Raw genomic sequence first — 130,624 nt, forward strand, 5'->3', positions numbered from 1 at the left:
TTTAAGAAGGATGTAAGTTATAAGATCTTTTTACAAAAACAAATTATGATTCTCAGTATATTCCAAACAACTACAGAATGTAATTTAAAAATCATTTAAAATGCATTGAAAACCATTGAATACCTAAGAATATATTTAACAAAATTATGGAAGCTACCTGTGCTGGAAAATATAACATTGGAAAGAAAATCCAAATAAACAGAAAGATACACCATGATCATGGCATCACCAGATGTCAAGTCTCTGCATTGTCACCTATGGATTAAATGTCATTCCTGTCCATACCCTGGAAGAAATTTCTTTCATAGAGACTGATAAGCTGATTCTAAAATTAAGTGGCTATTCAAAGGACCTGAATAGAATAAATTATTTTGAAAAGAGAAATAATATTGGAAGAATTATACTAGATTCTTTCAAGACTTGCTATAAAAGCAACAGTAATCAAGACAGTTCAAAGTGGGCATAAATTTAAACAGACAGACTAATGGAACAGAAAAGAGCCCAGAAACAGGCCCACGCACATACATGATCAACTGATTTTTTACATCGATACAAATACATTTCAAACAGAAGGGTTTATTTTTCAACACATGGTGCCATGTATCCCACATTATTTAACCCTTGCCTCACACTATTTTCAAAACTTATCTGAAATGGATTATAGATCTCATTGTATAACATTTATTACAACACAAATGGACACAAAAACACACAATATGAATTTTTAAAATGACAAATTTGATGTCAAATTATAAGCTTTTAAAAATGATAAATTGGAAATTATAAAATTATAAATACCTGTTCTTCTAAAGACACCATTAAAGAAGTAAAATTGCAAATCACAGACATGGACATACATATATGTCATATATATGAATACTTACCTACAATATACAAAAAAGTCTTACAGCACAGTAATAAAACAATCAAGCTAAAAAGAATTGGGCAAAGGGCTTGAAGAGTACTTTACAGTAGATTGGCTAATAAATACATGACAAGATGCTCAGTGTCCTTGGTAATCAGAAATAAGCAAATTAAAAACATAATTAGGTACCACTTTATAGGCAACATAATGTCAATATAAATATCAAATATTGGAGAGGAGGTATAGCTGCTGGATAGGTTATACACTCCTTCTGGGAATTTCAAATTATGGCCCAGCAATTCCACATATAGGTATTTACCTAAAAGAAATGAAATGTATTTCTAAAAAATACATTTAAAAAAAGTTATCCATTGCAAGACTGGTATATAACCCCAAACTGAAATAGCCAATGGACCATCTCTCAGAAAAAGGATGAATAAATGGCAGCATATTCATGCCACTGAACATTACTCAGCAATGAAAAAGAGCAGATGGCACAGACTCACTACGACATGGATGAATCTCAAACATGCGCAGAGGAAGGTAAGCAGGAAGTAAAGGAATCCACTCAGTGTGAGCCAGTTATTTGCAGCTTTAGAGCGGGCAGAACTGAGCTATGGTGATAGACGGAAGGTAAGTAGTTGCCAGGGGACAGAGTGAGAGAAATCTGAGACACGTTGGAGAAGCTAGGAACTCTGGAAACTGGCTAAAAGGGAGCTAAGAAGGTCACAGGAGATGAAATGTTCTTTCCAATTCCCCCTCAGAAATTTAAGGGCATGGTAGTCTTTGGCTGGCTATTCGTTAGCATGTCTAAGCTTTGCCAGGTGGTTGGTTAACCATGAATACTACGGAAACACTGCTTTAAGGGGGCAGGAGAATCATGCATGAGGCACACATATCTTAATATGAAAAGGTGTATCCAACAAATATTTTTAATTAAAATAGAAATTACAACCAAGCAGAGGATTCTGTATGTTTAAAGGAGCCACAGGAAACTGGAAATATAGACATCTGCTATTTTTACTCAAAACCCTAAGAACCCATAACATAACTTGACATATATATGTACAAATAAGAAGGGAAGGGATGTTATTGGAATAAATGAAACTGGGTTATATCAGGAATGGAATGTTTAAATACTCAAATGATCTAGCCATCTCTTTGTAGAAAAGGCAGCGTCTGCTGTGCTAAATTAAAGAGAGCCATCTTTTGTTCTTCAAAGACACTGATAAATAATTGCTTGTTTACAGGAATTTCATTCAGGCATGCATTCCAGTTTTCCATACCTACAAATGCCTTACAATAGTGAAAGGAAAGCCACCTGTCACACCTCTATCAACAGAACTGAAAACATTATTCTGAATGATGTTTGGCACCTGGCCTTTATGATTTTTAAAGGTCAGTTGCTTTGAAATGATTTTCTGCACTGCAGAGCCACTATTCAGATCATACCTGGAAGCACAGTCCTGGCCTGTCCAGGCAGGGCTGGCCAAGGTTGCCAGGGAGGAGTGTTTGAACCTGTGGTTGGACTCCTGGGTGCGCTATGCTCTGCCCTCTGGGGCCACTCACCCTGCTGTCGTTCTGTGACCCTGCTGCGTGAATGGCCCCATCTCCGAGTTCCCTGTCTGTCCTTGGGCTCTGGACCACAAACCTTTGCCTATGCTCTTCTCCACAGCCACCCAGGAGCGTGGGTTCGCCTGCCCTGCCCTGACCCTGGGTCCCTCCGTTCACATCTAGCTGTCTCCCACTAGACGACCATTCTTACCACTGGAGGCTGAGGCCCACCTGGGGACGCAGAATGAGACACACCCAGCACTTGAAATCAATAGAACCACAAAGGTGGCTTGGCCTCGAATTCTCCTCTCCCTCTTCTCTTGTTTTTCAGGTGTTCTGTGACATCAGTCAAGCTCTTTCCAGAGCCTGAGCTGCTCTCTGCTTCTCTTTGAACTCCATTCTTCTCCAAGGTTATGCTCCTCAGCATCTGCTCCAGGCTGGAGAGAGCATGGCCACTATGCACTCTTAGTCGGCCCACCCCACCTACTCATAAGGGCATCTCAATTCCTGGAAAGCCTAATGGAAAACGCTCTGTTCTGGGAGAAGCCATTTCTGTGCCAACGAACTGATTTTTCACTTTAACTATGTCATTTTCCAAGTCTCTTAAGTTGGACCATTTCAGTTATTGCTGATGGCCTCAATTTCTCATTTATGAAATGAGGAAGGAACTGTGTGATTTTAGAGGCCCCTGACAGGGTGAGGCTCTCAGATGAAAATGCCAAGGCTTTCCTAGCATTATCATTAGGAATATATGAGGCTATTGCAGCGTTTGAATATCTTGTGCAATCTATAAATTCAATCTCATGGATCAATTATATTAGGAAATGTGACTATGTAACAAAAAATAAAACCTGCAGGCCACAGATGGGATCAACTAAAACTATAAGGGAAAGTTTTAGTCCCACATAACTGTAAGGTCATGGATTTCAGGCTTCAAAGCAGCCTCAACTGCCCCCCTTCTGTGTCTGGGCTTCAAACTCAGGCTGACTTCCCTTTTGGTAACAATAATCTGCTTGAAGAAACTAAAACATTGAAGGAAAATGAGCCAGAACATACAAAAGCATTCAAGTTGCAAATTCTGGAACTAGAAATGTGTTACCAAAGTATATATAACTCAGGGTTCCTGTTGCCTAAACTTCCCTACAGCCAGTACCTTCCAGTCTCTCAAGTTACTAAATCTCCTATCATCTAGGGGATATTACTAAATATTATTTCTAATTTAATGCTCAAAGAATAAAATGTCTACACCATTTACAAATTCAGGGAATATATTCACGTTATCAATGTGATCCACAGAACAGCCACAAGGCTGGTATTATATTTATTTATTTTGACAGTTAATGAAATCAAGGTTCAAACAAGGACATGCACTGTCACCATAATCACTAGGGTTAAGGAGTTTCAAAGTCTTAATTCCAACAGTTTTTGACACTAAATTTTGTGAGTTTGTCATAGTATCAGTAAGAACATATTGCCATACAACTAAGCTGTGTTTTCTGACAGTTTTGTGGTAATAAATATTTTAATCTCCATCTGCTTGATTTGTTTGCCTTTCTCTCAGCTAATTCCAAATGCAGCAGAGGAACGGGGAACCATGTGTCACATGCCAACACGCAGAGCATCCGTGAGGTTGGCTATTCCAAGAAAAGAGCTGAGAGCTGAGTCATTACATGAACACTGCTCTCCATGTTATTCAGATGTCCTTTAGCCATATTACTTTATTGACTGATACAGATTTTTTTAAATACTTGTATATTAGACTTCATACTATCTGGGGAGCCTCTACCTACTTGCATCATCTCATTTGAATTTTGTAACAATTTTATAACAATGAATGTTGTTGGTATTGTTAGGGGAACATTGTGTATTTTTTTCCATTCTTGTCCCCACCACAACAAAGAATTGAAGGGCAGAGACACAGTAGTGAAACAGAATAAAAGTTTTATTAAAAGTTACTTGAAGAGAGAAAAAGTACAGGCAACTTCAAGGAGGAGAGGTGCCCTGAAACGTTTAAGTTTTATTTACAGAGAGCAAGTGCACACTTGGAGGAAGGGGACTGTGAACAACCTCATAGAGGAGGCATGTGGAAAGGTTGAGATAAAGTTTAAGGCTACGCACTTAGAAAGTGCAGGAACTTCAGAGAAAGGAGCGCACTGAAAGGTTGGGAAAGAGTTTTGTTAAAGTTACACGCTTAGAAAGGGTGGGTGACCTCAGAGAGAGGAGCACACCTAAGTATTTAGGGTCTGGGGTTTTATAGGCGGTTGAGGATTTTCAGGAAAGTGACAAAGAGACAGGTGTGGACCTGCCAAACTGTCCCAGAATGTTCATCTTTGTTAAGACATTAAGTTTCTTTTTTTAACTTAACACAAGAAATTTACTGTTTTGATTTCTTTCCAGGGTATCAGCTTCTGTCTGGAAGCGTATCAATCAAGACTGTCTGCCCTGCCTCCAAGGTGGGCTGAGCCACCATCCATTTGATTAAAATTCAATCTTAGCTTTAAATTAGAATTCTTCCTGAATAAGCTGGACCGTTTAGCGGGTGCTAAAGTAAATCTTACAATGGTATGTTCTAACTGACACAGTGAAAACATAGGCTATGCTGAGATACTTTTCTTTATCTGGGAGTATTCAAACCACTAGGCCAAGTTGCTCCTGGCCTCCTGAGCTTTTTAACTGTTTAACTCTTTTAGTCCCTTCTAGTGGGCTTTACTGGCCTTATTCTCTTTCCACCCTGCTCATATCTATTTTCCTGCTTAAAAGGTATGGCAGGTCAATTTTACAGCTGAGTAAACCGACTCTAAGATAAGAGGTTTGACCAATTTGATGTATGTAGGATTAGACACTGTATTTTTTAAACATCTGTCTCCCTAAAATTAACCCCCTCTTGTCTACTGAACTTGTTTTCTTCTGTGTTAAACTGTCACTTTATTTCCCTAAACAACGGCATTCCTTGACAACTTGCCTAGTCAGAGGAAGGAGGCATTTGTCCCATGTCTCCTTCCTCTCTGGTAATTTCATTGTCCTCCTATACAATCCATTTATTTGGATATTTACTGATTTAATCAATACTTATTGGGAATCCAGTCTGTTACAGTGAAAACAAGTTGTTACAGCTGTTGCAAACACACACAGACTGCTCTGTTACCATGGGGCTGTGCTCCAGGCAGCCCCATAAGGCCTATGCACTGCTCAACTGTTTTAAATGGGAAACAAACCACAGAAGTCTGGAAAGTATAGAATACAAAGGGCACAGTATATGAATACAATTAACAAATTATAAACTATTTAAACAAAGAACATTTTGTCAAAGTGCTATGCATTGAATGCTGGTTCCCCCCACTTCCTAAATTCATATGCTGAAGTCCTAACCCCTTGTGTTTGCATTTGGAGTAAGGAAATAATCAAGGGTAAATGATGTCATGAGGGCAAAGTCCTGATCCCCCTGGATTAGTGTCCTTGAAAAAGAGACCCCTTAGCGCTGGAAGAGAAGCCTCCCTCAAACCAAAGGGGCTAGCACCCTGATCTCGGACTTCCAGACTCCAGAATGGGGAAGATAAATGTCTGCCTTTAACCCCCCGACTGCAATCATTGTTATGCCAGCTCGAGCAGATTAATACATGTAGTAGTACTTGTGCTTCTTTAATAAGACCTTAACTAACACAAACCAGAAGAGGACCTATCAACACTGTCATTTGGAGTAGGGGACAAGCATCAACAATGTGCTAGTTTGGAGATGTGGCTAATAACAGTGATAGCATGAAGCTATTTCAGCTTTCCCTAAAACAGTCACACACACACTCACCTATAACCAGAAGACTGTACTATTATCTATACACAGGTCGTAAACAACCAAGAGGATCCTCTAAATGAGCTAGGGAAGCAAAGATAACTGTGCTCTGACGTGACCGCCCATCTGCCCTCGCGGGAGGGGCGCTGGCCACTTCTCAGGTACAGGAAGTTTTACACCAACACCCCATGGAACTAAAACAGGCTCATCAGGGGCCTGGGAGAGGCAGCAGGGAGATGTACGTTCAGTTTTGTAGATGTTGTGTTTAAGGGCCCCATAAGAGTGTTTGTTGCAGGGCTATTTTCCACAGACAGAAGAACATACTCTGTGAATTTCTAAAGAGAGGTCTGGGCCAAAGGTATGCTAGAACCATCAGCCTGGAGTTGGTTACTAGGGGACTAGTCAAGGGACACATGGGATGAGATGGGGAGAAATTTGATCACTGAGGTGTGAGGAACACCAGCTGCTAACGCAAGGGTGTCAGAAGAGCCGTCCGCACAGGAAATTGCTTGGGTTTGGGCAGACAAACAGAAGAACAAGCTGAGAAACAGCTGAGCACATTGGTCGCTGTGAAAGGACCAATCTCAGTGGAAGGGAGTTCAAGGGTTTGAAAGGCAGGTGAGAGATGGAATTTTTTTTATCAAGTGCTCTTCCCAGAAATGTTTCTAAGCCGTGGTCCTTAATGGGAGTGGTAATCTGGAATTTGTGGGGAAGTTTTGGATCATCACTGAGTCATTTGGTAGACCATGGTAGAGAATCCAGACACTCTGCAGGGCATGAGCAGGGTCAGACACAGAGAACCCTGCCCACCTTTCCAGGGCCCTGCGGGTTGCTCAGAAAGGATGAATCCATTCATCTGAGCCAGTCCAAGCTCACATGAAACACACACACATTTCTGCATGGCTTTAATACACACTGAACTTTATAGAAAGTCAGTAAATGTACAAATGGAGAGAAGACTGTAGTTTGGTCAGAAATTGACCCCAAAGTTTCCACATTTCAGAAAAATCACATCACAGGGACATGGCTGCATGTTGCATTTGAGGATTCAATGTGACCCACTGTAACTCCCGGGAGAGGAAATCCTGGGGCAAAATACCTCTAAAACTAAAATAAAAGGAAGGAATAAAGCTTAAAACCCATTGATTGCTTACAAACCGCAGTCCAGGGGCCATCTCTTTCTCCTGCTCTGGCAGAAGCAAGCAATACCTCTCCCACAACCTCTTAGGTTCAGATAAGCCCTCCTTTGCCCAGGTAACTACCCATTGATATGGAGATGAACTTCTTCTCTTCACCCCCTAGGAACGCCTGTTGATATGTACATGCACTAAAGCCAGGTGAGATATTCTGGAAATATTACAATTTTACCCACACCCACCTGGACTGAACTCTGTCACTATTACATTCACACTGATTTTATGTGCATTGTATAAGCCCCTGAGTACCTCTTTATGTCTTCAGTATGGTCACACCAAGTATTTAAATACTGAAATCATATCATTTTCTCTTAAGTTGTCTTCTTTTAATTTTCCTCTGTTTTATAATTAAGGCAGTATATTGACTATTAAAAGTCATTTGTCTTGTTATATAATATTTTCTGTGGATTTTATATCAAAATCATAAGGAGGCGGTCCTGGGGATGAGAGTTGAAAACCATTGTTCTAAGGGTCTCACCGCACCTGAACTCCCCTCTCCACCTCACTCCTGCTCCTGAGAACAATTCCCAACCCACCCAGGGGTTCAGGGCCTGGCCAGTGTTTATGCTGCAGACACTGCTCCTGAATGCGACTGATGCATCTGAAGGTTGACGGGAGCAGAGCAGCGCCAAGTGTATTCATTCTTCCTGGAACCCGGATTTCTATTTCTATTCAATATCTGTAGGGGTCATGACTGCTCAGGAGAACAACCTGGGCAGTTTTGACTCATGCACACCAAAATCAGAGCAAGTTGGTTTGCAAGGAGAGAACAGAAAAAATCAGAAAACAGATTGTGATAATTTCAGGACAGGTATGTAGGCACAGTGCTGGCTGAGAACCTGCTCTACTCCTGGCCTGTGCCTTCCTGTGGAAAAGACAAATATTTTTAAAAACCCACAGTGCTCTGCCCCTGCTAGAGCAATGGGGTTTTATTAATTGCCACCAGGAAAGACTTGCCTAAGTATTTTAATTTCAATTTCATAGTGGTTAATTAATGTAAGAATAAATGAATATACAAATTAAGTCAATGACTTCAGATGAATTTTGAAAATTTCATTAACAACATAAGACTTATATTGACAACTAATTATCTATGTCTATTACATTTTCTCTCCTAATTCCACACCCCACCCTCACACAATTTGTCTGACATACACTATCATGATTACCTTGCTCAAAATATTTGCTTTAAATGGAAAGACTCCATTTGTGTAGTGGTGTGTGTATGTATGAGAGAGACAGAGAGAGGGTGGGCCTGGGGGGGGCCTTTCCTATGCAACTTTCTACACAAGAACTATCCAGCATGCAGTCCTTAATAAATATTGAATTTTCTAATGTTTAAGACAGCTAAGTCTTGTTTAGAGACCTGGCTGTAGGTCTAAAAGGAAAGATTATAATATTTAAAAGCTACAAGAGGTGTTGAGGCTTCTCTATTATTGGATTGTTGCATTGTGCATTAAAATTGAGAAATGCTCTAATTGTTTTTACTATTAGCCTAATTCATTATTAAATTCAAATCTTGAAATATTCGAAGGGAATAAACTGTACTGTATAATTGCATATTTTAGGTTTTGTGCCACAAATTTCTTAATTTTTAAGTATTTAAATATACAAGCATATGTATATTCTACCCCTGACCTAGAGTTTTATGGGAAACATCCTACATGTTATATTTTATTCTTCTTTGGCATTTCTTTCATAGCCATCTTTCTGCACTAATTTTATTTTATCTGAATTCAATCATGTTTTAAATCATCCGTGTTCCTAGGGCTACAAAAACCTAGCTTTTTGTAGTTCAGATTGCTGTTAAACAAGAAAAAGAACAAACAAATATTCCCTGATTGTCCGGGTGATGTTCTTTTCACTGTGCGGTATGAGAGGGGTGAAGAGACACAGTTCAGACTCTCAGGCAAGTAACTCCAGCCCACCAGGCACAGTGTGGACGGGGCAGCTCATCTCAATGGTGGATTTTATATTTTCTGATTTTATATTTTTAGATAACAGACTCTTATCCCTAAGGAACTGCTACTGGTTTGGGGATTCTGCAGGAAAAACCCCTTGTACCATTGGCCCATTCCATTCCCAGGTATTTTTCTCCTGCTAAAGTGTTTTTGAGTACATAACTCAGAGTCAAAACCTTTCCTCTGCCTTCCCTTCCCACTCTCCGCCTTGAGTTCAGGGTCTCCACCCTCCATGGCTCCACTGTTTGGAGCAGTGTTATGTCTGGTGGGTCTTGCCTAATACTTTTAACTCACCATTCCATTGCTGGGGTCAGAAGAGTGGGTGACCTCTGGCCCTCAGTGAACTCAAAGCCCCCTCCTGTCTGGTTCTAATGCACCTTTTCTATTCTTATATGCCACTGCTACCCAAAAGGAACCCAGTTCCATTTCATGCCATCCAGGTTGCATTTGTCTCCCCATATATCTTGCTTGACTGGTCAGACATGAGTTATGTCTTCCTCCTCTTCATCTGCAGAACAGTTCTTCTATCATAAATCATGTCTGCACAGGACATGCTCCTTTGGTATCATCTTGTCTCATCATTCATAATTTTGGTTTTATAAAAAAAGTCATGTTTATATATTGACTTCATGTGTATGTGTAGATTCATTGGGGGCAATAACTCTGTTCACACTGCTTTGCAGCCCCAGTGGCCCCAGTGCTGTGTTTTTGCAACTGGATGACAATAGATGCATTTTATTTGATTCCTTGAGGCCAGTGTGATAAAATGGGATATACAGACAGTAGGTTCTGGTAAGATTTCAGAAGATTTGATTTTTGGTAGATGGAATAATAGAAGAGAATCTACTGGAGGAATGTAGACCTTCCATTAAGTCATGAAGAAAGTAATAGTGTAATTGGGCCCAGAAGGAATTGCAAACTCAAGGTAGAAGAACAACTTGAATTTTGATGGACTCCAAAATGTCCCCCACAGTCTGTGAGATAGCAGGAACACCAGGCTGGCTGGACTGGGGTAGGGTAGCTTTTGGAAATGATCATATTGGAAACTAAGACTTGCTTTTTCATTAAGTAATAGGAAGTTAATGGTGGTTCTTGCATGTCTCTGGGGTGACTAAACAAGTGAAATAACAAGATGGATTATTAGTAGGGAAATATTGTGGTGTCTCCCATAGGTCAGCTCACAGATTCTGGAGCCGGACTGTCTGAGACCTGATCCCATGTCTACCATTCACAGGCTCTGTGATCTTGGGTAATTAGCTTAGCCTCTCTGTGCCTCAAGTCTGCCATCTCCACAATGTTCATGTTTCTGACTCTAAGGGTTGTTCTCATAAATCCTGGATATTTTTAAGGGTCTATGGGAAGAGATGGAGCTGCAGAGGGAGGACTGTGTAGGTTTTGGAGAAGGGCACCAGGAGAGGCAGCACGCAGTAATGGTGGTAGCAGCTATGAGGGGTTAGTCACCACTGACCCTAGGGAAGTATCCATAGCTCAGGGCTGGGACCAGCTTTGTGCATCTTCCCATAGTTAGGCATTCTCTTTCTCTAAATAAAGAGAGATGATCTCCAACATCTTGCAACATGAACAAGTTTAAGTAGATACATTTTATTTATAAAACTATGATATTAGTGTTTTTTAAAAACTGCCTGTTACTGACAGAGCTGTACAGCTGAGGCTCAGCTGTGGTACCAGAGTTTTGGGTTCTGGCTCCTTCTAAGGAGTGGAGAGGAGCAAAAGGACACTGGAGTACAGGACTAGAATATCCCCTAGCTCCTCCTATCAGAAAGCACACAAGCTTCCCATGGGCCACACCTCCTTCTATAAAGGGCAGGTGAAGTGAGTGAGGACCAGTGACCAGCTGGACAAAGCATCATGCACCAGTGTCATTTTTAGATTCTGTTGTTTGTGTCGATTTCTCATCTCTTTCTTTTTTTAAGCTTTACTGAGATATAATTCACAAAATATTAGACACTGAAGGTGTCCAACATGATGATTTGATATATATTTACATTGTGAAATGACTGCCACACCCACCACCTCACATAGATACCTTTTTTAATGAGAACGCTTAAAATCTGCTCTCTTTGCAAATTTCAAGTATAAGATACTTTATTATTGACTATAATCACCATGCTGTACATGAGAGTCTAAGAGCATATTAATCTTCTAACTGGAACTTTGTGCCCTTCCACCAATCTCCCCAACCCGGGCCTCCTCCAGCCCCTGGCAACCACCAGTCTACTTTCTATTACTCTGAGTCTGACTTTTTTCTTTTTTAGATTCCACATCTAAGGGATGCCTACAGCATTTGCCTTTCTCTGACTTATTTCACTCAGTTTGATGCCCCCCATGTTCATCCATGTTGTACAAATGGAAGAACTTCCATCTAACCTTTTTATTCTTCTTTTTACATTAGTGCAGATTTTAATGAGATGCAGACATAAATATAAACTTAAGGGAATCAATTGCCGTTTGGCCTCAGAAGATTATAGGCATAATTGCCAACAGTTGGCAGGCCTATAAGGAGCCCTTGTGAGTGCTCTGCTCACTTCCTGCTTTTGAAAGACATGGTCATCTTCAGGTAGGATCCTTGACACACTGAAAATGTGGAGTGTGCTTTTAAAAAGCCACTCTTTAACCCTAAGAAAACTGTTTGATAAAGTATTCGGTTTTCACGGTTATTTGGCCAAGCTTGTGACATTACCATGACTTGCTTCCCACATTTCCAAGACATTCTGACTGAAGAAAAAGTCTTTGGATAGAAATAACCCCAAAACATTTGATTGAAAATTGGGAATTTTGTATAGTCAGAAGGACTTTTCCTGCTTAGAAAATGTTTTCCTTGAAACACAGATGTGCTTTTCAAAGCCTTGGAATTTCCTCTTTTGAAAATGTGTTGAGCCAACTAAATTTTGGAAAAAAATAATTATATCCTCAATTTAGCTCTGCTGAAAAGGCATGCAAGAATTGCAATCATGCTCTTTGTAAATGTTTTAAAGTTTTCCTAGAGTTTATTCATGTGTGGATAAAATGAAGACATGGGGTGCCAGAGTTATGAAAGAATAAGAATTTGCAGAGGTTAAATAAAAAGTGCCAACATGTAGATTATTATTATTAATCCTCAGGGTTTGAAAATTTCAATTTATAATATTCAAAATTCTTATTGGTCATTATTTATAATGCTTACCATTAAAAAGATTCCTAATAAAATAAAGAGTGAGAGTGGGTAAATGTGTGACAATAGTGGGAATGTCCCTCTATATACCTCCAGTTTGGGAGGACAACAAATAAACCCACTATAAACATTTCCTTTCCCAATTAGCAACACCATTTGCTTACCTACCAGCAATGCTTCCCCTTGTTCAACATTTTTACCAACATTTACATGGTCAGTTTTTTGTTGTTCCTTCTAACAGATAAATAGTGGCATGGTCACTGTGGTTTAATTTAAATTTCTCCAATGTTTAAAGAAGATGAGCATCTTTTTATGTGCTTGTTTGTTGTTCATATATTTACCTGTTGTGGATAAAATTGTAACATTTCCAGAATATCTCACCTGGCTTTGGTACATCTGCATATCAACAGGCATTCAGAGGTAGAAAGAAGTGTGGCTTTAGTGCATTTGCACCTTTCCTCAGGAGTGGAGAAGTTCATCTCCGTATCAATGGGTAATTACCTGAGCAACTGGAGAGCTCATCTGTACCTGAGAAGTGAGGAGAGGGCCGGTTTTGCTGCTGCTGGAGCTGGAGAGAGATGGGCCGGACTGCAGTTTTGTAAGCAATAAATGGATTTTAAACTTTATTTTTCCCTTTGACTGATTTCGGTTTTTAGAGGTATTTTTCCCCAAGATTTCCTCTCCCCGGACTTACACTTCTGAAGTACCTGTTCAAATCTTTTGCTCAGTTTCTTCACCATTGGAGAGTCTGCTATATGTTCGGAATGCTAATTATTTATTAATGGTATGTTTTGCCAATGTTTTCTTTTAGTATATGGCTTGTCTTTTCATTTCCTTAACAGTATCTTTCAAAACTCAAAGTTCTTAATTTCAATAATTTCTAATTTTTCATTTAAGTGGAGTGCTTTTGGTGTTATGTCTAAGAAGTCTATGCTGAACTAAAGGTCACAGTGTTTTTACTTCTGGAAATTTGGCACATTTTAACACTTAGTTGTGTAATTCATTCTGAGTTAGCTCTTATATAACAATTTGTATATCCACCACAATATGGAACAAAGTTCCATACATTTTTACATATGGATATCCTTGGCACCATTTGTTGAAAAAACTGTTCTTTCATAATTAATTGAATTGCCTTTACAACTTTGTAAACAACCAATTGACAGTGTTTACTGGGTCTTTTTCTGGACTCTCTTCTCAGTTCCACTGATACATGTTTTGCTAATACCACACTGGCTTATCGACTGTAGCTTTTAGGAAGCTTTCCATTTCCAGGATAAACCCCATGTTTTGTCATTTTTACATATTGCTGAACTTACTTTATTGATATCTTTTAGGATTATTTGTATTTGTGTTCATGAAGGTTATTGGTCTGTGATTTTATCTTCTTTAATATCTTTAGTTTGGATTTCTGAGTAATGTTGACCTCATAAGGTGAGTGTGGCCTCATTAAGCTTCCTTATTGTAAAAGAAATTCTATACAATTTTTATTATTTCTTCCTTAAATGTTTAATAGAATTCATGAGTGAAACTTTCTGGGTCTGAAGAATTTTAACTACAAATTTAATTATTTTAATAAGACACAGAACTGAAAGGGTTCAGAACAAATCTCCCCAAAGTATACCCCTTTAACATGAGAAGTATTTTGAGCTAAAGGCAATCAAAATGCAGCAGATTCAGGAAAGGCTCTTTGCCTCCCTGTCAGCTACCTGAATTTACATTGGAAGGGGTCTGTACCAGTTAAAGAAGACTACTAGAGATATATTTTACCTAAGAAACATGTATGTATAACAGGGCAACTCTTAATCTCTCCCTCTCGTGAATGGCCTTCTTTCTTCCTCTTTGGATCCCCAGACCCCTTCCCCTCCTGCCTGGTGTAGGGTGTTATATAAGCTTCAATTGCCTGGCTGCCTTTCAGATCTTTTGGGGGCCCCATATACAATTAAATTATTTATACTGTGTGTATTTGTTAATTTTTTTTTTTTGCCTGTTAATCTGTCTTGGGTCATTTTAATTCTTTGGCCACAGGACCTAGAGAGGCAGATGGTAAGTTTTTCCTCCTCAGCCATACTAGGTATCTATTTCTTCTTAGTAGCTAGTAGTTTACCATGTTTTTCTTTCTGTTTTTCTGAAATATTATCAGTTGAACTCAGGTGCTTCTCTCCCCACTGCCCCCACCTTCCACCCCTCAAGGTAACAGGGACAAGGATTTAATACCCCAACCATGCATTAGGGGCTAATTCACCCTCCCTGCTCTTAAAGCAGCTGAGGCAGGAGGGGCAGGAGTGGAGTTAGGGTCCTCACGGAAGAGTGCAGCTTCTAAATGTGAAGCCAGGTTTGCCTCTACTTGCAAACTTTACTTTCCAGGAGCTGCCTGTTCAACTCAATAAACACACTTTTCTTCCAAAGCCTTATATCCCCTGTGAATATCATTTAACTCTGCATTGGAGACCCTTCAACTCTGCAGTCATAGCCACATCACCTTTCATGACACTGAGACAGGGACACTGGATTTAGACAGAGTAGGGTGAGGGCCTCAGGGAAAAAGCAAAGAGGGATAATTACCATCAGAACAATGTAACAATGTACAAAGAAACTCCTGCCCAAACTCCTGTTAAACATTAAGGAAAGTCAGAGTCACACTAATTCTTTAGGGTAAAAACACCAAACTAGGAATATAGGCACTCTTCAGTGAGAATGGTTAAAATAAAAGACAGCATTCAGGTGGGAACCAGTAAAGAAAATAGGCAACTTAGTTTAAAAATAAGATATAAACCCCTAGGCAAAGCCCAGCCACGGACTCTCTCGTCCCCTCCTGGCATGCGCCGGGAGCTCTGTCTTCTCACTTTATCTCCAAATGAAAGCCTCTTCCTTGCTTTGCTATCTTGAGTGTTTGTGAAGTTCATTCTTTGACTCTGTGAACAAGAACCCCGGCATCAACACCATCATTCCCCCCTTGGATTGTTAGTTTCCAGTAAGACCAGGTGCCCCAGGAGGGAATGGAAGCTGGGGTGCACCTGCAGACAAGAAGACCTGAAAGTAGAGGCTCAGAACAGATCCACTCTTTATGGCTAGTTGGTGGGTATGTGGTAAAGGAGGAACTGTAGGGTGCTTACCTTGACTGTCTCCCTCAGGGCCCATCAGAGTCATTGGTGCCCCAGAATAATATCAGGAGTTTAGAAGTTCTCTGCAGGTTCCCATAAGGACCAGAAGTAATGGTGTTGATTGTGATAAAGAATTAATATGGCAAGAGCCCTAACCTTTGAGGAAAAAACAGTGTACTGATAAGGAGTATGTAAGAGTTGTTTCTAGCAACTCTGTTTTGACAGGAGCTAATCCAAATGTGCAGATTTGAGAAGAGGAGGCCAGTCCCTCCACCTCTCCTTTGGGGCCATTCCCTCCTGCTTCTCTGTTTCAGGGATTATATCTCCACCAAGTACTCCATCCCTTAGGGGTTCTTTTCCCTCAGCAGAAAACAGCCTAGATATCCCAGTAACAAACAGGCAACAAAGATAAACTTAACAACAGCACAACAACCTCAGCTCCAGAACAAAGCATCTTGACTCTAAACTTCCTCTAGTTTTCATTATCTTTCAATTCACAATCAAAACTCTAAGGAATAATATGAAGCCTGAACTTCTACATCCTACCTTCTCACTCGCTTCCACCGCTATTTGTCTTGCATTCATATGAATTACACTGACACTACTCATGTGAAAGTCACCGATGAACTTTCAGTTAATCTATTTTATTCTCCTTTAAGCACCTTTTCAGATGGGTGTTTATGATGCCATTCTATAAAAATTGGGATATCTTTGGCTTTAAGTTCCAGAAAACTCAAGTAAAAATGAAGTAATCTCAAGGAAAATATGTTATCTCACATAATTTAGCAACACTCCTTAAGAGGTCCCAGTATATAGAGGCTTCACAGTTGATTAATCAATTCATTAAACATCAATGGCACTGTTGCTTTTTGTTTTCAGCTTTACCATGTTCAGATTTCATGTGTATCCAAGTTGTGTGTGTGTGCACACATGTGTTTAGTGTCTGGTAATAAGAGCAAAATCACACATACCAACTGATAAGGAAAAAATTTTGAGATGTCCTAGTCCTAAAACTAAATGACATTAAGGGCCAGAGAATGGGAGTGAGAGGCAAAGGAATTTAATCAGTAAATAGCCATGGGTCATAGCTAACCAGAGACTCCACGTGCCTGTATGAAATGTAGCTCTGGGCCGGAGAGGCCTCCCAGCTCCAGGCAGCTTCACTCTGGATTCGGTAAGACCGAATTACAAAAAAAAAAAAAACAGAACATTGTGAGTAAAAGGGTTTATACCAAGCTTCACTCTCAAGGTGACAGGTCAAGCACTAGAATCCTACCCATTGCCATCTTTGCCTCAGGCACTGTGCTGACCCAGCTCTGCTCTCCTCCACTCTTAGCACCAGGTGAAGCTCTTTTTATAGCAACACAGGCAATAATGGCTTATTGTCAATGGGTATGCAAGCATGCACCTGCTCAGTAGCCTAAGTGTTACATTATTGCATATAAAGTGGGTGAGTAGATTAGGATCAGGTTAGGATACACACCACAGAATTTCCATTTTCCCTACAAAGACATCTCAAAAATTATCTAGGACGCCCCCAGAAACCTTGAATCCCTCTTATGTGTGAACAGTCCCTGAAAGTCATCAACAATCAACCCACAAGCTTTCTCTATGGACTACCTACCTATCCCCAGACTTACCCCACTTTGAGTTAGGTCACCTTCCTTATCTTTGCCAACATAAATTTAAACAACTTACTTTCCTTGAGACTCTTTGAATGATCCATGTTTCTGGAGTTTGGTGATCTGTTGCTTCTGTTAACTGGCCTTGTTGCCGGTGAAGCAGGAACTTCTTGTCCCACGATTCTGTCCTTTTTCTGGCTAGCATTTGTAACAGCCCCATAAATCCTTTTATTTCAGAGATCTCTCAGTCTTTAGCATTTTGGTCGTGTCACAGTGTTCATCCAAAGTAGGGAGACTGTTTATCCCCATGCCCTTTTGAAAGCCTGAAAACTCCAGAAATCTTTTAGCAGACCCTCCTGACACAGGTCACATACCCATTTATAAATGATTCAAAACCATGTAAGAAAAGACCCCCATCTTCCTAAGAGTTCCTAAGTAGAGATGATCCTACTGGGTCACAGGTCCCATGCCCACTTATAAATTAATCAAATTTATAGTAAATAGACTACCATGATGGGCCTAGACTAATCAGCATTTTCCTGATTCATGTAGAAAAGGGATGGACAGTTCTGCCAGCAAGGAGGGAGGGGGCAGTGTATTGGGTGGAAAATCAATGCCTGCTGTATGCACACTTTCGACTGGATTTTCTGCTTCTAGTACACTTGTTCAAGCTTCAAATCTTCTTGTCCCATACACATGCACATTAATGGAGCTGTTCAGGGCCCCTTTCTGGTCATTTCCTTTCCCTCAACTCTTCACTCACCATTTTAGGTTTGTCTGTGAACTGTATGCTCTTGACTTTAAAATCTATTTTTCTACTAGATATTTTACTTGTATTTGAGCTGATATCTTAACAGACAAGACAGCAAGTCTACACTAATCACCCCTCTGGAAACACTCACCCCAAAACACACACACATATACACCTACTCACATGTACTCACTCAATGACACAGAGACAGACATATGGATTTGTTCTAAATCTTTACTTTGTCTCTTTTTTAAAGCCTCTGTTGAATTTATTCAGCAAAACAGAGGTATTATTTTCATGCTATCACAAAGGGACACAAAACAGAGCACAAAGTCCATAATTAGTCCAAGCGCATTCCTCCTCAGGCTCATTTATATGTCTTCATATGCCACAGCCCGTCGTTTAAATAATGGATATTTTCAATGCCAATTCCTTTGTTGACCTTCTCAATATCTTCTGCAGACATCTTCATGACTCCAACACAGAGAGCATGCTGTTTTCCTTCTGCCATGATTGCAACAATCGTATCGGCGGCAGCGGGGTAGAGCTGGGCTCCGGGAGAAGTTAAGCCCGGACACATGACATTTGCTCCACTGAGTACAAACTTGATGGCTCCTTTATCAACCTGCTGGTGCGGCAGAATGAAAGGGTATTTGTGAAGCAGCCTTAAAGTTGGATAAAACGGCCCCTCTCTTTGTCTAAAAAAGAGTAACTCTCCATTCACTGTGAGGATCTCTACATGTTCGTGGCATCGCACTATTTTGACCGGATCTTTCTTAGGCATTATTTGATTAAGCCATGGTTCAATACCTGGAAATTGCTCTATCAACTGGTTCTTAATACCCTTAATAACTGAGGTTTTCAACTGGATGCAGTTGGTCACATTTTCTTTCTCATCAAATTTCTTGAACATGATCCGAGGTGAAGGCGCGACGGCAGTTAAGGGCCCGGAGTGGGAAGAGGCAGAAGAGGCGCGGTCCGGCGGAGAAGCTTACCGAGGACGCCGGCTGGAGCGGTCGGAGCGGCTGTCGCTAACCGGAAGGGAGCGCGCTTTACGGCTCGACGTGAAATCTACTTCCGCTCCTTGCGGAAGAGCTGCGGCGCTTGGGCGGGCTCCACCGATCTTGGCGGAGCGCGTAGGTGAGAGGAGGGGCTCAGGAGGGGAGGTGACGGAGCAGGCCCTCCAGTTGCGGCAAGGGAAGAGGGAGGGGCTGCCTCTTTTTTTTTATTACGGGAAGTAGAACCGTGGTCGTGGTCCGCCCAATTACCCCCGCCGGAAACCGGGAACGCCGCTGTGCAGCTGTGCCTCTGCGCGCCGGGTGGTCACCGCCAGGAGTGACCCTTTCGCCTTCTTCCCCTGACGCATCCCGCAGCCTCTGACATCTCGTGGCTCAGGGTCGCACACTCGGAGACATTTGCTGGCTGTCACTCCTGAATGCAACCTTCTGAGTACCCTCCACCTGCTCCAGAGAGGAGTCCGGAGAAATCCAAACGTTTTAGGATTTCAATCCTTTTGAACATATCCAAACTCATCGTACCGCCCAGAATACGCCTTCTCTTGGTGAATGTTCCCAGCGCTCCAGAAAAGCATGTGCATTCTGCTTTGTTTGGACCCAGTGCCTATATGTGACAAAGATGTCCCGTTGGTGGGTAGACTTGCTCAGGTCTCCTCTGTCCTTACTGTTTTTTCTCTCGTTCTGTCAGTTACAGAGCGGCACACTGAAGTCTCCAACTATGATTATGAATCTGTTTCTCTTCTCAGTTCTTCAGCTCTGGGTTCATGTATTGTGACGTTTCGTTATTAAGTCCACACCCATTTGATTAATATGGAAATCACCCTGTTAATCAGTATTATATCCTTGTAGATTTTGCTTGTCATCATAGTGTGAGGCCCCTAAGGGTAGGAATTGTGTATTTTATCTCTGTCTTTTCACCCAGCACAGAATTTGTTTCATAATGCACCATTAAGTGACAGATGAATGGGTGAAAGAATGCTTCATCCTCTCCCAAATCTGGGCCTTCTGTTTTCCCTGAAAGTGCTGCGTGAAAAGAATAAGGGCAAATCTTTGCTGTGTGGACATGTCTCTCCAATGAACATATACATATATTATAAAGTAAGGAATTGGCTAACACGATTATAGAGGCTGAGAAGTCCCAACATAAATAGCCAATGATAACCTGGAAACCCAGGAGAGCCAGTGGTGTAATTCAGTTCAAATCTGAAGGCCTGAGGACCAGGAGAGCTGATGGTGTAAATTCCAGTCTGGGTCCAAGTCCAAAGGTAGGAGTAGACCAATGTCCCAGCTCACAGGCAGTTAGGCAGAAGGAATTCCTTCTTACTCAGGGGAGAACTTAGCCTTCTTGTTCTATTCAACTGAGGGGATGAGTTCTGTCCACATTGGGGAGGGCAATTTGCATTACTCTGCCAATTAAAATGTAAAGCTCATCCAAAACACCCTCACAGAAATACCCAAATCACATTTGACCAAATATCTGGGCACCCCATGGACCAGTCAAGTTGACAAATAAAATTAACCATCGCAAGAACATCCTATCCTAAATGAGGCAGTGTGGATGTGTGCTGATCCTAGAATCCCGAAGTGCATCCTGCTTCATCACTTACTGCATTGAAATCCTGAAAGTTACTGAATTTGCCTGTGCTTCAGTTTATTCATTTTGAAAGTGTTAACAAGAATACTCATCTCCTAGTGATGGGTGAGAGTTGCTTGAATTACTGCTTAGAACATTTGAGTTGTAAGTATTCCACATAGGTATTATTACTAAATTAACATCAAAACAGTTACATGATTATTTTAATATACTCTTCACAGAGGGTGCAGTACAACTGGCCAGATTTGAGCTTTCCTATTTATAGCTGAGTTTGTGATCTTCCTCTCTGGAACTGTGTTCCAACCACTTTGATCCTGTGAAGAGTCATATTATTTCCAGACACATCTCTGGTTATTATACAAGCAGCTAACCTTGTCTATTATAGTTTTTATGTGCCTAGTTCTATAGGATCATTCTTCTTCTTTATTTCTCAAGGGTTATTCTGTTGTTTTTGTGAAGTTAGAACTGTGTGAGCAGCATATACCAGATGATCAATGGAGGAAAAGCTATTACTAGCTAGAATGACCAGGGTGACCTGTCTGTAGATGTCTAGTAGCTTAATCAGAAATGATTTGACCTGAAACTGGTCATCAGAAGAATGCCCAAAGGATTTTTTAATGAAGCTGTTTCAGAAAAGGAACTCCAAGAAAGTTGGGTCTAGCACTGAAAAAATATTTTTGAAGTTAATATATCTGAAATCATACTTTTAATTCTGGACAATGTAACTCTTTCCCAAGATGCAGTTTTTCTTGGCCCATGAGCATCTGTTTGTCATCTACTATGAAAAGGACACTAAAGCACTAGTTTCTGCTTAAATTCCAGAGGTAAAAATTTAAAAACCTTTTTTTAGACTTTCTAATCATCTTTAAAATCATGGAGACTGATTCTTAAACTTTATAGAAGAAACTGTCTTTGAGGCTGACATATGAAAAATATATACAAATATTGCTTTAAATAAACTACCATATTAAAACACTAAAAACGCTACCATTTTATTCTGGTTAAATAAAATAAATTCAAAATTAACTATATGGGTTTTTAAAAGAAGAGGAAAGTGAAGACACAAACTGAGAAGTCAGACTGTTTTTTAAGCCTGAGGTGTACCACCTAAATTTTATCAGCCTCCCTGAGTATCACTTTATTTCCTTGTGAAATCTGAGTAATATAGTATATACTTCACAAGTGTATGGAGTGATTATGAGGAATAAAAAATACAGCATATAAAGGACTTACCTAATAGTAAGGAACAAGGTACACTTAAAAGTGCTTCATTTATTCATTTGAAAAACATGCTTTATGTCTAAGTCTAAGATTATATTACATACATAAAAATTTGCAGAAAATTACTGTAGCTTTGGATAATTTACTAAGTCAAATCAAGAGATGCTGGAATTCAATTTTATGTCAGTAATCTCAGGGGAGTATGTAATTGAGATACTGACTGTGGTGCAAAATTAAAATGAGGATCTGCAAACATTGAAAATTCGCATCATGATTCACACACCTGAGCTGTATATTAGTAAGTTTCCAATCTTTCACCTTAACACTGCTTTGTCTGCATTTTGAAAAATGATCACTAGAGGGCAGGAGAGCCAAATTTTGAAGTCCACATGCGGTTCACCAAGATGAAGTTACTGTTAGGATTCTCAATTAATAGGTAACCATTTTTTTAAATCATAAAGTTATTTTTCCTCAATTGTTTTTTCTAAATAAACCCATCTCTACAGAGTCACAAAATATTTCTCAGATTCAGGTGAAGTACATTCTAAACAGTAATATACTTGATTTACAATTTCTGAATTTTCTCAGTGTCCATCTATAAAAATCAACAATAATTATTCCTAAATTGATGTCTATAAAAAAATACATGTTAGCCCTACATTTTTGGCACACTCAAAGAAATATGAAAATGCCTTTTCTCACGTTCCTTTATGAACTATTTTTGAAAATTTTTAAATTATATATATTGTAAAAATAATCTGAAAACATCCAAAATGTTTTTATGTTTTCCACCTCACTGCACCATTCCACAGATAATAATGCTAAGTTTACCATTTACTCCAAAAATGTGCTCTGCATGTGAAGCATACAGATGGATGGGTAGAACGTGTAGGGGATAGTGTGTATCCCTACCTCGGGATGCCCAGAGGAAAAGGCCCCACATGGGAAGGGTGGGAAGGAGGCCCCAAGACATTAGGGATTCTCATTCCCAAAGAAAACTCCATATGAGGCTTGAGCTCTGGCCTAGGAAGCCTGAAACTTCTCTTGTCCTCCGGACGGTGCTTACCGTCGTGGGCCCCAGGGCAGTCCCTGCCTCTCCCAGCCTCAGGTTCCCAATTGTTTCATGAGGGTTGGATGTGGGACTGCATGAGTCCTACTAAACGTGGACGGAACCTGGGCGCCTTGTCCCCGGTGGGTGTGGTGGGGCACGCTTGGGGATGCCAGGACTCCCCTCCCATGTATAGAGACTCCTGTGGACCCTACAGATGCAGTTGAGCCTCCTGCCCATAGCTGGGCATGCTCAATGCTCACAAGACCCTTCCTCGCCGTGTGTGCATGCGCAATGCATCAATGCCTCCCAGCCAGGCCAGTAATGCATGTCCCTGCCAGTTTCTGCTTTAGGACCCCATGACCCCTAGGACCCTCAGACCACCCCACTCCTGCCAGGCAGGCCAGAGACCTAGGGACACGAGAGTCATGGAATATCCTCAACCCCTCTATGCTGGTTTCCAGACTCTACCCCAGGGGCCAACTGGTGTGTCGGTACCTGACTTTGTGAGGGGGACCTGGAGGTAGCAGTGGACCCTGAGTCCAGGCAGGGAGAAGGTCAGGCTGCCTCTATAGTCCCTCTTCTTGTGTTCCTGGCAGGACCCTAGGACACAAGGTCCAACCTGTCCCCATGTGGTATAAGAAGGGATGTGGATCCCTGGGAGGAGGGGCCCCACAATGAGAAGTGGGTGAGAGTTGGAGATAGTCACTGTTATTAGGGAGCCCACCGGGGAACTCAGTGAGTTCACCCCATTTTATAGATGAGTAGTGGTACTAGTGCTCAAGGTAACTCAGCTCTGAGTGACAAGTCCAGCTGAACTGAGTCTCTGAGAAGTGGCGACATAAGCATGCCTGTCACAGGGCTGTACAGTGGCCCCAGGTCAATCTGACCTACAGGCTGTACTGGGCTCAGAGGCTATCCAAGGAGGTGAGTCCCTTGTGGAAGGGAGCTATGGGAAGGGGCACTGCAGGCAGGGGATTCTATGGGACAAGGGCATGATGGGGTCCCTGGGGGAGGAAGGCTCTAGGGAGGCTGAAGTGGGGGTGAGGAGTGCACACTGTGGGAGGTGCCTGGACTAGGTCATACAGGTCTCTGAATGCCAGGCAAGGAGTCAGAAGCCACTTCAGATTGGGGGTAGAGGAAGGAGACACAATCCAGGTATCTCAACGGAGCCACAGCATCCTAGAGCTGGAGAGAGTCAAGTGGGTATGTCTTCCACACTGCCAAAGCAAGGATTCCCAAGAACCACCCAGGGATGAGTGGACCTGCCTCAGTGTCCTCATGGGTACAGCAGAGGGCTGTGGTCTTCCAGGAGACTGGCTAGAGTCCCCCTCTGACTGGTGTCCAAGTTGGGCCCGGATCCCTGGGCATTAACCTCAGTAGCCACCATGTCCCAGACATTGGTGGCACACTAGTCAAGCCACGTCCCCAGGTGCTCAAAAAGCTAGCTCAAAGTGGGAGGGAAAGGACAAAGGGTCGGCTCTGTGGGCAGTGAGAACCAGATACGGATCTTTGCAAATCTGTATATCAAGAGCATCCTTTCTCTCTCATCTCTTCCCACCTACGTTGTATTTCATCCTGTGGGTGGCCACCATTCATTTAGCCAGATATGCTAATGAGGGCTACCAGGTGGCTTCGAGTCTTTTGCTCCTATGAAGAAGGCTGCATGAATAACCACGTCCCTATGTATTTCCATGGGATAAATTCCCTGAACTGGGATTATTGAATCAAATGGTAAATACATTGGTAATTTTGATAGATATGGCCACACTGCCTCGATTGGAAGACAACTTGCATTCCCAACAACAGTGAATCAAAGTTCTTACTTCTATAAAGCTTCAGAGCATACTTTCAATCTTTTGGATTTAGTAACTGTCATGTCATGACTGAGACTCAGCATATTTCATGTATTTAAGGATATATTTCCTTTTTTGTGAAGTGTGTGACAATGTTTTCTGCCCATCTCTATACTGTGTGGCCTTGGCTTGAGCTGAGTGCCCCTCGTGGAGCCTTGGAGGTGGTTTGAGCACTCTCTCCATCTCCAAAGTCCCCAGCCTGAGGCTTGGCCTTCCAGCAGCTTCCCTGAGCTCCCTCTGTGTTTTGTAAAGGCCTCTTCTGCTGACACAAGCTCAAGTGGGTTCTGTTGTTGCAAAAGAGAACTTCTCCTGGATGAGGCATGTTCAGGGGCATCTGTGACTGCTGAGGTGAGCTGGATGTGCTTTCCTGACTGAAAGGGACAGGAGGCAGGCAGGAGTGGCCAGATGGCACCCTCCTGTGTCCTGTATAGCAGGGCCCGGCTGCTGAACTCAGAAGCTGGAGTATGGGGCAGGAGGGGTGGGGCATGAAGGAGCCTCTGCTTCCTCATGTTGTCACCAAGGCTGGTGGTCACCAGACATAAAAAGCTGCTGGTGATGGTGACAAATGCTCCCTCCATCATGTTCACACTTGTGTGTGTCCTCAGCAGGGAGGTGAGCATCTGTGATGCATGGCTACATGCACTGCTTCTCATTTGATCTACATGTGCTGCTCCTTGTCCCTTTTACAACACTGATATTTGAGAGGTTTTGGTACCACCAGCATGTTAAACCTTTCTCTGGCCTTGGGTTCAGATGAATGCTTTTCTAGTTCCTGTCTGTCTTTCCATTGGTGACATTTCTCTTATTTTTGGTTGGCTGCAGAAAAGCCAGGTGTTTCCATCTGGCTCCTGGCTCCTGTGACATGTAGACAGTGGTTTCTACCCTGAGATTTCAAACACGTCTACTGTAAGAACTTCAGTTTTCATATACAATCTGAAATTTTGATTCAGATTCATCTGGAATTTCCCTTTTAAATAAAAAGGGCTATTTTAAATAAAAACAAAAAAACAAAAGTTAATTAGTTCCCTCTTAAAATATGCGGGCAGGCACTAGCTCTCCTTCTGGAGCAGCTGCAGAAGCTGGCTCTAGGTCCAGATTGCTGCTAGAACTGGTGGTGCTTTTGGCTCTAGCACTGGACCTGCTGCTGGAGGTGGCACCAATCTAATGAAGGAAATGTCTCTAAGCCTTGAGTTGGCTTTGGTCCTGTAGTTCTGCAACTGGATCTAGTTAAGATTATACAGGAGCTGGTACTGGAGCCAGTTGCATTCTGGAGATGGTATTGGAGCTTCCAGAGGAGAGAAGACACCAACCTGCTTTCCTAGTACCTTTCCGGAGAGAGGACATGTTCCAGGGCCTCCCAGAGAAGCCCAGCCCAGGAACCCACAAGAGGCCGTATCCCAGGCTGCAGTCCTCCTGATGGGTAGTCTGAAGCCAGTGTTTGGTCCTGGCCCTACATTGGCCCCTGGAGGCTCCTAAGTGGCCAGGAGCAGACCCCTCCTTATATGCTCACATGTACCTACCCCTGGCCTCCTCACCCTTGGGCTCTGCCTCAATAGGTTCCTAGTTATCCAGCTGAGTAAGGAGAAATGGGCACAGGCTTAAGGTATGAGCCAGGCATGCTAGGCTGCATGTAAGCCATAAACTGCTTTGGGTGGTTGCAGAACCAGGTAGAAATTCTGTCTGTGACTTTGTCTTGCTCTCTCCTGTGTTCTCTCTCTCTCTCTCTCTCTGGCTCCCACTGATAAAAGGAGAGAGCTGCAGTTAACTGACTGAAAAGAACTGAGACCATCAATCCAAACTGAATCCTGCCAGTGACTGGTGAATGAGCTCAGAAGGGCAACCTGCCCAGACAGAGCCTCAGCTGAGACCACAGCCGCAATGTCCTTGGAGACCTTGAGGCAGAGGGTCCAGCTGAGCCAAGCCTGGATCCTGGTAACAGAAACTGTGAGATAGTAAGTGCTCTTGTGAGTGTTAAGTTTGGGCAATGTGCCACACAGTGGCCCTCTCCTCCTCCTCCTTCTCCCCTCCATCCCTAATGCCAGCTTTCGCCAGCCTCACTGGCTCCTTCTCAGTTCTTCTCTGGTCAAATGCTCTTCTGCCTCCAAATATCTGCATCTTTGAGCTTTCCCTGTGTACATCCAGGGAGAGGAAATCCCGGGGCAAAATACCTCTAAAAACCAAAATCAGTCAAAGGGAGAAATAAAGTTTAAAATCCGTTTATTGCTTACAAGCTGCAGTCCAGGACCTTCTCTCTTTCCTGCTCCAGCAGACACCAAAAACCGGCCCTCCCTCTCACCTCTCAGGTACAGATAAGCCCTCCTAGCCCAGGTAATTACCTATTGATATGGAGATGAACTTCTCTCCACCCCTGAGGAAAGATGCAAATGCACTAAAGCCATACTTCTTTCCACCTCTGAACGCCTGTTGATATGCAGATGTACCAAAGCCAGGCGAGGTATTCTGGAAATGTTACAATTTTACCCACACCCTGGCACACTGCTCACAGATGTATGCAGGGTTGGCTGCTCTTGTCCTTCCAGTCACAGCACAAATGTCGCCCTGGAGGCCATGTAAACCCACCGGAGGGCTCCTGGCCCTCCTTCCAGCCCTGGCTTCGTGCCCTATGGCATTTGTTCTGCTATTTCACACAGAGCTTTTGTCCATCCATCCCCCCTTCAGGCTATGAGCTCCTGTAGGGCAGGGACCACGAGGGATCTTTCAGCACTGCCCCCAAGCCTAACACAGCTGCTGCTCAAGGTGAGTGCTCAGAGCACAACTGCTAAATGAATAATGAGGATCTGGAAACCACCCTCACCCCCACCTCTGAGCAGCTCACACTGGAGATGGATGCTAAAAATAAAAGGTGTCTGTTGGGTGGGAGGCAGTATAGAGCCCAGAATGAGATCTGGGTGCTCCTCCTGTTCCGGATGCCCCATTGAGCACAATGGGCACAGCCCCCCATGGCGGTCAGGGCCAGCTCTGCAGCTCTCCAACCAGAGCAATGATTCCACCCATCTCCACCAGAGGACTCCAAAGCTCCAGCAACCAGGGTCTGGTCCCTAGTCCTCAGAGCAGGTCAGTGCTCTGCCACGTTCTGCACTACCCAGACGCTCGGTACCTAGGCCTCTGTTCCCAGGGACCCCAAAGATAGAAGGCATTTACTGGATTTAGCGCAATGGGTCACTGATGGAGAGCCAAAGCCAACAGACTTTTCTTTGAGCCTGTGGGACCCTAGCGGTCCCCGCCACAAGCACATCAATGGAGAAGGTAAAGGATCTTCCCTCCCTGTCCTGGAGCCCCCTCCGCTTGGGGGTCGGGGCTTTTCCCTGCTCCCTGGCACTGCGAGTACTGTGCGCCCGGGCCGGTCGCTAGAAGCCCGGAAGCCTACGGGTGCCCGCTGGGCAGCAATCTCGGACGCTTGCGTACATCCACCTCCCACCGGTGACAATGCTTCTCCAGAGATGTGGGCGTGCCCATGAAGCGGCCAGCTAAGCGTTTCAGCCAATCGGGGCCGCGCGTTGCCGAACCCCAGCCAATAGAGGTGAACATGGCTGGCGCCACCAACCAATCGGGGCGTCCACCGCGGTAACGCCCCCGGGGAGGTGCGCGGCCGCAGCAGCAGATCCCTGAAGCATGGGGAAGATACCTGTTCTGGGCCTGGGCACCTGGAAGGTGAGGCGGCCTCGAGGGGGGGGAGGGGCGTTACCTTGCCTTTCCGCGGCGCGCGGAGTGAAGGGGACACCCTCCGGGACACCCGCATGGACAGGTGCCGCAGCTTCGTCAGCGCAGCTGATCACTGCACCTCCCTCGGGACCTCCTCTTGCGTTTGAAAAATGGAAGTTTTAGATATATATCAGATTTTCTGAAAATGCGGGTGGTCCCAATGGTATTTTGTGTAGAGGACAAATCTTATCATTATTAAGGATAGTGTTTGGGAAAACCCGGAAGGCTCGGGCTTGGGTGGACGCAGAAGGACGGGCAGGCTCCTAGCTGCATCAGAACAGCAGCCATCCTGGAAGGTTGGGGAGTGTTATCTGTATCAGTAAGATGAAGAAATGCCGACATTGCCAACTTGGCAGCTCCCGCTTCCCTCTGTAAAGGACTGGGCCTGGAAGCACTTCGGGACTTTCTCTACTTTGGACTATTTCATTCGTCAGTGATTTGAGCTAGTACTAAACAGTCTTTCAAATATCCTTTTTTTTCTTTTTTGAGATTTAGTCTTTGAATAAAAAGATGTTCACTTAAAAAATGGCACACGAAGTTACTGGATGAGTAGGAATCCGAATGATCAATCCCTGCTCCTCCAAGTATAGTTTTAATTATTTCTTCTGTGCACTTATCAACTCTTACAGGTCTCAGAAGCAGTTATTGATTGTGGTTCTTGGCATCTAGCCAAGGACGTGCATTTGGCAGCCATTCAGTAAGCATTTGATTCATCTGACTGTTTAGACTTTGACTGCCTTTGGTTCTGTCCTTCTGCAATGTGTCTTTTGCACACAGCACAGTACAGGAGCCCACAGTTCTTGCACACAGGGTAAGGGAAAGATGTGAAAACTGCTTCAAAGGTCAAAACCATTATTCCTGTTTGCTGTTGGATTTCAAGTGCGTAGAACTGGGTTAATTGTAATACCCTTCCTGACTCCACGTAAATCCTTGTTTTTATTTAGTTTTTTTTTAGTAGTGTGACATCAGAAATCTACCATCAGTATCTATTGCACCAGGAATGCTACATCAACCACCACCACCAAAAACTCAGTGGCTTACAATAGCACGTGGTTTATTGCTGCTGCATGTAGGGTAGTCAGCCAGGCAGCTCTATGGATGGAGGCCCCACTGGCTTACATGTGTGCCCTTTGACGTGCCCCTGGGGGTTACTCTCTTTGCTCAAGCAGCCTAGTCTGGGAGTATTCTTGTGATGAGCACAAAGCCCAAGAGAGCAAGGCATTGTGAGGCCTCTGCTGCATTTTCATGGCCAAAGTAAAACACAAGGACAGCTCAGATGCAAAAGGTGGGGATACAGGTCTGTCTGGGCCTGTGGAATCACTTTAAGGAGAACTGACATCTTCATAATATTAAATCTGGCTTCTACAAGCATGGTATATTTCTCTGTTAATAAATTGTCCTAAATATATTTATTCTCTGAGTACCTGCTCATATGTTTGTATAGTTTTTCCTGCAGAGCACTTGATCATCTATGATACTACTAGAAGTGATACTTCTCTGAAATTATGTATCCAACTTGTTTGCCGTTAGTGCCCAGAAAAGGTCATTTTTAGTGTATTCATCACATTTCAGCCACTGTGTTAAACTGCGCTGTTTATTAAACTCCCTATAGATTCTTTTGGGTTTTCTACATAGATGGTCTCATCATCTGCAAATAATGGTAATTCAGTTTGTTTCTAACCCTTCAGTCTCACTTTGCTTTCTCTGAGCTGCTTATATAGCTAGAACCTCCGTGACTGTGGCCATTCTTGTTTTGTTCCCGATTTTTTTGTTCTGATATTTCCTTATTTATCGTAATGTTTGCCCTAGGTTTTTTGGTTTGTTTTTGTTCTTGATTTTGTTGTTGTTTTAAATGTGGACATTCTTTATTGGGCTAAAGAGTTTCCTTTTTTCCTAATCTACTGAGAGTTTAAATAGTGAATGGGTGTTCAACATCCAGATTTTGTTATTCTTTTCTAATCTGTTCATGTGGTGAATTATTTTGGTTTTCTAATATCAAGCCATTCTTGGGTGTCTAAGATAAGCTAAATGGAATGTGGTATATTATTTTTCCACTTATGTAAGTATTATTTTACTTAGGATTTTTGCAACTATATTCACAAGTGAAATTAATGTGTAACTTTTAATATTTTTGTCTGCTTTGGTTTCAGGATTATGCTTTTTTGGTAGAATGAGTTGGGAGTATGCCCTCCTTTTCTCTTGTCCAAATTGGGATGATTTCTTTCTTGAAATTCTTGTGGAATTCTGTGTGTGTGTTTAACTAATTGCTTCATTTTAAAAATAATTATTGGACAATTCAGCTTTTATTTCACGATTTAAGTTTTTCTAGGAATTTTTCCATTTTGTTTCTTTTTTTTCCACATTGTTGGATTATATTACTGATATTTTCTTAGATTTTGAATGTCTATTTTTATCTGAATGTGCTGCATTTTATTCAGGTCACTTAATAAAATTGGTCTTTCAAGTCTTGTCAGGAGAACGTCTGCTTTTTTAAGGATTTTCCAAAAAACTAACCTCTGGCTTTGTAGATCTCTATCATATCTTTGTTCAGTACCCATTCTTATTTTCATCCCTTCTAATTTCCTGGTGGTTCTTTTTCCAACTTCAGATGGATACCTGGTTCATTCGCTCACAGCCACTCTGGATCTGTTGCTTGTTAAATAAAGGTCACTGTCCTACTACATCTCATGGGGTTATGTGAAGTTCAAGTGAGAAAGTGCTTTGTGAACCACAACGCCCCTCAGGAATGTTCTGCTTAATGATAGTGGGAGCCTCCCCAAGCTTCCACCCCTAGTTCCAGTCCCTTTGCTTTTCTTCACCCAACTTCCACATCCCCGATAGAATGCATACTGTTCCTCTGGATCTGGTCAGGTGCTCCACATACGATGGATTGTCCTTGTGAGTGTACTCTTGGCCTTTCCACTTGGACTTCGGTCTTTGCATGTAGAGGATGCGTCTTTACCTCCTTGAATCTCAGTTGTTATCTGTCCTACATTTTATTTATTCCTTTGCTCATTCAGGAAGCACAGCAACTGGCAGGCACTAAAAATACCTGTAGAGTTTGCCCCAAATAAATAAAAGAGTTGGAACTTAACCTATAAATCCTTTCTGACTCTGACTTTCCTAAATTTGTGGGCCGATTGATGCTAGTACCAGTTCAGCAACTGCATTTTTTATGTATTCTTTGCTCTACATTCTAGAGTGAAAGGGAGGACTTGGGTTGAAAAGGGGATCTAGAGCAGAATGCCGGTTGATTACCTCTGCCCTGTTCATTTTGCAGGCGGCTCCAGGGGAGGTGACGGAGGCGGTGAAAGTAGCCATAGATGTGGGCTATCGCCACTTTGACTGTGCTTACTTCTACCACAATGAGAGCGAGGTGGGAACTGGCATCCAGTGCAAGATCAGGGAAGGTGCTGTGAGGCGGGAGGACCTGTTTATCGTCAGCAAGGTAGGGCTTCACAGGCTGGAGTGGGTTGCAGAGTGTGGGCTTGGGTGCGGTAGCTGAAGCAGTGTGGGCGCCCGGGCTACCTTGGTTCCTGAAGCTGACCCACAGGACTCCTGCAGCATCATGCACCGGCTGGCCATGGTGCAGCTTCAGGGGCAGCATGGCAAGCAGGAGGGACAGCTTGAGCACAGGTACGAGGCATGGGACAGCGCACTGGGTACAGGGCCCCTGCGAGGCATGGTGTCCTTGATAGAAACTTGTAAGGCAGCAGAGAGCAGTGAGCTCTGAGCTAGCGTGGGGCTGCCATTGAAGGGGCTTACTCTTCTCCCGCCAACAGGGGCACTGCTGAAAGTTGCTGAGCAGGGAGCTTATTTTGTATGAGCTACACTCACTTGTAAGTGGGTGATTGTAGCAGCTGAAAGAGGCATGCATTTGACAGGAGGCAGTTAGGATTGGGTTAACAGCAGTGTAGGTGTAGGATAAGCCAGCCCTGCAGGCAGTGGCAGACAGGTGGAAGGGAGGAAACGCACATGCAGTACACTCGAGGCAGGCTCCCCAGGAAATACCAGGGTAGACCAAGGGTGGAGAGTTAGAGAATCACCTTGCTTTTGACTTTGAAGCAGAATGCAAAGATGTTAGGCCAGAGGCCATGGTTCCAGCCGACTTTTCTGAGTTCTGAGAGGCTGTCAGTCACTGGAAGGTGCAGGGTCTTGTGTGTAAAATGAGACTGAATTTGATAGGTTCACGAGTGATTCCCAGATCTGAAGGTCCATGATTGCAGGATTCAGTGTTGTTTCTGCAGATTTGCTCCTCTGTTTTACTTTGAGGTGATTTCTGTAGTACATCAGCACTGCCTAAACCTAGAGCAGAAGGCTGCTAAGGGGGAGGCCTAGTATGCACTGGGCCAAGGAGGGAAACCTCTCCTGAAACCCTAGGGTGGGGTGCTGGGTAAGGGGATCACTAAGAGGATCACTAAGGCTAGTCCCATAATTGAACAAGTTGCTCTGGAACAGGCCATGCCAGCAGTGGAAGTGTGCTTTCATTCCTGAAACATGGAAGAGTCATGGAATATACCTTAAAAAATAAATCACTTTAAGTACTCACCATCTGGAGGGTACTATTGTTAACCATAGGATGTGTTTACTCATTTTTTTCTGTTTTGTTAATACACTGTGTAGTTTGTTTTTATCTGGTAATCCTCTTTCTTTTACTGACTTTCATTTTTTTCTCTTCCTGTGATGGAGCCTTCTGTTATAGTTAATAATAAATAATGTAACAGAAGAAAACATTGCAAATTTTCTATTAATGGAGGGTATGGATGGAACTATCTGAACAGGCATAGGCAGTGGACTTCACTTAATTACCTATTTAGCCTGAATGGTGGTGAGGCCTTAGTAATAGAGAACCTTTGCTATGTGTCTGTTTAAATGGGAAACACAACAGAGAAATTCTTCGATTTTTCCTCATCTCCTTTCCACCTGCCAGCTTTCTTTCATTCTTTTTTGTCCCTGTGGATCCAAAATAGCCAGGCAGCCCTCCTGTCAAATATTTTGTGGTGTTTCCAGCTTCCCTTTAGTAGGAATCAAGCAGAAAGGGCCTGCTTTGGAGGCCCCTCCCTGAGGGGTCCTGAAACCATCTGGCTCCATTCTATGGCCTGTGAGTCAGGGCTTCTGCCTGTCCTCTTGTAGCTCTGGTGCACCTGCCATAAGAAGTCCTTGGTGAAAACGGCATGCTCTGGAAGTCTGAAGGCCTTGAAGCTGGATTACTTGGACCTTTACCTCATACACTGGCCCACAGGTTTCCAGGTACCACTCAGGAGGTGGTGAGATACCCCCTGGGCAGCCTCTTCCTCCTGGTGCCCCCAGAAGGTGGTGGGAAGGACTTGGCCAGCAGACAGAGCACAGGGTGCTGGGGCTCATTGGCCCCCAGCACATGCAGTTATCTCCAGGCCTTGGCTCAGGTTCCCTGAGACCCTCACTGTTCTAAAGTATATGGTTCAAACCAATGCCAGATAATGTTGGTTTTTTCTGCAGGTCTTAAGGTGAAAATAGGTTCCAAATAGGAAACCCTGCTGCTCATAGCTGCTGCTTGTGTCACTTCCCAGATCCCCGTGCACTCCTGGGCCCCGTCTCTCTGGTAGCCTCTGTTTCCCTTGGGGAAGGCCTCTGCTTTGCAGGATGCAGGTCATTTGCTTGTTCCCTCGAACAAGGTCCTGTTGCTTATGGTAGCCAGTGATTTCTTCACCTGGTTTTATTTTCTTCTCTTGATGGAAGAAAATAATCCTCTGTCCTTTAAACCCTACTCCCCCAGCCTGTGTCATTTTGGTCTTGGCCAGGATGTCCTGCACACCTGCCCCAGACTGATAGGATAGCCTGTCTGACCACGCCGTCCATCACCCAGGAGGCTCCCAGGAGGACACAAGTCCCAGAGAGGATGTCCCTTTTGCGTGGGGTGGAGTAGGTGCCTGCTGCCTGGGCAGCTGCCATGTGTGCACCTGGTATGAGGCTGTCTCCGCATGTGCCAAGCTGTGCATTATCTTTTTAGGTTAAACAACAAAAGCCACTTGATTCTAATGCAGCTTTACTTTAAGGTTTTGTATTTAGTTTCAGTAAAGGATGTAGTAATTGTCCATTGGTCACATTAATAGAGAACAAGAACAGAAGATGCCCGGGAAGCAAAGCAAGACAATGATTCAGAAATAATTTCTGTCTTTTTGGAATCTGGTGTTTTCAGAGAATAAGAATAAAATAATGGTAATAGCTATCATTAATAGCTATTAAAATGATGAGAATGGGCTTATCGTCAGCTGTTAGTACTATTTTGAGATGTACCAGCACTGTTTTAGGTGCTTTACACATATTAACTCAGTTAGTCTTCACATGGTTCCCCGAGGCGGTACTGTCAATGACTCCCTCGAACATACCATGAGCTGAGGCCAGAAGGACTTTCTCATGGTCCCAGTGGCGGCTGCTCAGATCAGGTATCCGCTTCTCACTCCTCAGACCCTTGCAGTTGGCTGCCGGGCAGTAGGAAAGGAGACACCTCGGATCACTGGGCAAATGAGAGCAGAAGCCTATTTGTGATTATGAGAGTGGACACAGCATAAGTGCTTGCAGGGAGTCCAGAGCAGGTGGACAGTCCTTGGCGTGTCACTAGTGCCGGGGTGACAGCACACCCTCACCCCACCCCCCAGGAGCTGTGGCCTGCTGTACTGGCTGCTGACCAGCAGAGCAGACTCCAGGGCCCGGCCAGGCCGGGAAAGACTTGTACACAGGCCGAATGTCAACTGGCAGCCGGCATTGGAGCAAAACAGTTCGTCATGAAAAATCCCCCTGAAGTGTGTGCATCAGGCTGTGATTTTAGACATTCTCCCACTATTGCTCAGGAGACTGATTAGGTGTCCCTGAGTAAACTGCCATCCACTGTCCACCCTGTGGCCTGCTCCACAGAGCTCTGCAGGGCCAGGTGACCAGCAGGTGCCCTGCCTGGATGAATTTCCACCATTATCTCCCACCACAAGTCATTATCTCCCACCACAGGGGTTGTCTGCAGAAAAGAAGATCTAGCCGTGGACTTTGGAGGAAGGGCCTTGAGCTCTTAAGACTTGAGGGCCCTGGTCCCAGTTTCCACCCAAAGTCGCTAAATAGTTTTCTGACAACGGATAGGATTCAAGGTCTTCCTGTCCTGTGAGAGGTGGGCAGGGACCCTGAAGGCTGGCAGGGACTTTGCCAGCCCTCCAGTCCCAGACCAGCATTGTAAAGGGGAAGGCTAGAGCTGGGAGAAGGGAAGCCGCCACCTCCTGACCCCTGGGCAGCTCTCTTCCCTCCATTGGCCCTCTCCCACCCACTCCACTGTAAACTTCTTTTCCTCTGGTTCTTGCAGGCTGGGGAGAAAGACTTGCCTTTGGACCACAGCGGCTTGGCCATACCCAGTGACACAGACTTCCTGGACACATGGGAGGTAAGCCGAGCCCCCAGCCGGGCCTATCCTGCTGGCATGCCTCCCATTCAGACCTCAGGCTTTCTGTGTTCAGAGACCCCAGGCTGTACACTCAAGGCTCACGGCAGGAGGCAGCATGATTCCTGCTGTGGCCTCAGATGCTGTGCAGTGCCTGGACGGGCCTGGTTGGGCCATCTCTTAAAACACTTGCTTTAGGGATTACTAATTCAGAACTCCCTTTCTTCTCAAATGTTAGGTTTTTGATTAAAATTTTAATGGGTCATTACAGAAAATACAGAAGAATACAAACAACCCCTTTTTTCATTTCTCAGCGGTAACCACTGCTGACACTGTCAGCTTTTCAGGCGATAATGGGTGGCATGGTGAGGTTGGGTTGGCTGGGGAGCCTGGAGGAAGGATGGCCGTGTGTCAGCCCACTGCCGCAGTCCAGGAAGGGATGGGGCCTGAGGTAAAGAGGCAAGTGTGGGGTCACAGCAGGGGACTGATGGGGGCAGGCGGCAACCGTGAGGCATGGGGAGGACACGTGGTCAAAGTGGAGCTTGCTGTTATAAGGAGACAATGTCCTGGGCCATTCAGGAGATTGATGGGTACAGGTGCAGGGGTGCCCCGGGCCATCCAGGCAGCAGGGAGGGGAGCCACCCAGGAGGGACCCCAATCAGCCCATCCTCTCCTCCCATTTCTCTTAAAACATGTGAATCAGTGATAGGTTAGCTGAGGGCCCAGGGCCCCCAGCCTTTCTGTCACTGTATTGCTTCTCCTGAAAGATATGGGTTAACCTGGGCTGTTTGTGTAACACGGGTGAGGGTCCACACAGACCCTGGTCACTCCCTTGGGGCCTGTCAGGACTTACTGATGACCAACCGCCCCGGCAACAGGCCACGTCTTCATGAGCCCGAGGGCCAGGCCAGCTTGTTGGCCAGTGACCAGCACAAAGCTTTGAGTTGCTCTTCTCCTGAGTCTCTGAAAATGTTAACTAGAAGGGAACATCATTGTGCTTAAGTAGACTAAGCTAGGTGGAAAGAGGTGAGCTCCTAAAGGCAGCAGTGGACGTCCTGCCAAACACTGTAATCAGCAGATGTTCCAAGTAAGGGAAATCATAACAGCCAAAGGGTGTTGAACGTCTGCTCAATCCCAGGCCTCAGCTAATTGCTCTGCGCACTGCATGTGATGGGGTCATTGAAATGACCCTGTGGCACGGGCAAGGTCGTCCTCGCTCTGCAGATGAGGAAACTGAGGCCCTGCCCGCTAAGCAGCCTAACTGGGAGCAAGCCTCAAGTACAAAAATGCTCATGAGGCACCACGTGAACTATTGTGAGCCAGTTTTAGAAAAGAATGCCAAGGAATGAGAGACACAGATTGCCAGTGGGTGGACAGCACCCATATGCCCAAAATAAATCTCTGTTCTCTTTAGGCCATGGAGGACCTGGTCATTGCAGGGCTGGTGAAAGCCATCGGGGTGTCCAACTTCAACCATGAGCAGCTTGAGAGACTTTTGAATAAACCCAACTTGAGGTTCAAGCCGGTGACTAACCAGGTAAGCTTGTTAACAGCTAAGAGGCTTTCACTGTGGAGTTGACTGTTCCACTGTTACCTCCACACGGCTATACTGGAAATGGAAGGAAGGGTGGAGCACCAAGTTGGCATTTTGCTGCAGTGACTAGAGCAGTGAGGCAGTGATGGGTAGGCAGAGGCCTGGCTTAAAGGCCTGACTGGGTAGGTGGTACCCCTGGCAGGTGGGGCCTGAGCTGGGTGTAGTTCACCAGGTGTGTTCAGAAGTGGGGAAATGTCCCAGCACACACCCTCTGCCCTAGCTAATGAGAAGCTCAAAGGCCAAGGCATGCAAGCTTCCTGGGGAGGCCCAGGGAGCCCTCTCCTCTGTCTCCAGCCCCTGTAGACTGCAATCTGCAGTGCTGGATCCTGACTGACCCTCAGAGCAGACTCACAGATTGCTGAAGTGGGTGCAGAGAAATGACTTATAAGGAGAGGGTGCTGTGTCTTCCCAGCTGGCTGGCTGTGCATGGGGAAAGGGCATTTTTGCATTATGTAAACTTTTGGTTAAAGTGTTTGCATACATATGAAAAAGCACACAGAAAAATGGAGCTTGGTAAATCCTCACCAGCTGAAACTAGCTCTGTATCCAGCATCTAGGTCAAGAAGCAGAACAAGACCAGCCCCTGGAAGCCTGCCACTCTCTGTAGGGCCAAGAGCAGCCACCAGCATGGACTGCTTTTGAACTTACGTAGATGAAATAATGTCTTATGTGCTCTCTTGCATCTGGCTTCTTTTACACAACATCATATTTGTTAGATTTGTCCACATTTATGTGGTATTCCCACAATTTATTATCCAATCCCATGGTAATGGGCACTTAGGGAGTTTCAAGTTTGGAGATACTAAGAATAGAGCATAGAAAAAGCTCTATGCTTTATAAGTAACCTTTATAATTGAGGCATAGCATAGATCAAGTGCATGACTCTGGAAGGGTCATAGCTCAGTGAACTTCCACAAGTGAGCATACTGAGTGTTCAGCACCCAGAGACAGAAACAACACCCCCGCCTTCTAGAAGCACTTCTAGGCCCACCCGCGCAGAGAGCGGCCACTGCCAGCTGTAGCAAACCTTGCTTTCTTGCTTTAAAGCCTCATGTGCACAGTCTGTGAACGTGCAGAGGAGTCCCCACTCCACCTTTTGTTGGGTAGCACTTTAAATCGCAGGGAGCGTATGTGCCTGAGGTGGAGGAGTAGGGCCTGTTTCCTAATTGGGCAGTGACACCCCAGGGAGTTCCAAAGCCCAGTGTCCTCTTTCCATTGCACTGCAGTTTTTCCTGAACTGCAAAGGCACTGTGTGTGGTTCTTAATCCACTCTACATGAGGACTTAAGTCTACAAACCACCGGGACAGGCACAGGAGAAGGAAGTTGGAGAACGTAGGAGAGCTGGGAATCCTGCTCCTGAGTTGCTTACTGCGCCCACTGGAGTCACCTGTAACATGTCTGCCCTGGAGCTCCGCAGCTTCATTCACTCCACAGATACTTAGGGAGTCCTTCCATGGGCCCAGCTTTTTCCTGATGTTGGGGAGCTGTCTGAGAACAGAACAGGCCAGAGGCAGTGGCTTCCCACAGCTCACGTCCTAGTGGCTGCAGACAGACAGCAGTGAGTAGCTACCCTGCCTGCGATGTCACATGATGCTTTGTGCTAGAGGAAAACAAACGGAAGGTGGTGGGAGCGCCTACCAAGGTGTTCCCCGGCCCCGTGTCAGCTGGCATCCTGGCGATGGTGGAGGAGTCCAGCCTCTCACCTGATGGGCAGAGATGCTGGAGCCGGGAGCTGAGACAGAGCTCCATGGGGCAGCCACGGCAGCAATGCCGGCACTCTTTCCTGGGGTCCTGCTGGCCCCACTCAGCCGTGGTAAGCTGTGGCTGGTTCTCTTTGCAGATTGAGTGCCACCCATACCTCACTCAGGAGAAGCTGATCAGCTTCTGCCAATCCAGAGATGTGTCTGTGACCGCTTACCGGCCCCTTGGCGGTTCCAGGTAGGGAGCACCAGTGGTTGTGAGTTGAGGCCCTAGCAGGAAACAGAGCAGCTCCAGTTGGATTTGGGGAGTTAGTGGAGGGTATAAGGAAGATGGTGAGGTGTGGAGAGACCACCCCTGCTGCCAGTGGACCTGTGGGCTGCAGGAGGGAGCGGTACTGGGAGCCAGAGGGGCTCCCTCGAGAAGGGCAGGGACCTTTTACCAGACATCCCACTGGAGGCGACCTCCGCACTGAGCTAATGACTGCAGTGTCCAGGCCCCCACTGGTCCGCTGTCCCAGGTGGTTCACGGATTACTCGGCCTCTGTAGAGCTCCAGCCCCACACACCATCTTCCCCAGAACCCAGCTGGTGCTCTGTGCTCCCTGCACCAGCCAACAAGCAGCTGCCACTCAGCCGCCTAGACCAGGAACTCAGCAGTCACCCCTTTTCAGTCCCCCAAGCCAACCATCAGCAAGAGCTGCTAGTCATTCTGCCAGAAAACTTGGAGTGTGTCTCTGTGTCGTTCTCACCATCACTGCCTAGGTTAAGTAAGAATTCTTTCTGGTGATTATAGCAATTAGATTTGCCCAGTTCAAGTCCGTTGTCCACATGGGAGCAGAAGGGAACCTCTCAACACCTTCATGTCACTTTCCTGAAAAAGCCTTCAGGGCTTGGCATGGCCTGGGAGTCCTGGCTAGCCTGGGCTATGCCTATTTCTGGCCTTACTTCTTCCTTCAAACCATGTATGCATCAGCCATTGAAAATTCTGTCAGGTTCCTGGGACAGAACGTTTTCTTTCTAGTCTCTGTGCCTTTGCATATCCTGTTCTCTTTCCTAGAAACCTTGTCATCTTCTTTTTAATCTCACTAACTCCAATTTCTAACATAAAGCTCAATTCAGCATCACCTCATCCAGAAAGCCCTCTTGACTTTCCGGGTTCAGGTTTTTTCCGCAGTATTTTGACACACTATCTTGCCATTATTTTCGCCTTAGTCCCTCCCACTCTTCAGAACTGCTGGATTGGGGAACACATCTAGTTCATGCCTCTCCACCAGCCCCTGCCTCAGTGCCTGGGACATAGGTGGGCCCAGAAGAGGCAAAGTATTTGTTATTACCTGTGTGTCCCCCACAGGAAATGGGGCACATGTGTTTGAACTTGGTAGCTGCTAGGGAATTGCTAGAAGCTAGGTCATATTCCACAGCTGAGCTTGAAGCTGTGGAGCCAGGGAGAGAGGGTGCAGGGCTGGTGGAGACCCTGGGCATGCAGCGGGTGATGCGGGCTTCCTGTCTTCTCCAGGACGCACTGAGCACTGTTGCCAGCCTGGTGCTTGAAACATAGTACCTGTTTAATAAATGTTCACTGAGAACGGGGCTCTCCCAAGTGATCGGAGCCTATCCCTTGCTGGACAGACACTGAGGGCTTGAACCATGGTCCTGTCCTTAATTGTCTGCTTAGTGATCCACATGTGCAGGATCTCAACTTTTATCTGGTATTTGAGGTGAACTTTTATGAAATTATCATCATTATCAACAATTACTTATTAATGGGACTGTAGGCACTATTCTGGGTCCAACTAAGAAGCCAGCCTTTAAATGTCAGAGCAGCCGAAGCGCACAAAGCCCATCGTCCCCTACACTCTGAAGGTGCCTCATGGTTCTTGAGGAAAAGCACCTGAAAAGGGGTGTGTCCAGCTGTGTCCCCCAAAGTGTTTACTTAAGTGGTTATCTCTAGGTGGTAGGGTTTGAGTGATGAGCTTTTCTGCATCATTTAAATTTACTACACTGAGCAACTTATGATCAGACAAAAATAAATATAGATTTTCCATTTTGGAGAAAGTTTTGTGTCTTTAAAGAAGGAAGCTCCCATATTTGGCCTCATCGCCCTGCCCTCGTGTTCTCTCTAGTCAGGGAGTTCACTTGATGGATGACCCCATGATCCAGACGATCGCTCAGAAGTACGGGAAGTCGGCAGCTCAGGTAGGTGGTGGGGCCCACTGGTGCTGGCACCACCTCTTCCCCCAAGCAGGGACCGGGCGGGGGCAGGGGTCCCTCACTGTGGACAAGTGAATGACCGACTTGACCAACTAGGACACCAGCATCGGGGTCCATGTTCATTCACACAGGCCACGCTCTTGTCTCAGCCCATCCAGGCCCAGTGGGGCCATCGGTCAGATGGCCCCGCCACCAGCAGGGGAAAGCTGATGAGCTTCTGCCTTGGTCCAATGGCCAGTGTTTTGGGGGTGTGCCACGCCAATGAGTTCTTGTTAAGGATCAGCACGTCCTGGGAGCTGCGCCTCCGGCCAGCCAAGGGCACTTTCTGGAGAACAGTGCAGAAAACGCCAGTTTGTCTCCTAAAAGACATGCAGATGAAAGAGCTTGTGGTCAAAGCTCTGGTTGTTGCTAAGTTTTGGACTTTACTGCACGATAAGACGTGACTGAGGAAAACAGCTGAGTCCACCTCCAGGTGACTTCCCTTTGTCTAATACCAGACTTCTTTTTTCCTTCAGATTTTGATCCGATTTCAGATCCAGAGGAATGTGATCGTGATTCCCAAATCCATCACCCCAGCACGGATTCTTGAGAATATCCAGGGAAGTGTTCCCTGTTACATCAGAGGGTGTGGGATCATGTGTCAATGGGGGGCCAACCCCTGTAACAAACAGGTCTGGCCCTCTGTGGCCCTGACAGAGCAGAGGCAGGAGGAAGTGTCAGCCATATTGGGGTTGGGGGGAACCCATGCACCCAGATGGGCTTCCCCAGCCTGGAGCCGGCAAGCAGGATAAAACGGGGAAAAGGAGAGGCAGTGAGCTGGCTAGGGTGCCAGCCAGACACCTGCTCACCCACCCCTCAGTGGCCCTGACCTCAACTGTGGGTACCCCTCAGAACTGACCCAGAGGCTCCTCTGCAGTCAGAGCTGCTGTGGATGCTGAGTCCTGGACTCCTGCTGACCTGGGGTGGCAGATCCTCTGTGAGGGAGGCTGGCTGCTGACTTGGGGTGGAGGACCCTCCGTGGGGGAGGCTGGCTGCTGACTTGGGGTGGAGGACCCTCCATGGGGGAGGCTGGGGCCCCGGAGCCTGTCCCCTCCAGGGGCATGTTGGAGTCACTCTGCACCTTCTTTCCCATCTCCTCAACTGTGGTTCAGGGTTGGCTCTCTTTATTTTAGGAGTGGGTCACATTCCTCAAATGTTAGGGGCAAAAAAGTGGGGGGCAGCTTCAAGGACTATTTGAGGAGGAGCAGACATAAAACTCACTCTGCCAAGAGCACTGTCAGAGTTCATGACCCTGGGGCTCCATGTCTCCCTGGCTGGTGGCACTTGAGGAACAAATGTTTTTGGTTAAATTTGGAGGTTTCTTTGCTTGTTTTGAGCAGTGGGAAAAATTCCTTGCTTCACCTTTACCTGTTGCAGTAGGTCCCCTGCTCCTGGGATGAGTGCAGCACTTGCCTGAGTTTCCCTGGCCCGAACCAGCCAGGCTAAGCCAGCGCAGGGCAAACCGTCAGAGCCCACGTGCATTTGGGAACAGGTGGATGCTCAGGGACATGGGTGTCACACCTAGTGAGTGGTTGACATGTGTGTCCGCAGCAGTCTAACACATGTCCCACTAAGTGCTCACTGAACTAAATTTCCTATGAACATTTATTTCTGGTTCCAGGTGTTTGATTTTGAATTATCAGAACAGGATGTGGAGGACATCCTCAGCCTGGACAGGAATCTCCGATTGGCCACGTTTCCCATGTAAATATGACTCTTTCACTTCCTTTCAAAATCAAGGGAGCAATGTTCAGATTGACGGGTTCCCAAATAAGTGTTGATTACGTATGTTTAGGTTAACTAGACCTTCTTCTCCTAATTCTCTCCTGTTTGAGGGTGGGCCACTGAATGACTCCAAAAATCAATTTAATACTCTAGGAAGTTAAAAAATATGTAACTGTATCTTTTGTAATATTTCTCTTAAAAATAATAATCATTCTTTGTTTCTGTTGTTCAATGTTTTTCTGTTTTTCAGAGCTGTAAACCACAAGGACTATCCTTTCAGCATAGAGTACTGAGGATGGCTTCCTCTCCTCCTCAGCTCGGCCCGGACGGATCCCCTGCCTGAAACACCTGTCTGCCCGCCTCTGTGCTGCCCATGGTGGGGCAGCAGTGGACAGGGATGGGAGGGACAAGGTCTGATTTGGGGGGAAGGACTCCGGCCTGGAACAGAAGCCGAGTTCACTGAGAAATCCACGCAGCCGAGTGCAGGCTAAGTGATAAGGAAGTGTCAAGAGATCACAGAGGGTTGGTGGCCTCCACAGAGAGCCCATGCAAGCCCTGAGGTCCCTGGAGCATCTGTGGGGGGGTTCTTAGGAGACATGCTTTGTGGCCTGCACTCTCGAAAAGAAGATTCTGATGACTCAGGAATTCTTGCCTTTGCATTAAAAAAAAAAAGTATTATGAAATATTGTAACATATGCCAGAGCTGACCCAGCATAGTGCATGTCTGCACTGGAACTGGCTGCAGCACTTATCAGCCTGCCTGGCTTACCTTAACCTGCCCTCCCCTGTCTCTGTCCCCCAGGGGATTGTGAAGCAAGAGCCACACCTGCACACGTGGGAGGGAAAGCAGGTGAAAGTGGGGCAGTGTCTCAGTGAAACGTGGAAACTTATTTAAAACCTAAGTTCTAATTTTTAAATGCTACCTTGTAATAAAACCTTCTGGGAAGTCAAATTATATCCGTGGACACACCAAACTGGAGACCAAGTGTGGGTCACCCCCGTGCCCTCAGAGTTCAGGATGTCCAGACTCACTGAATCAGGAGGGGTCCGGGGGCCTTGCAGTGGCTTCCAGCTCCGCCCAGGCCTCCCTGCTCTCCTGTGTCTCCAGTCTCTGGCCCAGTCCTGTTCCCCTGCCAGCACAGTCTCTGGGGATGTGACCTTCAGTGCATCCACCATTTCAGCCAGCCTGCCTCTAGGACTCTGCTTCTGCCCCAGCTGGTCCCCACCTCAGCCTACTGTGTGAGGCCTGGCCTGGTGCCTGGAGGAGGGAGGGAGCCAGGGCACTCTTGTTGCCCAGAGGCTGCAGGCGTCTAGCTGGGGATGGCTGGCCTCCACGTGGTATCTTCCCATCATATCCCCGATCCCTTGGGGAAGTCTAGAGGCCCAGGGTGAAATGGCAGCCATCACTTTCTAGCTCTGGAGTCCTGGGCAGATTTCTCAGCCTTCTAGTGCCTCAATGTCCCTACCTGTTAGGTGGGGTGATCCCAGTACCTCACAGGGTTGTTGAGGCCATGGGGTCAGCCTGATGTGACTGCACTCTAAATCCAGAGCAAGGGACACTGCAGGACTCTGCTGTGGCAGGATGGTGCCAGGTGGCAGAGGCCTGGCCCACCCTCTGCTGAAGGACGCCTGAGCCTCAGCCACCTGCACTGATTTGTTTTCTGCCAGTTTCTTCACCATCCCCCACTCCCTTCAGTTTGTGATGCTCTTTCTTGCTGTTGCAGATGCACCCAGGACTCTGGGCTGCCACCACCACCTGCCCCTTCATTGGGAAGCCATGGTGCCTCTGCAGAAGATGAGCTGGGGGGTCCCTAAGCCGGGCCGCTGGGGACCACAGGGTCAGGAGCTTTGCCGTCTGCTCCTGAGGCTTCCTGGCCCAGATTCCCCATGTGGCCATGGGGCTGGCAGGATGGGAACCACACTGCCTGTGAGCCACTGCCGGCCCCCACATGGAGGTTCCCCTGCTCCTGGTTTTGGTGTTACAGATGCACATTAGCAAGTAGGCAGACACTTGACTAGAAGACCTGAATAATTTGCCATGGGGTTTTTCTCCTGCCTGACTCAAAGCTGTCAGCTATGCCTGCCACCAGGAGATGCCAGGGCCTGCTGACACGCAAGCTCACTGGCTGTTCAGCCAGGAGGGCAGCTGGGCACCTGCTGATTTGATTCTATCTTGGGAGAGCCATACCCCTAGAACATCCAGGGATGCCAGCATTTCAATGTGTCACAGGAACAAAACAAAAGAGCCGTAGCGGTAGGTTAGGTAGTTAAAAATGTACCTTTATGTACTTTTGGCAGAAAAGCCTGAGTTTAGAGACTTCTATTGTCTGATCCAGGGACTTGCACCATATTGTGATTGATAAGGCTAAACAACATGGAATAAACCAGATACTTTCTCATCCATGAGACATTTGTCAATCACCAAGCAAAATCAAAAAACGAGCAACCACAGACACTGCTGTTAATACTCCTCCAAAAATGGATAATTTAGATGACTATAAAACCTAAAAGGGAAAGGGAGAGTCAGTCAAGTCACTGTTTCTGAGCTAGAAAAAAAGCTTTCTTTTAAACTGGCTCAAGTATGAAAATTAATGTACTCTTGTCTTTGGACAGGTTCAAATCCAATCAGTTGTATAATTGTCCTATGCATTGTACTGTAATGAATACATCACAAAATAAATACTCTGGCATACACATGAGCACGTATATAAAAATAAACCAATATATTCATTTTTGGCAGGTGCAGTATCTACAACTTGAGATAAATTGTGTTGATAGTTTAAACTCCCAAGTGAATTCTGCCTCTTAAAACAATGCCAATCTGATTGAATATATAAAGTCAACAAATATTTCAAAGCGATGAGGAGGAAGGTAATAATATTGTTGAATTTCTCTCAAGCACTCAGAAGTGACTTATGCAATTTACTAGGTGAAAAATTATACATTAGTCCTAGAGATGGATACAGTGATTATAATATGTCATCAGGGGGCTTCCATTGGAGCAAGGAGAGTAAACCCTCTCTATATAAAGTAATTATTTCAAGATAGAAAATGCTAAGTCACTGAATAATTATTACTGTTAATTATTCAGGATTGCTGTCTGCTCTCCTTTTCCTCCTTTATCATCTTATCATATTATTCATTCAACCAATACATATTAATTACTCAAGGAAAGAATAGTTTTGAAAAAATCCAACACTAAGAGTCTGACATCCTAATGGTGTAAGCAGAAAATAAACCAAATAAATTAGCAAACTATATGGAATGGCAAGGATATGTGCCAAGAGAAAAATACAGGGATTGCTGAGCTGCATTTTAGATAAAGTGACAGAGAAAGTAGGACCAAAGTGGCATCTCAGTTAAGACCTGAAGGAGGTGAAAGAGTGTTCATCTAGGTACTTGGAGAAAGCTATCTAGGCAGATGTAACAGTCTGTGCAAAGGCCCAGAGACAGCCCCAGCATATATGTGAACAGCAAGAAGGCTGCACTGGAGTCAGAATAGGGAGAGGGCTGGGATGTGGAGGTAGGGACAGAATGGGGGAAAGAGGCATCCTCACAGTCTTTGTAAGTTCAGTAAGGAATCTGGCCTTCACTCTGAGTGAATGGGCAGGCTGCCAGATACCAAATGGAAGAGTGCCTGATGAAGTCTATGTGGAACCCATTCACTCTGGCTACTGTGTGTGGAGACAGCATGGAAGCAGGAAGAACAGACTCGACCAGGAAGACTTGGACGTGAGTGCACATGGTATATGGGGTGGCGGTCTGCAGATACCAGCATGAGCTCAACCGAGATAAGTTTGAGGTGCTTCTTAGACATCCAGGCAGAGCTAAGTACAGAACACACAAATCTTGGTCAGGATTAAGGGCTGGGCTGGGTATAATTTGAGAATCTATAGGGATGATGTTTAAAACAGACAAGATGAAATCACCAAGGATGAGGGTGTAGACACAGGAGAGGTGCAAGGGTTGGACTTTAGGTCACCCCAAAGTTAAGTGGTCAAGGCAGCAGGAAGCCTGCGTGGAACATGGGAAAGAATGGCCATGGGGTGAGGGGGACAGGATCAGCAGTTAAGCTGGCTGAGAAAGTGCTTCTAGGACAGAAAATAAGATGAAAGCCAACCACCGCTGCTTTAAGCAAAGACGGTCATGGCTGGCCTTGGGAGGAAAGGTTTTGGCCATATGGGAAGCAAATGCCTGACTTGTGTGGGTTCAAAAGAGAATGAGACGGGAGAAACTGGAGGCAGCAAGTACAGACTTCTTTGAGAAGTGTTTCTATAAAAGGAGAAATGGGTTGTGGCTAGAGAGTGAAGCAGCTCAAGAGAGGACTTTTTAAAAGGCGAGAGCATGTCTGAATGCCCGTGGGAGCAGTCTCGTGGGGAGGAAGCACTGACGATGCCGGCAGAGAATGGGTTTCACCAGGCTTTGTTCAGACCCATGAGTGAGACAGAGGGGCTAGAGCTGAGGGTATATGTAATATCATAGAAGTGCTATAATAGCACGGTGTTACTATATTGATTAATCCTGGAACATAAGCAGGGTAAGGAGAGGGGACATTCGAGTGACCATGAAAAGGGTCTGAGGGCTGAAGAAAACCTGTGTTCCCAAGACTTTCCTGAAAGAAGAGGAAATCCCTTTGAGGACTGGGAGAAACTGAATCTCCTCTCTGTCCTGCTCCCCTGTGCCTACGATGGAACCAGCTACTTACAACTTGTCTTCAAAATAGCGAATGTTTCTGTTCAGGCCATCTAGAGTTTCCATATCCTCCGGTGTCAACTGGAAATCAAAAACCTGTGATAAAGGTGAGAAGATCAATTCAGTTTCCTAGAGGCAGTTGCTGCCCCCCACTCCCCTACCCCAGCCATAGGCACAAAAATTTATGTAGGTTTTATAAGGCAGTTGTGAATCTGGGGTTCATTCCCTGCAAAAGCTATGGGAATCAGACTGTTGAGGCAATTGAGACTGGCAGTTCAGATCCCCTCACAGACCTGTATTGGGTGGGTGTGGTTGTAGCAAAGGGATGCTAGAGTTTTGAGCCGAAATCTGATCTCATCTAACTCCATTTTGCAGCTGCAGAAATTGGGATGATCTGCCCATGGCTATACTACTGGGTCAGAATTGAGGATTGAAACTCAGACTTGATCTTGTGTTTGGCTTTCCTCCAACCACCACATCCCCACCTTGCAGATAGGAGGACAGAACAGTTAACTACAACGCTCTAAGCAAGGAGTAGGTGAGGAGATAAGCTTTGCCCAAATCTATCTCACAAAGGACCCACCCAGGGAGAAATGAAGGGTCTCTGTTAGTTTCCTGATGCCCTAGCCCTGCTGTGTACCTGGAAGTTCTCTTTGATTCTCTTCTCATTGAAACTCTTGGCCAGGACCACCACCCCCCGCTGCAGCTGGTAGCGCAGGGCGACCTGGGCTGGAGTTCGCCTGTGCTTTCCAGCGATGGCATTGAGTGCTGGATCCTTCAAGAGAACTGGGCTGTCCTTAGTCACCCTGGGAGGAGGCAAGGAAGGTCTGTGTCTGAGGCTGTATACCTATTTTCCTGAGAGGTGCTCACTGGGGCGAGGGGTAGTTAAGCCTTTAGAGTCTCCCTTATTACCCCTAGCTGTCTCAGCATCTGTTTCGCTTCTTTTGATAAATCCAAAGGAGGACAAGAGAGAGTAAGGCAGAAAGAGAAACTGAGACATTTTTCCATCTTTAAAAAAAAAGCTTATGAGAAATTAGTAAAAGACTGAATAAATCAAGAAGGCAAAATTGTCTTCCAAACTAAGACCCCCAAACCACCATGATAAATAACCAACTATTTTACCAGAATGTGTTATTTCAAAAAAATTCTTTCAATGATCTCAGTTTTGTCAAGTTCTGAAAGGTGCATATTTCTATTCCTCTTGGTCTCATATCACTCAGCTACTAAGTGTCAACTTGAAGCTTAGGCTCATTTTTTTGTTCTTTAAAGCCAGAGCGTCTGAATTGTATGAATGTTTTGGTCAGTAATTTTATTATTCAATAATGTTTTATTGAGTCCCTACAACATAGGCTAGGCAAAGGGTTACTAAGATGAATCCTCTCAGTCTATCCTTAATTCCCCCCAGACAGTCAGGAAACAGATCCGGAAGGTACAGCGTCTCTGATTAGAATGACCTGATGGGGATTCCTACCATTCCTTGTCTGAGTCAGACCCCAAGGCACCGTATGCAACCAAGACAATGTCCTTGGACCTGCAGAAGTCCAGCAGTTTGCTCTGGTTGAGGTAAGGGTGACATTCCACCTGCAGAATTCCAAGCAGAAGGGTTGGACTTGTGAACCACCAACACCAAATGTATGAGGAACACATGATGCTGTATTGCATGGCACCATCAGTGCTTAGGAATACCAGCAACATGGGCTAACATGTGACTCTAGTCCACAGCTGTGCCAGTGGTGCTCCCAGAGGCTCACCTTTGGACTCTGCCCAGAGAGAGCATAGTGGCATTAGATAACGAGCTCAATGCTTGTGGAGGACCAGTTCAGGCTGGTGTCAGCATGCTCTGTCTCAGACTGGAAAGCACGGTGGTGTCCTTTCGTTGTATCTTCTGCATATGCTGCTACATATGCAGCAATCTCTGCCTCTGTGTCTTTTGCTCTCAGCCCTTCTTTCCTTTATCTCTTCTCAAGACTGCTGAATTTGAGCTTGTTCATCAGGCCTCCCATGGGGTCCAGAAATAATGCTTTCCTCATTCCATCACATCCCACTATAATGTCTGCTTGATCTGTAAGGACCCCCTACTCTACATTATTTCTCCCATCTGCCTCCCAAGCTCGGTTTTGTCCCACATGGAAAGGGATTGGGAAATGCTTCTGGCCCCTTTGTCTTCAATCTAGAAATAGATTCTAGAAATAGATTGCTCATTGTTACTAATCAGAAATCGTCATTAGTGTTATGACATTGATACATTATCTGTGAGAGCAGTTTCTGTGTCCTAAAAGATATTGAGTGGTGCTATGATCTTACTTTCCATCTTTCTTACTTCTTTGCACATGCAGAGAAAGAAATCCAGGACCTTTACACAGAATTTTAACCATTTCTTTTTCTGCTTTCTTATCCAGATGATATGTGGGTCAAGACCATTGCCCTAGCCGTGGGCTGGGAGGTCTGGTGTCAGCTCAGCTCCATTGTTGATTCTTGGGCTGGAACTGGGTACTTCTCCTTCCACCACGTTGATGAGGTTCAAGCAAAACCCCAAGTAGTTAGTCTGCAGTGTAGTCGTTTCTGGATTACATTACCCATTGACCCACATACCTTAATAGGGAGAGGCCTTAAGAAAAATCGAATGCTCTGTTTATCAGATTGCGTATTTCCTCTCTCCCTGCCAGAAGCAGAAGGGGATTTCCCTCCAGTCTTTTCTGTGGAAACCTGTCAGGGCTTCTGGAGGTGGGGCCCCTGCCATAGCTGAGCCCCTGGGATGGTTGATGCTCACGCTTGCCCATGCTGAGCCTTCAGCTGTGGTTTCCTGCCCCGTACTGACTCCAGCCGCAGCTTTAGTTCCTGGGTTCTGTACTGGTTTAGTTCCTGGTATCTACCTGTCTGTCTCTCTAATTCTGGGGGCAGTGGCTTGCCCTGGGGCCTCAGTTCTCTAATGAATCTAATAAGAGCTATTGATTTCCAGTTTGTTCTGCATTTTTATTGTATTCAGGGATTAGAACCATGCCTGGACTCTGAACTAATCTTCACAATTCCCTGTTCACCACACAGATTCACAATTAACTAACCCTCTGTGCCAGCCTTCGTGTGCCCTGTGCCCCGTAGACTGCCCCAGCAGGCAGCCTCCGGGCCACGCTGTAGGCACTCTCCAGGGCTCTGGGTGACATCCAGCTTCTTCCCCAATTCCTCACCACCTCTCCCATCAAAACCAGTTCTCTTTCCTTTCTCTCTACTGGTGATCTCCAAAGTGGAGATCAGACCTCCCAAAGGCCCAAAATACAACTTGTTAGAACTCCTATTTTTTCATCTAAATGAAGGAAAAAATCACCTTCACTGATATTTGATGTTTGGATTGACACCATCCTCTCTCAGTCTGCATGTGAAAGATTCCAAAGGAGATGAGATGGTCCCGGGGGACATGAGGGCCCTCGGCAGCATGGAGGTGTCCCCACTCACTCCTCCACTCATTTCCTCTCATGATTCTCCAATATAGGGACATTCATGTCTTGCTCATTAAAGTGGGTTTATCTTAACAAGGAGATGTCTTATTTTTATTTTTAATTTTAATTTAATTTTTATTGTGGTAAAATATGCATAACAAATTCGTCATTTCTAAATATACAACATAAGGCATTAAGTACATTCATTTACATTGGGAGTGATTTTGTGACATCTGGAGTCTCAGTGGTTATTTCATGACATAATTCAAAAGAGTTGTTATACTTAGAGATGAATTGCCCATTTCCTTTTAGACAAGAGTGCTCCTACTCTACTGACTTTTTATGAGAGCAGAAAAGTCAGTAATTTGCTAGCTCTAAATTTCTGGGACCAACCACCATAACACCTAGTAGGTTATACTCTGACCTGACTCTTAGATGTTTTTTATAAAGTGACATGGCCTTGGGAACTGTCTCAGCAACATGAAATAAATTCCGTTCTCTTGAAGCAGCTGATATCCAAAGGTACCAAAACAGGACAGAGCACCATTGCTGAACTTGCTGAAATGAGGGAAGGATAAGGTGGGGAGGAGGGAGAAGAGGCCAGGGGGTCAGTGGCTCACCTGATTGCACACGGGCTTATACTTGAGGCCTGGCTTGTTCAGGATCATCTCCAGCTGTTTGTGATTGAAATTGGACACCCCGATGGACTTGGTTAAACCCGCATCTTTGCACTTCTCCAGGGCCTGGGGAGGAAACAGTGGTGAGGGGTGACCTGTGTAACCGGTAAGGAAGCTAATGAATGGTAGCAAGTGGAGAGTGTGGGAGAGTGAGACACAGCAAGAGACAGAAGGTCTCCAAAGGTGCAAATGCCAATGCCTAAGATAGGAACTGACAAGTAGGAGGAGAATGGAAATAAAAATAAAAAGTGGCTAAGAAGATAGAGTAAGAAAGAATTCAAGTGGCCAGGACAGAGCTAAGGGAGCCCCTGCGATCTTTGGCTCAACACCTAGAAAAATGTGATTGAAGCCCTGCACAGCAAGCTCCAGGAGAGCAGGAATTAAGGCTGGGTGCAGCATGGGAAGAGCAAGGGCTGCCCCCCAGACTGCTGGCCCCGTGCTCTCTGACCCAATTTCCCATTATTGCCCCCCAGCCTCACTCTGTCCCCATCACGTGTGCCACTGCTGTATCCTCAATGCCATAGACACGGTGCCTTGGCCTTGGGTCTGCCTGTGTCACTCTTCCCCAATACCCATCCATACAGCCACCTCTCCGGGGCCTTCCAGTCTGCTCAGATATTGCCTTCCCCTGCCCTGCCCATTCTGCTTTCAGCTGCCACCTGAGACCCAGACCCACCCTGCACCCTCAGTTCCCCCCATTAGCTTTAGTCTCCCACCTGCCCCCCACTCACAGACACACATACACACAACAGCACTTCCCACTGCAGGGGACCGGAGGCATAGGCCCAGCCACCATGTAGCCTGATACACACTCAGAAACACTCAGCACTCAGTACTGGGCATATCATAAGCACCCAGTAAGTACTCACCAAGCTATTAAATGCACGAAATGTGAAACCGAAGCAATGGGACATTCAGGGACCTGCCCAGGTCAAGACAGGTGGGTGGCAGGATTAGACTCAACCCACCTATCCTGAATTCCTTGTCCTTCCTCCCTCCCTCAACATGCAGAAACATGGCTTCTTTGGAGCCATCTCACCTCCCACGTGGTACAGAGATCCACCTCATCGAAAATGATTTTCCCATGTGCGTCCTTTGGCACAATCTCCTCCCCAGGCTGTAACACAGGAAAGGAGAGGCTGCTAAAGCTTTGCACAGCGTCTGATGAGCTTTCCAGAGGCTGCAGACCTTGAGGTTAATGGAGCGAACCAATCCTCCTCTGGGAAGGAATTGTCAGGGAAGAAAAAAGGGAAGGGAAGCACACTGAGGAGCTACACTTCCTGGAAATGTTTCTAACTGCTAAAGGTTCAGTCAATATTGCTTGTGTCAAGGACAACTTGAGACCTCCAAGACCCCATCCTAAAGAAAGGTTAGAGTGGTGCCACAGCTCCACAGGCTCTTGGCTCTGGACGTTGGGGGGTAAGCCTCTCCCACCCCTGCTTTCCACGTGGAGGTAGCCATCTGAGAGCCACCTGTCAGCATCTCAAGGGCTGTCTCATCTCCACTGAATTTCCTGTGCCTTGAAGGGCCTCCCGATCAGGACTTTCCCTGGACGCCTGGGGACATGAGATCGATATTGAGGAACATGGAGTCTTGAAGGTGTGGGCAGCGTGCCTATTAGATTGAGGCAAGGACATTGCAACCAATGAAGTCTTGTGGCTCGGGGGCTGGAATCGCCAGCTGAGATGGGAAGGGTGGAAGCACAAAAGGGAATCTTAAAGTACTGTATCTGCTTCTTTTCACACTCACCGACTATATCCTCTCTTGTATTCAGCTGCTAATTTTCATGTTAATAGCCAAAGTAAAATAAGATTTACTAACCTTCAAAGGCACTGGGAAATGAATAAGATAAAGATCCACATAGCTCAGCTGAACTTTCCTCAGTGACACTTCCAGGCCAGTTTGGACCAATTCTGGATGGAAAAACGTGCCCCACAGCTGCAGTAGTTGAAAGAGAAGTGGTGAGGATTATTTCTTTAGGAATCCTTAGGAGGGGTTAATAAAATGGCAAATAAACAACATCAACCAAAAACATGTTTATAATCACTGGGAAGGGACAAGTCACCCTAGGGAACTTGTGAGTTCTGTATCATGACGGCTGGTTTCCTACCGAATTAAGACAACAATGCTCAAAATGAAAACATGGTCCTACACAGAGGTTCTCAAACTTCAGACTGTAAAATAATTGTCTGGTTTGCTTGTATAAGACATATTCTTGGGTTCTACCTTGAACACAATCCATCACAGTATCTGGGGATGGCACTGGAAAATTGTATTTTGAACAAGAACCTCAAGTGACTATGATTCAGGAAATTCTGTCCGGACTGTCTTAAGTAGTCAGGGGTCCCAAAGAAAGTGAGGCCCATAGGAACTTCTTTTGGGGAACCCTTAGGCATCTCATTTTAAGAGGCAGTAATCTAAGGAAAATCAATCAAAAATTGCCAAAGGCAAGGGAGCCAAAAGATCCTATGGAGAGGATTACACATGGGGGCCAGAAGCCTGCTGCTCTGGCGACACCTGACACAGTGCTCTGGAACAACTCTGGAGAGAGAGGGTAGAGACATTGTTTCAACCCTCCTTTATGGGCTACTTCCCCTTCGATGTCAATGCTTGTCAGTCCGTGGACACTAGCTGTAGTCAGTCAGTGAACACCACGGAAACAATTCCCCATGGCTCCCTTTCCACGAGGACTTAAATATGCAAGCTCTTTTATTTGTTTCAAATATGATGCCAGGGAAGAATATTACAGGAAACTATATTAAGACATATTAAATTATATTAAATACTTTCCTAAAAGCTTTACATGTATTCTTCAAAGTAAAACTATGAAAATCTTGTGAGGTAAATATCTTCATTTTAGAGCTTGAGAAACCAAGGTACAGGGTTTAAGTCATTTGTTCAAGGTCCACGTTTACTAAGTGGAAGAACCTGGATTCAAATAGAGGAAGTCTTACCATGGAACCCACATTCTTAGCCGGCATGTGCTTAACCAACCTTCTCATAGAAGGTCTGAGAGTGAATAAAAATTAAACCAATAAGAAGAGAAATACACCAAGATACTACTTGGCCAAGAGTGAGCTTCAGAGATACATGTGCAACTATACACATCACCTTCGAAGTGTAGAATATGTCTTGTCTCTTCACAGTGCCATTGGCAATCTTCTCCTGGATGGCCCTCCCAATCTCTTCTTCATTTAGGTACATATAAGCTGAGTCAATATGGCGGTAGCCTGCATCAATTGCTATCTTGATGGCCTCTTCTACCTTACTCTTAGCAACCTAGAACAGCATAAAAAGATGAAGACCTACTTGATTCAGGGAACAGATGACCAGTTACATAAGCCCATGAGCTAGTCAACAAAACTTACTGATTTTCTAAGGGCTAGGAGCTAGAAGTGACAAAGCTAAATGTTGACTTATAACCAGTGGCAAATATTTAAAAACCAACTCTCTGAAGAAAAGAAATCCTGATTTGTAGTGTTGCCAATTTCTATGGCGTAAATACTCCCAACTATGGCTGATTTCAAGCTTCCACTATTGGGAAAAGATGCTCACTATTGAAACTGTTGAGTCTGTGAGTTGGCCTCAGACAACACTGGGTTTAACCCTCCACCTCTGGATCTACACACTATATAGATTTACGTTCCTAAATTAAATCACTCTAAAGAGATCATTAAACTGGTTTCAACCCAGCAATCCAATACCAAAACTTACCTATCAATGCAATGAAAATGTAACTTTAGACAGAATAAATTAGTGATTTATCTATGTAAACCTGAGAAACACTTCAAATAACATTTGACGAAAGACAAAACTATAGAAGAAAATATACTCTTTTTTCACTCAGAAGTATCTCATACTTAATTCTTTCCTGGGTCACTCAGTTGGCCTTTGGGTGATGCTCTCTCCTTCACATTTCTAATTTTCCTTAGCTGCCTCTTGTGCTTCTGGCCACCAGGTTGGACTTTTGAAATTATCCACAACTCTCCCTTCTCCATTACCCCAACTCACGCAGTAATTAGAATTTCTCTTGTGCATATTTGTTGACTTGCAACTTCTGATGAATTAACTGGTCCCATGGAGATTAACTGACTGTCCACAGGTTAAAGAACCAAGTCAAAGGACACCTCATGCCAGAGAGTTTCCTTATGGCATGTGGCTCCATCAGGGCACAGCATTAAGAACCTAGCCTTGAACAGACTATTTCCACCCCAGCTCTCTGACATTAATACCCGCTCTCTTTCTCCAGGTCCTTTAGCCATCAAAATTCCTCTGGATATTCTGAGTAGTGGTGGAAATGGACATGTGCTTGTCCATGGATCACACTCAGGTGGCACTATGTCAGGGGAGATGGGGTGGGACAGTCTGGTTCTATTACTCTTGCCTTCTGTCCAGGGCAGCCACCTCACAATGTGCTAGGATAAGTGACACCCAGTTGTCATGGTTGCCACATGTCAGAAACTTTGCAGCAAGCTGGTGACAAAGTTTCTCTGGAATTTCTAACATCCAAGCTGTCTATTGCTGGGCTGCTTGTTAGAAATGTGGATTTGTGATCCCTACCCCAGATTTACTCAATCAGCAGCTGTTTGGGTGGGGCACCCAAATCACATGTTTAACAAGAACCTCAGGGGTTTTTAATACCTAGTGAGATGTGAAAAGCACTGCCTTAAATGCACAAGACAACCTACCCTAGAGAGAAACAGCTTACAGATGAAGACAGTGAGTTCCATATGAATTGCCAAAATTCACACACTGACTGGTATTGATCAGGACCCATGGCTGCTACGCCTCCATAGCCAATACCATTAGGCCCACCTTACTAGGAGCAGAGGTGCCAAGTCCCAGAGTGGGCATGAAGAGCCCATCATTCAGCTTTACAAAATAGGATCTCATTCGACTCATCTTCCTTTACTCTTTTGGATAGACAGACACTGATCTTCTTTCTTAAAAGAAATCTGCAGAGGGGAGAAAATAATACAATTGCTATTTTTTAACAGCTTTAATGAGATAAAACCATCCCTTTTAAATTATACAGTTCAGAGGGTTTTAGTATATTCATTGAGATATCACCACTATAGAACTTCAGGACATGTTCATCATCCCCAAAGAAACCCCTTACTCATTAGAAACAACTCCCCATCCCTCCTTCCCTCCAAATCCTGACAGTTATGTTCTGACTCTGTACATCCACCTATTCTGGAAACTTTCTGTAAGTGCCTTCATACACTACATGGCATTTTGTGTCTGCCTTCCTTCACTTAGCAAGATGTTTTCAAAGTTGGTCCAAGTGGTAGCATGTGTCAGGACTTGGTTCTTTTTTATAGCTAAATAGCATCCCTTTGTATGGATTGACCACATTTTATTTATCCATTGAATGAACAATTGCCTGTTTATACTTTTGGCTTGTTATTAATAATGCTTCTATAAGCATTCACGTATCTTGCACAAGGAAAACTCAGAACAGAACTGAACATTGTGCTGTTGCCAGAAATCAAGAGCATGGGCTGCCAGCAATCATGCTGAAAAACCAGAAGTGTCTGCTGAGGAAACCTGCTAGACAGATGTGCTCATTTGAATATGTAAGTTGTATTAGCATTGTTATTTGGAAAAACCTGAGTCTATGAAAAGCCATGAGTACATAGTTATACTGTAAAAAAAGAAAATTAAGATAAAGGCTAGAAACAGGCAGCTGAAACATAAAAGAACAAACAAAAATAATACATGCTTGATTTTTCACCGATTTTAGTAAGTTAGGAAAGTAAATGTATATGAGTATTTTTTTTCTTTTGTACTAATGTCAAGTTATAAAATAGAGCTATATACATCTGTTTCTGTAAGCAGGGAATTGGGAGCAGGCCACGAAGTTCTGAGAGCGTGCCACGTACAAGGAACAGTAGTTTCAGTAGTCACACAGAGAGTCGAGCCCTCTAAAAGCCAAGTCATGTTACCCAGTACAAGGAGAGTTCAACTGGGTTGAAGAGAGGTAGTTAAATATTCCGGGTTCTGTAACATTGACAAATGGAAACTCTAATAGGCATGTCCATGCAGAAAAGACCAAGTTGCAAAGTTACGGAAACCTTTGAGAAACGCAAAAAGGCATGGACATTTAAAAAAGCCTGTAGAAAGCAAAGTTTTACACTATAAAAGGAAATGTCAGTTTGAATGATCAGTGGGGAATTTGAGTCATTCTTTTTTTTTTTTTTTTTTTTTAGATAATTATTTTTTATTGAAGGGTAGTTGACACACAGTATTACATTACATTAGTTTCAGGTGTACAACACAGTGATTCAACATTTATATACATGATAATTCTAAGTACCAGCTATCACCATACCAAGTTGTTACAATATTTTGACTATATTCCTTATGCTATACATTACATCCCGGTTGCTTATTTATTTTACAATTGGAAGTGTGTACTTTTTCTTGGTTGTTGTTGTTAGGGCATCTCTCATATTTATTGATCAAATGGTTGTTAACAACAATAAAATTCTGTATAGGGGAGTCAATGCTCAATGCACAATCATTAATCCACCCCAAGCCTAATTTTCGTCAGTCTCCAATCTTCTGAAGCATAACGAACAAGTTCTTACATGGAGAACAAATTCTTACATAGTGAATAAGTTACATGGTGAACAGTACAAGGGCAGTCATCACAGAAACTTTTGGTTTTGCTCATGCATTATGAACTATAAACAGTCAGTTCAAATATGAATACACATTTGATTTTTATACTTGATTTATATGTGGATACCACATTTCTCTCTTTATTATTTTTAATAAGATGCTGAAGTGGTAGGTAGATACAACATAAAGGTAGAAAACATAGTTTAGTGTTGTAAGAGAGCAAATGTAGATGATCAGGTGTGTGCCTGTAGACTATGTGTTAATCCAAGCTAGACAAGGGCAATAAAACATCCACATATGCAGAAGATTTCTCTCAGAACAGGGGGGGTGAGGTTCTAAGCCTCACCTCTGTTGATCCCCAATTTCTCACCTGATGACCCCCCTGCGACTGTGCCTGTCTTAGGTTGTTCCTCCCTTGAGGAATCTTACCCGTCTCTGGCTAACCAGTCATCTTCCGGGGCCATACAGGGAGATGTGAAGTTGGTAAGTGAGAGAGAAGCCTTATTGTTTGAAATGGTTAGCTTTTTATTTCTTTGCATATTTATGCCCTGTGGCTTCTATGCCCAGCATTTGTCTTGAGGTATCTTTACCACTTGGAGGAGTTATGATACTCGGTAAATTTGATATGAGGCACGAATTCTATTTAAGGGTTGTAATTAGGAAGGAAGAAGAAAAGCTATAGAAGTAGCAGGCGGGAGAAAACATGGGAAGATTGATTATTTCTTTGACATATCTTCTTGTAGAGTAACTTCAGCATGTATATATTTTAAGCTACTACTTAAATTGCGCACACACATTAACATAATAGGAGTATAGTTACATAACCAAAGCATACCTGTAATTACCAGCCATCTCCAGTGAAACCAAGAAAACCAGTTAGGCACCCTAGGCATTTGTGAAAACTTATCAATGATATGATGGTTATTATCTAACTGAATTTGAATAGTTTGAGAAAAATCAGACAAATTAAAACAACCCATTCCTGGGCACTGTTCACATCCCATATGTTCTTTTAACAGTAAATAGTCTGTAGTTGTAAGATTTTGGAGCGCTACAATTTGCACTTCTCCTAATTCTTGGTTGAGTTCCAACAGTATAGATCCAGTCAAATTTGTTGTTTTACTATATGCACAGGCCAGCTTAGATATCTCCTTCATTCCCATGGCAAGTCCAGGAGCTGGTGGGATGAGTGCATCTACAGCTTTGAGTCATTCTTAGAATGGCAATCATAACAGGGCCCCACTAAAAATAAATCAATTATTCGAATTTAGCAATTTGGACTAATTTTTTTGTTCCAAAACACTTTATTTATGAATACTGACAGTTAAGATTCACCTAATTTCCATGAAATATTACTCATCTTTTGGAGTTTTCAGCCATGAAAAAAATGTCTAAACCATTTTTAGCTCACAGGCTATACAAAAACAGGCAGCTAGCTAAACCCGCCGGCCATAGTTTATGGATCTCTGTATGTTGTGTGTCATTAGTAGACATTATTATAATGTCTATAATTATCTATCTATAGATATTATTTTTTAATTGTGGTAAAATGTACACAGCATAATATCATTTTAACCATGCATGAGTATATGATCCAGTAGAATCAAATATATTCATGATGTTGTAGAACCATCACCACCCGAAACATTTTTGCCACTACAGACAAAAACTCTGTACCTGTTAAATAATTTCCTTTTGGATTGTTCAGTGTTCGGTGTTGTTACCTGTGTCACCAGTGCACACCTTCTTTTCCTCAAACTAATTTAAATCAGGTGTGGTGTTGCTTTTCCTACCCCTTTACTTTTCTTGCACGACTTCCATTCACCACAGCACATCTTTCTAATTCCAGATAGTAAAGAGCTCAGGGGTCTAATAGCCAAGGGCTAGAGGAAGCTGGTTTCATCTGAACTTCAAAGCAGTGGTTTTTAAAGTGTTATCATGGGACGCAAGGCAATCTCTGACATCATTTCTTGAGGCCTGACAAAAAGACTATTTTCACAATATGAAACACTCTTTTTCTTTTTTAAGCTCATTGTCCTATATGTATACAGTGGAGTATTCTAGAGGTTTACATGGAAAATATACAAAACTTGTACCAATGCATCTCGAAATGGAAATGGCTAAAATATTGCCTTAATTCCAACTTAGGATGTCAAAATACTTAGGAGTTAATATAACAAGAGTGATAGAGCTTCTACAGGAAAAAGAAAACTAAATAATAGCATTGAAGGCATAAAATATATCTGTACAAGTGAAAAGGTGTGCACAATTTTGGGATAGAAAGACAGTTTACTAAAATTTAAATTCTTTATACATCCAAGCAATTATGTTCCAAATTCCAACAGGATTGTTTTAATTAGATGCAAAAGTTTCACCTGCATATAAAAATATTAATGCCATAGAGAAAATTCATGGAAAGAAAAAACAGTGATGGAGACTTTCTTTACTGGATCTCAGAGCTCATCACAAAGCCAATCTAATCTAATCAATCATATTGGTATAAGCTTACACAGAAATACTAGTGGAACAGAATAGAAAACTCAGAATTCATTTTTACTTATATAAGAATTCAAGATATGATTAAAAGGGCTGTGTAATTAAGAGGAAAATAATGAATCATTTAATGCCTGATGCTAGAACAAGTGGCTCTCCACAGGATTGGATTTCCCCTCCGACATTGTTAAAGTAGAAAGATAGACATGAGCAGCTGGGGAAGGGAAAGATAAGGTTCAAGGATAAAAACTATCCAAACTGCCCAGGTAGCAGGTGCCACATGAAGACAACAAAGGCTTTGCAGAGAGATATTTCTTGCCTATTGGGACCAGGCCAGCATGTTCCCAACCAGATCCCAGCAAGGTCCCAGTGCAGGTGCCATTGAGGAAAACTAAGGACAGTTTTCCTCCTCATACTTTCATTAAAATAAAATTGTGGTTTTGCCCCCTACCCCACCCATGGGCTTTTTTGTGTGCATTCTGGGAAAAGACATGTGCAACATGAGGAATGGGTGTATAACTAGAGCTGTCAATCAAATGACCTCACCCTGTCAATCAAAAGTAATGCTTCCCAGCTAGGTGGTGATAAACAGCGCTTCCCTTCAAAGTTTGGGGCCTTTGTCTACCTTGACTCTGACCCGTTCCTCCCTTGGAGTGTATTTAAATAAAACTTTCACTCTGCTTCACTATTGTGTCTCTGCCATTCAATTCTTTGTTGTGGTGGGGACAAGAACCAAGGAGAGCAAACTTAACCTGTAACAACATCATATATATAAGAATTCCAGATACATAAATGATATAAAGTGTAGGAGCATGGAGAAAATATGGAAAATATGGGAAGTGCATGCCAATATGTTAACATTCATTATCGTGGGGTTTCCTGAGAAGGGTGAAGTGGAGAAGAGATGGCCTGGGGGACCAAGATAAAAAAATTCAATGAAAAAGCATGTATGTGATAACTGATATGCTTATTTTAAATCATGTATTTTGTGTGATGTATTCATGTATGTTATGTAATAATGTATTAAATTATGTCTAATTTTTCTTCCTATATAAATAAATGAAATAAATTCAGTAAATGATATCAAATCACAGTGAGTGTAAATGACAAAGCACTCAATATAATCACTTATATGACCAAGAGATATGCATTCAAACTTATATCTGAATTGCTGGGAATGGTCCACAATTGAGAGTCCCTGACATCAGAGAATTATTTTCTATATGTAAAGATTTTGGCACTTACCTCTAAGTAGATATCTAGGACATGTCCAATTATGAACGTGAAAAAGCCTGGGATTCTCCCTGTGGGCACTGGGAACCTTTTCTGTGCCAATCTGCCTTTTGATCTTTACACTGCAAAGTTTGAAGACACAGGTGCTGGGTGCCACTTTTGTCTGTAAACCTCTCTCCTCTGCCACATTTAAAGGTACAAACCAAATAGTGCTTTATAATTAAAGAGCAAACAGTCAAGCACAGTTTTAAATGTTAGAGAAAGGAAACAAAACCACTCGGATGTTCCTCAAGGCAAACACCAACCCTTCTCAGAACCACACAATTTGGCGGAGTACCTGTGTTCCAGGTCCAAGTTTGAGTCTGACCTGGAAATTCCGAGTTTATCCAGACAATATATCCAGGTGGGGAACACTGACACTCCTAACATGGATACAATCAGGCTTTCATGTATAGACTTAAAACTGTGGATACCATGATATGAATGGAGGACATGAAGGGTGGGAAAGGTATTAATCTCATTGGTTAATCGCTCATTCCTGACCGCTGTAGAGTTGGCACCTTCCTCTTTTTATCTTTCTTCCTTCCATATACGTGACGATGGGTGTGGTAGGTTGGGATGAAGGATTGCGGGGCCCCCCAGATCTTGCAAGACTCTGAGAAAATAAGTAGGGGAATGAGGAAGTCAGCCTGTGTTATATTTGCTCTTCCAACAGTTACTGAGAAAGGAGAGCTAGCTGGAACCCTAGTCCCTCTTTTTTTCCATTGGTGTGCCATACACATGGGCAACCTCTCCTAAGTGTGCCCAGATTTTGATGCTGAGCTTAGCATAGGAGGCATATCTACAGTTACTGTGGCCCCTACTTTCTAGCTAAAATGGTACCATGTCCCCTAGTGACTGCAGTGAGCCAGGATGCCAGCACACCCATCAGTGGACATTTTCAGTTCAGGGCCTGACCTGAGTCCAGGTGGGGTTAGGATGGTCCCATTGGACCTGGTCAGAGCCTGACACTGGGAGGCTATTCTCTAGTATAAGAGAGGGGGAGCATGGATCTTACTACGCTGATGGACAGTGACTGTAATGGGGTATGTAGTGGGGACTTGATAATAGGGGGAATGTAGTAACCACAATGTTGCTCCTCATGTGAAACCTGAGCATGAGATTGTATATCAATGATACCTTAATAAAAATAAAAAAAAAAGAGGGGGGTGCATGGGGGGCCAGATGCTGCAGTGAGCACTTTATCACATGAGACAGGATTTTGGTGTTAGTGGGCACCTGGGTTAGGATGGTTTTTCCCTAAAGCCAAGTCACACCAAGTGGGTATTTGTGAAGGCCTTGAACCAGGAAGGATGTTGTTTGGTGTGAAAGAAAGTGTGTGCACTGTGAGCCTCCTGATTGGGTGGGTACTGTCTGGGGCCAGAGACGGGGCTGAGAGTGGAGGCCTCATGCTAGTGTGGGTATCCTCTAGAGCAACAGGTCAGGGGCTGGGAGGCTGGGGTATGGGGGTGTGGTGTGCTCATGCAGGCCTGTGCTGGGACTGGCATTCTCTCATGCTCCAGAGATGGGCAAGGCGTCAGTGAGACCTCTTGTCAGGAAGGGTGTCCTCCAGCATAGAGCATGGAGATTCATGGAGGCCTTGTGGTGGTAGGTTTGGGAGCCCACAAAAGTCTCTCATCATTTTTCAGTGTTCAGGGGAGGTACTCCCTCTAGGGGCCGATGGAGGCTTGATGGGGCAGGCCTTGGGTGGGCACCCTTGCTTTAAGAGTGGTATGTAATTGCTACTTGATCCCAAAGAAGGTGGACATGAGTTATGCAGCATCACAGTGGCCAGGACAGGACTTACGTTTGCAGGCGTCCTTGAGCACCCAGGGGTGGAAGGCTGACAAACGTTAGCACTGGAGAGCCGTCCTGTTGGAAGGTCGTGTTTGAGGCAGGTGGTCACTTGGAGGTGCGTGGTTGTCGTCTCGCTGGACCTTCTGTGGAGGCACATGGGGACAGATGGGTCTGAAATGCTGTCCTCTCCAGCAGTGAGCTCGCGGGCTTGGGTGACATCCGCTCCTGGGACAGCCCTCCCAAGCAGCTATCCTCTAGCATGGTGTGAAGTTTCTAACTAGGCTCCGTGGGATAAAAACTGGCCTGGGCTACTGGGGGCCCTGCCAGGGTTGCCGGGCTCAGGAGCTGGATGTGCAAACATCAGCAAGATTTCCAGTACTGGCAAACACTGGCCTCCTTGTGCAACGATTTCCCAGCCTGGCTGCAGAGCTTGTTTACTGGAGGGCAGTGCAAAGGCAGCCCAGCTGAGCCAGCAGGGCGGCTGTTACATAACGCACCTTACCCAGAGGGTGGGGCAGGCTCCCTGGGCAGTCTGGGTGCATTTCAGGACAAGTGCAGGGCATCCAACTCTGGTGAAATGTGTGCTGCTGTGATGACAGCCCTGTGAGGGGCCCACCCGGGCCTGCAGGCCTTTGTTTGGTTCGTGCCTGCCTCTTAGGGTGAGGTCGCTGTGCACTCGCCTGCGCCCTGGATAACATACACAAGAGCAAGTGGGTCTGAGAAAGTTTAGGAGGGACTCCATACATTTCCAATTGCAAAATATCCAATTGTTCTATGGGCACAGGGGTTGTCTGGGAGCTTGAGACCGTCCTCGGGTCAGAGGATTTGGGCTTAAGGGTCACAGACTAGCCCAAGTAGCTGGAGAAAATACAGACATCAACAGCCAGCACAGAGGTTAACAGTGGCCTTGGACAAATTTGTTCTTTGATGGTTGTAGCCGCTCTCCCAGGGAGCTGTGCACTCACCAAGCGGGTGGGGTAGTCCTGGGTGAAGGGGCCTTTTATCTCCAAATCCCAGGAATGTGGCTGCTCTGACACGCTGAGTGTGGTTTAGGGGCCCTCCAGAGGCACAGGAACTTCTTCCCCTTCTGTCTCAGACATGACTAGCATTCCTAGGCGGAGTTTGCCGTCTCCTCTCTCAGTGGGCCGCACAGGTCCTGGCGGCAAAGACTTGTGGAGCAGGGAGAGCAGTTAGCACTCCCTCGGGGTCCCACAGGGGGTCCCTAGGGCTTCTGTGGTCATGGGTCACAGGAAAGGACCTGTTCTCAGTCAGGCCACCAAACCTGTTGGGACCACAAATGACTGAGAAATGGAGGCGGAGGGGAAGTGGTGACGAGTAAACATACAACTGGAGTCTCAGTGAACACGGAGACTTTTTATATCTCCTTGACATTAATGGGGGGTGATGTGGCACTTTACAAAAGTTGGTATGAGGTCTTTTAGGGCCCTCCAGTCTAGAATTTAACAGGATCAAGGCCTGAGGCAGAAGAGTGACCCCCTAAGGGGAACCATTTACCCAAGTGTAACTAAAATAGCACTTCCTTAACGAGGTCATTATGTCTCTCAGTCAGACCTGCCACTTGAGGGGCCAGCCGGTGAAAATCCCATCATGTGCCTTGTTCCAGTACCCATGCTTGTAGGGGTGGGAAGTATAATGAGAGCCTGGGTCAGGGTCTATGGTGTCTGGGGCTCCAAAAGGTACCAACATAGAGTAAGGTCTGTCCTGTGGGGTCTACATGGGTTTGCCTTGAGGGGAAGGCAAGCCGTGGCCTGGTGCACACATCTACCATGGCAGGAGTATATCATGTGGCACCTGAGAGGGCACAGGGAACAATGTCATTGACCTGTCATCTGGAGAAAGGCAGCTGGCCTCAGGGAATACCCGTCCACCCGAGGGAGTCTCCAGTGCTTAGTTTTGTTACAAAGGACAAGTTATCAACAGCTGTTTGGAAGGGCAGAGCCTGGACAGTCAAAAGCAATGTGCACATTATACAGACTGAGGGACACTTAGCTGTATTGTGGCAGCTGCCACCCCTGTCCCCCTTTGCCTGAGGGCCTCCTCTGGTCACCTGCTCTTCAGCCTGTGATGGGGGCTGTAGGTACCAGGGAATGAATGCCTCCTGGGAGCAAGCCCCAGATGAGAGGTAGCAGTCGGCACATCGACACCCCAGCAACTCACCTGTTTCTCAGAATTTCCAGTGGGATAAAATTCCAGGTTTCCTTCCTCACTCTGCCTCACCTGCTTGCTCTTCTTCCTGTGCTTTTATATTACTTCTTGAATAAACACCTTCACTTGAAACCTCACATTCTACTTTTGGAGGAATCCAAGCTAAGGCAGACATTTGGGGACAGCTGGAGACATGACAATGTGAGTTCTGTACCAGGTGATGTTGTTGTGCTCTTGGCTGTGGTAAGGGCATAGTGGCAACATAAGAGATTGTCCCTGCTCCTGCGAGATTCATGCTGAAGTGACGTGTGATGTTGATAACTTCTTTCCAAGTGGCTTAGGAATAGTCTGTGTTTTGTATTTGTAAGGTTTGGAAAGTTTAAAATGATCAAGTATATCAAATTACTTTTTTTGAATCTAAGAAAATTTAATAAATATAGAGTTGATATTCAGGGTCAGGGTAATTTGCTCTGTTGTCCTTTGAATTCCTGGCCAAGCACAACCTCAAAAGCTCACTACTGTTACCTGGACACACATGCCAATGTAGTCTTCACTGTCAGCTCTGGCTTCTTGGTAAGTTACTATGGAAAGTTTCCTTTTATCTGCAAGACACTCAAAAGAGACATTTGCCAACGTTTCCCAAGCAGCCCACACGCCATGTGTTTTGTTCCTTGAAGGGCTGACCGAACATTGATAAATACCTGCTACTGCCTCCCTGGAGGCTGAAAACTGTCCCCAATCCACCCCAGAAATGCTAACCCCAGGCAAAGCGGTTTAGGCTCTAATGTAGCTAAGAGTCTTTAGAGAAAAAAATATTTACTTTTTACTAAGTAACAAAAATGTCATCATTCTTTTCTTCCTGACCTGTGGACTTCACTCTGAGTGCTAGTTTTTAAGCAGCATGGCCCAAACCTCTGTGTGTGTAATTACCAACAGCTAGGCGCTTCTGGCATCACTGCACGCAGGGCTCTGGGTACAAGTCATGACAAAGGCCTCCATGTTCTTATTCAGGAGAGGGATTATTGGGGTGGCCCGCAGTGATAAAAGAAGAAAGGATTGAGGCATGACAGGCCTTCAGTGACCCTGTTCCTAGGGCAGTAGAGAAGCCATTTCTGGGAAGCTGCCCTTACAGTAAAAGCAAAAAATTTGACTTTCTGACCAATTGTGAAGTCCATCTTCTTTCTTTCACAGAAATGGATTTATAATAAGCATTTTTTAATGCATAATTAAATTATTTAAATCATATTGCCTGCCCAGAACTTAATACCCAGAACATGCGGAGTCAAATATTCAGATATATTCCTCTTCCCAGCAACATCTGTCAATAAAACAATCAGCAAGTCTGGCCCCCATTATTTCAAAGCCTCAGTGGAAGAAGAGGCTGTTTTAAAAAGGACAGGTCAGCCATGCACTAATAAATACTTTAGGGAGAGATGGGATAACAATTTCATTTCCATTTTTTAAATTCATTGATTACTTACTAACTGTCCACCGCATAAAACATGCCAAAAAGGAAAGAGTACCAGGTAAAAATCGGGTCCCGTCTCCAAGTTGCTGACTGAAAAGTAAGGCCACCTCACCTTGTGGGGTTACTGTACGTATGCTAATTGTAGTATTACCACACAATACTTATTACTATCCAGTAATATCCCAAATATAAAGTGATAGAAAACTGATTGCTTATTTTTAAAATACCCAATTCATTGTATGAGAAAATGATTGATTACCACTCTTTTTCTCTTTACATGATTTTCCTATTTTATCCTTCATTTATATTAATCTATTAGCAAGGATAATATATCTACCAACATCTGAGTAGTCACAACTGGCCATTATGCAAATCCTTTTTCATACATTATCCCATTTATTACTAACTGTGAGTAATTTCAGAATTGCCTTATAAGTAAAGAATAGTTAATTATTTGTAAGAGTTAGCATAGTATTAGGTGGAATGTCTGCTAGAATAGAATAGGTAGAATTTATGATTACCACTTTAACGAAGACAAAGAAAAAGTTCCACTTTCTGAACTAAAGCCTCTGTGGGGGAACTAGTGCTGCTCTAGCCAGTGCCAAGGTCAGAGACACAAAGCCTGCACCAACTAAGGGCCCTACCGCTGCCCAGCCCCACACCCCAGTACTGTGGGGCCTTTTCTTAATTGGCGAGGTTTGGACCTCACCCCAGCCAGGGCTTCCTTTCTGTGTTCATACAGAACTTAGTATTCAGAATGCAATATGGCCAGGGCAACATTAGACCCTGGAATGGTTTGAAAACAGCCCATCGCTTCGGGAGATGTTAGATGCCCTATATAGAGGGAAGTGGGCAGTGACCTGGCAAATGCCTGCTGGATGTTATTAGATGTTTCTGAAGAGAAACCACAAACTACTCAAAGTCCTTAGGACTTCCCAAATACCAGTCTCTACAAGAGCCACATTCAACTCACTCCTGAAGCTTTTATAAAAGCTTAGATTCCTGGGCCCACCTGAGATTTAGGAGAAAAGAATGAGGAAGTTAACTGATCCTGGCCAGCTGCAATAACACCTACTGTGTACCTGGCTCTAGTGTGAGGACTTGAACTGGACATGTAGATTCGGGTTTATGGAGACACAAAGGGAGCAAAGTTCACCCATACTGAGGATTCCTTGACAAGCGGATCCCTGGTCAGGAGCCACACCCTCTAGTTTGCCTCCAACTAGGAAGGTTTCATAACAAATATTATGACTGTGACTATGAGGCACTAATGCCCCCCCATCCATAACGTGCTGGTCCCACCCATGCAGACAAAGCAAGCGTGGAGAGCTGAGACTTTGGGGAGGTGCATGGCTTATGGAGGAAAGGAGCTGTGGAAACTGAGGCAGGAGGAACAGTGTGGGTAACAGCGACACCTGCCTTCCTCACACCCAGGTGCTTGGAGGGAAGGGCTGAAGGGGGCCCCAGTGTGCTGCTCCTCCAGGGACTCTAGGGTGGCTATAACTATCCTCTGACTAGGATAGGGTGTGCACCACAGAGGGCCCAGCCTGGAGGTCCCCTGGTTAATGCCATGGCCAGTCAGATCCTCCAGCCTCCCAAGGCTCAGAGGAACTGGCTGGGCCAGAGGGGCTCTTGCTGGGCAGGTCTGGGTTAACAAGTTGGTGGCTTCAAACTCTCCCCAGCTGGATACAAACAGGCTGAACAAGACAACTGTGTGTCAAGAAACTGCAGGATCTCCAGTCCCACAGGTGAAGGGGAAGAAAATTCCCTGAGGAAGAGACAGGGGGGAAGCAGGGGTGCAGGAGGGGAGAGGGTGAGCAGAGGCCATCCTTGAGTTATAAACAAGTAATGCTTCTGTGCCAAAGGTAAATAACTGCTTTTAATTTCTCCTCATTCATTGCTTAGAAGAGAATTGATTGTCAGCGTGCAGAGAAAAGCATATATGTTTTCCACAAAGGATATATTGACATGGTTTAAAACTTAAACACAATTATGCTGCCATCACTATTTATCCCTAGAAAGTAACCTGTTTTGCTTAATCATTGTCTGAGGTGACATAGGGTGATGAGTTCTGTATGAGCAAAAAATAGTATATACTTGAACTTGTCAGAGCCTTAGAGTGGGGGGTGAACAGACCAAAGGCCAATACTGCATTGCTTTGGAAGTGGAAGAGATGGCAGAGGTTGGGGGTGAGAGGTGTGGACAGGATATGCCCTGGGAGATATTTGGGGAAAAAGAAGAATGTTTAGGAGATATTTATGAAGCTTTAGTTATGGTATTAGATGAAATTCATAACCCATAGATATTTTAAATTTCCATTTAACTCACTATTGTGCCATGGGGTGGGTTCTGTCCAAATGTGCCTGGAGATGAGTGAAGGACAAATCTGATGGACCACTGCCTCTTCTACATCATTTTTTATTTCAATATCACCCAAAAAGAACCTCAAACCCTTGGACTTCACTGTGGTTCCTGCTCTCAGAGGATGAATCAGCAATCTTCAAAGATTCTGAGTCTCCTGTCCAGGTGCAAAGGGCATGGGGGTTGTAAAGAGAAAACTGTTGACATTGATGTCTGTTTCAGTTGGGATACAACCAGGTCAAGAAAACTTATCGCACACTGGCTTAAACCCCACAGAAATGTGTTACCTCTTAAACAAAAAGTGCAGAGTAAGGCAAATGCTGGGGCCACCCCAGGAGGTCTGCTCTGCTCTCACTCCTCAGCTATTCCTCTGGCATGGTCCTTGGGCTGAGTGAAGACAGCTTGGCCTTTCCAGACAGCACATCCCAAGATGTGTCCAGTCTTGGGGCCACTTGATTTCAGAAGGGAGGGAAACTCTCCAAGATGCACCCCACCCCTGTGTTTCCACTTACATGTCATTGGCCAGGACAGGGTTACAGCCCCCTTCCAAGGCAATTACCTGTCAAGGGAAGTGGAACCAACGTGACTGACCTACACAAACTTTTTGGGGTAAAATGGGTGTTGGGAAGGCAAACACCTTGACCACTGAAATCACAATGAGAACATGATGGTCATTCGTTTAGACCTTTCCTGCTCCACTTAGAGCTCCCTGGTGAGCTTTTCAAACATAGTGACACCTCAGCTTTACTATAGAGCAAAAAATAAGTATGTCCAGTGGGTGTGTGGTCTCAGATTTAGACAAAAGTGTCTCCATAAATAAGAGTAGAGCAATTGCCTTGGCTGTGAAGGAGTGTGTCCTGTATGGTTGGTCCAAGGACAGGCTAAGAGGGGGAAATAGCCAGGGGCCCTCACCCAGCAGCGAATCTGTCTAGAGGACAAATGTAGAGGGAATGAGTGGCAGCTCTTCAATTTAATTTATTACTTCACCTAATTTAAGATGTAAACTGCTATGGAACAAAAAATGAAGGGGAGACACTCACTCACCATGATTCTTAAGGCAGCAAGAACAGGATAGATTAAGTGTAGAGGAAGCCTCAGAGTGAGTTGGACGTTCAAGGTGAAGCAGCCATGAGTAGGAAACATGGAAGTAGTCACCTGGTGGGCTGCAGGCACACCCAGAAACTCAGGAGTTGCGAACATCAAAAAACTGAGAAGCTTGAGTTGCCTGTGTGAACAAGGGTGATGTCTACGTGTCCTGGGAAGGACTGATGATCTAAGAAATGAACAGAGGGTACCCGGAGGTGGGTAAGGTCACAGGATCAAGATACCAACCTTAAAAAAACATTTGTATTAATGTACCTTTCTACTTCATACCTGACGTAAACATCTAGAGTTTTAGCACTTAGCACCTGGTGATCTACATATTCCTATTTGAAATATTGGGAAACTAAGAATTACTTGCCCCCAACTAATCGTAAAGGGAGTGTAGTGGACTGAATAATGTCCACAGAGACAGCCATACCCTAACTCCAGGAACCTGGGGCTATGCCGCCTTGCATGGTAAAAGGGACTTGGCAGATATGGTAAGGATCATGGGGTGGCAGGATCCTCCTGGTTTATCGGCTAGGCCCAGTGTCATCACAACGTCCACAGAGGTGGGATGCTGGAGGGTTACAGCCAGAGAGGAGAGGAGGAGAGGAAGCCTAGATAAGAGAGTCACAGAAAGTGCTTTGGAGAAGGAAGAGGAGTCCCCGAGTGAGGACAGGAGGTGGGCTCTGGAAGCTGGAAAAGGCAAGGATGTGGATTTCCCTACACCCTTGAGTAGGAATGCAGGTCCGCCAATACATTGATTTTAGATCAGTGATCTGGTGTAGGTAAAATTGCAATATTTTCAGAATCTCTTGCCTGGCCTTAGTCCATCTCCCTATCAATAGGTTATTACAAGGGTTGGGGAGCGACAGCATATCTGGACCAGAGAGGTTTGGTGAGGTCCCTTTTTACAGCCAGGTCATGAAAGACATGGACAAGCAGAAGTGGACAACTGCTTGTGAGCAGTAAACAGTTTTCTCCCACTTTATTTCTCCCTTTGACTGATTTCGGCTCCCAAGGTTATTTGCCACTTGCTGGGAACAAATTTTTCCACCCCCACAGAGTTATACTCAGATAGTCAACTTTTGGCCTCCTGAGGTGTTCCAAGGTAGTTTGTGGTAATTTGTTATAGCATCAACAGGAAACTAAAACAGATGTGATTCCAGCCATTATCCCCACAGTCTCCTGCACCATTAATTTCCTTTCTCCTAAGAGCACAGAGGGATGTTGCTAGTTCTCCCATCCTAGAAAACCCTCACGTGATTTCATTTTCTTCAAGAGCAATGGCCCGATCCTGTGGTCCTGTGGACTACATTCTTTGAAACCTTCTATGGTCTGACTCTAGTTCCTCTCTGCCCACTTGCTTGAGCTTAGTCTATTCAGGCTCTGGCCTCCACTCCTCTATCAAACTTCTCTCCACCTTGTGAAGGTCGGTTGTCAGATCCAATGGTCAGTTTTCCCTCCTCATCTTACTTGTCCTGTCAGTAGCATTTGACTCCTGATCCCTGAATCAGTCCCTCCATTTGCCACTAGGACAGAACAACCTCCCCCCTGCCTCCTGCAGCACCCGGCCTCCTCTCAGCCTCCCTTGCCAACCTCTTAATGACAGGCCTCCTCTTCTCTGTCCACACTCACTCTACCTAATCCCTGACTATCTGCTTCCATGGCTCTAAGTGGCAACTATATTCTGGTGAATCCCAAACACATCCCTTTGGTCTACACCTCTCCTCTAACTCAAGACTTGCATACACAGCATCTTCCCTCAGAGACCTAATGGGCATCCCACACATGTCTAAAATATTCCCACAAAAATATGCTCCTCCCACATTATCTCCATCTGAGAAATAAAGCCACTCCTTCCTTCCAGTTCCTAAACTGAAAAGCCTTGGAGTCAACTTCAATTCCTCTTTGTTCCTTTCACATGAACCTCACAAGGTTAGAGAACCTGCTGACTCTACCCTACAAATAAATCCATATTCTAATGACTTCTGACCACCATGCCTGCTCATACTATATCCAAGGCAGCAGCATCTATCACCAGAATATTATAGAAAACCCTAAAATAGGGTTCTTCTTCTCCTTTTTCTTCTCAAGATAACACCCAGAGAGATCCTTTTAAAACAGTCAGCTCTTGCAGCTCCTCTTCTCAGAATCCCCAATATCATTCTCCATTTCTCTCAGCACCAAAGTCTTTTTAAAAGCCTTCATGTCACACACTCCCCACCACAGACTGACTGGACCTATCTCTTACCTCCCTTGCTCATTAAATAAGCACACCTTCCATTTCACCGGAAAAAGCCACTGTCTCTATATTCTTTGATGTTTGTCAAACAAACTTCTTTAAAAATGGCACAGAATGAGGGGGGCGGAAGATGGCGGCGTGAGTAGAGCAGCGGAAATCTCCTCCCAAAACAACATATATCTATGAAAATATAACAAAGACAACCCTTCCTAGAATAAAGACCAGAGGACACAGGACAATATCCAGACCACATCCACACCTGAGAGAACCCAGCGCCTCGCGAAGGGGGTAAGATACAAGCCCCCGCCCCGCGGGAGCCGAGCGCCCCTCCCCCCAGCTCCCGGCGGGAGAAGAGCAGGCAGAGCGGGAGGGAGACGGAGCCCAGGGCTGCCGAACACCCAGCCCCAGCCATCCGGGCCAGAGTGCAGGGCCCTCGATACTGGGAAAACAGGGCAGCAAGAACAGTGAGCAGGCACTGGAGGCTGGGCGACAGAGGACATAAGAAAAGTGCGCGACCATTTTTTTTTTGCTTTTTTGCTGCTTTGTTTTGGCGAGCGCTTTTTGGAAGTCTTAAAGGGACAGGGACCCCAATATTAGGGAAACAGGGCAGAAAGACCGGTGAGCAGAGGCCTGAGGCTGGCACCGGAGAATAAAGAAAAACGAACGACCACCTTTTTTTTTTTTTAATTAAAAATTTTTTTTTTTTTAATTAAAAAAATTTTTTTTTCTTGTTTTTTTTTTGTGGTCGTTGTTTTGTTTTGGCGGGTGCTTTTTGGAAGTCTTAAAGGGGCAGGGCGGGTCACTTAATCCAGAGGTAGGGAATCCGGGATCTCTGGGCACCCTAACCCCTGGGCTGCAGGGAGCAGGGAGGCCCTTTACGGAGATAAATAGCCTCCCAGCAGCTCCTGCTCCAACGCGACTCCACCATTTTGGAGTAGCTGCCCGAGCCAGGCCACGCCCACAGCAACAGCGGAGATTAACTCCATAGCAGCCGGGCAGGAAGCAGAAACCCTGTCTGCGCGCAGCTGCGCAGCACAAGCCACTAGAGGCCGCTGTTCTCCCAGGAGAGGAGGGCCACAAACCAACAAGAAAGGAAGTCCTTCCAGCCGTCACTCGTCCCAGTTCTGCAGACTATTCCTATCACCATGAAAAGGCAAAGCTACAGGCAGACAAAGATCACAGAGACAACACCAGAGAAGGAGACAGACCTAACCAGTCTTCCTGACAAAGAATTCAAAATAAGAATCATAAACATGCTGACAGAGATGCAGAGAAATACGCAAGAGAAATGGGATGAAGTCCGGAAAGAGATCACAGATGCCAGAAAGGAGATCGCAGAAATGAAACAAACTCTCGAAGGGTTTATAAGCAGAATGGATAGAATGCAAGAGGCCATTGATGGAATTGAAATCAGAGAACAGGAACGCATAGAAGCTGACATAGAGAGAGACAAAAGGATCTCCAGGAATGAAACAATATTAAGAGAACTGTGTGACCAATCTAAAAGGAGCAATATCCGTATTATAGGGGTCCCAGAAGAAGAAGAGAGAGGCAAAGAGATGGAAAGTATCTTAGAAGAAATAATTGCTGAAAACTTCCCCACACTGGGGGAGGAAGTAATCAAACAGACCACGGAAATACACAGAACCCCCAACAGAAAGGATCCAAGAAGGGCAACACCAAGACACATAATAATTAAAATGGCAAAGATCAAGGACAAGGAAAGAGTGTTAAAGGCAGCTAGAGAGAAAAAGGTCACCTATAAAGGGAAACCCATCAGGCTAACGTCAGATTTCTCAACAGAAACCCTACAGGCCAGAAGAGAATGGCATGATATATTTAATACAATGAAACAGAAGGGCTTTGAACCAAGGATACTGTATCCAGCACGACTATCATTCAAATATGACGGTGGGATTAAAAAATTCCCAGACAAACAAAAGCTGAGGGAATTTGCTTTCCACAAACCACCTCTACAGAACATCTTACAGGGACTGCTCTAGATGGGCGCACTCCTAGACAGAGCACAGCACAAAACACCCAACATATGAAGAATCGAGGAGGAGGAACAAGAAGGGAGAGAAGAAAAGAATCTCCAGACAGTGTATATAACAGCTCAATAAGCGAGCTAAGTTAGGCAGTAAGATACTAAAGAGGCTAACCTTGAACCTTTGGTAACCACGAATTTAAAGCCTGCAATGGCAATAAGTACATATCTTTCAATAGTCACCCTAAATGTTAATGGGTTGAATGCACCAATCAAAAGACACAGAGTAATAGAATGGATAAAAAAGCAAGACCCATCTATATGCTGCTTACAAGAAACTCACCTCAAACCCAAAGACATGTACAGACTAAAAGTCAAGGGATGGAAAAACATATTTCAAGCAAACAACAGTGAGAAGAAAGCAGGGGTTGCAGTACTAATATCAGACAAAATAGACTTCAAAACAAAGAAAGTAACAAGAGATAAAGAAGGACACTACATAATGATAAAGGGCTCAGTCAAACAAGAGGATATAACCATTCTAAATATATATGCACCTAACACAGGAGCACCAGCATATGTGAAACAAATACTAACAGAACTAAAGGGGGATATAGACTGCAATGCATTCATTCTAGGAGACTTCAACACACCACTCACCCCAAAGGATAGATCCACTGGGCAGAAAATAAGTAAGGACACGGAAGCACTGAACAACACAGTAGAGCAGATGGACCTAATAGACATCTATAGAACTCTACATCCAAAAGCAGCGGGATATACATTCTTCTCAAGTGCACATGGAACATTCTCCAGAATAGACCACATACTAGGCCACAAAAAGAGCCTCAGAAAATTCAAAAAGATTGAAATCCTACCAACCAACTTTTCAGACCACAAAGGCATAAAACTAGAAATAAACTGTACAAAGAAAGCAAAGAGGCTCACGAACACATGGAGGCTTAACAACACGCTCCTAAATAATCAATGGATCAATGACCAAATCAAAATGGAGATCCAGCAATATATGGAAACAAATGACAACAACAACACTAAGCCCCAACTTCTGTGGGACACAGCAAAAGCAGTCTTAAGAGGAAAGTATATAGCAATCCAAGCATATTTAAAAAAGGAAGAGCAATCCCAAATGAAGGGTCTAATGTCACAATTATCGAAATTGGAAAAAGAAGAACAGATGAGGCCTAAGGTCAGCAGAAGGAGGGACATAATAAAGATCAGAGAAGAAATAAATAAAATTGAGAAGAATAAAACAATAGCAAAAATCAATGAAACCAAGAGCTGGTTCTTCGAGAAAATAAACAAAATAGATAAGCCTCTAGCCAGACTTATTAAGAAGAAAAGAGAATCAACACAAATCAACAGTATCAGAAACGAGAAAGGAAAAATCACGACGGACCCCACGGAAATGCAAAGAATTATTGGAGAATACTATGAAAACCTATATGCTAACAAGCTGGGAAACCTAGGAGAAATGGACAACTTCCTAGAAAAATATAACCTTCCAAGATTGACCAAGGAAGAAACAGAAAATCTAAACAGACCAATTACCAGCAACGAAATTGAAGAGGTAATCAAAAAACTACCAAAGAACAAAACCCCCGGGCCAGATGGATTTACCTCGGAATTTTATCAGACATACAGGGAAGACATAATACCCATTCTCCTTAAAGTTTTCCAAAAAATAGAAGAGGAGGGGATACTCCCAAACTCATTCTATGAAGCTAACATCACCCTAATACCAAAACCAGGCAAAGACCCCACCAAAAAAGAAAACTACAGACCAATATCCCTGATGAACGTAGATGCAAAAATACTCAACAAAATATTAGCAAACCGAATTCAAAAATACATCAAAAGGATCATACACCATGACCAAGTGGGATTCATTCCAGGGATGCAAGGATGGTACAACATTCGAAAGTCCATCAACATCATCCACCACATCAACAAAAAGAAAGACAAAAACCACATGATCATCTCCATAGATGCTGAAAAAGCATTTGACAAAGTTCAACATCCATTCATGTTAAAAACTCTCAGCAAAATGGGAATAGAGGGCAAGTACCTCAACATAATAAAGGCCATCTATGATAAACCCACAGCCAACATTATATTGAACAGCGAGAAGCTGAAAGCATTTCCTCTGAGATCGGGAACTAGACAGGGATGCCCACTCTCTCCACTGTTATTTAACATAGTACTGGAGGTCCTAGCCACGGCAATCAGACAAAATAAAGAAATACAAGGAATCCAGATTGGTAAAGAAGAAGTTAAACTGTCACTATTTGCAGATGACATGATACTGTACATAAAAAACCCTAAAGACTCCACCCCAAAACGACTAGAACTGATATCGGAATACAGCAAAGTTGCAGGATCCAAAATCAACACACACAAATCTGTGGCTTTCCTATATACTAACAATGAACCAACAGAGAGAGAAATCAGGAAAACAACTCCATTCACAATTGCATCAAAAAAAATAAAATACCTAGGAATAAACCTAACCAAAGAAGTGAAAGACTTATACTCTGAAAACTACAAGTCACTCTTAAGAGAAATTAAAGGGGACACTAACAGATGGAAACTCATCCCATGCTCGTGGCTAGGAAGAATTAATATCGTTAAAATGGCCATCCTGCCCAAAGCAATATACAGATTTGATGCAATCCCTATGAAACTACCAGCAACATTCTTCAATGAACTGGAACAAATAATTCAAAAATTCATATGGAAACACCAAAGACCCCGAATAGCCAAAGCAATCCTGAGAAAGAAGAATAAAGTAGGGGGGATCTCACTCCCCAACTTCAAGCTCTACTATAAAGCCATAGTAATCAAGACAATTTGGTACTGGCACAAGAACAGTGCTACATACCAGTGGAACAGACTAGAGAATCCAGACATTAACCCAGACATATATGGTCAATTAATATTTGATAAAGGAGCCATGGACATACAATGGCGAAATGACAGTCTCTTCAACAGGTGGTGCTGGCAAAACTGGACAGCTACATGTAGGAGAATGAAACTGGACCATTGTCTAACCCCATATACAAAAGTAAACTCAAAATGGATCAAAGACCTGAATGTAAGCCATGAAACCATTAAACTCTTGGAAGAAAACATAGGCGAAAACCTCTTAGACATAAACATGAGTGACCTCTTCTTGAACATATCTCCCCGGGCAAGGAAAACAACAGCAAAAATGAGTAAGTGGGACTATATTAAGCTGAAAAGCTTCTGTACAGCAAAAGACACCATCAATAGAACAAGAAGGATCCCTACAGTATGGGAGAATATATTTGAAAATGACACATCCGATAAAGGCTTGACGTCCAGAATATATAAAGAGCTCACACGCCTCAACAAACAAAAAGCAAATAACCCAATTAAAAAATGGGCAGAGGAACTGAACAGACAGTTCTCCAAAAAAGAAATACAGATGGCCAACAGACACATGAAAAGATGCTCCACATCGCTAATTATCAGAGAAATGCAAATTAAAACTACAACAAGGTATCACCTCACACCAGTAAGGATGGCTGCCATCCAAAAGACAAACAACAACAAATGTTGGTGAGGCTGTGGAGAAAGGGGAACCCTCCTACACTGCAGATGGGAATGTAAACTAGTTCAACCATTGTGGAAAGCAGTATGGAGGTACATCAAAATGCTCAAAACAGACTTACCATTTGATCCAGGAATTCCACTCCTAGGAATTTACCCTAAGAATGCAGCAATCAAGTATGAGAAAGACAGATGCACCCCTATGTTTATTGCAGCACTATTTACAATAGCCAAGAATTGGAAGTAACCTAAATGTCCATCAATAGATGAATGGATAAAGAAGATGTGGTACATATACACAATGGAATACTACTCAGCTATAAGAAAAGGGCAAATCCAATCATTTGAAGCAACATGGATGGAGCTGGAGGGTATTATGCTCAGTGAAACAAGCCAAGCGGAGAAAGAGAAATACCAAATGATTTCACTTATCTGTGGAATATAAGAACAAAGGAAAAACTGAAGGAACAAAACAGCAGCAGAATCACAGAACTCAAGAATGGACTAACAGGTACCAAAGGGAAAGGGACTGGGGAGGATGGGTGGGTAGGGAGGGATAAGGGGGGGAGAAGTAGGGGGGTATTAAGATTAACATGCATGGGGGGGTAGGAGAAAAGGGAGGGCTGTACAACACAGAGAAGGCAAGTAGTGATTCTACAACATTTTGCTATGCTGATGGACAGTGACTGTAAAGGGGTTTATAGGGGAGACCTGGTATAGGGGAGAGCCTAGTAAACATAATATTCGTCATGTAAGTGTAGATTAGTGATACCAAACAAAAGAAGAAAAAAAAAGGGCAGTTCCTGTGTGGTAACCTCCAACGAGTTCTACACAAGGGTATAAAGGGCATATAAAAGTGTAGGCAAAGGGTCTGTTTGTGTTTATACAGAGGATCAAAGCCTAATTGGGCTACCCCGAAAATGAACTAAGATACGATATGAAAAAGAACTTCCAACATCTGCACTCTCTGGAAGACTCATGCCAGAAGATGATCATCAAAAAACCCCAACAAAGATCCACGCACTGCTACAGCTGTAGATGCACTCATCCCACCAGTTCCTGGACTTGCCATGGGAATGAGGAAGGAGATATCTAAGCTGGCCTGTACATACAGTAAAACAACAAAATTGGACTGGATCTATACTGTTGGAACTCAACCAAGAATTTGGAGAAGTGCAAATTGTAGCGCTCCAAAGTCTTACAACTACAAACTATTTATTGTTAAAAGAACATATGGCATGTGAACAGTCCCCAGGAATAGGTTGTTTTAATTTGTCTGATTTCTCTCAGACTGTTCAAGTTCATTTGGACAATATCCACCATATCATAGATAAGTTTTCACAAATGCCTAAGGTGCCTAACTGGTTTTCTTGGTTTCACTGCAGATGGCTGGTAATTACAGATATGCTTTGGTTATGTAACTATACTCCTATTATGTTAATGTGTGTGTGCAATTTAAGTAGTAGCTTAAAACCTATACATGCTGAAGTTACTCTACAAGAAGATATATCAAAGAAATAATCAATCTTCCCATGTTTTCTTCCGCCTGCTACTTCTATAGCTTTTCTTCTTCCTTCCTAATTACAACCCTTAAATAGAATTCGTGCCTCATATCAAATTTACCGAGTATCATAATTCTTCCAAGTGGTAAAGATACCTCAAGACAAATGCTGGGCATAGAAGCCACAGGGCATAAATATGCAAAGAAGTAAAAAGCTAACTTTTTCAAACAATAAGGCTTCTCTCTCACTTACCAACTTCACATTTCCCTGTATGGCCCCAGAAGATGACTGGTTAGCCAGAGACGGGTAAGATTCCTCAAGGGAGGAACAACCTAAGACAGGCACAGTCGCAGGGGGGCCATCAGGTGAGAAATTGGGGATCAACAGAGGTGAGGCTTAGAACCTCACCCCCCCTGTTCTGAGAGAAATCTTCTGCATACGTGGATGTTTTATTGCCCTGGTCTAGCTTGGATTAACACATAGTCTACAGGCACACACCTGATCATCTACATGTGCTCTCTTACAACACTAAACTATGTTTTCTACCTTTATCTTGTATCTACCTACCACTTCAGCATTTTATTAAAAATAATAATAATAAAGAGAGAAATGTGGTATCCACATATAAATCAAGTATAAAAACCAAATGAGTATTCATATTTGAACTGACTGTTTATAGTTCATAATGCATGAGCAAAACCGAAAGTTTCTGTGATGACTGCCCTTGTACTGTTCACTATGTAACTTATTCATTATGTAAGAATTTGTTCTACATGTAAAAACTTGTTTGTTATGCCTCAGAAGATTGGAGACTGACAAAAATTAGGCTTGGGGTGGAATAATGATTGTGCATTGAGCATTGACTCCCCTATACAGAATTTTATTGTCGTTAACAACCATTTGATCAATAAATATGAGAGATGCCCTCACAAAAAAAAAAAAAAAAAAAAAAAGGACAGACTTCCAATGGTAAAATAAATTAGTAACCGGGATGTAAGGTATAGCATAAGGAATATAGTCAAGATATTGTAACAGCCTGGTAGGGTGATAGCTGGAACCTAGAATTATGTATATAAATGTTCTACCACTGTGTTGTACACTTGAAACTCATGTAATGTAATACTGTGTGTCAACTACCCTTCAATAAAAAATAATTATTAAAATGAAAAAAAAAAAAAAAACTCAAAACCCCAAACCAAAAAAACCTACTCAGCTGCAAACACCATTTATATCTTATAGAAACAAAAGATGACTCACATAAAACTTGCAAAAGTTATACAGAGTTCCCATGTATCCTTCACCTAGATCTCCCTTATGATAATGTAATACATAAAAAGAAACACAACGATCAAAACCAGGTAATTGACATTGGTACAAAACTGTTAAATAAACTATACACCTTACTTAGATTTCACCAGTTTTCACATTTTGTATGGCATATCTTTTCAACCTCTCTGTAACTTTATACTTGAAGTATATTTCTTGTAAATAACATAAAAATCTTACATTTTGTCCACCTGGTAAAAAAAAAAAAAAAATGGCACAGAATGAAGGGTGCAGTGGCTTTGCTTCTCACATGCACACAAATATGAGGGCTTGTGCAGAATTATCTTCCAATGGCACTTACCACTTTTTGACAGCTAAGTACTCCTTATATCAGCCACTCTTCTTCTGCCAGACTATACACTCAAGACATTTCTTACTATAACTTAATTCTTTTCTATTTTATTTATTGAGTAAACAATGTCTGGCACATAAAGGATGTTCAGTAGAGTTTTGCTGAATGAATAAATGAAAGAACATCAACATACCCAGGAACTAATCAAAATACCAAAATATAGGCAGATGACTAAGAACTTATTAAATTAATAGAATGCATTGATTGAGCACAAGCTAAATATAATACTGGAATTTTCTTTTTTCAGCATCATCACATTTATTTTTTATTTATTTATTTATTTTTGTAGATAATTATTTTTTATTGAAGGGTAGTTGACACACAGTATTACATTACATTAGTTTCAGGTGTACAACATAGTGATTCAACATTTATATACATGATAATTCTAGGTACTAGCTATCACCATACCAAGTTGTTACAATATTTTGACTATATTCCTTATGCTATACATTACATCCCGGTTACTTATTTATTTTACAATTGGAAGTGTGTACTTTTTATTTATTTATTTTTGTGTGTGAGGGCATCTCTCATATTTATTGATCAAATGGTTGTTAATGACAATAAAATTCTGTATAGGGGAGTCAGTGCTCAATGCACAATCATTAATCCACCCCAAGCCTTATTTTCGTCAGTCTCCAATCTTCTGAGGCATAACAAACAAGTTCTTACATGGAGAACAAATTCTTACATAGTGAATAAGTTACATGGTGAACAGTACAAGGGCAGTCATCACAAAAACTTTCGGTTTTGCTCATGCATTATGAACTATAAACAGTCAGTTCAAATATGAATACTCTTTTGATTTTTATACTTGATTTATATGTGGATACCACATTTCTCTCTTTATTATTATTAATTTTAATAAAATGCTGAAGTGGTAGGTAGATACAAGATAAAGGTAGAAAACATAGTTTAGTGTTGTAAGAGAGCAAATGTAGATGATCAGGTGTGTGCCTGTAGACTATGTGTTAATCCAAGCTAGACAAGGGCAATAAAACATCCACGTATGCAGAAGATTTCTCTCAGAACAGGGGGGATGAGGTTCTAAGCCTCACCTCTGTTGATCCCCAATTTCTCACCTGATGACCCCCCTGCGACTGTGCCTGTCTTAGGTTGTTCCACCCTTGAGGAATCTTACCTGTCTCTGGCTAACTAGTCATCTTCCGGGGCCATACAGGGAAATGTAAAGTTGGTAAGTGAGAGAGAAGCCTTATTGTTTGAAATGGTTAGCTTTTTATTTCTTTGCATATTTATGCCCTGTAGCTTCTATGGCCAGCATTTGTCTTGAGGTATCTTTACCACTTGGAAGAATTATGATACTCGGTAAATTTGATATGAGGCACGAATTCTATTTAAGGGTTGTAATTAGGAAGGAAGAAGAAAAGCTATAGAAGTAGCAGGCAGAAGAAAACATGGGAAGATTGATTATTTCTTTGACATATCTTCTTGTAGAGTAACTTCAGCATGTATAGGTTTTAAGCTACTACTTAAATTGCAAACACACATTAACATAATAGGAGTATAGTTTCATAACCAAAGCATACCTGTAATTACCAGCCATCTCCAGTGAAACCAAGAAAACCAGTTAGGCACCTTAGGCATTTGTGAAAACTTATCTTTGATATGGTGGATATTGTCCAACTGAACTTGAACAGTCTGAGAGAAATCAGACAAATTAAAACAACCCATTCCTGGGGACTGTTCACATCCCTTATGTTCTTTTAACAGTAAATAGTCTGTAGTTGTAAGATTTTGGAGCGCTACAACTTGCACTTCTCCTAATTCTTGCTTGAGTTCCAACAGTATAGATCCAGTCAAATTTGTTGTTTTACTGTATGCACAGGCCAGCTTAGATATCTCCTTCATCATTCCCATGGCAAGTCCAGGAACTGGTGGGATGAGTGCATCTACAGCTGTAGCAGTGCATGGATCTTTGTTGGGGTTTTTTGATGATCATCTTCTGGCATGAGTCTTCCAGAGAGTGCTGATGTTGGAAGTTCTTTTTCATATCATATCTTAGTTCATTTTCGGGGTAGCCCAATTCGGCTTTGATCCTCGGTATAAACAAAAACAGACCCTTTGCCTACACTTTTATATGTCCTTTATACTCTTGTGTAGAACTCATTGGAGGTTACCACACAGGAACTGCCTTTTTTTTTTTTGGTATCACTAATCTACACTTATATGACGAATATTATGTTTACTAGGCTCTCCCCTATACCAGGTCCCCCCTATAAACTCCTTTACAGTCACTGTCCATCAGCATAGCAAAATGTTGTAGAATCACTACTTGCCTTCTCTGTGTTGTACAGCCCTCCCTTTTCTCCCACCCCCCCATGCATGCTAATCTTAATACCCCCCTACTTATCCCCCCCCTTATCCCTCCCTACCCACCCATCTTCCCCAGTCCCTTTCCCTTTGGTACCTGTTAGTCCATTCTTGAGTTCTGTGATTCTGCTGCTGTTTTGTTCCTTCAGTTTTTCCTTTGTTCTTATATTCCACAGATATGTGAAATCATTTGGTATTTCTCTTTCTCCGCTTGGCTTGTTTCACTGAGCATAATACCCTCCAGCTCCATCCATGTTGCTGCAAATGGTTGGATTTGCCCTTTTCTTATGGCTGAGTAGTATTCCGTTGTGTATGTATACCACATCTTCTTTATCCATTCATCTATCGATGGACATTTAGGTTGCTTCCAATTCTTGGCTATTGTAAATAGTGCTGCAATAAACATAGGGGTGCACTGATCTTTCTCATACTTGATTGCTGCATTCTTAGGGTAAATTCCTAGGAGTGCAATTCCTGGGTCAAATGGTAAGTCTGCTTTGAGCATTTTGATGTACCTCCATACTGCTTTCCACAATGGTTGAACTAGTTTACATTCCCATCTGCAGTGTAGGAGGGTTCCCCTTTCTCCACAGCCTCACCAACATTTGTTGTTGTTTGTCTTTTGGATGGCAGCCATCCTTACTGGTGTGAGGTGATACCTTGTTGTAGTTTTAATTTGCATTTCTCTGATAATTAGCGATGTGGAGCATCTTTTCATGTGTCTGTTGGCCATCTGTATTTCTTTTTTGGAGAACTGTCTGTTCAGTTCCTCTGCCCATTTTTTAATTGGGTTATTTGCTTTTTGTTTGTTGAGGCGTGTGAGCTCTTTATATATTCTGGACGTCAAGCCTTTATCGGATGTGTCATTTTCAAATATATTCTCCCATACTGTAGGGTTCCTTTTTGTTCTATTGATGGTGTCTTTTGCTGTACAGAAGCTTTTCAGTTTAATATAGTCCCACTTATTCATTTTTGCTGTTGTTTTCCTTGCCCGGGGAGATATGTTCAAGAAGAGGTCACTCATGTTTATGTCTAAGAGGTTTTTGCCTATGTTTTCTTCCAAGAGTTTAATGGTTTCATGACTTACATTCAGGTCTTTGATCCATTTTGAGTTTACTTTTGTATATGGGGTTAGACAATGGTCCAGTTTCATTCTCCTACATGTAGCTGTCCAGTTTTGCCAGCACCATCTGTTGAAGAGACTGTCATTTCACCATTGTATGTCCATGGCTCCTTTATCAAATATTAATTGACCATATATGTCTGGGTTAATGTCTGGATTCTCTAGTCTGTTCCATTGGTCTGTGGCTCTGCTCTTGTGCCAGTACCAAATTGTCTTGATTACTATGGCTTTATAGTAGAGCTTGAAGTTGGGGAGTGAGATCCCCCCTACTTTATTCTTCTTTCTCAGGATTGCTTTGGCTATTCGGGGTCTTTGGTGTTTCCATATGAATTTTTGAATTATTTGTTCCAGTTCATTGAAGAATGTTGCTGGTAGTTTCATAGGGGTTGCATCAAATCTGTATATTGCTTTGGACAGGATGGCCAGTTTGACTATATTAATTCTTCCTAGCCACGAGCATGGGATGAGTTTCCATCTGTTAGTGTCCCCTTTAATTTCTCTTAAGAGTGACTTGTAGTTTTCAGAGTATAAGTCTTTCACTTCTTTGGTTAGGTTTATTCCTAGGTATTTTATTTTTTTTGATGCAATTGTGAATGGAGTTGTTTTCCTGATTTCTCTTTCTGTTGGTTCATTGTTAGTGTATAGGAAAGCCACAGATTTCTGTGTATTGATTTTGTATCCTGCAACTTTGCTGTATTCCGATATCAGTTCTAGTAGTTTTGGGGTGGAGTCTTTAGGGTTTTTTATGTACAGTATCATGTCATCTGCAAATAGTGACAGTTTAACTTCTTCTTTACCAATCTGGATTCCTTGTATTTCTTTGTTTTGTCTGATTGCCGTGGCTAGGACCTCCAGTGCTATGTTAAATAACAGTGGAGAGAGTGGGCATCCCTGTCTAGTTCCCGATCTCAGAGGAAATGCTTTCAGCTTCTCACTGTTCAATATAATGTTGGCTGTGGGTTTATCATAAATGGCCTTTATTATGTTGAGGTACTTGCCCTCTATTCCCATTTTGCTGAGAGTTTTTATCATGAATGGATGTTGAACTTTGTCAAATGCTTTTTCAGCATCTATGGAGATGATCATGTGGTTTTTGTCTTTCTTTTTGTTGATGTGGTGGATGATGTTGATGGACTTTCGAATGTTGTACCATCCTTGCATCCCTGGGATGAATCCCACTTGGTCATGGTGTATGATCCCTTTGATGTATTTTTGAATTCGGTTTGCTAATATTTTTTTGAGTATTTTTGCATCTACGTTCGTCAGGGATATTGGTCTGTAGTTTTCTTTTTTGGTGGGGTCTTTGCCTGGTTTTGGTATTAGGGTGATGTTAGCTTCATAGAATGAGTTTGGGAGTATCCCCTCCTCTTCTATTTTTTGGAAAACTTTAAGGAGAATGGGTATTATGTCTTCCCTGTATGTCTGATAAAATTCCGAGGTAAATCCATCTGGCCAGGGGGTTTTGTTCTTTGGTAGTTTTTGGATTACCGCTTCAACTTCGTTGCTCGTAATTGGTCTGTTTAGATTTTCTGTTTCTTTCTGGGTCAGTCTTGGAAGGTTGTTTTTTTCTAGGAAGTTGTCCATTTCTCCTAGGTTTCCCAGCTTGTTAGCATATAGGTTTTCATAGTGTTCTCTAATAATTCTTTGTATTTCTGTGGGGTCCGTTGTGATTTTTCCTTTCTTGTTTCTGATACTGTTGATTTGTGTTGACTCTTTTTTTCTAAATAAGTCTGTCTAGAGGCTTATCTATTTTATTTATTTTCTCGAAGAACCAGCTCTTGGTTTCATTGATTTTTGCTATTGTTTTATTCTTCTCAAATTTATTTATTTCTTCTCTGATCTTTATTATGTCCCTCCTTCTGCTGACCTTAGGCCTCATTTGTTCTTCTTTTTCCAATTACGATAATTGTGACATTAGACCATTCATTTGGGATTGTTCTTCCTTTTTAAAATATGCTTGGATTGCTATATACTTTCCTCTTAAGACTGCTTTTGCTATGTCCCACAGAAGTTGGGGCTTAGTGTTGTTGTTGTCATTTGTTTCCATATATTGCTGGATCTCCATTTTGATTTGGTCATTGATCCATTGATTATTTAGGAGCGTGTTGTTAAGCCTCCATGTGTTTGTGAGCCTCTTTGCTTTCTTTGTACAGTTTATTTCTAGTTTTATGCCTTTGTGGTCTGAAAAGTTGGTTGGTAGGATTTCAACCTTTTGGAATTTTCTGAGGCTCTTTTTGTGGCCTAGTATGTGGTCTATTCTGGAGAATGTTCCATGTGCACTTGAGAAGAATGTATATCCTGTTGCTTTTGGATGTAGAGTTCTATAGATGTCTATTAGGTCCATCTGCTCTACTGTGTTGTTCAGTGCTTCCATGCCCTTACTTATTTTCTGCCCGGTGGATCTATCCTTTGGGGTGAGTGGTGTGTTGAAGTCTCCTAGAATGAATGCATTGCAGTCTATTTCCCCCTTTAGTTCTGTTAGTATTTGTTTCACATATGCTGGTGCTCCTGTGTTAGGTGCATATATATTTAGAATGGTTATATCCTCTTGTTGGACTGAGCCCTTTATCATTATGTAGTGTACTTCTTTATCTCTTGTTACTTTCTTTGTTTTGAAGTCTATTTTGTCTGATATTAGTACTGCAACCCCTGCTTTCTTCTCGCTGTTGTTTGCTTGAAATATGTTTTTCCATCCCTTGACTTTTAGTCTGTACATGTCTTTGGGTTTGAGGTGAGTTTCTTGTAAGCAGCATATAGATGGGTCTTGCTTTTTTATCCATTCTATTACTCTGTGTCTTTTGATTGGTGCATTCAACCCATTAACATTTAGGGTGACTATTGAAAGATATGTACTTATTGCCATTGCAGGCTTTAAATTCATGGTTTCCAAAGGTTCAAGGTTAGCCTCTTTAGTATCTTAGTGCCTAACTTAGCTCGCTTATTGAGCTGTTATATACACTGTCTGGAGATTCTTTTCTTCTCTCCCTTCTTGTTCCTCCTCCTCGATTCTTCATATGTTGGGTGTTTTGTGCTGTGCTCTTTCTAGGAGTGCTCCCATCTAGAGCAGTCCCTGTAAGATGTCCTGTAGAGGTGGTTTGTGGAAAGCAAATTCCCTCCGCTTTTGTTTGTCTGGGAGTTGTTTAATTCCACCATCATATTTGAATGATAGTCGTGCTGGATACAGTATCCTTGGTTCAAGGCCCTTCTGTTTCATTGTATTAAATATATCATGCCATTCTCTTCTGGCCTGTAAGGTTTCTGTCGAGAAGTCTGATGTCAGCCTGATGGGTTTTCCTTTATAGGTGACCTTTTTCTCTCTAGCTGCCTTTAAAACTCTTTCCTTGTCCTTGATCTTTGCCATTTTAATTATTATGTGTCTTGGTGTTGCCCTTCTTGGATCCTTTCTGTTGGGGGTTCTGTGTATTTCCGTGGTCTGTTCGATTATTTCCTCCCCCAGTTTGAGGAAGTTTTCAGCAATTATTTCTTCTAAGATACTTTCCATCTCTTTTCCTCTCTCTTCTTCTTCTGGGACCCCTATAATACGGATATTGTTCCTTTTGGATTGGTCACACAGTTCTCTTAATATTGTTTCATTCCTGGAGATCCTTTTATCTCTCTCTATGTCAGCTTCTATGCGTTCCTGTTCTCTGATTTCTATTCCATCAATGGCCTCTTGCATCCTATCCATTCTGCTTATAAACCCTTCCAGAGTTTGATTTCTGTGATCTCCTTTCTGACATCTGTGATCTCCCTCCGGATTTCATCCCATTTCTCTTGCGTATTTCTCTGCATCTCTGTCCGCATGTTTATGATTCTTATTTTGAATTCTTTTTCAGGAAGACTGGCTAGGTCTGTCTCCTTCTCTGGTGTTGTCTCTGTGATCTTTGTCTGCCTGTAGCTTTGCCTTTTCATGGTGATAGGAATAGACTGCAGAACTGGGACGAGTGACTGCTGGAAGAACTTCCCTTCTTGTTGGTTTGTGGCCCTCCTCTCCTGGGAGAACAGCGACCTCTAGTGGCTTGTGCTGCGCAGCTGCGCGCAGACAGGGTTTCTCCTTCCTGCCTGGCTGCTATGGAGTTAATCTCCGCTGTTGCTGTGGGCGTGGCCTGGCTCGGGCTGCTCCTCCAATATGGTGGAGTCGCGTTGGAGGGGGAATGGCCTGGAGGCTATTTATCTCTGTAAGGGGCCTCCCTGCTCCCTGCAGCCCAGGTGTTAGGGTGCTCAGAGATCCCCGGATTCCCTATCTCTGGATTAAGTGTCCCACCCTGCCCCTTTAAGACTTCCAAAAAGCACTTGCCAAAAGAAAACAACGACCACAAAAAAAAAAAAATGATCGCTCGCTTTTCTGGTGTCCTCCGGTGCCAGGCCTCCGGTGCCCGCTCACTGTTCTTGTTGCCCTGTTTCCCTAGTATTGGGGTCCCTATCTCTTTAAGACTTCCAAAAACCGCTTGCCAAAAAAAAAAAAATTGGTCGCGCGCTTTTCCTATGTCCTCCGGCGCCCGGCCTCCGGTGCCCGCTCACTGTTCTTGCTGCCCTGATTCCCTAGTATCCAGGGCCCCCTGCACAAGCACTGTGTCTGCACTCTGGCCCGGATGGCTGGGGCTGGGTGTTCAGCAGTCCTGTGCTCCGTCTCCCTCCCGCTCTGCCTATTCTTCTCCCGCCGGGAGCTGGGGGGAGGGGCGCTCGGCTCCCACGGGGCCGGGGCTTGTATCTTACCCCCTTCGCGAGGCGCTGGGTTCTCTCAGGTGCGGATGTGGTCTGGATATTGTCCTGTGTCCTCTGGTCTTTATTCTAGGAAGGGTTGTCTTTGTTATATTTTCATAGATATATGTGGTTTTGGGAGGAGATTTCCGCTGCTCTACTCACGCCGCCATTTTCCGATCCTTCCAATACTGGAATTTTTAAATAATACTTATTGATAACATGAGAAAACACTTATGCTAAGTTTTTCAAAAATATACCATCTGTATGGCAAAGATTATTTCAATTTTGTGTATAAAACACAAACACACACTTTTGTATAGGAAAATCATGAGGAAAATGCACCAACCACTAAGTACTTTTATATGGGCTTATTACAGGTTATCTTATGCTCTATCCTTTTCCTTTATTGTCAAAAATTTCTGTAATTTATATGCATTTTAATTATCAGGAAAAACAAACATCCTTATTTTGGAGTCTTTTTTATTTCATTTAGAGATATAAAGGCAAGTCCCTGAAACCACAGGCATTGCTTTCCATCACCTCCAGCAGGTACAGAAATCGTGTCCACACTCTGGAAGCAAGAAATCTGGTAAAGCCCATGGTGTTCACTCACCGTCAATATTCTTCAGACAATGGATACCAAGGGTGATGCACAGCACTGAAAGAGAAAGCAGGACATTAGCTCAGCAGCTCTGTCTCACTGCCCAAGAGAAGGTTTCTCTGAGTGAGCTTTAGGCCCTGCTCCAATCTCTGAGTGACAACCACACCCCTACCACCCAGAGCCCCGCCCACTCCCACACTTCCAGGGGAAACTGCCCCTGCAGCCCATCTCCCACGTTCAGAGCAGCAGGGCCACATCAGGGCACCCACAGCCCCCAGGCACAACTGATGCCACCACTCCATAAAATAGGAATTTTACTATTGTGTTAGGATAAACCTGAATACAATCTACCACGGGATTCATTATCACTCAGTCTCTATTAACATAATCATTTTTTTCCATTATTAAAGGAATGAAAGATGAACTGTCTCCACAGGCCCCTGGAAGTACAGTGGGCCGCAGGCACTGTGCCTCTGGATCTAAAGGGAAAGCCACCCAAGGGCAAGTCACCCAGCACAGGGGGAAGCCCAGGCAGCAGTGAATTCACAAATTTGCTGGCTGGTTTGCTCCTGGTCTGGCCTGGGCCCGGCTCACTTTACTGTTGGGTCCCAGACAGAGCCCTGGAATTGACCTCTGTTCTGAGGTCTGCAGGGAGCTCTTTTGTCACTCCTTCACTGGAGAGCAGGCCTGCCTCCCTGATTTCAGGAAGCTTAATGACTCTGACAAACTCCATGCAACAGAAAACCAACTGTGAAATCACATCACTTATGATGGTAATTTAATATATCATAAATTTCTGTTGAGGCCTTCAATTGCTTTCATGTCTTCTGGAGTCAGTTCAAAGTCAAAAACCTAAAAGGAAGGAGAGATCAGATGGCCTCTGCCTGGGAACCAGGGGCCTTGCCAGCTGGGTGGAGACAGGGCCCTTCTGCCTGCACTTTCCCACCCCTCTCTGCTCCACTTCATAAATGAGAGGCTTAAGGCTCGCTTACCCTAAACCTTTCCAAGTGAGGTGCCTGCAAAAGAAAAGGAAAAAAATTCACCCCCCCCCACCCCCCGCAAACCAAAGAACACCTGGACAATCAGGAATATACACCAGTTGACTTGAGGAAAAACTTCTCTCAGGTTTGCCTTTCAACCTCTAGAATTAGATGCAGCTGTAAACTAAAGAGAGCTTGGAGGGAAGTAATGCCCCTGTAAGGCTGCCATACAACCCAGTGACCCCACAGGAAGCATTCCTCATCAGCCATCACCACCCCCACAATTCTCCTCCCAGATGAGCTTTCTCTTCCCACAGTGGGAAAATCTTTCTGATTGACATCAGACACACTCACAGATCTTACATTCAGAGAGCTCTTCATTTCAGATAAGTCTTTCTTACTTAAGTTCAGATTTGTTCTCATTTGACAATAAACAGCCCCTAATGGAGAGTCCATTAATAGCAAAGCAGACAGATTTTGGGTAAGAAATACAAAAGCAAGAATCTCAGTATTTCATCCAGGAGACAATGTCATGGAAAATTCAGTGCCTTTATCTGCTATCTATTTATCTATCCATCATTCATCTTAAAATATACCCCATGCCATGGGGATATAGACTAACACGGTGAATTGAATTGAAATATAAAATGGGATTTTTTTCATGATTGGTTGAACAATGACATATAGATTTGTCTATCAGGTATTTCCATAACTTGAATGAACTCAATCTATGTGTGAGGGTTTTAGAGCAACTGAATCATAAATAGTGGGCTCCAAATATTTTGTTTGCCAAATGTTAAACTCATAATGAAATTTTGGCTCTCATATTAAAATGGGCAATACTGATGCAGTTTCTCACCATTCTCTGTATGTTCAGGACAAAGCTGAAGACACTGATTGATATAAGGGATGGGGGGATAAATGGGGAGCATTAGGGAATAAACCACTCATTCATTTGCTAACTAGGAAAATCTAGAAGCTTATATCTAGCCTGCTACCTGCCAGGAGCTCTGCTGAGGAAAGGTGCTGAGAGCTGACCCAGGGAAGTGTACATGTAGGGTTTGAGTCCAGTGAGCACACTGACACAGAAACATGCCATGTAGGCTAACTGGGCCAGAAACAGCCTCCCTAACAAGCCATGCCAAGTGCTACGGGTTCCCGGATGTTTCAACATAGCAGCTAATCCTGTTTAGGTTGATACTGAAATACAAATAGGAGCTCCTCAGGCAGAGGAGGGGAAGGAGAGGAACCAGGGTTGTCAAAGGTCTTTATTGCAAGGAAGGACTTGCAGAATAGATGAAAATCAGCGAGGAAAAACGCTCAGTGCCATGTGAAGACATGGCAAAGCCAGGACCAGGATCTGTAACACCTAGGACCCTGAGGCTAGTGCTCCTCCATCCTGCTGCCCCTATGGCACCCAGGGAGAGGTGGGTGGGATGAAGGGACACACAGCCCTGGTTCTAGCACGCAACCTCACTGGGAGGGACTGCCAGCCTGTACCTGTAAGTTTCCCTTGATTCTCTTCTCCCTGAACCTCTTGGCCAGGACCACCACCTCCCACTGCAGCTTGTAGCACAGGGTGACCTGGCCTGGGTTTCTACTGTGTTTCTTGGCAATTTCCTTCATTACTGGATCCTCCAAGAGATGTGGGCTGTCCTCTGGCACCCTGAAAATAGCAATCACACACAGACTGAGGGTGTAGGACTGGAAATGTAGTGTTGCTGGACTCTTTTTCCTAATTCCCAGACAATTGAGAGAAGTAGCTATATATGGTTGGTATGGTTAAAATAGTGTCATGAATATTCACAGAGATTTGTTCATAGTTGTGCCAAACTGGAAACAACCAATAATTCCATCGACAGGTGAATGGAGACAACTTGTGCTGTCTGTGTCCACATAAAGGAATATTACGCAGCAATAAATGTAATGAACTTGACACTTGCAGCAGCATGGATCAACCCACAGACAGATGTGAGCTGGAGAAGCCAGACACAAAAGCATATGTGCTCCATGCCTACTCTTATACACACAAGGTAGTGCTGGGACACAGCACACTACTTAAAGTTGAACACAAAAATCCAAGAAATGGTGAGAAAGAATTGTTGGGGAAAGACACCAAAGGACTCTTGCAGGAAGTAGAAGGGCTCTGTAACTGTATAGGGGTGTGGACTATACTGCACCTACCTCTCAAAAATTGTACAGCTAAGAATCAATGTGAGAAGCTGTATAAATTTTGCCATAATATCATGCTTAAAGATAACATTTGGAGTGGAGTTTGCTCATATGTATGAACAAGACCCAAGAATGTTGAGAACATGAAGCTCAGTGAAGGCTTGTGGGAATTCACTACACTATGTGTCTGTGTTTTTATCTTTGAAACTTCCCATAAGAACATGTTAAAACTTAATGTAAAAAGTGTCTCATCACCGTCAGAGTTACTGACACAGCTCAGACCTGATGCTCTCATTACCACTTTGGGTCTCTTTGGGTTCCCAGAGCACTGTAGGCAACTAGAACGATGTCCTTGGACTTGCAGAATTCCAGAAGTTTGCTCTGGTGGAGGTAAGGGTGACATTCCACCTGTAAATTGCCAAGACCAACAGGTATCAGACCACATGAGCCAATTACATGTAAATTTGAGAAGCCATTTGAAGAAATATTTAACACTATGGTAATATATGTACTCTATCTTCCAGATTGGAAATCTTCCCCATGCACCTTTGGAAATCAACTCATGTGCTATCAGTTTTCAAGGACACAAAACAATTTTCTTCTGATTTTTTCATTAGTGTCTGAAACAATTAAAGACAATTTTGCCCAGATTGTACTCTCTGCAAGCAAATAATTGACCTTAGAACATCTAACACTGTAGAAAGCAAAGCAGAAAGGGAAGACTTGGAGGCACATCAAGGACTGGGGAGGTCACTTGAAGAGGCTCCTACTTACCATAAAGGGGACAAAGTGATCATAAATAAGAACAGTAACTACACTGGGCGGGAAGCATCTTATTTGTTAAATTTCATGAGTTTACATTGATACATACATGTGTGATCAAGCCTGGGGATCTAACCTCCAAATTACAGGAAGTAGAAGACATAGTCATGTCAAACTGTATCACAGGGATCAATAAATAAAACCTATTTTGCAGAAGATTTAAGAAAAAAGCTGAGTTTCTTTTACAATAAAATTGAGTGGAAGAGAGGGAGAGTGGTGAGGAGAAGGGAGAGAGAATGAAGGACGGGGGACAGGGACATAGTTCAACATATTTTGAATTATTCTTCACAAATAATTTCTAGTCATAAAATAAGGTGATAAATATAACCATTTGAATGGTGTCTTGAATGAAATTCAATATTCATTTTTTACAAGGCCATAAAACTCTACAGTAGCACAGTGCTTGCAGCTTGGCAGCATATGTTAGTTAAGAAAGTATTTCTGGTATGATTTACTCATTCTTCGCTCCCCACTCCTGTGCTTTCTCTGCACCTGCTCCAGCGGGACTTCCCATAAGGCGGTGGAGGCAGGTCCATGTCCACTGCATCCCTGGGGGATGGGCTGCTCCTCAGCGGGCCCCACCCCCGGCTCCCTAAACCGCTTCTGCCCTCTCCTCTGGCTGTCCCCACACCACACTCTCCTCTTTTCCTCTCTCCTGCCTGGAAACTCGTATTCAATCCCCTAACCAGTGCCTCCCTGCCTGATCCTTACATGTTGACATCCTGCCCTCCTCCTGTTCATTCTGTGACCTTTCTCGGGGGAGCTAACCCGTTTCTGTGAGTTTCATTACCACCCATAAAGTTACACTTCCAAACTTTGCATCTCACCTGACATCCTTCCTGAGCACCAGATCAGTCTGGCCATGTGCCCATTCAGCTCATGCTCTCAGGTGGCTCACAGGAACCTCAAGCCCACATGCAAGTCATGGATACATAGTCTTCCCACCCCACTCAACCTTCCTTCTTTGGCATTTCCTGCTGCAGTGAAGGAATGATCATCTATACCATCCACATCATGAATAATGGGGGTTGTTACTTAAGGAAGAGGGTGTGCAGAGCACTCAGTAAGGAGTCCACGGTGGGCTGGGCACTCATCTGGTTGCACACGGGCTTGTACTTGAGGCCTGGCTTGTTCAGGATCATGTCCAACTGTTTGTGATTGAAATTGGACACCCCGATGGACTTGGTTAAACCTGCATCTTTGCACTTCTCCAGAGCCTGGGAGGAAGGAAACGGGTGGCAAACCCTTAATGCACTTTGGCCCTTTCACCTGGCATGGAACTTTTCAAAAACTGGAAATCTGTTTTAACATAATATGACAATTTGAACCCAAAAGTTTTATCACCTTAATATATTATTTTCTCATCTACTTTGTTGCTGTGTACACACATTGTATTTCCTGGAGTCTATGACATGCACAGCAGGACAGTAAGTAGATATTAAGGTGCTTAAATGTCCCCCTTGCCTCCTGCCCTCTTCCATGTGTTTATTTCAGCATGAGGCAGGAACAGTTCTCTGACAAATGGTATTGTCCTCAAAGCCAGAGGAACTCTCACTAGGAGGACGTCCTTGTGCCTCTTTCCTAGAATGGTGAAGGAGTCTCTGCAATGGTGAAAGCAAGGGCTGGCTTCCTGCTTCCACTAACTCAGAGGGCAGGTCTTCCCCCGCCGACCCTGGGGGTGCTAATCTGTCCCAGGTAGAGCTCCAGCTCTTCCCGAATTTGCCTTCTTAGCATCCCCCTGAGAGGGAAACAGGCACACCCTGCTTGGTGGGGAAAACAAACCCCTACTGAGACCCAGGCAAGTTGAGATTAAAATAGATCTTGTTCATCCTCTTTGCCAATGACAGCACTGAAGTCCGGAGGAGCCAGAGAGGAGGCTGAGGGCAGACTGAGGGGGCCACAGCCCCCTTCCTCTGACCTGCTCCCAGTGGCTTCCGCCTGGTTGCACGGCGCCTCCTGGTGTCGGGACCAGTAGTTACCACCCATGTTTCCCGCAGGTCCAATGTAAAATAGTTTCCCCACTGGTATCCTTGGAGAAAAGCTCCTCCCCACACTGGAATACAAACAGGAGAGGATGAAGAAGGGTTTGTCTAAGAATGACCTCCCTGGAGCTGAAGGCACTTGGTCAGGCCACCTGCACGAGGCCGTGGTTACTAATCAGACAGAGAGAGAGGGTGAAGGAGTGTGCAAGAGAAAATATAGGGCAAAGGAGCCCAGAATCTTGTGAGAGTCGGGAGCCAAGTACCTCAGCACCTTCCCACCCACACACCCCTAAACCACACACCCCTAAACCAGTTGGAAGTGATCTTCCGTCACAAGGATAGGCTGGTGAGGATGATGGGATTCAGTGTTACTGCTAACCGATATGCTTTTGATCCTGTTTGTAAGATAACCCAACTCAGAGGTAGTGAGGATAGGAGACGTTGGATCCGTGAAGCCCAGCGGGACCCCGGTCATACAATATGGACCATCCCAGGGACCGTCATCTTTTCTGGGCAGAGAGGTCCGAGGGAGGTGGGATTTCCTGTCATACCTCGGCCGTCTGCCCTTATTCCTCACCCTCGAGGACACTAATCCTGAGGACCTCCAGACAGAGGCACCTCACTGATAGCTGCCTGCTAGTCTCCCCAAATCTTTGAGGTGAAGGCTGGGAGGACACTCCATCTCAAGGTCCTGGGATGAGGACAAAAAGGTCTCAATGGGAGGTGACATAACTGTTATGAAACGTCTGTTCATGCAGCACTTCCGTCTACCACACTGAGTCCCACCTCTCTCAGGAAGGCCCCCGGGAAATCTAGCTGGAATGAGGTAATAGAGACACAAAACCAGTGATGAAATAGTCTTGGAAACCAGAGGAAGGCAAACCCAAACCTGACCTTCATGGCAACAGGCACGTGGATAAGGAAGAGGTCTACATAGTCCAGCTGAAGCTTCTTCAGCGATCTTTCCAGGGCTGGTCGGACCAACTCTGGTCGGAAGAAAGTAGCCCAAAGCTGCAGTGACCGAGAGAAATAAAAACTGCTCATGATCTCCCACATCTGGGACCAAAACTAAACATCATAGTTAGAAGACAGAGCAAAACAATCTACTGTGGTCTAAAGATCAGAAGCGGCGGGCTGTGTGGCTGCTCCTAGTGTTGGTCACACCCTTAACTGGCCCTGGCATTTATCTGAGTGACTCTAAGGAAACGGAATGAAACTGAGGTGGGCAGGAAAAGCAGCCTAAGAGATTCAAAGTCATCTCTGAAAGGAGTCAAGGCAGGTCAGGCCAGGGCAAAGGGCTCTGCAGTCCTACTGTGCACGCCTGCAGACAGTCCTGCTGAGGGGCCACTGTCTAAACACAAGTAAGTCCTGATCATATGCACACAGATCATTCTGTAGAGACCATTTTACACTGGAGCAGGGTTTCATCTTAAGAAACTTTACAAAGTTAGGAGTCAGTACACCCAACACTGACTTGAAGAAGTGATTCCTAGCCTGGCTAATTTCTGAATAATGTGTCTACGCACTTCGCTCTGTCCTGAGGGGTCCACTGAGGAATCAAAGGAGTGGCCTCCTCTGTGGCCATTTGCTCCGTCCGTCCAACACATATGCAGTGTATGGGGCCCAATTTGGTTTGGCATACAAGTGCTGACTGCTGTTCAGATGCCTTGGATCAAAGTAAGCCTTTGGTGTTTTCTGTTTCTCAATAATGGGCCTCACAGTATTAGGAGGCAAAAAAGGTATTGACACTAAGATTAAAGTTGTTTTTTTCAAAATAACATATCCAGCCTTCCAGCCCCCCTTGGTATCTCCCACACTTGGCACCTTGGTGGTGTAGAATAAGTCCTCTCTCTTCACTGTGCCATCAGCAATCTTCTCTCGAAGGGCCTGGACAACCTCCTCCTCATTTTGATAGACGTAGGCTGCATCGACATGGCGGTAACCTACATCAATAGCCACTTTGGTGGCTTCCCTAGCCTTGCTCTTAGGAACCTGTAAGATACAGAGTAGGAGGGTTGGTAAGCAGCCCCATTCACACAGGACCGATTTATTTCCTTAGTAGCATTTCCCCAGCTCTTACTGTGGGTCTCCTAGTGCCCTGGTTGGTGGTTGTGGCCTGGGAACCAAACCTGTACTCTGGGAGCACAGGCTACACTCCACACGGGAATGAGTTGGTGACCTGGGCCTCACCAGGGAAACTGGAAACTCAAGGTTCAATCAGTAAAGAATTCCTTGTAAGGAAGTAGCTAACAGGAAATCTTCTGACACTTGGAGAAAGCTTCTAAAGGCATAGATGGGGATGAAGATGGAGGTGAAGGTGACATACATGGAAAAAAGAGATCAGAGCATCTGTTTTTGGCTTAGAATGGAAAACAAGTCCAAACACCATGCTCCATCCAGTGTCCACCCAACTGGGTTCTTTAATTCAGCTTAAAGTCATTCTTCATTGCTTTCTATCCTTCCTTCCCCAGGGGCTCTCATGGAACATTTATGCAACAAGCGTTCATTAAGTGCCTCCTGTGTGCCTGACGTTGCGCTAGGCCCTGAGGCCCTGGGAATCTGACCATTAGCAGAGGCCCATATCTCCAGGAGAGGCACCCCCTGTGCTGAGGCATAATGGCAGGTATGAGAGGGGACCATGTCATTGCAAGGAGACTGGCAGCCACTTGCTGTTGATAGCTCCTGTCCCACCTCTACCAAGATGGAGCATGCTGCTGTCTATCATTTATGCAGACAGTTGCTCCTAAGAACCCACAGCTGCCCCTGCCTCACCCTGTGACCTGAACTGGGCACTCTAAGTATGCTGCAGTCACCATGTGGACATGTGGGTAATACATTTGGTGACAAGACCAATTCCATCTCCATTGCTCTCTGTGTCCCTACATCTACTTTGCAAACACCTAATGCTTGCAGGAATAGTGTCTTCTTCTCAGACAAAGGTTTCTGTGATATAAGACCTTCTGCACCAACACACTGAGTGCAAAGCTGCTACCATGCAGTCCTGTAGGTGGTCCTTTCCTCCTGGGCCCCCTGCCTACCAGGCATTTCAAGCAAACGGCAGAGCAGCTCTGCCTCAGGCAGCTGGCAAGTCTGGGAAGAGCAGCCATTGCTTGTATTTTAAACACATAAGAAACAAGCAGAGGGACAGTACTTACCCAGGACAGCTATCCCACAATTAAAGGTAAATCACACCAAGTGTGAAAATACATGGTAAGCATCCAGAGTACACATTGAGTCACCAAAATAATAATAATAATAAAGATAATCCACTCTCAAAATGATCTCTGAATTCACAGTATCATTAGCTGGTCTCACAGAGTACAAAGGGAACTGGAGAAATGAAGGCCCAGATGGGTCCTGCCAAGTCACCCAGGGTGTCCCAGCCTCAGGGCACATGACTGCAGACCACCTCTCCTAGGCTGTTTGCATTCAACCCTCCAGCTGCCTGGCTTCTACTTACTTCCTCAGGAGCAGCAGTGCCAAGCCCTAGCAGAGGCATGACATGCTCATCACTAAGCTTCACTGAATGACTGTGCTTGAGGTCCATCACCATCCTCGAGCCTGTCCTGTCCACCTGCCTTCCCTCCCTTTCCTGACTGAGAGCCAAGGAGGAGTCAAGACTCTAGCTTTCGTTATTTATACCCAGTACAACGAGAGGCAGGGCTGGGATCAAGGCCACACGGATTGGGAAATAAAACCGTATGCAGCCTACTGACTTCTTTGTAACTCTTTCTCATCTCTACAGGCATATCTCACAGGAGTGGCAATGGAAATTTCAGGCACAGCACAGGAGTATGACTTTTCTCTTCAACATCGCTCACCCTTGACACCTAAGTTTAAAAATAAAAATTAACCATGGCAATTTGTCCCTGATTACAATATTAGATTTACCCTACAAGATGCAAAATAATCATTAGGCTGGTCATTTTGAAACACTAATTGTACCTTAGGACCTTAGTCAGGATCCTCACCCTTCATTTGGTTCAAAATGTCCACCAAAAAGATGAAGATGTTATTCAGAATTCCTTGAACAGAGCTCCATGCCTTGCCCTGAGCACACATGCAACAAACTTCCAAGGGAATGTCATTTCCTTATCCCTGGATCAGACCTCATTCCACCTTTGGATTCTCTGTCTTGTTTCTTTGAATGTTTCTGTCAGCAAAACAGTTGTCTGAGCTCCAGGACACCTTTGTGTAGTTTTGGCCACATATCAGCTATGCCTCCTCCTGGAACAGCCTCCTTGATATCCCCTCGTTCCCTTCAGCCTCATGAACGCGTAGTGACCCTAATGCCAGGTGCCCTGCCCACATCCTACACAAGGGTCTCTGCGACCTCTCCGGGAGGGCCGAATCACTCTGTCCCCTGCGCCCACATTATTCTGGCTTCTATGAATGCAGCCCAACAAGCCGTGTTAGTGAAGTTACACTCTCACTGCTAAGGAACTCTGCTGGATAAAGCCCTCTGAACAGTGTTTTGTTTACTGTCACTATTACACCTGTGGCTGCTTGAGGACAGAATTCTGCCTGATTCTGTTACCCATGGATTTTGTATTGATCCAATCATTGTGTCAGCACAAATTTGATGAGTATACGCTTTATATTTCAATGTTAAAAGTCCTATCAGTCTATCATGCTCTCTGCATCTCTTTTAGGAGTTCTTAAAAAAGTGGGATTTAAAAAGTAGCCTAAAACAACTCTAGACTGTTGTCATGCCTTTCAGAATATGGTTTTCAAAATACATCTTCCTTTTGTAACAAGAACGATGATTATCCTTTGCTTCACACACCTCTCCTGTTATCTAAGGTTTCTCAAAGGCTGCTGATGGGATAGAATGCTCTCAGGGAGGTCAGGGTCCATCAGAGGAGTAGGTGCACATGGCAAGAGGACCCTAGTGATCTGTGTCTCCTGGAAGCCATGCCTTTGTGTAATTCCCCCTTCTTGAGTGTGGCTGGTACTTGGGACATGCTTCTAACCAACAGAATATTGTAAGACACCCCATCTTTTTAATGCAGACACAGTTGAAGATTAATATACAGAGACACTGTCCCCCGACAGTAAAGTGTAATGGGCCTGCAGTGGGAAAAAAAGCTGTGGCTTCTCCTTTCCTCTTGAACTCAGGGATCTGGATGATGGAAGGAGAAACTGACAGAAAGGAGCAGAAACCAGGAGCCCAAACTGTCTTCCTCCCTCCAGAGGGAAAGCTGGTGTGCGATGCATGGACCAAGGCAGCAGACATTACCTCCAAGGCCGCCAGAGAACCCATGTGACCCAGAGCTCTCCAAAGTCATCATGATTCAGCAGTATTTCTGAAAAGGGGTGGAGGCATATTTTGATAAAAAGGATGCAGGAACTGCAGGATGATAACCATCTAGGCAGGTTAAAGTTTCCCACATAGTTCCATTTTCCATTTCCACCAGAGACGTACAGTGGCTCCCCTCCCCAGTCCCCAGACCAGAGAAGCAGCCTTAACCCCTGCTTTGTTTCCTTGTTTGACAAAACTGAGTCACGGAGGAAAAGCAACTTGCCCAGAGGTACACAGGAGGTGCCTGGGTTCAGTGTTTCTTTGTTTAAGCTTTTAAATATACAATTCAGGTGAGTATGCCCAGAACAATATCACTTTTTTTAACATACTGTCTATTTAGGGCATGTTGTCATCGTTGGCTCATGCTCAGTCCTCTTTGACGTTGCTTATTAGATACCATTTAAAAAACAGTATAAAGAAGACCTCCACTCAATTTGGCATGTCACTAAGTATACGGATGTATTGTGTAAGGGCCACAGAGGCTGAGTGGTCTTTCCAGTGTCATCCTCTCTACACAGGGAACCAAGACTAGAACCCACATTTCCTGAGTTCTAACCTGGGGTTCTTTCTCCTTCCTGCTTCTTCAGTCACTTTCCTCTCTCCTTCCTTTTCTCCCTGCCTCTTACTCTGCCATGCAGGCTCTAGAAGTGGTGAGGACAGGAGGAAGCAGGTGCTGGAGACCATTGGATGTGACTTGGCCAAGCTCAACAGCCAACTGATAAATGTCCAAGCAGCCTGAGAGGGGAGATGGTCTACTGTCAATCCCATGGGCATTTCATTGTGTTTAATGATACTTTCCTGCAAAAGACTATCAGGTCAGCAGGCACTGTATATAGGTGGTCTAATTCAACCAGCCCCCTGGTAGGCTAAGTTTTCCCCCACTGTCCTTTGTGAAGTATCATCAAAGGATGCTTGAATCTCTTCAAGGGCAGAAAGGCACTACCTTGTGGGGCAAGGTATTCCACGTTTGGGTACCTCTACCTACAAGATGCTTCTTCTTAGTTTTAGCCCAAATGTGTTTGCTGATATTAGCCGTTCCTTTGTCTTCATGTGAATTAATGGGACTAAAAATGATTAATTTTATTATGATTTATTTCAAAGATAACCTATATCAGAATCCTGTGCTGTGCCTATAAATAATGCAGATTTGTGGTGTCTGTCCCAAACTCACTACCTCAGCATAAGTTGGGTGAGACCTAGGAATCCAAGTATGGAATAATCACTTCCAGGTAATTGGAATAGGCCCCAAGTTTTACAGAAGTACTGTGTAACTAACCTTTAAACGGAAATGTGTTAAGATATCTGAATATCTACCTACCTACCCTGAGTAGTTTCTTGTGACAGATCTACCCCATTACTTTAGGTTTTCTTATACTGAATTAGGAATCCTTTCATTATCCTGGTTGCCCTCTTTCAATGTCTTTCCTCCACCTTCTAATTTTGTGCCATCTGCGAATTTGATGAACATACTCTCTAAACTTTTTACAGGCATGAAGACAAAGGCCAGGCATTTTACAGAAAACATTTCTACAGGCCAACTTCAGCCAATTAATTTATTTAGGTATAATCATTCAGTAAGTCACCCAAATAACTGTCTTAATTCAAGTCCACATTTCTGTATCTTCCTAAAGTTGAGATGAAATTCAGATGCTCTACTAGGTCTGGAGCATCACATGCACCATGAAGACTATGTCAAAGGAAGACAAGAAGTTATTCTGGCATGATTATTGCCAAGTAAAAGTGTAAGCTGGTTCCTAGTAAATACAATTCCTCTCCTACGTGCTCTGAAACCGTTCACTTAGTAATTAACTCGAAGATCTTGCCAGAAATTTTTCTGCATATTGATCTATCATGTTATTATTCACCTTATTCTCTATTTTCTAAATTTATTTCAACTAATTTTTTAAAATTAAGGTATCATTGATACACACTCTTATGAAGGTTTCACATGAAAAACAATGTGGTTGCTACATTCACCATATTATTGTGTCTCCCCATACCACATTGCAGTCACTGTCCATCAGTGTAGTAAGATGCCACAGAGTCACTACTTGTCTTCTCTGTGCTACACTATCTTCCCTTTGATCCCCCCCCACACCATGTGTACTAATCATAATACCCCTCAAATCCTTCTCCCTCCCTCCCCACCTGCCTCCCAAACCCCTCCCCTTTGGTAACCACTCCTTGGAGTCTGTGAGTTTGCTGCTGTTTCGTTCCTTCAGTTTTGCTTCATTGTTTTACTCCACAAATGAGGGAAATCATTTGGTATTTATCTTTCTCTGCTTGACTTCTTTCACTGTGTATAATACCCTCTAGCTCCATCCATGTTGTTGCAAATGGTAGGATTTGTTTCTTTCTTATGGCTGAATTGTGTTCCACTGTGTATATGTACCACTTCTTCTTTATCCATTCATCTACTGATGGACACTTAGGTTGCTTCCCTATCTTGGCTATTGTAAAGAGTGCTGCAGTAAACATAGGGGTGCATATGTCTTTTTGAATCTGAGAGCTTGTTTCCTTTGGGTAAATTCTAAGGAGTGGAATTCCCAGGTGAAATGGTATTTCTGTTTTTAATTTTTGAGGAACCTCCATATTGCTTTCCACAATGGTTGAACTAGTTTACATTTCCACCAGCAGTGTAGGAGGATTCCCCTTTCTCCAAACCCTTGCCAACAATTGTTGTTCCTAGTCTTTTCAATATTGGCCATCCTAACTGGTATGAGATGATATCTCGTTGTGGTTTTAAGCTGCATTTTGATGATAGTTAGAGATGTGGAGGATCTTTTCATGTGCTTGCTGGCCATCTGAATTTCTTCTTCAGAGAAGTGTCTGTTCATATCCTCTGCCCATTTTTTAATCGGGTTATTTGCTTTTTGGGTATTGAGGCATGTGAATTGTTTATATATTTTGGATATTAACCCTTTGTCCAATATGTAATTTACAAATACATTCTCCCATACTGTAGGATACCTTTTTGTTCTGCTGATGGTGTCCTTTAATGTAAGGAAGATTTTTAGCTTGATCTAGTCCCATTTGTTCATTTTTGCTTTTGTTTCCCTTGCCCAAGAAGGTGCTTTCAAGAAAAAGTTGCTCACGTTTATACTAGAGAGATTTTTGCCTATGTTTTCTTCTAAGAGTTTTATGGTTTCATGACTTACATTCCAGTCTTCGATCCATTTTGAGTTTATTTTTGTGTATGGGGTTAGACAATAATCCACTTTCATTCTCTTGCATGTAGCTGTCCAGTTTCGCTAACACCAGCTGTTGAAGAGGCTGTCATTTCCCCATTGGATGTCCATGGCTCCTTTATCAAATATTAATTTACCATATATGCTTGGGTTTACATCTGGGCTCTCTAGTCTGTTCCATTGGTCTATGGGTCTGTTCTTGTGCCAGTACCAAATTGTCACAATTACTGTAGCTTTGAGTAGAGCTTAAAGTCAGGGATTATAATCCCCCCAGCTATATTCTCCCTTCTCAGGATTGCTTTGGCTATTTGGGGTCTTTTGTGGTTCCATATGAATTTTAGAATGATTTGCTCTAGTTTGTTGAAAAATGCTGTTGGTATTTTGATAGGGAGTGCACTGAATCTGTAGATGGCTTTAGGCAGGGTGGCCATTTTGACAATATTAATTCTTCCTATCCATAACTGTGGAATGTAGTTCAATTTATTGGTATTTTCTTTAATTTCTTTCATGAGTGTATTGCCATTTTCAGGGTATAGGTCTTTCACTTCCTTGGTTAGGTTTATTCCTAGGTATTTTATTCTTTTTGATGCAATTGTGAATAGAATTGTTTTCCTGATTTCTCTTTCTGCTAGTTCATCATTAGCATATAGGAATGCAACAAATTTCTGTGTATTAATTTCATATCCTGCAAAATTTGCTGAATTCAGTTATTAGGTCTACTAGTTTTTGAGTGGATTCTTTAGGGCTTTTTATGTACAATATCATTTCATCTGCAAACAATGACCATTTTACTTCTTCCTTACCAATCTAGATGCCTTTTATTTCTTTGTGTTGTCTGATTGCTGTGGCTAGGACCTCCAGAACTATGTTGAATAGAAGTGGGGAGAGTGGGCATCCTTGTCTTGTTCCTGATCTTAAAGAGAAAGCTTTCAGCTTCTCACTATTAAGTATGATGTTGGCTGTGGATTGGTCATATATGGCTTTTATTATGTATAGGTATTTGCCCTCTAGAGATACTCATTTTGTTGAGAGTTTTTACCATGAATCGATATTGAATTTTGTTGAATGCTTTTCGGCTTCTATTGACATGATCATGTGGCTTCTGTCCTTTTTATTGATGTGGTGGATAATGTTGATGGATATTCTAATATTGTACCATTCTTGCATCCCTGAAATAAATCCTGATTGATCATGATGGATGATCTTTCTATGTATTTCTGAATTTGATTTGCTAATATTTTATTGAGTATTTTTGCACCTATGTTCATCAGGGATATTGGTCTATAATTATCTTTTTTGTGGTGTCTTTGCCTAGTTTTGATATTAGAGTGATGCTGGTGTCATAGAATGAGTTTAGAAGTAGTCCCTCCTCTTCTATTTTTTGGAAAACTTTAAGGAGGTTAGGTAGTAAGTCTTCACTAAATGTTTGATAAAAATCAGCAGTGAAGCCATCTGATCCAGAGGTTTTATTCTTAGGTAGCTTTTTATTTCAAATTCAATTTTGGTGCTTGTATTTGATCTGTACAGATTTAGTGTTTCTTCCTGGGTCAGCCTTGGAAGGTTGTATTTTTCTTGAAAGTTATCCATTTCTTCTAAGTTATCCAGTTTGTTAGCACATAATTTTTCAAAGTGTTTTCTAATAATTCTTTGTATCTGTACTACTGATTTTTCCTTTCTAATTTCTTGTTCTGTTTCCATGTGTGGACACTTTTTTTGTTGATAAGTGTGGCTAGGGGGTTATCTGTTTTGTTTATTTTCTCAAAGAACCAGCTTCTGCTTTCATTGATTCTTTCTATTGTTTTATTCTTCTCAGTTTTATTTATTTATGCTATAATGTTTATTATGTCCCTCCTTCTACTGACTTTGGGCCTCATTTGTTCTTCTTTTTCTAGTTTCATTAATTGTGAGTTTACACAGTTTGTATGGGATTGTTCTTTCTGGAGATAGGCCTGCATTGCAATATACTTCCTTCTTAGCATGGCCTTCATTGCAGCCCACAGATTTTTGCAGAGTTGAATTATTATTGTCATTTGTCTCCATATATTGCTTGATCTATGTTTTTATTTGGTTATTGACCAATTGGTTATTTAGGAGCATGTTGTTAAGCCTCCATGTGTTTGTGGGCTTCTTTGTTTTCTTTGTGTAATTTATTTCTAGTTTCATAGCTTTGTGATCTGAGAAGCTTGTTGGTAAATTTCAATCTTTTTAAATTTACTGAGGCTCTTTTCATGGCCTAGTATATGAACTATTCTTAAAAATGTTCCATGTGCACTTGAGAAAACTATGTATCCCAGTGCTTTTGGATGGAGTGCTCTATAGATGTCTGTTAGGTCCATCTGTTCTGATGTGCTCTTCTCTAATTTCTATTCAGTGCCTCTGTCTCCTTAATTATTTCTGCCTGGTTGATCTGTCCTTTGGAGCAAATAGAGTGTCGAAGTCTCCTAAAACAAATGCACTGCATTCTATTTTCCTCTTTAATTCTGTTAGTATTTGTTTCACATATGTAGGTGCTACTGTGCTGGGCACATAGATATTTATAATGGTTATATCCTCATGTTGGATGGATCCCTTTATCATTATGTAATGTCCTTCTTTTGCTCTCATGACTTTCTTTGTTTTGAAGTCTATTTAGTCTGATACAAGTACTGCAACTTCTGCTCCCCCCCCAATAATTGCATGGAATATCTTTTTCTATCTCTTCACTTTCACTCTGTGTATGTCTTTGGGTTTGAAGTGAGTCTCTTGTATGCAGAATATAGACAGGTCTTGTTTTTTTGTCCATTCAGTGACTCTATGTCTTTTGATTGGTACATTCAGACCATTGTCATTTGGGGTGATTATTGATAGGTATGAACTTATCGTCATTGCAGGCTTTAGATTCATGGTTACCAATGGTTCAATGGTAACTTCCTTACTATCTAACAGTCTAATTTAACTCACTTAGTATGTTATTACAAACACAATCTAAAGGTTCTTTTTTTTTCTTCCTTTTCTTCCTACTCCATTCTTTATATATTAGGTGTCATATTCTATACTCTTTATCTATCCCTTGACTGACTTTGGGGGTAACTGATTTGATTTTGCATCTGCTTAGTAATTAATTATTCTACTTCCTTTACCATGGTTTTATTTCCACTGGTGACAGCTATTTAGCCTTAGGAACACTTACATCTTTAGCAGTCCCTCCAAACTACACTGTAGAGATGGTTTGTGGGAGGTAAATTATTCAGTTTTAGCTTATCTGGAAATCGTTTAGTCCCTCCTCCAAATTTAAGTGATAATCTTGCCAAGTAGAGTACTCTTGGTTAGAGGCCCTTCTTCTTCATTGCATTAAATATATCATGCCACTCCCTTCTGGCCTGTAAGGTTTCTGTTGGGAAGTCTGATGTTAGCCTGATGGGTTTTCCTTTGTATGTGATCTTTTTCTTTTCTTGTTGTTTTTAATCTTCTGTCCTTATCCTTGAACTTTGACATTTTAATTACTATATGTCTTGGTGTTGTCTTCCTTGCGTCCCTTTTGTAGGGAGATCTGTGCACCTCCATGTCCTGAGAGACTATCTCCTTCCCCAGATTGGGGAAGTTTTCAGCAATTACCTCCTCAAAGACACTTTCTATCTCTTTTTCTCTCTTTTCTTCTTCTAGTACCCTGATAATGCTAATACTGTTCTGCTTGAATTGGTCACACAGTTCTCTCAATATTCTTTTATTCCTAGAGATCATTTTTTCTCTCCATGCCTCAGTTTCTTTGCATTCCGTTTCTCTAATTTCTATTCCACTTATCATCTCCTCCACTATATCTAATCTGCTTTTAAATTCCTCCAATGTATGTTTCATTTCAGATATTGTATTCTGTAATGACTGAATTTCCATCTGGATTTCTTCCCTGAGTTCTTGAATATTTTTCTGTACCTCCATGAGCATGTTTTTTATTTTTATTTTGAAATCTGCTTCAGGAAGATTGATGAGTTCAGTTTCACTTGGCCCTTTTTCTGGTGTTTCTGGGATTTTGCTTTGAACCAGGTCCCTTTGACATTTCCTATTTGTATGTGGCACCCTCTAGTGCCCAGAAGTTCTACTCTCTGGAGCTGCTCAGCCCCTGGGGTGATATCGGGGGTTGCAGTGGAGTGGTGCTGGTGCCTGAGGGGAGGAAAGAGCTGTTTCCTGCTTCCCGACTGCTGTGCCTGTCTCCACTGGCTAAACCAGTGGGCCAAGCACACATATGTAAGCCTCTATGCTTTGTGCTTGTAGCTGTCATAGGCTGGGCCTCTCTCTGGCTGGCCTGACACCAGGGAAGGGGCTGCTGGTTTGTGAGCTGGTGTGGACGGACAGAGAGTAAGGAGCAACAGGCTGCATATCAAGGTGGGGGGCCTTGGGGCTGCATAGCCAGCCAGGGGGAGGGGAGCCTGAAGCTCCTGAAAGTTCACAACCTGCTAGGCAGAATGCACCTGGACATTTTTGTCCACCTGTCCTTTCTCCTGAACAGCAAGCTCTGTGCAATCCTTGCTCCTCTAGCAGCCCTCTCACTGTTAGGAAGTCTCTCATACTGCCTGCCTTTCTTTTGTTCCAGAGTGGCTGGAGGTGGATCCCTGTTTTCCACAAGAAGCTGGAATCTCAGTCTCTTCAAGTATTCTGCCTGTCTTAGCTTTCCAACCCTAATAATCTCTAGAGCACCATGCAATTCTCCCAGAGCAGATCTAGAGGGCTGGGTGTTCAGCAGTCTTAGACCTCCACCCCCTCCCATGTCCGTTTCTCTTCCACCCACCAGTGATCTGGGTGGGGAAAGAGCTTGGGTCCCGATGGATTATGGCTTTGGTGTGTTTCCCTATTCCTTGAGTTCTGTTCTTTTCTCCAGGTGTGTGCAGTCTGGCACAGTCTTCTTTCCTTTTGCTCCTTCAGGATTAGTTGTATTAACTATATTTTCATATTATTTGTGGTTTGGGAGGAGGCCTCTGTCTCACCTCTCGTGCTGCCATCTTTAATCCCCACCATTCTCTATTTAAAATCACAATGCTTTTCTTTTCTGTCCTCTCTCATTCTAAAACTGTCTGATCATCAATATTGCAAGGCCTCAGAACCTGATATAGTGATTTTTTTCATGACCAGATTATTTAAACTAATTTAGAGTAATGAGAGTTGTAATTTTATCTCTAGTTCTTCCAACAGTGCTTAGCACATAGATTTTTTGGCATAGTACAGGGCTAGCATTGTATATTAGAAAATACAAAAATAAAAGCCCCAAAATGTGCTACAGTGTTTTCCCCAAGACACATTTACTGAGTTCTGGGGTGGTGATGGAGGCTTGGGGTCAGGACTAGAAGCCTCCAAGAAGCAGAGTAAATACCCTGAAGTCTTTTGGTGCTCAGGCTTGAGAACCATATTTGATGAGAGACACACTGCAGGGAAGGGAAACACAACAGAGCCCATCAGGCTTTTGTATGGCAAAAGGGACTTGGCAGATTGGATTAAAGATCATGGGGTGGCAGGTTCTTCCTGGTTAATCCAGCTAGTTCCCAGTGTCATCACAAAGTCCATAGAGTTGGGACCCTGGAGGGTTACAGCCACAGAGAGGAGGGGAAGGATGCCCAGACTGGCAGAGAGTGCAGCTGCTTTGGAGAAGGAAGAGGAGTCCCTGAGTGAGGACAGGAGGTGGGCTCTGGAAGCTGGAAAAGGCAAGGACATGCATTTCCCTATACCCTCGAGTAGGAATGCAGGCCCGATGACTTTTTATTTTAGCCCAGTGACCCAGATTTTTAACTTTTCGTCTCCTGAGGTATTGTTCCAAGGCAGTTTGTGGTCATTCGTTGTGGCAGCCACAGGAAACTCAGAGAGATGCCATTGCAGCCATTGTCCCTGCCCTCTTCTGCACTACTGATCTCCTCTCTCCACCAGTGTGCTCCTAAGAGCAGAGGCATGCTGCTATTCCTCCCATCCTAGAAAACCCTCACATGGTTCCATTTTCTTCATGAGCAACAGAGCAACAGCCTGATCTTGTTGTGTTCTTTGGAGCAAATTCTGTGAAAACTGCCTATGGCCTGACTCTAGTTCCTCTCTGTACACTATCCTGAGTCTAGTCTATTCAGCCTCTGGCCTCCACTCCTTTATCAAACTGCCCTTGACCTTGCAAAGGTCAGTTGTCAGATCCAATGGTCAATTTTCCCTCCTTCTTTTCCTGACAGTAGCCTTTGACTCTTGATCCCTGAATCAGTCCCTTCTTTTGATTCCTGAACAGAACAACCTCCCCCCTGGCTCTTGCAGCACCCAGCCTCCTCTCAGCCTCCTTTGCCAGCCTCCTAATGATGGGCCCCTTCTTCTGTCTGCACTCACTCTACCTTATCCCTGACCATCTGCTTCCATGGCCCTAAGTGGCAACTATATTCTGATGAATCACAAACACAACTCTTTGGTCTATACCTCTCCTCTAACTGATGACTTGCACACATGGCATCCTCCCTTGGAGATCTAATGGGCATCCCAAACATGTTCTAAAGTTAGACTCAGGATCTTCCCACAAAAATCTGTTGTCTTCACCTGACAAAATGGCAACTCCTTCCATCCAGTTTCTTAACTGAAATGCCTGGAGTCAACTTTGACTTCTCTCTCTTCCTTTTGCAAGAACTTCACAAGGTTAGAGGGCTGTGTTGGTTCTACCCTTCAAGTAAATGCGAATTCTAGCAACTTCTGACCACTGGCCTGCTCATACTATATCCAAGCCAGCATCATTTCTCACCTGAATTTTGTAGAAAGCCCTTCAATAGGGTTCTTTATCCCCTTTTGTTTCTCAACATAACACCCAGATTGATCCTTTCAAAACAAGTCAGCTCATGCAATTCCTGTTAGAATCCACAATATCAATCTCCATTTCTCTCAGCATCAATGTCCTTTCAAAAACCTATGTAGCACACACTCCCCACCACTGACTAACAGGACCTTATCTTTTACATCCCCCACTCATTAAATAAGCATGCCTTCCATTTTGCTGTAAGGAGCCACTGTCACTGTATTCCATGATGTTTGCTGAAAAACTTCTTGAAAAAATGGTGTGGAATAAAGGGTGTGGTGCCTTTGTTTATCCCATGTGCACAAAGAGAGGACGTGTACAAAATTATCGCCTAATGGCACTTGTGCCTTTCTGACAGTTAAATATTCCTTATTTCATCTACTTTTCTTCCTCTGTGAGACTATAACTCAACACATTTCTTATTTTAATTTAAGTCTTGTCTATTCTATTATTGAATAAACAAAGTCTGGTACATAAAGGATGATCAATAGAGTTTTACTGAAAGAATAAACGAATGAATGTCAAAATACATAGGAACTAATCAAAATGTCAAGACATAAGAAGATGACTAAAAAGTTAATAAATTAATAAGATACACTGATATCCCACAAGCTAAATATAATACTGGAATTTTTAAATAATAGCTTAAAAAATACTTATTCTGTTTTAAAATTGTATAATCTGTATGTTGAAGATTATTTCAATTTTCCTATATAAACACAAACACATACATTTGTACAGGAAAATCATGAGGGAAATGCTAAGTACTTTATTATGGGCTAATTTCAGGTTATTTTATACTCTATTCTTTCCTTTTATCATCCAAACTTTCTGTAATTTGTACGTATTATTTTAATTATCAGGAAAAACAAACATCCTTATTTTGGAGTCTTTTTTATTTCATTTAGAGATATAAAGGCAAGTGCCTGAATCCAGAGACACTGGTTTTCATCACCTCCAGCAGGTACAGAAATCGTGTCCACACTCTGGAAGCAAGAAATTCTGGTAAAGCCCATGGTGTTCACTCATGGTCAATATTCTTCAGAAAATGGATACCAAGGGTGATGGGCAGCACTGAAAGAGAAAGCAGGACATTAGCTCAGCAGCTCTGTCTCACTGCCCAAGAGAGGGTTTCTCTGAGGGAGCTTCAGGCCCTGCTCCAATCTCTGAGTGACAACCACGCCCTCGCGCCCGGAGCCCCGCCCACTCCCACGCCTCCAGGGCAAACTGCCCCTGCAGCCCATCCCCCACGTCCAGAGCAGCAGGGCCACAATAGGACGCCCCCAGCTCCCAGGCACAGCTGATGCCACCACCCCATAAAATAGGAATTTTACTATTGTGTTAGGATAGACCTGAATACAATCTACGCTGGATTCATTATTACTCAGTTACTATAATTATAAGCATTTACTTCTTATTATTAAAGGAATGAAAGATGGACGGTTTCTACAGGACCCTGGAAGTGCAGTGGGCCGCAGGCACTGTGCCTCTGGGTCTAATGGGAAAGCTGCCCGAGGGCAAGTTCCTCAGCACAGGGGGAGGCCAGGCAGCAGTGAATTCAGGGACGCAAGTGCTGGCAAATTTGCTTCTGGTCTGGCCTGGGTCCCGCTCGCGTGTCTGTCGGGTCCCAGGTGGGGCCCTGGAGTTGACTTCTATTCTGAGGTCTACAGAGAGCCCCTGTGTTACTCCTACACGGGACAGCAGGCCTGTCTCCTTGATTTCAGGAAGCTTAGTGCTTCTTACAAACTCCATGTAAGAGAAAACCAACTGTGAAAAACAGGTCACTTACAATGATAATTTAAAATATCGGAAATTTCTGTTGAGGCCTTCAATTGCCTTCATGTCTTCTGGAGTCAGTTCAAAGTCAAAAACCTAAAAGGAAGGAGAGATCAGATGGCCTCTGCCTGGGAACCAGGGGCCTTGCTAGCTGGGTGGAGACAGGGCCCATCTGCCTGCACTTTCCCACCCCTCTCCTCTGCTCCACTCCACAAAAGAGAGGCTTAAGGCTCATCCACTCCACACCTTTCCAAGTGAGGTGCTTGCAAAAGAAAAGGAAAAAAAAACTTTTCTTTCCCCCAAACAAAAGGACAGCTGAACAACCAGGCAAATTCACCTGTTGAATTGACCAAACTTCTCTCAGGTTTGCCTTTCAATCTCTAGAATTAGACGCAGCCATGAAGAAAAGCCAGCGTGGAAGGAAGAGCTGCCCCTGTGAGGATGCCCTACACCTGGTGACAGGGAGCATTACTTCTCAGCCGTCACCACCCCCACAATTCTCCTCCCAGATGAGCTTACTCTTCCCACAATGAGAAAATCTTTCCAATAGACAGAAGACACACTTGCAGGTCTTACATTCAGAGAGTTCTCCATTTCAAATAAGTCTTTCTTAACTTAAGTTCAAATTTGTTCTTATTTTACAATACATAGGACTAAATGGAGAGTTTAAGAGCAAAGCAGACAGATTTTTGGTAAGAAATATGGAAGGAAGAAGTCTGGTGTTTCATCCAGGAGACAATGTCATGGAAAATTCAGTGCCTTTATCTGTTATCTATCTGTCTGTCTATGTGCCATTCATCTTAAAATATACCACAGTGCCATGGGGATATGGATTAACATGTTGAATTAACCTGAAAAATAAAGTAGAATTTTTTTCTGATTGGTTGAAGAATGAGATTTAGATTTACCTACCAGGTATTTCCATAAATTGAATGAACTCAATCTAAGGTTTTGGAGCAATTAAATCATAAATAATAAACTCCAAATGTCATCTTTTCAAATGTTAAGGTCATGATGAAATTTTAGCTATCATTTTAAAAAGGGTAGAGCTGGTGCACTTTCCTACCATTCTCTACAGGTTCAGGACAAAGTTGAAGACCATGACTGATCCAAGGGACGGGAGGACATTATAGGGAGCACTTAGGGAACAACCACTCATTCATTTGCTGATTAGGCCAGTCTAGAAGCTTATATCTATCCTGCTACCTGCCAGGAGCTCCGCTGGGGAAAGGTGCTGAGAGCTGACCCAGGGAGGCATACATGTAGGGGTCAAGTCCAGAGAGCACACTGACACAGAAACACGCCATGTAGGCTAGCCAGGCCAACACAGCCTCCCTAACAGAGCCATGCCAAGAGCTATGGGTTCCCAGATGGTTCAACATAGCAGCTAATCCCATTGAGTTTGATACTGAAATACAAATAGGGGCTCCTCAGGCAGAGGAGGGAAGAGAGAGAAACCAGGGCTGTCAAAGGTCTTTACTGCACAGAAGGACTCCCAGAACCGATGAAATAACAGAGATGAAAAGTGCTCAGTGTCACACAGCCAGGGCATGGCAAAGCCAGGCCTGGAGTCCATAAAACCCAGGACCCTGAGGGTAGTCTCCCTCGTCCCCCTGCCCCCATGGCACCCTGGGAGAGGTGGGTGGGATGAGGGTACATGGTTGTATGCTAGAAGGCAAGAAAGACGGCCCCCATCCTGGCACACTTTCCTCACTGGGAGGTACTGTTGGCCTATACCTGGAAGTTCTCTTTGATTCTTTTCTCACTGAAGCTCTTGGCCAGGACCACCACCCCCCGCTGCAGCAGGAAGCGCATGGAGATCTGGCCTGGGTTTCTATTGTGTTTCTTGGCAATTTCCTTCAATACTGGATCCTCCAACAGGTGTGGGCTGTCCTCTTGCACCCTGAAAAAGCAAACACATAAGACAGAGGGTGCAAGACTGAAAATATAGTATAATGGCCCCATTTGCCCAAATTCCATAAATGTGAGAAATAGCTATATATTGTTTGTATGATTAAAGAAGAACTTCTGAATATTTCCAGATATTTATTCACAATTGTGCCAAACTGGAACAAAACAAAAATTCTATCAATAGGTGAAAGGAGAGACAACTTGTGCTGTGTCCACACAATGGAATATTACTCAGCAATAAACAGGAAATAACTACACACAGCAGCATGGTTACATCCCACAGACAGATGTAGATACAAAAGCATACGTGCTGTATACCTGCTCTTATAGATGAGGCAGGTGCTGGAACACACTCAACTCATCAAAGTTGAACACAGTAATCAGAGAAATGGTGAGGAAGAATTGTCCAGTAAGGACACCAAAGGACTCCTGGGAAAGAAAGAATGGTTCTGTATCTCCACAAGGTATGGTTTACAATGCATCCATCTCTCAAAAATTGTACAGATAAGGTTGATGTGAGAACCCATATAAATGATGCCATAATATTATGTTTGAAGTTAACATTTGGAGTGGGGTTTTGCACATATGGATGAACAAGGACCAGAGAATGCTGAGATAGTGGAAGCTCAGTGAAAGCTTGTAGGAATTCACTACACTACCATGCCTGTGTTTTTATGTTTCAACCTTTCTGTAAGAACACATTAAAATTTAATATAAGAACTGTCTTGTTACCAATAGAGTTGCTGACAAGCTCAGACCTGACGCTCTCATTACCAATTTGGGTCTCTTTGGGATCCCAGCACACAGTAGGCAACTAGAACGATGTCCTTGGACTTGCAGAATTCCAGGAGTTTGCTCTGGTTGAGGTAAGGGTGACATTCCACCTGTAAATTGCCAAGACCAATGGGTATAAGAGTGCATGGACCATTTACATGTAAATTCAAGAAGCCCTTTGAAGAAATATCTAACACTATGGTAGTACATTTACTCTATCCTATAGATCAGTCATTTTTTTCCATGCGCCTCCTGAAATAACTTCAAGTGCTATTGATAAGGAAAATATTCAACACAGCCATCAAGGACAATAAACTGCTTTTTTCCTCCGGTTGGCAAACTCAGCAGAGCACCCCATCTCTCTCCTCCCCTCCTTCTCTGGGCTCCTCTTTTGCCCTGCGCATGCCAAAATGTCACATATCAAAATAATATAAATTGCTCCCCTTGGGAGATTACTCCCCTCTGAGCCCACGAGTGTAAGAGTAAAACCTCAACACTCCAAGATCTCTGAGTGCCGCTTGGTTCTTCTGTCAATGATCCAGTCCACGTTTTCCAATATTTTCTGTAACACTATCAGTTTTCAAGGTCATAAAACAATTTTCTTCTTGTATTTTAATTAGCTTCTAAAATCATGAAACACTGTTCTGCCCAGACTGTAGTCTCTAAATGAAATTCCCTACTGAAAAAAATCAAGATTCCTTAGAAAAACAGATGACTGCCTGTCTGGGCAATAAAGCTACAGACTGAGCCTAGAGCATCTATCACTGTAGAAAGCAAAGCAGAAAGGGAAGACTCGGAGGCATGCCAAGGACTGGGGAGCTCACTTGAAGAGGCTCCTACTGACCATAGGGGACAAAGTGATCTTAAATAAGAACAGTAACTACACTGGGCAGGAAATGTCCTATTTGTTAAATTTTGTGAATTCACAATGACACATACATGGGATCAAGCCTGTGGATCTAACCTCCAAATTACAGGAAGAACAACACACACTCATGTCAAACTGTGTCACTGGGATTCGGCAAAATCAATAGTGCAGAAAAATTTAAGGAAGGAAAAAACTGAGTTTCTTTCCAAAAAAATTGAGAGAAAGAGAAAGAGAGGGAGGAGAAGGAAATGGCATGGAATGAAGGAAGGGGACAGGGACATATTTCAACGTATTTTGAATTATTCTGTACAAATAATTCCAAGTCATAAAATAAGGTGACAAATATAACTATGTGAATGGTTTCTTGCATGAATTTCAAACTGTTTTACAAAAGGGCTCTAAAACTACAATATCACAGTGTTTGCAGCTTGGCAGCATGTGGTGTTAGTTAAAAACGTATTTCTGATAAGATTTACTCATTCTTCGCTCCCCACTCCTGTGCTTTCTCTGCAGCTGCTCCAGCGGGACTTCCCATAAGGCCGTGGAGGCAGGTCCATGTCCACTGCATCCCTGGGGGATGGGCTGCTCCTCAGCGGGCCACACCCCCGGCTCCCTAAACCGCTTCTGCCCTCTCCTCTGGCTGTCCGCTCACCACACTCTCCTCTTTTCCTCCCTCCTGCCTGGAAACTCGTCTTCAATCCCCAAACCAGTGCCTCCCTGCCTGATCCTTACATGTTGACATCCTGCCCTCCTCCTGTTCATTCTGTGACCTTTCTCGGGGGAGCTAACCCGTTTCTGTGAGTTTCATTACCACCCATAAAGTTACACTTCCAAACTTTGGTTCTCACCTGACAGCCTTCCTGAGCTCCAGATCAGTCTGAACATCTGCCTATTTGCTTTGTGCCCTTAAATGGCGCACAGGCACCTCAAGGCCATCTTCGAGTCATGAATAGATAGGCTTCCCACCCCACTCAACCTTCCTTCTTTGGCACTTCCTACTGCAGTGAAGGAACAGTCAGCTGTACTGTCCACATCATGAAGTAACGGGGGTTGTTACTTAAGGAAGGTGTGCAGAGCACACAGTAAGGAGCCCGCAGTGGGCTGGGCGCTCACCTGGTTGCACACGGGCTTGTACTTGAGGCCTGGCTTGTTCAGGATCATCTCCAGCTGTTTGTGATTGAAATTGGACACCCCGATGGACTTGGTTAGACCTGCATCTTTGCACTTCTCCAGGGCCTGGGGAGGAAGGAAACAGGTGGCAAACCCTTAATGTCCTTTGGCCCTTTCACCTGACATGGAATTTTTTAAAAGCTGGAAATCTGCTTTAACATAATATGCCAATTTGAACCCAACAGTTTTATCACTGTAATATATTATTTCCTCATCTACTTTATTGCTAGGTACACACATTTTGTTTCCTGGAGTCTATGACCTGCACAGCCAGGACAGTAAGTAGATATTAGGATGCTTTAAATGTCCTCCTTCCCTCTCACCCTCTTCCATGTGCCTATTTCGCTGTTACTAAAGAACAGTTCTTTGACAAATGGTATCATAGTCCAGGCCAACGAGGAACTCTCACTAGGAGAAGGTCCTTGTGCCTCTTTCCTAGAATGGCGAAGGGGTCTCTGGGGTGGCTTATGCATGGCAGTCTACCACCTTCCCCTAACTCAGACAGCAGTTCTTCCCCCTACCCCGGGGGTGCTGATCTGTCACAGGTAGAGCTCCAATTCCTCTGAATTTCCTTTCTGAGCAAGAAGGAAGAAAGGCTCAGCCCGCTCGGAGGGGCAAAGAGACCCCTACTAAGACCCAGACATGATTAGATAAAATAGACCTTGTTCAACCTTGCTTCTCAGATGACAGCACTGAGGTACGGAGGAGCCCAGCAAGGAGGCTGAGGGCAGACTGAGGGAGCCACAGCCCCTTTCTTCTGACTGCTTCCAGTGGCCTCTGCCTTGTCACATGGTGCCTTCTAGTGTCAGGACCAGTACTTACCGCCCACGTGTCCTGCAGGTCCACTGTGTCTAAAACAACTTCTCCACTGGCATCCTTTGGCAAAAGCTCCTCCCCAGGCTGGAATACAGACAGGACAGAGGATGAAGAAGGGTTTGTCTATGAATGACCTTCCTGGGGCTGAAGGCGCTTGGTCAGGCCACCTGCACGAGGCTGTGGTTACTAATCAGACAGAGAGAGATGGAGACAGAGTGTGTAAGAGAAAACAGGGGGCAAAGGAGCCCAGAGTCATCTGAGAATCAGCAGCAAACTGTATCTGCACCTTCCCACACACACACCCCTAAATCTCACTGAGAATGGCTCTCTTGCAGTTGGAAGTGATCTTGCTTCAAAAGGACAGGCTGATGTGGATGATGGGACAGAGCATTATTAGTATGCAATGTGCTTTAGATCCCCCTTTATGTGATAGCCCAACTCACAGAGAGTGAAGACTGGAAATGTTTCAGGCAATCCTCTGGAATGAGAGGTTGGATCTGTGAAGCCCAGCGGGGTCAATTGTACAATATGGACCATCCCAGGGACCCACATCCTGTCTGGGCAGAGAGGTCCAAGGGAGGCGGGATTTCCCGTCATACCTGGGCCATCTTCCCTAACTCCTCACCCTCAAGGACACTAATCCTAAGGGCCTTCAGACAGCAGCACCTCACTGATACCTGCTCACTAGGCTCCCTGACTCATTGAGGTGAAGGCTGGGAGGTGAATGAGTTTCACTCCATCTGTAGGCCCTGGGATGAGGACAAAAAGGACGTGATGTGGAGGTGACATAACAGTCATGAAATGTCCAGTCAGGCAGCACTTCCATCTACCACACTGTCACACCTCTCTCAGGAAGGCCTCCTGGAAATCTAGCTGGAATGAGGTTACAGAGACATAAAACCAGTGATGAAATAGTCTTGGAAACCAGAGGAAGGCAAACCCAAACCTGACCTTCAAGGCAAATGGCACGTGGATAAGGAAGAGGTCTACATAGTCCAGCTGAAGCTTCTTCAGCGATCTTTCCAGGGCTGGTCGGACCAACTCTGGTCGGAAGAAAGTAGCCCAAAGCTGCAGTGACCGAGAGGAATAAAAACTGCTCATGATCTCCCACATCTGGGACCAAAACTAAACATCACAGTTAGAAGACAGAGCAAAACAATCTACTGTGGTCTAAAGATCAGAAGCGGTGGGCTGTGTGGCTGCTCCTAGTGTTGGTCACACCCTTAACTGGCACTGGCATTTATCTGAGTGACTCTAAGGAAATGGAATGAAACCGAGGTGGGCAGGAAAAGTAATGTAAGAGATTCAAAGTCATCTCTGAAAGGAGTCAAGGCAGGTCAGGACAGGACAATGGGCTCTGCAGTCCTACTGTGCATGCCTGCAGACAGTCCTGCTGAGAGGCCACTGTCTAAATACAGGTAAGTCCTGATCATATGCACACAGATCATTCTGTAGAGAACATTTTACACTGGAGCAGGGTTTCCACCGAAGAAATGTTACAAATGGCAGTACACCCAACACTGACTTGCAGAAGTGATTCCTAGCCTGGCTATTTTCTGAATAATGTGTCTACCACATTTGGCTCCATCCTGAGGGGTCTGCTGAGGAATCAAAGGGGTGGCCTCCTCTGTAGCCACCTGCTCAATCTGTCCAACACATATGGGAGATAAGGGGCCCAATTTGGTTTGGCATATAAATGCTGACTGCTGTTCAGACACCTAGGATGAAAGCAAGCCTTTGGTGTTTTCTGCTTTTCTCTACGGGGTCTCACAGCATTAGGAGGCAAATAAACTAGTCACACCAAGACCAAAGTTGTTGTTTTTTCCTAAATAACATATGCAGCCTGTCAGAACCCCTGCCAGCCCCAACCCATGGCACCTTGGTGGTGTAGAATAAGTCCTCTCTCTTCACCGTGCCGTCAGCAATCTTCTCTCGAAGGGCCTGGCCAACCTCCTCCTCATTTTGATAGACGTAGGCTGCATCGACATGGCGGTAACCTACATCAATAGCCACTTTGGTGGCTTCCCTAGCCTTGCTCTTAGGAACCTGCAAGATACAGAGTAGGAGGGTTGGTAAGCAGCCCCATTCACACAGGACCGATTTATTTCCTTAGTAGCATTTCCCCAGCTCTTACTGTGGGTCTCCTAGTGCCCTGGTTGGTGGTTGTGACCTGGGAACCAAACCTGTACTCTGGGAGCACAGGCTACACTCCACACGGGAATGAGTTGGTGACCCGGGCCTCACCAGGGAACCTGGAAACTCAAGTTTCATTCGGTAAAGAATTCCCAGTAAGAAAGCAGTTAACATGAAATCTTCTGACACTTGGAGAATGCTTCTAAACATATATATATGGAAAGGGAGATGGAGTTGAAGATGAAGGTGATGGAGTGGAGGTGAGACAGATAAAGATGGAGTTAGAGATATCAGAGCATCTGTTTCTGACTCTGAATTAGAAGCAAGTCCAAATACTCATCCTCCATCCAGTGTCCACTGATCTGGGCTCTTTAAGTCAGCTTAAAGTCATTCCTGATTGTTTTCTATTCTTCCTTCCCCAGGTGTTCTCATTCAATATTTATGCATCAAGTATCTATTAAGTGCCTCCTGTGTGCCTGACATTGTGCAAAGCCCTGAGGCCCTGGGAATCTGATTATTAGCAGAGGCCCATGTCTCCCGAAGAGGCACCCCCTGTGCTGAGGTGTAATGGCGGGTATGAGGGGGGCCACGTCATTGCAAGCAGACTGGCAGCCACTCGCTGTTGATAGCTCCTGTCCCACCTCTACCAAGATGGAACGCGCTGCTCTCTATCATTTATGCAGGCAGTCACTCCTAATAACCCACAGCTGCCCCTGCCTCACCCTGTGACCTGAGCTGGGCACTCTAAGTACACTGCAGTCACCATGTGGACATGTGGGTAATACTGATAGGGAAGATTTACAAGGACAGCAACCTAGGGGGTGACTCCACTCTGTGTAGCCCCCCTCCCTCCTCAACACAAACACTACAAGGACAGTAATTTACGAGGTGGCTCCCCTCTGCCTCTGCCCCCTCCTCAACTGAAACAAAAAAACACTCCCTTGGTTTCCACCGAGCACGGGTTCCCAAGGTTCACTCCCTGAACTCCCTCCCCCTTGCCTGCTTGCTTGCTGTGCACATAGGAATGTTACAGATAAGAAAGGAAGCAGAAACATATAAATTGCTCCCTTTTCCTTTGTTCGGGGCTCAGACTTTTTGGGAGATTGCTCCCCTCTGAGCCCACCAGTGTGAAATAAAGCCTCAACACTCCAAGACCTCCGAGTGCCACTTGGTTTTTCCATTGGTGATCCTGTCCAGGCTTTTTTTTCAGTATTTTCTGTAACAATACATTTGGTGACAAGACCAATTCCATCTCCATTGCTCTCTGTGTCCCTACATCTACTTTGCAAACACCTAACATTTGCAGGAATAGTGTCTTCTTCTCAGACAAAGGTTTCTGTGATATAAGACCTTCTGCACCAACACACTGAGTGCAAAGCTGCTACCATGCAGTCCTGTAGGTGGTCCTTTCCTCCTGGGCCCCCTGCCTACCAGGCATTTCTAGCAGAGGGCAGAGCAGCCCGAGCTCGGATTTTAAACACATAAGAAGCAGAGGAACAGTACTTACCCGGAGCAGCTTTCCTGCAATTAAAGGTAAGTCAGGCCAAGTGCCCAACATTCATGGCGAGCATCCAGTATACTTTCAGTAACCAAAATAATAATAATAATAATAATAAAGAGAATCCACCCTCAAAATGATCTCCTCTGAACCCACAGCATCATTAGCTTGTCTCACTCAGTGCAAAGGGACCTGGTGAAATGGAGGCTGGGACTGATCCTGCCACATCACCCAGGGTGTCCCAGCTTCGGGACACACAGCTGCCGACCACCTTTCCAGTGCTGTTTGCATTCAGCCCTCCAACTGACTGGCTTCTACTTACTTCCTCAGGAGCAAGGGTGCCAAATCCGAGCACCGGCATGGAGTGTCCATCGTTAAGCTTCACAGCACGACTGCGCTTGAGGTCCATCACCGTTCCCGGGCCTGGCCGCTCTGCCTTCCCTCCCTTTCCTGTCTGAGAGCCAAGGCGAAAACAAGGCTCCAGCTTTCTTTCTTTATACTCTGTGCGACAAGAGGCGGTGCTGGATCACAGCCACTGGGGTTTCGAAAATGAAACTGTAAACAGCCTACTGACTTCCTCCAAACTCTTTCTTATCTGTGCAGGCTATCTCACAGGAGTGGCAACAGAAACTTCAGGCACAGCACAGGACTTTGAATTTTCTCCTCAGCATTGCTCACCCTTGACTCCTAAGTTGAAAATTGAAAATTAGCCAAGGAAATTTGTCCTTGATAATGATATCAGATTTATTTTACCAGATGTAAAAAATAATTAGGCTGCTCGTTTTGACACACGAATTCTACTTTTCGACCTTAGGTAGGATGCTCTTCATTTTGTCCAAAATTCCCAACAAAAAAGATGATATTCAGAGTTTCTTAAACAGAGCTACATGTGTGATCCTAAGCACACATGCAACAAAATTCCTTAGGGAATTTCATTATCTTTTGTCCTGGATCAAGACCTCATTCCACCTTTGTATTCTCTGCCTTTTTTGGTTTTTTTTGGAATGTTTTTAGCAGCAAAAGAATCGTCTGAGCTCCCGGAAATCTTTGTGTAGTTTTGGCTGTGCATCAGCCACTGCCTCCTCCTGGAACAGCCTCCTCAGTCCCTCCTCATTCCCATCAGCCTCATGAACGCCTACTGACCCTAAGGGCAGGAGCCCCTGCCCACATCCTACATGAGGGCCTCCATGACCCTACTGGAGGGCTGAATCTCTCTGTCCTGTGCACCCACATTATTCTGGCTTCTATGAATACAGTCCAACAAGCCATACTAGTGAAGTTACACTCTCACTGCTAAGGAACTCTGCTAAGGAACTCCTGAGCTCAAAATAGTGTTTTATTTACTGTCACTGTTACACTGAGTTTCATTCTATTTGGATTTTGCACTTGGTCCTTTAGAACCAACCCCAGGCTGTGGCATTGGATTTTATCTTATTATTTCCAACCCATCCCTCTGGCTGCTCATAGTGAATTCCACCTTATTCTGTTACTCCACAGATTTAGTATTCATTCAAACATTGTGTCCGCTACAAAACTGATTACCGGCGGAAGATGGCGGCATGAGTAGAGCAGTGGAAATCTCCTCCCAAAACAACATATATCTATGAAAATATAACAAAGAGAACCCTTCCTAGAATAAAGACCAGAGAACACAGGACAATATCCAGACCACATCCGCAACTGAGAGAACCCAGCGCCTCGCGAAGGGGGTAAGATACAAGCCCCGGCCCGGCGGGAGCCGAGCGCCCCTCCCCCCAGCTCCCGGCGGGAGAAGAGCAGGCAGAGTGGGAGGGAGACGGAGCCCAGGACTGCCGAACACCCAGCCCCCGCCATCCGGGCAAGAGTGCACAGCCCTCGATACTAGGAAAACAGGGCAGCAAGAACAGTGAGCAGGCACTGGAGGCCGGGTGTCGGAGGACATAAGAAAAGCGTGCGACCATTTTTTTTTTTTTTTTTTTTTGCTGTTTTGTTTTGGCGAGTGCTTTTTGGAAGTCTTAAAGGGATAGGGACCCCAATACTAGGGAAACAGGGCAGCAAGACCGGTGAGCAGATACCTGAGGCTGGTGCCGGAGGATAAAGAAAAATGAGCGACCACCTTTTTTTTTTTTAAATTTAAAAATTTTTTCTTTTTTTTTTTTTTTTTTGGTGGTCATTGTTTTGTTTTGGCGGGTGCTTTCTGGAAGTATTAAATGGGCAGGGCGGGACACTTAATCCAGAGGTAGGGAATCCGGGGATCTCTGGGCACCCTAACCCCTGGGCTGCAGGGAGCAGGGAGGCCCCTTTCAGAGATAAATAGCCTCCCAGCAGCTCCTGCTCCAACGCGACTCCACCACTTTGGAGTAGCTGCCCGAGCCAGGCCACACCGACAGCAACAGCGGAGATAAACTCCACAGCAGCCGGGCAGGAAGCAGAAACCCTGTCTGCGCGAGCTGCGCAGCACAAGCCACTAGAGGTCACTGTTCTCCCAGGAGAGGAGGGCCACAAACCAACAAGAAAGGAAGTTCTTCCAGCCATCACTCGTCCCACCTCTGCAAACTATTCCTATCACCATGAAAAGGCAAAGCTACAGGCAGACAAAGATCACACAGACAACACCAGAGAAGGAGACAGACCTAACCAGTCTTCCTGAAAAAGAATTCAAAATAAGAATCATAAACATGCTGACAGAGATGCAGAGAAATATGCAAGAGAAATGGGATGAAGTCCAGAGGGAGATCACAGATGCCAGAAAGGAGATCACAGAAATGAAACAAACTCTGGAAGGGTTTATAAGCAGAATGGATAGAATGCAAGAGGCCATTGATGGAATTGAAATCAGAGAACAGGAACACATAGAAGCTGACATAGAGAGAGACAAAAGGATCTCCAGGAATGAAACAATATTAAGAGAACTCTGTGAACAATCCAAAAGGAACAATATCCGTATTATAGGGGTCCCAGAAGAAGAAGAGAGAGGAAAAGAGATGGAAAGTATCTTAGAAGAAATAATTGCTGAAAACTTCTTAAACTGGGGGAGGAAATAATCGAACAGACCACGGAAATACACAGAACCCCCAACAGAAAGGATCCAAGAAGGACAACACCAAGATACATAATAATTAAAATGGCAAAGATCAAGGACAAGGAAAGAGTGTTAAAGGCAGCTAGAGAGAAAAAGGTCACCTATAAAGGGAAACCCATCAGGCTAACATCAGATTTCTCAACAGAAACCCTACAGGCCAGAAGAGAATGGCATGATATATTTAATACAATGAAACAGAAGGGCCTTGAACCAAGGATACTGTATCCAGCACGACTATCATTCAAATATGACGGTGGGATTAAACAATTCCCAGACAAACAAAAGCTGAGGGAATTTGCTTTCCACAAACCACCTCTACAGAACATCTTACAGGGACTGCTCTAGATGGGAGCACTCCTAGAAAGAGCACAGCACAAAACACCCAACATATGAAGAATCGAGGAGGAGGAACAAGAAGGGAGAGAAGAAAAGAATCTCCAGACAGTGTATATAACAGCTCAATAAGCGAGCTAAGTTAGGCAGTAAGATACTAAAGAGGCTAACCTTGAACCTTTGGTAACCACGAATTTAAAGCCTGCAATGGCAATAAGTACATATCTTTCAATAGTCACCCTAAATGTTAATGGGTTGAATGCACCAATCAAAAGACACAGAGTAACAGAATGGATAAAAAAGCAAGACCCATCTATATGCTGCTTACAAGAAACTCACCTCAAACCCAAAGACATGTACAGACTAAAAGTCAAGGGATGGAAAAACATATTTCAAGCAAACAACAGCGAGAAGAAAGCAGGGGTTGCAGTACTAATATCAGACAAAATAGACTTCAAAACAAAGAAAGTAACAAGAGATAAAGAAGGACACTACATAATGATAAAGGGCTCAGTCCAACAAGAGGATATAACCATTCTAAATATATATGCACCTAACACAGGAGCACCAGCATATGTGAAACAAATACTAACAGAACTAAAGGGGGATATAGACTGCAATGCATTCATTCTAGGAGACTTCAACACACCACTCACCCCAAAGGATAGATCCACTGGGCAGAAAATAAGTAAGGACACAGAAGCACTGAACAACACAGTAGAGCAGATGGACCTAATAGACATCTATAGAACTCTACATCCAAAAGCAACAGGATATACATTCTTCTCAAGTGCACATGGAACATTCTCCAGAATAGACCACATACTAGGCCACAAAAAGAGCCTCAGAAAATTCCAAAAGATTGAAATCCTACCAACCAACTTTTCAGACCACAAAGGCATAAAACTAGAAATAAACTGTACAAAGAAAGCAAAGAGGCTCACAAACACATGGAGGCTTAACAACACGCTCCTAAATAATCAATGGATCAATGACCAAATCAAAATGGAGATCCAGCAATATATGGAAACAAATGACAACAACAACACTAAGCCCCAACTTCTGTGGGACGCAGCAAAAGCAGTCTTAAGAGGAAAGTATATAGCAATCCAAGCATATTTAAAAAAAGGAAGAGCAATCCCAAATGAATGGTCTAATGTCACAATTATCGAAATTGGAAAAAGAAGAACAGATGAGGCCTAAGGTCAGCAGAAGGAGGGACATAATAAACATCACAGAAGGAATAAATAAAATTGAGAAGAATAAAACAATAGCAAAAATCAATGAAACCAAGAGCTGGTTCTTCGAGAAAATAAACAAAATAGATAAGCCTCTAGCCAGACTTATTAAGAAGAAAAGAGAGTCAAAACAAATCAACAGTATCAGAAACGAGAAAGGAAAAATTACAACGGACCCCACAGAAATACAAAGAATTATTAGAGAATACTATGAAAACCTATATGCTAACAAGCTGGGAAACCTAGGAGAAATGGACAACTTCCTAGAAAAATACAATCTTCCAAGATTGACCCAGGAAGAAACAGAGAATCTAAACCGACCAATTACCAGCAATGAAATTGAAGCGGTAATCAAAAAACTACCAAAGAACAAAACCCCCGGGCCAGATGGATTTACCTCGGAATTTTATCAGACATACAGGGAAGACATAATACCCATTCTCCTTAAAGTTTTCCAAAAAATAGAGGAGGAGGGGATACTCCCAAACTCATTCTATGTAGCTAACATCACCCTAATACCAAAACCAGGCAAAAACCCTACCAAAAGAGAAAACTACAGACCAATAACCCTGATGAACGTAGATGCAAAAATACTCAAAAAAATATTAGCAAACCGAATTCAAAAATACATCAAAAGGATCATACACCATGACCAAGTGGGATTCATCCCAGGGATGCAAGGATGGTACAACATTCGAAAGTCCATCAACATCATCCACCACATCAACAAAAAGAAAGACAAAAACCACATGATCATCTCCACAGATGCTGAAAAAGCATTTGACAAAGTTCAACATCCATTCATGATAAAAAACTCTCAGCAAAATGGGAATAGAGGGCAAGTATCTCAACATAATAAAGGCCATCTATGATAAACCCACAGCCAACATTATATTGAACAGCGAGAAGCTGAAAGCATTTCCTCTGAGATCGGGAACTAGACAGGGATGCCCACTCTCTCCACTGTTATTTAACATAGTACTGTAGGTACTAGCCATGGCAATCAGACAAAACAAAGAAATACAAGGAATCCAGATTGGTAAAGAAGAAGTTAAACTGTCACTATTTGCAGATGACATGATACTGTACATAAAAAACCCTAAAGACTCCACCCACAAAACTACTAGAACTGATATCGGAATACAGCAAAGTTGCAGGATACAAAATCAACACACAGAAATCTGTGGCTTTCCTATATACTAACAATGAACCAGCAGAAAGAGAAATCAGGAAAACAACTCCATTCACAATTGCATCAAAAAAAATAAAATACCTAGGAATAAACCTAACCAAAGAAGTGAAAGACTTATACTCTGAAAACTACAAGTCACTCTTAAGAGAAATTAAAGGGGACACTAACAGATGGAAACTCATCCCATGCTTGTGGCTAGGAAGAATTAATATCGTCGAAATGGCCATCCTGCCCAAAGCAATATACAGATTTGATGCAATCCCTATGAAACTACCAGCAACATTCTTCAATGAACTGGAACAAATAATTCAAAAATTCATATGGAAACACCAAAGACCCCGAATAGCCAAAGCAATCGTGAGAAAGAAGAATAAAGTAGGGGGCATCTCACTCCCCAACTTCAAGCTCTACTATAAAGCCATAGTAATCAAGACAATTTGGTACTGGCACAAGAGCAGAGCCACAGACCAATGGAACAGACTAGAGAATCCAGACATTAACCCAGACATATATGGTCAATTAATATTTGATAAAGGAGCCATGGACATACAATGGCGAAATGACAGTCTCTTCAATAGATGGTGCTGGCAAAACTGGACAGCTACATGTAGGAGAATGAAACTGGACCATTGTCTAACCCCATATACAAAAGTAAACTCAAAATGGATCAAAGACCTGAATGTAAGTCATGAAACCATTAAACTCTTGGAAGAAAACATAGGCAAAAACCTCTTAGACATAAACATGAGTGACCTCTTCTTGAACATATCTCCCCGGGCAAGGAAAACAACAGCAAAAATGAGTAAGTGGGACTATATTAAGCTGAAAAGCTTCTGTACAGCAAAAGACACCATCAATAGAACAAAAAGGAACCATACAGTATGGGAGAATATATTTGAAAATGACACATCCGATAAAGGCTTGACGTCCAGAATATATAAAGAGCTCACACGCCTCAACAAACAAAAAGCAAATAACCCAATTAAAAAGTGGGCAGAGGAACTGAACAGACAGTTCTCCAAAAAAGAAATACAGATGGCCAACAGACACATGAAAAGATGCTCCACATCGCTAATTATCAGAGAAATGCAAATTAAAACTACAATGAGGTATCACCTCACACCAGTAAGGATGGCTGCCATCCAAAAGACAAACAACAACAAATGTTGGCGAGGCTGTGGAGAAAGGGGAACCCTCCTACACTGCTGGTGGGAATGTAAACTTGTTCAACCATTGTGGAAAGCAGTATGGAGGTACATCAAAATGCTCAAAACAGGCTTACCATTTGACCCAGGAATTGCACTCCTAGGAATTTACCCTAAGAATGCAGCAATCAAGTATGAGAAAGATCAGTGCACCCCTATGTTTATCGCAGCACTATTTACAATAGCCAAGAATTGGAAGCAACCTAAATGTCCATCGATAGATGAATGGATAAAGAAGAGGTGGTACATATACACAATGGAATACTACTCAGCCATAAGAAAAGGGCAAATCCTACCATTTGCAGCAACATGGATGGAGCTGGAGGGTATTATGCTCAGTGAAACAAGCCAAGCGGAGAAAGAGAAATACCAAATGATTTCACATATCTGTGGAATATAAGAACAAAGGAAAAACTGAAGGAACAAAACAGCAGCAGAATCACATA

General features: G+C 43.9%; 4 protein-coding genes across 18 annotated transcripts; 1 reads left to right on the forward strand and 3 right to left on the reverse strand.

Moving 5' to 3' along the window:
• Positions 1 to 18,231: 18,231 nt before the first annotated feature.
• On the reverse strand, positions 18,232 to 19,001 carry LOC118913919 (malignant T-cell-amplified sequence 1-like). Its single transcript, XM_036888276.2, has one exon. It carries the CDS (start codon positions 18,923 to 18,925, stop codon positions 18,380 to 18,382), a length of 546 nt encoding a protein of 181 aa, XP_036744171.1. The 5' UTR covers positions 18,926 to 19,001; the 3' UTR covers positions 18,232 to 18,379.
• Positions 19,002 to 27,605: 8,604 nt separating this feature from the next.
• Positions 27,606 to 44,098, forward strand: AKR1E2 (aldo-keto reductase family 1 member E2). 5 transcript variants are annotated; one of them, XM_057498119.1, is made up of 10 exons: positions 27,612 to 28,419; positions 31,751 to 31,918; positions 33,604 to 33,720; positions 35,798 to 35,875; positions 37,287 to 37,409; positions 39,308 to 39,405; positions 41,290 to 41,362; positions 41,893 to 41,971; positions 43,033 to 43,120; positions 43,392 to 44,098. In XM_057498119.1, the coding sequence occupies exons 1-10, from the start codon at positions 28,381 to 28,383 to the stop codon at positions 43,432 to 43,434; spliced, it is 906 nt and encodes a 301-aa protein (XP_057354102.1). In that variant the 5' UTR covers positions 27,612 to 28,380; the 3' UTR covers positions 43,435 to 44,098. The 5 variants fall into 5 exon arrangements, with proteins under 5 accessions (XP_057354105.1, XP_057354102.1, XP_057354101.1 ...); XM_057498118.1 differs by lacking the exon at positions 27,612 to 28,419 and adding an exon at positions 28,491 to 28,571; XM_057498120.1 differs by lacking the exon at positions 27,612 to 28,419 and adding an exon at positions 28,611 to 29,843.
• Positions 44,099 to 45,400: 1,302 nt separating this feature from the next.
• Positions 45,401 to 100,663, reverse strand: LOC118913917 (aldo-keto reductase family 1 member C15-like). Of its 9 annotated transcripts, XM_057498111.1 has the most exons (13): positions 71,173 to 71,368; positions 66,825 to 66,901; positions 64,144 to 64,276; positions 62,310 to 62,419; positions 56,760 to 56,899; positions 55,056 to 55,223; positions 53,766 to 53,882; positions 52,984 to 53,061; positions 51,888 to 52,010; positions 49,305 to 49,414; positions 48,474 to 48,639; positions 47,847 to 47,929; positions 45,401 to 45,645 (listed from the first exon to the last, which is right to left on the reverse strand). In XM_057498111.1, exons 5-13 carry the CDS (start codon positions 56,844 to 56,846, stop codon positions 45,603 to 45,605), a joined length of 975 nt encoding a protein of 324 aa, XP_057354094.1. In that variant the 5' UTR covers positions 56,847 to 56,899; positions 62,310 to 62,419; positions 64,144 to 64,276; positions 66,825 to 66,901; positions 71,173 to 71,368; the 3' UTR covers positions 45,401 to 45,602. The 9 variants fall into 9 exon arrangements, 8 of the variants coding, with proteins under 8 accessions (XP_057354094.1, XP_036744165.2, XP_036744166.2 ...); XM_036888270.2 differs by lacking the exon at positions 62,310 to 62,419; XM_036888271.2 differs by lacking the exons at positions 62,310 to 62,419; positions 71,173 to 71,368 and adding an exon at positions 67,120 to 67,288.
• Positions 100,664 to 113,081: 12,418 nt separating this feature from the next.
• On the reverse strand, positions 113,082 to 123,664 carry LOC130678826 (aldo-keto reductase family 1 member C15-like). 3 transcript variants are annotated; one of them, XM_036888242.2, is made up of 9 exons: positions 123,472 to 123,664; positions 121,397 to 121,564; positions 120,470 to 120,586; positions 119,525 to 119,602; positions 118,646 to 118,768; positions 116,665 to 116,774; positions 115,717 to 115,882; positions 113,993 to 114,075; positions 113,082 to 113,277 (listed from the first exon to the last, which is right to left on the reverse strand). In XM_036888242.2, the coding sequence occupies exons 1-9, from the start codon at positions 123,556 to 123,558 to the stop codon at positions 113,235 to 113,237; spliced, it is 975 nt and encodes a 324-aa protein (XP_036744137.2). In that variant the 5' UTR covers positions 123,559 to 123,664; the 3' UTR covers positions 113,082 to 113,234. The 3 variants fall into 3 exon arrangements, 2 of the variants coding, with proteins under 2 accessions (XP_036744137.2, XP_057354095.1); XM_057498112.1 differs by lacking the exon at positions 120,470 to 120,586; XR_008996334.1 differs by lacking the exons at positions 113,082 to 113,277; positions 113,993 to 114,075 and adding an exon at positions 116,209 to 116,319 and having other exon boundaries at positions 115,755 to 115,882.
• Between the last annotated feature and the right edge of the window lie 6,960 nt (positions 123,665 to 130,624).

Source organism: Manis pentadactyla, chromosome 3 (genome assembly GCF_030020395.1).
Source record: "Manis pentadactyla isolate mManPen7 chromosome 3, mManPen7.hap1, whole genome shotgun sequence".
Classification (NCBI taxonomy): domain Eukaryota; kingdom Metazoa; phylum Chordata; class Mammalia; order Pholidota; family Manidae; genus Manis; species Manis pentadactyla.

Bases quoted from the DNA above. Each gene is read 5' to 3' on its own strand.
- LOC130678826 (XM_036888242.2), bottom strand. From the start codon at position 123,558: ATGGACCTCAAGCGCAGTCGTGCTGTGAAGCTTAACGATGGACACTCC. The intron at 121,565-123,471 runs GTAAGTAGAAGC...TGTATCTTGCAG, and splicing joins GCACCCTTGCTCCTGAGGAA to GTTCCTAAGAGCAAGGCTAG. The intron at 116,775-118,645 runs GTGAGCGCCCAG...GGCAATTTACAG, and splicing joins ACAAGCCCGTGTGCAACCAG to GTGGAATGTCACCCTTACCT.
- LOC118913919 (XM_036888276.2), bottom strand. From the start codon at position 18,925: ATGTTCAAGAAATTTGATGAGAAAGAAAATGTGACCAACTGCATCCAG.
- LOC118913917 (XM_057498108.1), bottom strand. From the start codon at position 64,290: ATGTGCCTCCACAGAAGGTCCAGCGAGACGACAACCACGCACCTCCAA. The intron at 55,224-64,143 runs GTAAGTCCTGTC...ATGCTGTTCTAG, and splicing joins GCTCAAGGACGCCTGCAAAC to GTTGCTAAGAGTAAGGTAGA. The intron at 53,883-55,055 runs GTGATGTGTATA...CAACTACTGCAG, and splicing joins ACATATTCTACACTTCGAAG to CTGTGGGGCACGTTTTTCCA.
- AKR1E2 (XM_057498118.1), top strand. From the start codon at position 28,506: ATGGACAGGTGCCGCAGCTTCGTCAGCGCAGCTGATCACTGCACCTCC. The intron at 28,572-31,750 runs GTTTGAAAAATG...TTCATTTTGCAG, and splicing joins CCCTCGGGACCTCCTCTTGC to GCGGCTCCAGGGGAGGTGAC. The intron at 39,406-41,289 runs GTAGGGAGCACC...TGTTCTCTCTAG, and splicing joins CGGCCCCTTGGCGGTTCCAG to TCAGGGAGTTCACTTGATGG.